This window comes from Chamaea fasciata, unplaced genomic scaffold (genome assembly GCF_029207755.1).
Source record: "Chamaea fasciata isolate MVZ Bird 193981 ecotype frontalis unplaced genomic scaffold, bChaFas1.0.hap1 SCAF_232, whole genome shotgun sequence".
Lineage (NCBI taxonomy): Eukaryota > Metazoa > Chordata > Aves > Passeriformes > Sylviidae > Chamaea > Chamaea fasciata.
The window spans coordinates 1-127305 of NW_027094317.1; the positions used below are offsets into that span (position 1 = coordinate 1).

Below are 127305 nucleotides of genomic sequence, written 5' to 3' on the forward strand. Positions count from 1 at the left end.
GAGGCAGCTCATCTGTCCTTGTGCAAAACACCTTTGGGGGATAACAGAGTTGGGAAAGAACAACAGAAGGAACCAGAGCATGGGAGCTGCTGCCCTGCATCGCTGGCTGGAAATGGGCAGGATGGATGGCATCTGCTCTTGCTTTCAGTGTTCTTAGCAGGATGCAGCCTTTGAGCTTTCTCTGCCCCAGATTTCCTGGGGGGTGCTGGAACATGTTAGTTGCTGGCTTGCGCCCTCCTGAGCACAAGCAGCTTCTGAAATGGGTACTCACCACTGTCAGCCAAACAGACCCATTCTCTGGGAGGACACAGGCACATGGCTTTCCAGTGGTGCCTGCATCAGATGCCCAACATGAGCTGTGTTGCAGGCAGCCGGTGCAGTTCCTGTTACTTAAAGCTGATCTGATTTCCCTTGTCAGCTGAGGGCATCAGTCCCCTCTTCTGTTCCACGATGAACCTTTGAAAGCCGGTTTAAAATTTCAAACACGTGCTTTAAATCTCTGAATAAGGTCGTCCCCCCTTTCATTGAGATCTCATTTTACATATTCTGAAGTTCCTGTGTTTCTGCTGTTTTTTCATTTTGGTTTGTGTTAAATGTTTGCCAAAAGATCATGAATTCTTCATTGGGAACTTTCATAAATGTCAAGCTCCTCCAAGGCCTATCAATACACCACATGCCCATAGGCATAGGCACAGGTGTATTAGAAACATGAGACATTTAGTGACTATGTGAAAAGCAATTGGGCTGATTTAGAAGATAAAAGTATAGAATAACTTTCTTTAGAGGGGACCTCTGGAAATTGTCCGAGCAAATACGCTGCTCAAAGCAAGACCAGTGTCCGGGGATTGCAAGGGGCCATTGGGAGATCTGGAGTTGTCTTTAGATGCCATACAAGGAAACAGACATACAAATGGACTAGTTAAAAAGCCGAAGACGACCTATTAAAACCCCTCCATGACCTTATCTTTTCTGCCTGTCGGGTGCAGTAGTGATTCATTGAAAGGGTAGATCTAACAGGATGAGAACTATCTTAAGGAACAGCTGACAATTAACTCACTATATTGCTCTAATCAAGCCATAAAAGGCCAAAATTTATCCTGCCAGCCCCATCGGTTTTCATTTGGTTATTATAGCGTCAGGGATGTCTCCTTCACAGTCCTTCTTATATGTGGGCTCAGGGAACAGCTTAGTGATGTTGACTGAAATTCAGAGGAGTTAAGTTTAACTGTAGAGCTTGTGTCCTTGGGTCTTGGGGAGCCAGGTCTATATGAGAGATGACTGCTCCAGCAGGAACAGGGGAGTCTGGTGGGTACAGCCTGGGGTGGGATGTAGGAGATGCAAGGGCTGATTTGCACTCAGTTTTTCAGCCCTGACAACTGAAACTTGGCTGGATCCTCTTCTCCTGGTAATTTGAAAATAAGAAGATATCTTCTTTCTCACGCAACCCCTGAGGTCACTCCCAGGAGTGTTATTCGCATCCTGCCATCTGAGGGCAGGAGTATGTAACATGGGGCAGGAGAGGGAAGGGAAGGGAAGGGAAGGGAAGGGAAGGGAAGGGAAGGGAAGGGAAGGGAAGGGAAGGGAAGGGAAGGGAAGGGAAGGGAAGGGAAGGGAAGGGAAGGGAAGGGAAGGGAAGGGAAGGGAAGGGAAGGGAAGGGAAGGGGAGGGAAGGGGAGGGAAGGGGAGGGGAGGGGAGGGGAGGGGAGGGGAGGGGAGGGGAGGGGAGGGGAGGGGAGGGGAGGGGAGGGGAGGGGAGGGGAGGGGAGGGGAGGGGAGGGGAGGGGAGGGGAGGGAAGGGAAGGGAAGGGAAGGGAAGGGAAGGGAAGGGAAGGGAAGGGAAGGGAAGGGAAGGGAAGGGAAGGGAAGGGAAGGGAAGGGAAGGGAAGGGAAGGGAAGGGAAGGGAAGGGAAGGGAAGGGAAGGGAAGGGAAGGGAAGGGAAGGGAAGGGAGTGCTGAAGTGTGGCCAGGGACTCCCTTAACTGGCAGCTTCTCTTTCTGGCAAAATTCCTGACAAAACAATAAGAAAAAAATCCTGTGCCTTGCCCACACCAGGCACTGATCCCCCAAGCCCCAGCAGAGACCTGCAGCAGTGCTGGCTCACCCTCGGGGCAGATGTGGGAGCTCGTACAGTAATCGGGCTCCGGGGCTGCTGGGGCCTTGTCTTTCCTCCTCTCTCCCCAAAGTCTCACATCCAGCACATAAACATTGCTGGCCCAAGGCTTCTCCATCAGCCACTAGTGATGTTCTCACTAGTGGTAATGGAGCAGGTCAGGCCCATAACTGCAGCAATAGGTCCTTAGTGAGCAGAACCTGAAGCAAGTTCATCAGCTGTCACTACTGACATGAATGAAATTCAGCTTGCCAGATGTTCTCTATATTTTTGTGTGTGATAAGTTCATCACCAAACTCCCCAGAACACCCTTTCTGTGCACAGATTGACCACCAGCAAAGCACTGAGGAACTTTTGTTTCCTCAGTGGGGCTGTGGAAGAGCACAAAGCCCAGCAACTTCTGGGCAGAAGCACATTTCACCTGAGCTGTCCCTGAGCATCAAAGCACGGAGTCTTGTGTTTGTCAGGCAAGAACTGTTCGCCTGGTGACCAATCCTAATTGCTCCTGTTACATCCAAAGTGCACCAAGACATTTGCGTAATTATTTCCAACACATTGCGCAGAGTTTGTCTGGTGAGCCAAGCAAACAGTTACCAGCCTGGATGACAACCCAGGGCGCCAGACTGCATTGCTGGTAAATACACAAAACCCTCCTGTTCTGCCTCCTCGATGTGCTCCTGCTAATGGTGCTTCATATGGCTGGGATTGGATCCTTCAGATTGTAAATGGCATCCTCCGTTTGGGTCTTGTTTCCATGTCACTGTATTGCTCTAATCTGCATTTGCACTCTTTCAGAGTTTTGATTGCTCCTTTTTGTAGAGCAGCTTTCATTGAAATGCTGACAAAATGTGCTAATTCAGGATCTTTTCAAGGTAAAATAAACCAAAGAGCCACGCTGCAAATTCAACAGTAGTTATTCCGTGGTCTTCAAGGGAAAGTTCCTTCTCCCTGTCTGATTCCTAGGCTGTAATCTCACAAGAGAGGTAGTGCCCTAACATTTGCATCTCTTGAGAGGAGGTTTATAGGTAGCAGGAAAAGAGAAATTCCTGAGGCAGTCAGTGTCAAGTTATGCATGCAGATAGCTCTTAACTCTCTCTGTGCTTTTCACAAACCATTCTCTGATGGGATTGCTGGCAGTCAGAAGGCTGGATGCAGAGTATGGGGGAGATTAGGTCGTTTTATCCCACAGGATCTTCTGAGGGCTGGATCTCCTCAGAAGTGGGTCAGTAGCTGTTTCTGATCCTGGCTGTTCTGTCTGTCTTGGCCGTAGTTTGTTTGCTCCCTGCTTGCCCAAGTGAGCTGAAGTGACCTGCACTGCAGAAGGAATATCGTGGCTAGATGTCCCCCCAAGTCCTGATCCCTCTCTTTGTGTTGCAGTCCTTTCTCCGTGGTTCCAGCCGAAGGAATTCTGGGCCCTGGTCACACCATGCAGGTGACAGTGGGATTTCACCCGCTGACGAGCGGTGACCATTTTGGGTCCCTGGTGGCGCGCTGCACAGGTGAGTGCTGGGCAACGCACGGGACACAGGACAGTTCTCCACCATCACTCCCTGTTCATCCCCCTCAATTCCCTCTAGATGTACCTCCTCTGTTCCAGCTCTGCCCCAAAGAAAACTGAAATAGCTGGTGTTTAAATGGTTGAAAAAGTGGATCCCCTCTAACAGGGCTGAGATTTTTGGAATTCTGTTTTGCTGGGTGTTGCAGAGTGGAGGAAGGAGGAACCCTGATTCTCCACTACTGTGTGGCTACGCCTGGGTGAAGTTTTATTTTACTCCTGGGCAGTGCTGTATGTGAGCTGCGAGGTCTCCATCAGACTCTCTCCAATGCAGTGTATTTCTTGCACACCTCTGTCCTGTATGCCGCTTCTCCACTGGCTTGTCACAGACCCTTTTACTATTTTGCCCTCTACACATCCATGCAGCTTTTGCCTAATAACATCTTCAGGCCCTCAAGTTCCTGTATGGTGACAAATCAAGACAAATTTTTCCTCGTCCCCATTTCCCAGGCCGTTCATGCTGTTGCAAACCTCTCACATCTCCCATTTGATTTCTAGACTGAGGAATCCCATTCAGACTTCATATAGAAGCTGCTCTGTACTTATTAATCTTTCCTTGTCCTTTTGTATTTAACCTGAAATGCTCCATCTTGGTTTTTGAGATCAGGACAATATGAAATATTTCAAGACTGATGGGGCTGTGGGTTTGGACAGGAAGATGACGATGATGATGATTTTTATGGTGTTCATTTTGTAGTGGTTTGTCATATTGCAAAGCCAGGCTGGTTGTGTTTCCTCTCCTGTGTCCCCTCCTGCTGTGGGCTGTCACTTCACCTGTTCCTCTGGGTCTCCTTTTTCTGCCCACATGCCCCCAGGCGTATTTGCTTGTCAGCAACAAGGGATCCAAGGGATCAGGAGGGGCAGGAGTCTCGTGGGATGCGCAGGGGAGACCTCGGCAAGCCAGGATTGACCAGGGCTCCTCAGTGTCACCTGAAGGACTTTGATGCAGAAATCCCAGTGGTCTGAGTGGGTCACCTGAGCACATCTGACAAATCCCACTGTACATACTGTCACCTTGGGGCCAAATCTCTACAAACACCTTGGAAATAAGGTGGTTAAGGAGGTGCCCAGGACATCCTCACGCAGTACACACAGAGCTGTCAGGACGTGATAAATGTACTGATCCATGGAACTGCTAATACATTTAAAAGCTATGACACTTTCTTCCGTGACCTGTGGTTTGCTTTGTTCCTTGTGCTTCCATCAGCAACTGAGCTAGCTGAGCAAAGACTCTGCTTTGTTCCAGGTGAAGAAAGTTTCTTCACATTCCTTCGCGCAGAAGCTGCAGATGTCAACATTGGATTGAGCACATATTCCCTGAAGGTTGAGAAGACTTTCATCACCACATCAAGCCACACAAGCATGTTCATCAGGAACAGGAGTAACATCACAACCCACTTCCAGTGGAAGATGTTTCCTACTGAGGAAGCCGACAATGAAGAGAAGAGGAGGTTGGTTTGAAAGATACGTTTCAGTGAGATACATGGCCCAAGACTGAAACTAATGCATGGCCTCAGGGGCGTGTTGGTGATTTTGAATGGTTTAGGCCAAGTAAACCATCCCTGGCCTTAGGGTGTGTGTCCCTGGGCTGCAGGAGCTCAGCACAGCATTCCAGTTCCATTTATACTCCAACCAAGGATGGCATTTTGGGAAGGAAAGGTTGATTGCAATGACTGGTTTTCCTCAAGTTCTAATTGGGCTTTTGCCTCCCTAATCTTCTTCCTACATGACCTGGCAACATCCCTAAACGTTTCCTGAGTTGCCAGCCCCTCTTTGCAAAGGCGATACGCCCTCTTTTTTCCCCTTAGTTCCTTCCAAATCTCCTTGCCCATCCAGGCTCGTTGTCTTCCCTGTCAGCTCATCTTTCAGCACACAGGGACAGTCTGTTCCTGTGCCTTCAAGACTTCTTTCTTGAAGTATGTCCATCCTTCCTGTACCCCTTTGTTTGTAAAGGCTGTTTCCCAAGGTCCTCTCCAAAACAATCTCTTGAACAGGCCGAAGGCTGCCTTCCAGAAGACCAGAGTGGAAGTTTTGTTGATGCCCCTCCTTGTTTCACTGAATGTTGAAAACTCTGTTATTTCACAGTCACTGTACCCCCAGACAGTGGTGAACAGATGAAGTTCTTTTAGTTCTTAGGGAATCCAGTACCTGGATCCCAGGGAGGCAGCAGGCTTCCCTGTGGAATGGATCCGCTCGATATGCAGGGCCCTCATTTCCCCTTAGAAGGGGTTCACTTACTACCACTACCCTTCTTTTCTTCATAATACTTGAGGCTGGGATCTGTCTGGCAGAAAAAGTGCAGCTGTCTCCAGACAGAATTTTCTCTTTTAGTGTCATCTGTCTGAGCCTCTGGATCCAGGGCCTCATACCTATTCTGTCAGGGTGCAGTCATGGGGGTCAGGACAGGATTTTATTACCTCCTCAGCACAAGCCCATCTCCATTCCCCACTGTCTCCTAGGTCTCCTCCTTCCGCCTGATCACAAGAAGGGCAGGGCTCCTCTGACTCCTGCTGAGCTTCTCTCGGGCTTGGAAGGGTGTAACTCCAGCAGTTTAGTTTTGTTTTGCTCTCCCTAACGCTCCTCAGCCTTTCCGCTTCTTCCTTACCTTCTGCCACTAGACAGAGCAGATCATTCACCTGCTCACACTGCACGCAGGTGTCTTTCACATTATCCTCTGATATTAACACCAGGCTCAGACCCTCCCTGCAGCCAGGGGCCTGGACAGCTGTGTCCTTCCTGGGGGGTTCTGTTTGAGATAGTACACTCTTGCTGGCGGCAGCAGCAGCAATGACTTTGGATCATTTGTAAACTGTTGCTGGGGAAAAAAAAAAAAAGCAGAAAGACGAATGAAAAAAAAAAAGGCAAGCACCTCACAACCAACCAAAAGACACAGCCCAGTACACAAGGAGGGTGGGTGGCTGCAGCCTTTCTGCTCAGCCTGCTTGTATCAACTGCCACGCAAAAACTGAAAAAATGCTGTGCAAACTGCCAGCCCAAACTGCTGTGCCAAAACTGCCGTGCCAAAACTGCCAGCCCAAACTGCCGTGCCCAAACTGCCAGCCCAAACTGCCGTGCCCAAACTGCCGTGCCCAAATTGCTGTGCCCAAACTGCCGTGCCCAAACTGCCGTGCCAGAACTGCCACGGCAAGCGCCTGTTTGCTGCGGGCCAGGTCGCTTGCACTCCCCAGAGCCATTTTAAATCACCTGCAAAGGAACAGGAGGTCGACCCCCACCCGCTTGAATGGATGGCAAGAGGGTCCTTTAGTGCCCTGGGCTTCTTGGTTCTCCACTGTTCTCTGTCTACTTACACAGTGTCTGACTTCCATACGAGCTCTGTATGTTAAAAGAAAATCCCATGACCTTCTCTGGCTATTTCCCTGGGCTGTTTATTTCCATTTTTTCCTACTTGCCTGCCTCAGCCTGGATCCCAGGTGATCCACTTTCCCCTCAGAAGAAACTGGGTTTTCTTTAAGTAAACTTCAACCTGGTTTTGGTTTTCTGGATTTTTTTCCAATTACATTTGTTTTCATGCCAGTTTGTGTCCTAGCCTGTCACCAGGACATTTTGTTTTTCCTTACTTCCAGTCTTAGGGATGGTGTTAGTTCTAAGGCCAACTCTCCTGCTGTCAGAGATGCTTTTGAGATCTCAGAGCAGAGAGGACTTTTTTTTATGAGAGGAGCTAGTGCAGGATCCTTTCCCTCTCTGGCCATTCTACTACCATGCACTGGGATGGGACCCAAAAAGCTCTGGATCCTGAAAAGATGATCTCTCCAGGAGTTTGCTGTCTGTCTCCTGCACCAAGAAGTCCCTTCCCCTCTCACAGCCTCTGTTTTCATGCATATAAAACCTTGGATGTCACTGAAGGGATGCGGTGCCTGAATTCATCAATTTCCTTTGGAAGTACTCTGGGATGCTCTTGTGAAAGACAGAGTAGGGAACAGGACAGGTCCAAAATGGAAGAAACAAAGAGCGATGCTGGTAACACGTAACCACAACCCAGCTTCGTCTCCCTTTCCCAGGGAAGTCCTGCAGTGGGTGCTCCGTGATCTTTATCTGCTTCCCCCGAGCACCTCAGTGGTAGGAAAAGCCAGCTGAGGTGGCTGGTGGATTCTCCCTCAGTTTTGGCAGAGGCTTTGAGGCAGGAGATTCTCTTGAGGGATGCTGGCTTTCCAAAGCTCTCCTGAGCTTGCAAGTGTGGAGTAAAGCTACCTGCTGAGCTTGTGCACAACAAGTTATCTTCTGATCCGATTGGGACCCTCGTGGCTTGGGGTCAGCCCTTGCTGGGGAGCTGCCGCTCCTCCCCAAGTGCTTTGCTCTCCCGCACTTCCGCTTCTCTCTGCAAATATATTAAATGACCTGCTGGCTTTGTCTCTCCCTGCGGCTGCAGGCAGTGTGATTTGCTGGAGCCACCACCAAAGGTCTGGATGGAAGACTTCATGGAGGAGAAAAAAATAAAGAAGGTGAAGGGCTTTTGTGAAAATCGCACCTCCCTCCTGAGCCAAAAGGTCCAGGAGGAGAAGGCAAAGGTGCAAGAAGACCCCCTGCTGTTCTCCAATGACTTTTTTTTCATTGAGCCAATGGTAAGTGATAGCTGAGAACCTCATTTTCCTCCTCTTCCTTCTCTTCCTTCTCTTTCTCCTCGTCCTCCTCCTCTTCCTTCTCCTCCTTCTCTTTCTCCTCGTCCTCCTCCTCTTCCTTCTCCTCCTTCTCCTCCTTCTCCTCCTCCTCCTCTTCCTCCTCCTCCTCCTCCTCCTCTTCCTTCTCCTCCTCCTCCTCCTCTTCCTCCTCCCGCCCACCCTACCCCCGCCCCTTCCCCCGGGTGCGGTCACTCAGCAGGTCCTCAGCTGGCTCGGTGTGCTCAGAGGGAGGACATGGAGTTTCTGGTGCGGCTGCAGAGCTCACTGCTGAAAGTATTTCTGCCCTGCAGGCTCAAGGCAGGGCTGGGAGCCTGACAAAGCTGAGCTCTGCTGCCAGGGCTCGAGCTCAGGGCACTCCGTGTCCTTGAAGTGTCCACAGGGACCAGTTTTTGTAGGTAGGGGCTCCCCCGACACGTGCTGCTGCGTGGGGTTCAGCGGAGGGTGTTGGAGCAGTGCCAGTTCACGGATTGACCTGAAGCATGCAAGGGTTCGCTGGGAAAAGGAGGCCAAATTCAGCCCAAGGTTAATCGTAGAAATGCCTGTCCCTTCCTCTAACCACGACTCGCACTGTTTGTGAGTCTCCCAGTGTCATCTGTGAGCCTGGACACAAGGGTGGGAGGTTATAATGGGCATTTTGAGTTCTCTTGCACACGGGGACAGTAAACCTTTTCTTTTTCTGTTTATGCAAGCAAACGCCCATGTCCTCCCATCAGCCAGAGCCCTGATTCTGAGTATTGGCATTGTGAGAGATGATGAATGCCTGGTGTCTGCACAGTGCAAAATCCCTTCTCATCCTGGAGTAAATCCTAGAATAATCCCAACCTCTGCTTTCTTTGAAAAAAGGTTAAACTAATATTTTTCTTTCCAAGGAAGGGGATCGTGTTCTTGGTTACTCCTATGGCCCGTCTAAGGCCAAGAGCCACCAGTGCACAATGGCAGTTAGGTACCACTGTAGCTGACTGCAGCATGATGTGACCAGGAGCTTGTGTCAGAGCAGCAGGAACATTGTGGAGAGTGGGGGCTGATCAGCTGAGCATTGAGAGCGCCCAGTGGTGTGTTGAGCTGGGTTTAGAGTGTTTCCTTGGGCTCCTTATGTTGTTCACTCATCACTGATGCTCTAAAGAAAGGCTTAGAGGAGTGGTTGAAAACAAGAAGTGTGAAGTTTGAAGATAAATCTTTTTCTGTCTCTTTCTGTTTCAGGAGGGAGAGATTGGGCCACGTTGTTCGGCTGAAATCAAGGTGACCTTTAAACCCCTGGAAGCACTGGAGTATCAGAGTGTGGCCTACTGTGACATCTCAGGTACAGCTCCTTTCCCCTGCTTCTCTCACCCACAGTGAAGCCATGGAGCAAGCCTGAGCCCACTGGGCTCCCATGTAACTGCTGGGAAGAGTTCCTGGTCAGCAGGGCAGTGCTGGCACATCCCCAGTGTCCCTGCAGCTTCCAGGGAGTCTCCCATGCAAGGCCAGGGCTCGGAACACCTGTGTCTGGATTGCTGATCCCAGAACAACCCAGGCAGTGCAGGGAGATGTTTTCATGGCACGGCTTTGCCAGCATTTCCTCAAAGGCCAAGGAGCTACAGAGCAGAACAGCTTTAGTGAACAAGCACTAAGCCCCTCTAGACCACTGACCTCCAGGATGGGTCCATTTGACGTGGATCCATCATCAGGCAGTAGGAGCTGAGTTAGAAATGTGCTCCCTGAGCCTGGATCACCTCCAGACACCACCAGGCCAGCGGAGGCGGAGCCCCGCTGAGCCCAGGGTGTTGGTAGAAGGACCACCCTTGGCCAGCACCTGCTTCTCTCCCTGTGTGGGAATTGTCACCTTGCAGCTCTCAGTCTGTGCAAACAGAACACAGTGCCGAGTGTCAGAAGTGGAGGACAGCAGTCCTGTGCTGCTGGGCCAGGTGGTTTGGCAGTTGTTGCCTGGCAGTTTGCCAGGTAGCAATTGCCAAAGTCTTCGTGAGCTTTGTGCCTTCACTGAATGGATTTCAAAGCTCCTCTAAGTGCATGGGGAGGAAACCCTAGAGTCATAGTATGTTAAGAATGGAACGGACCTCAAAGACTGTCTAGTGCCAAGGCCCCTGCCATGGGCAGGGACACCTCCCACTAGACCAGGTAGCTCCAAGCCCCATCCAGCCTGGCTTTGAACACTTTCAGGGCTGGAACCTCCACAACTCCCCTGGGGAACCTACTCCAGTGTCTCACCACCTCACAGTAAAAAAATTCTTCTCAATATCTAACCTAAATTTCCTTTCTTTCAATTTATACCTGTCACTCCTTGGCCTGTCGCTACAGGACACCAGAGATGTTTTAAACTCAGCAAACTGGTGGCTAAAATTGGAAACCAGCCCAAGGAATGGGTTAGAAATTGCAAGTCAGCCCCAGGGGATATCTCCTGAGGGAAGAGAAGGGTCCATATCTTCTGCTGCAGCATCAAGAGCTGGTTGCATGCAGCTCAGAATCAGGGTCTAGCATTGAGGCAGCCTGGAAAATCCAGTAGAACAGAGGGAATTATTGTACTGAAATGGACATCTCTCCCCAGGCCGTGAGAGCAGGCTGGCCCTGCACCTCAGAGGGGAAGGCCGCAGACCCTTGGTTGAACTCAGCTGTGATACCCTGAACCTTGGGGAAGTTTTTGTCAAAACCGCCCACACCCATGAGGTGAGCACCAGGGGTTGGGATGGATCCTGATGGCTCCTGAGGCAGCAGCAAGCCTGGTGGACCTGTGGAATTCCTGGCAACCTGGGCAGTTGTGAGCAGGGAATATCTGATGTACTGGTCAAATCTGGGCGGGGGGGGGGAAGGGGGTGTTCCAGAAAAATGTGTCTGTTGTTCATGAAGCCCCAGTCCCTTCTTTTGGGCAGCCTTCCATAGGGATCAGCTGGGAGGCTTCCTGCAAAACAACCCCTTTTGACCCAACGCTGGGTCAAAAAGCTGTTCAGAGGCTTTTGTGGCAGCACCAGACACAAGGCACCTTTGTACTGGGCTCTTCAGAAGCAGCTGGGACAAGCTGGCTACATTTGAGCTTCAGTCCACCGCAAACAATTTTTAGTCAAGTGTCTCCTGCTCATTCCTGGAAGTCACAGGAAAGCCATCCAGCCTCCTGGCTCAGTGCAGGCCCTTGCAAAGGGCTTGAGGATTCTTTCCCTTGCTGTCCAATCCCTCACCACACTTCAGGCTTGGTGCATCTCTGGCTCTAGAAAGAGAAAAGTGTTCCTGGGAATAAAGCAAAAGATTTTTCTACCTATTTGCCTCCCCCCTGTTGGGGGTCAAGTTTGCAAAAAAAAAGAGAGAGCAACTGAAAGAGGCAGAAAACGAGGCACTACATCATGCCAGACACTTTCAGAAGTTTGGTTGTGGAAGAGAAAGACACGTTGAGTTTTCTTACCAAAAGATGGCGCTGTCTGTACATTTTGATGTTGATGCCTCCTTCTCAGTGTATTGTTTTCACGGTATGGGAAAAGGTAAATGCGTAGATACGGTACTGCTGGAGCTGCGCTGACTGGGGCAGCAGCAGCTCTGTGGTGATTCACTACGCAGCTGCAATCACCCCACGTTGCTCTCAGGGCCAGGTCTGAATGAGCTTGGTGCTACTGACCAGAGGTGGACTGCTCTGTGTCCGTGGGATAACCCCAGGGTGACTCCAGTTATGTGGAGTTATGTGAGCTTCGCATGAAAACCCAAAGGCAGAACTTGTCCTGTTGTATTTTTTTGACTTCTGCCGTCCAGCAGCACAAAGCATCTTCTGCCTTTTCTGGGTGTTAATTGCGCCATTAGAAAATGACTCCCAGGAAGGGAAGATTTCACGTGTACTTGCATTTTGTTTTCTTGCTGCTGCAGGTGAAACTGATGAACAAAGGAGTTCTTGATGCTCCCTTCACCTATATCCCTTCAAACACGGAAGTGGGCTGCTGCTTCAAGTTTGTACCCGAGGAGGGCCTCATTGCACCAGGTGGGATCCAGACTATTCAGATCTCCTTGGATGCCGCCGTGTTGGGGCGGTTTGAGGAACCATTCCAGTTCCGTGTGGCTGGATCTCCTACGCCTGTGATCCTGACCATCGAGTAAGGACTCTGGGAGCTTACTCTGGGTGGGCACATCTGTAGCTGTCTCTGGGACATCCCCCACCTACCTCATTTTGGGGTCGGGCAGAGAAAAAAGATGTTTCCTGAAGTCTCAATCTCTGCTCTGATCCTGGCATTGCCTTAGTGTGGGGGTGCCTGCTGCCCCGTGTGGTACCCAGGAGCTGGAATGACTCCTCCCTGCAGGGATGTCCCTCTGCCTTGGGCCATGGCAGGCAGTGGCATGGATCAGCTTTGGGCAGTAGCTGCTCTGGGATGTCCCCCCTGAGCACCCAGCAAGGCCCCCAGGGCTTTGGAGATGGGCCAGCCTGGGTGATTCTCCACCAGCAGCAGTGTTTTGAAAAACTTCTGTTAATAATCCATCCCAAACGGGCAGCAGCAGCCTCAGCTCACCTCTCATGGCCATGCATGGAGGCAGGCTGTGCTCCGAGCTCCTGTGCAGAGTGCTCTGCTACCTCCTTTCCACAGCCAGGAAAAGGCTGATGTGGGAGACAGGGAACTGTGCAGCAGGAACCGTCCCAAGGACATGGGCTTCATCCCATAATCCTGGCCCTGCAGAAGGGAGAAGGGGTGATGATGGGGGAGGCAGAGCTCAGTCCTCAGGACCACAGCAGCATGAGGGCTTGTCCCTGCTAGCCTGAGGCGTGTGCTGGTAGGATAACGTAGTGTAAGCAGGAAAGCTGATGCTGGCTGCTCTGGAGCTTTGGAGCTAGGCTGCTGCTGTTGGGAGGCACTGGATCAGGGCAATAAAGAAATGAAAGCAATCTGCAGTTGATTATACCAATAAGATAAGGGAGATGGATTAAAAAGAACATGAAACTTATTACTTAGCAGGAGAAAAGTGTTGACTAGGTCTGCCCATAGTAGAGAAACAATTACACTGGCTTTGCTTTTGGAGGAAAAGTGCTGCTATTTTTATTTTGGAAATCAAGAGGGAACCTTTCACCATCAAATAATTGATTCTCCTCTGTCCCTCCCCCAAACTCGTCATGTGTAGTGGTGCGGAAGTTTTCTATTACATTAAATGTATTACAGTTGTATGGTGTACCCTTGATTTTCTGTACTTTGGTTCAATGTACCCCAGTTCTATACTGTTCTATTTTTAAACTCCCTCATGTTGCCGTCTCCCCCTCTGCCTCCCTCTGCCTCTCCTTGTCTCCCCAGTTACAGTCCCTGGTCGGCTACCCTTTCCCGCCTTGTGTAGCTGTCTGTCATCCCTCAGGGAGATTCCCCCTCCCTGCCAGTCACCCAGGGCCTGTCCCCCAGGTCTGGAAGCTTCGATAGGAGCTTCCAGGTGACTGGCTGATTGGAGGGTCCTCCCCTGCCTCTTTTTGGTTACTGGTCGTTGTCCTTGTCTATTATGTTAATGAATCCGCTCCTCTCCTACCCTACTGGCGTATGCGTACCCACCCCGAGTCTCCACCTCCTGTGTGAAACCCCCTGCCTCCCAAGGCTCTGGGTCTCTCCGAGGCTCAGGCTTTAGGACGAAGGTCCCCTCGCATCAATAAAGCCGAAGTTCCAGTTGCCTCCGAGAGTCCCACCTTTCATTCCTCCACCATAGCAAAGCGGCAGGGCGAGTCGGCAGCAAAGATCCCACTAAGATCCTGTGGGGACGTGTCGGGGCTAGCCAGGCGTGAGAAGACATGCGCCGCCGCAATCATGCGTGGGATGTTATTCCATAAGCAGCTTTCTCCTTGAGCAAGAGAAGGTGTCTCTTGTTGAGATGTGTAGAGCGGAGCCAGGGACAGTCCTGTGAACACAGTAGAAGACACAGTTCACTGGTCCTTGACTTTTAACCAAAAGGCTGGGTGCGCATTGATTGGCGTCAACCATGAAATAAACTCGTGTTGGGCAGCTTCAAGTGCTGCCTTCAGTGGATGTTGGTGACTTTTAGTGCCTGTCTGCTGAGTTCAAGGCCAGGGGAGGAGGTGTGGTAGATTCAGGACACCCATGTTTGGTTGTTTAAGCTATTGCTCCTGGCTGTGCCAGCTGGTGCACTAGTGACAAGCTGGTCCTTTCCTCTAGGATTCATCTGTCCACTGTGTAGAACTGTTAATGCTCTTTTTGGAGGATGTTTGGGGCTCCCCTGGCTTCATGTCTCAAAACTCTGTCTGTAATGATTGTGTGGGTCAAAATCTCCTGAGAAAGCTTCTCCATGGGAAGACCAGTTACAGCCAAGTAGCAAAGCAGGGAACCTGTGGCTGGAAAGGCTGGTTACAGAAGTTTGTGGGGACACCTTTATGTCCATCCCATTACAGATGGGGAAACTGAGGCACGGAGACACATCTGGATGGGTTTTCAGGGTCCCTCATGGGACCACCGGCAACTTGGGGGCTTTTCCTGCCTGCCCTGCGTCCAAAGCCCCATCAGTGGCTGTGGGCTGCTGGCCTCTTGGCTTTAGCTGCCTCCTGTGCACATGGACACTGTGCTGAGCACATGGTGGTGCGTTGATTTGAAACCCACGATGCCCCTGACACCAGGTTTTGTGCCCCCAAGCCACGACAGCCGGAGGCTTTGCAATTCCCTTTAACGCAGCCATTTCCTCCTGTGTCCCTGTCATCGCAGGGGGTGTGTCGTCGGGCCGACTTTACACTTCGACACCGATGAGCTCGACTTCGGTGACATCTCCTTTGGTGAGTGTTCCCTGCGCTGGGACACAGCGGGAGGGATCTGTGTGCTCCAAAATGGAGCACTTGAACGTAAAAGCATCCAGCACTGCTCATGTTCTGCCACAACAGCCTCTTCAGGGTGTTGTAATAGATACATACTATTAAATTCGTGGATTAAAATTGTGTGTATTAAAACTTTGCAGTGGAATGTAAAAACCCCTGAATTCCTGGAAATAGTTCCAGGGCATCTCTTTGCATACCACAGCCTTTTCACAGTCCAAAGGTGTAACCTCGACATCTGCCAGAGAGATAACCGGGAAACAGCCCATTAATCATGGGCTGACCACATCTTCACAGTTCATCAGGAGATCCGATCCCAATCTGGGCGGAGGTCGGCAGAAAACCTTCTGACAGAAGATTCGGAGACTTTTCATTCAGACGTCTTTTCAATTTCTCAGGAAACTCTCTCAGATATCCCTTGCGGACACCAGACATTTCAATGATTCTGTTATGTACATGATGTCATGTTCTTCGGGTTCTTTGTTACCGTCTTGTTTTCGCCTCAGGGTAGAAAAATGGTATAAAACGCCTACCCTGAGACCCCGAATTTGTGGGCAGTACTCCGGAGAAGCACCCTTTGCTGCTCCCGGATTGTCCACCCAACCTTCGATCGATGTTGTCCTGATTTATTGTGGCGTTTCCCGAAATTGCTTTTCAAATTTGTTAAATAAATCTTTGATTTAGGAAATTGGCTCCGATCATTTATAACAGTGTGAACTGCAGGTGCCTCAGGTAGCATTTTGCCATTGTGGGATCAAATAGGAGCAAGTATTTTCTGGTGTCTCTGTCCTGGTTTAAAAGACAGATTCTGCCAAGGAAGGTGGCAATCTTCACGGAATGGAATGATGACCCTCCTCTCTCCAAATTACTATACCTTTGAAATTACAGGGCTTCCAGGCAAAAATATGGAAAAGGAATAGCAGTTCGTTACTAGAATATATCAGGACAGCACAGACAACAACGCAATGCCAGAAGTTTCCAACCCGCCGAGTCCTGTTTTCCCCTTTGGTGTGGTTATGATCACAGGCTGGAGGAGCGGTGGGCTCTGGCAGGGGAGTGATTTCCCTCCCAGCCGGCACGGGCAGGGAGGGAAGGAGGAAATCGCTGCTTTTGCAAACTACGGGCAGCAGGAGATGTGGGCACTGGCAATCGGGAGCAGGCAGAAGCGGGGACGGCGGGCAGGTTCGATCACAGTGCTGAGCCCGGCGTCAAGCGCACGACGTCCCGCAGCAGCACGCTGCCGACCTTCCCGAGCCCCGCCGGAAGGACGGAAAGGTCTGCCCCCTGCAAACCTCGGCTCCGACTTCACAACCGCCCGCGGCATCACGGCACAGCTCCCAAAGAGCCCCGGATGGAAAAGCCCACCCGCACAGCCGAGACCACCCCAAACCCCCTGTATTTCCCTTCCCAGACTGAGGCCAAAATTCACTATGAAACCTAAACTCATAACAATGAAGTTGTTGAACGTTTTAAGAAAACTAATTGCCTCTCCTGATCTGCTTCTTCGCCACCCTGCATCACCACTGAGGCACTGGTTAAGTTGCCTTTTGAATAAATGAAACAAGAAAGGCAACAGGTAGAAACGCATTCCTAAGGTCTCTTCAGCTGAAGGCAGCTGTTGTATCTTTGCTTCTTTTTAACTGTTGTTGACTGTTGTCTGCATGTGGTGACCTCAGTCTCATTTGAGGTTTTGACATCTGTGTTTGTCCCTTTTGTGCTTCTCTTGCCTCCCTGCTGGAGTCACTGCTGGAGCCGGCAGTGATTACTGTTGATGGGCACAGAGAAGCTCTGGGCTGCGCCTGCAGTTGTTTTTTTCCCCCACCTGTGTTCAAATGACTCTTGGTGAGCAGGCCTGGGGAGAAGTCTCCTCCCCACAGAGCTGGCCAGCCAGTCCACTGCAGAGCGGGTTGTGGCTGGTGTCCGGGCTCTGCAGGACATCCCCACCATGCGTGGCACTATCTCTGGCTTTCCAATATGGAAAGCAAATCTCAGAGTTAAGGTGGGGTAAACCCTTGCAGGCAGCAATCACAGTGAGTAGTATGGGTGCGATGTCCCCGCTTGTTGGGTCAAGGCTCGGGTTTGCCTCCAGCTGAGTGGGCTCTGAGCTGTCACATGCCCAGTCTGTTTGGCCCAAACCAAAAGACGCCTTAAGAATTCTGCAGAGAGAAACTGCATTAGGGTGCTTTGCATCACGTTCTAGTTCCTGATTCCATCCTCACTTTCTTCTGCTGTAGCTTCTTCTCAATGGCGACTCACTCTTTATGTATCTTGAAAAGGGTAGGAGTGTTGGCAGACTTAACAGGGAATTTTACAGTTTGAATTTTCAGAGGAAATGCTTGGTCTGGGTGCACAGTCATCAGGGAGAAATAACTGGTGCTGGTTTGGGGCAGGTGAGGGAGCTTCTCCCCATCAGAAAGAGAGAAGCTTGCAGTGTTGAGCAGGGCTAAGAGCAGGCATTTTCAAGGCTGCAGTCTGGAATCAGTGTTAAAGGGAACTAAGTGACGACTAATTCCTCTTGCAGCTTCTCAGTAATCTGTAGTTCAGATAATAAAGAGCTAAACTCCAATCACGCTTTCATGCTACCAGGGTATTCCCACCAGGAGTCACGACATAACTGGTGCCTAAATGGATATTTGTGTCCTTTTCCTAGGCTTTCCCTACACCAAGACCTGTCGCCTCACTAACACCTCGCGGGTGCCGGACGATGGCACTCAGCCTGCTGTTAGCAGCTTTGAGCAAATACTCAGCGACAGTGAGCCCTCCTGGAGGGAGGGAATTCATTTTTCTGTGAAGCCACGGGAGTTTACAATGAACCCCAGCGAAAGGACCCTCCAATCCCAGGAACACCAGGATATCGAGGTATGGGAAGAGTCCAGCCACACACACTTCAGCAGCGGGTCTGACGCTTCACGGGAGTGTGGGAGGGCTTTAGCTCTGATGCCAGCTCTGATCATCGTGTGAGCGAGGATCTGCACTGGCGTGGGGCCTCTGTGAGCTGGGTTACTCGGGACGTTCCTGAAGGAGCACTGATTTGTTTCCAAAATCACAAGCTGAAATCATGTCCCATAATGGTCAAGTACTGAAGGCATTTTGGTGTTTTTGAGAGCAATGTCTTTGATTGCAAGTGGGCAGAGGACGGACGAGGACCAAAGGTGGCTGTTAGACAGATGTCATTATATAAAGCAATTTGCTTTTCTTCTTGGTCTCATTTCTCCTGTCCTGGGGAGTAGAATGATTTGTGTTCACTGCAGGGATCTCCAGTGAAGGCAAAAAACTCTGCGGCCATGAACTGCCCAGCACCTGCTGGCCCACGCTTTGTCTTCAGCTTCCTGCTGTAAAGCTGAACTCATTCTGTTCAAGTCAGCAGATTTCCACTGCATTTATGTCATTGTAGTCAGATGAAAATTTGCCCCTTAATTTGAACACAGTGCTGCACAGAGCTTTAGTCTAATGTTTTAATTTAGCTGACCTATGCCCTGATAGCAAGGTGTGCTTAACAAATCTGGTATTTGCCAGAAGGCTTTTGTCACTCTTAGAGACTGCTCTACACGTGGAGCGGCAGAAGAATTAAGGCAAAATCCTCCCTTTACTTACCACAAAAACTGGAGGACATCACACGTGAGTCATGAGCTTTTGTAAAGAAGAATTTACTGCTCTTCTCTTCCACCAGGTGACCCTGTGTTCCAACACTGTGACGGAATACAACCGGAAATTGCTGGTGGACCTGGAGTGGTTTGGCAAGGGAGTGGCATCACTGATCATCAAGGCCAGGTACCAGCACTTCCCTGGCCTCCCCCAGCGCGCTGCCTTGCACAGGATGTGCTGGCTGCAGCTCCCAAGGAGACGTGTTGTTTAATGACCTCATGTTCTGCCCAGCTGGACATGAGAACAGCAGTGCTTGAAAAGCAGCCTGTGGTGAAAAGCAGCCCTGCTGACAGCCCAGCGTGGTCCTGGGTCGTTTTCTAAAGGGACCAGGAATGATATCATTTATTGACCTGGTGCTTGAGGTGAAGCAAGTTTCCCAAGGGCCTCCTCGCCTTCTTCCTGCAAGAGGTGGAGTTGTGCTGGGTTGCAACCAGCCCACGTTGGCTTGGGGCACACCAAGCAGTCTGCTGAGGGTCAGGGTCTGGTTCTGTTAACGAGGGCACGTGACAGTGGGGAAGTGGCTCACAGCAAGAGAGGTGAGGGCAGGATCTTCAGAGGGGAAATCAGTCCTTGATGTGGCAGGTCAGCTCTATTTTTTCCCCTTCTCTCTGCTTCCTGTTTTGAGCTTTGATGTTCTCAGGCTTAAAGCAAAAGTTGTTCTTGCTCCAGCAGAATTCCATCCTGCTGTGCTGCTCTAGGTGTCAGTTTAATGACAAGAGGGATGCAGTTCCCTGGTGCTGTTCCCACTCCCAGGCAGAGCCATCTCGTCAGTGCCTGGGCTGCCATGTTTGAAAAGCAAGTGCAATTGGGGACAGTCAGTATTTGGACCTGTGGAGTGAAGGACCAGGGGAGTTGTAGGAACTGGGAGGGAGTGATCTCCCACTCTGTGGGGCAGGTGATGTCTCATGCCCTCCAAGGCTGGGGCAAACAGCTGAGTTCTCAGGCAGGGTAACAGCACCATGGGAGAGAAGGGAGTCCTTTTTACTGAGACACTAGAGTCGTGTGTTCCTGGAGCCTTACTGAGCACTGATCCCTGTTGGGAAGGCTCCCCCAGAGCTCATGGATCACTGGGACTGTTCCAGGAGTTCTTGCAAACCTTCTTGGATGAAGGAGGGGCTGAGGCAGCTGTGGGACCAAGTGCTCTGCCTGGGGCACTTGGCAGCCTCTGGGTGCTGCCTCTCAGGTTTTGCCCCTCCTCGACAAGACATGTTTGAGTGGGAAGACTTTGAAGGCAATTTTTCACCGTAGGGCTGTTAAATGTGTATTTGACAGTGACAAAGGTGTTGTGCTCCATTTCACAATCTTTGGGGGTAAACGTTCTCCATTCTCTCAGTATCTCTGATTCCCTTGGGGTCATCTCTTTGCCCAGATGTTTCGTTCCTGAGCTGCAAGTGTACCCCCAAAACCGGGGGATCCATGAGTGCGACCTGAAGGCGCCGTTCGTGAGGAAGTTCTTCATTTGGAATAACACCCACCTTACTGGCTGCTACGGGCTTATTCCCCAGGTTTGGCATCGCATCCACCTCCTCCTCTCAAATATTACTGTGGAGATTATTAGGGGGGAAGAGGGTTTGGATAAGACCTTGCCGGTTTCTATTCAGTCTTAAAGATCTGCTGAGAACAGGATCCTACCTGAATGTTAGCTTTAGGATGCAGTTTAATCTCTTGAGGAAAGGGCTTACGTTCTAGTCTTCAGGGTGTTTTCTTGTGGGAGATCTTCGAGGGTTGTGAAAAGCTGCTGCATCCACAGACACCAGTGCTTGTGCTGGCAGCCTCCTTGCAGAACCCCCTGAGAATGCTAAGCCTACAATTCTTGGATCTTGTTTGTGCCTTTTACCTTTGTCCTGGGGATTTTTAAAAATGTGTGTAAGTTGCTGTTGGGATGGATGTTGAGGAGTTTAAAGTTTCTTCAGAGGTCCCTCTGAAGCTGGATTTGATTCTGTCCCTTCTAGGAACCCGAGGAGGACTCTCCTGTGCTCTACTCCAGCCCCAGACCCTGTGGGATTCTCCAGCCTCGGAGCGCTGCAGAGATTCCAGTTACAGTTGAAATCCAAAGATTGGGCAAGCGTTGCACCAGTGTTTGTACCGGCGTGTTTGGGGATGCAAGAAACCCACTGGTGAGTGCAAGGGGAGGTGTGTGCCTTCGTGCAACTGGTCCTGGCAGGGTGCACAGTGTGCGGGGATTCTTCCGGGGAAAAGAGGCACAGGCTGCTGTGGAGAAGGACAGCAGGGGCAGGTGGCATAAACAGCTCGTGCATTATAGGTGGCAATGTCAGTGTCTGACCCAGAAGGTAGTTCATCTAAGCTGGAATTGAGGATCATTTTAATTACTCTTTAAAATGCTCTTAACTTTGGAAACATCTTTTTTAAAATGTTACCTCACAGCACAAAAGAGGATGTCAGAAGATTTCTGGGAACCTTGGGCTTTCTGTAAAAGAAAGGAAAGCTGGCATCTGAAGAGTAGTTGCAAGGATTTAAGCTTACATTAAAACATGGAAATGGTGATGCCAAATTCCCTGGATGGCACCAAACATCTGAACCTGGGCCATTGTGGCACTGCATGTAAACCAGTCAACAGGGAGGACAGGCAGTGCAGGCTGTGCCAGGGAGCCTGAAGTTTGACTGAGCACTTGCTTTCAACTATCAGATTGCTTACCTAAAGAGAAGAGTTTCTCCCCACCCGAAGAACCAGTTGTTTAACTGTCAGCCTGATCTTAACTAGAGATTTCTTGCAAAGCTTCTACCTTTGGACCAATAATTTGTAGTTTGAAAGTTTCTCTTTACTTAATCCTTTTCAATTTGGAGGTGAATACATAAGCTTTATTTTTTTCCCCCCAAAATCCCAGGAATTCAGCTGGAGAATGGTAGCTGTCCCTAAAGAAATAACTTGAGCTGGGTTGAGCTGTTTAAGCTTTTTTAGGTTTCCCTGTTTGGGTTTGATTTTTTTTTTTTACTCTTTCTTGCCTGCTTTCTGTAACAGAGAACAGAACTACAGAGCCTTGGACGGCTGTCAGCAGTCTACATAAGTCCAAGGCTGATAGAGTTCGGCAGGATCCCAGTGCTAAGGCCTAATTCACAAGCTTTTGGCCTCTTCAACGAAGGTCTCGTCGATTTAGACTTCAGGCTAGAGATTGTAAGTATCTGTGGGGCCGTTTTCCAGGGAAATTGACTGGTTGACATTACAAGCTGCCATGACGTGGTTTTTATATGCATCGGCCTGTGTGAGAGGAAGCAAGATATTCCAAGATTCCATCTGGGTGAGGCAAAAGGAACCTGGCTCTGGAGTGGTTTTAGCTGGGGCACTCCTCAGTGAAATCAGGTGCAGAGATGTTGGAGCAGAAATTCGTCTGGATTGTGTTGACGAGTTCTCCCATAATTTTATGGAAGGTCTTTAGCTGTGTGTGTCACGGTTTTTGAGCTCTGAGATCAAGAGAAACCTGTGGTCCTTTGCTCCTCGGAGAGCATGGGTTTCCCTGTGCTTTCCCTGTGCCATCTACATTTGCTTTGTGCCAAACTGCTGTTCATGGTAGAGAAGAGGGTGTGAGGTCTGTCCTCAGACTGCTGGTGGGGAGGCAATTTTCACACCTGCTGTGGGTCAGGCCAGTTGGGCTGTCCACACAAAGACATGTGTGGGGGTTGTGCACCCCCCCAGCCTGTGGTCTCTGTGCCTTTGAAGAGCATCTTTGGGGACCGGCTGCAGAGAATGGCTGTTTAATATGTGAAGGCTGCATAGGGCAGAGGAGCTGGGGCTGCTCCCCTGGCAGGGAGAGCAGGGCTGCTGCAGCCAGGAAGGGCTTGTAGGCTGGGCCTGGGGCTGGGTGGGATGTCTGCTGGAGGGGGAGATCTCTGAGGGGCTTGAGGTCTGTTCTTCTCCATGCTGGGTGTGTTGAACTTGGAGCTGGTTAAAACCTGATCCTGTGGACTTGTTTGTGTCTGTGGATAAAGCATCAGGCCATGTGGGAAAGTCCAGCCACAGCCTCCTGAGCCAAGGAGGAGGGGCATGATTTTTCCTCTTGCTGCTTTTCCTGCAGTTTGGGGGATAAATGTAACCTTAAAGTGAGGGATTTTTCCAGGACAGCTTTCTCGAACTACACAATGAAATTCTGCCTTCCACCTCTTCAGGGAGCAATGCACCTTGGCTGGGTGGGCCTGGTGTGTAAAGGATGGGCTTCACGTGCTCGTTCCAGGGCTGGACCTGCAGAGCTGTGTCTGTACAGCTGTGCTGGTGCGGGGCCTTTCCTCCCTCCTTTGGGCAGCTTCCAGCTCTCTTGGCCAATCTGTGAAGCCCATGAGAAATCAGAGGACACGAGTTCTTAGGAAGAGTGGGCCATGCCCACTGAGCACATGTCATCCAGTTTTCCCTCTGCTTCCTTCTTTCCTGCTCTGCCATAACCATTTAGAGGTGACTTTTCCAAAGCAGAAGGCCCTGGGGCACCTCTCTACAGCGGATGATCAGTGGGAAGTGAGGGCCTCGGTCCTTTAGGGGACGTTGAAAAGCATTGATGGCCTCTTGGGAAAGGATAGTTTGGTGTTGGGGTTTTGCTCAACTGGTTTTGCGGAGATATTCTTCAGGCTCTCAGCAGTGTCCTCCAGCTGTGTGGTTTCTGGAGTGGGATTTGAGCCGTCATGACTTCCTCTGGCCCTGAGCCTTTGTGAGAAGCCAGGAGAGAGAAAGCAGCTTTCCTTGGCACACACTCCAGAGAAGGACTGGGGAAGGAACACTCTCCTGAGGATAAGCGTCCCTTGGGTTGGGCAAAACTGGGTTAATTAGGTGAGAGTCTGTTAAAGGAGGGGAAAGTACAGGTTGTGTAAGCTCTGCTGTTCCCCAATACTGCAGCTTAAATTTAGGGAAATTAGGCCTTTAGGATTTTTATCCTCCCCTCTTTAGTCTTCTCCTTTTCTTACACCCCATAAGAGACCAGGGTGTATGGTTTCCATCCTAAATGCACATTATGCGTGTCTTACAGGCTTGTAAACCTCACTGCTATGTTATTGAACCCAGGGAAGGAGTGATCCCCGCCAGGGGTGATGTTCATGTGACTGTCACAGCAACCCTGGATGACACTGGGGTTTTTGCTGATGCTCTCCAGCTGTTCATTGGGAACAGACTTTGGACCACCTCCACCCTCCTGGCTTTTGGCACTGGCACCACAATTGTCACAGACAAACCACTTGCCCCGGAGCTCAACTTGGGATACCAATTCAGGTAGGAGATCTCCCACTCCCACCTCTCCTTCTGTCTCAACAAGGAGCAGTTTTGCTGTAGTCCTTCAGGCACGATCTTCTTCAGTGTTCAAAGACCCTGACTCCTTCCCTGAAGGCAGAGATACCTTTAGAGACATGTGATGGCCAGTTGAGCGTTGCTAGGTACCCTCAAAAACCACTGAAAGAGAAACCAGTTGCTCAATTGCCACTGAATTGCCTTCAGTTCTAACACATCTATGTCCTCACTTGGTCAAGTAATGATCTCGCAGGCTCCCCCAGAACAAAAGGTTCCCAAAATGGCGCCTGGATGAGGCGGGCCCTCCGTGTGGCTGCGGGACCAAGGGAAGATGGCATCGCACCCTTCCCTTCCAAAATGGCACCTGCCAGGCAAGCAGGGGCCCTGGGAACAAAGAGACGGGAGGGTGACGACCCCCCTGGGAAGGCAGGAGCCCGCAGAGCAGTTCCAGAGGCAGATGGAAACTTGCTGGTTTGTGTGGGGCCTGCAGTGCCGCTGCCAACGCTTCCTCACGCTGCTCGTGGGCTCTGCTGCTGCCCTGCCTGCCCAGGACTGATGCTTGTGCGGGAGGCCAGAATGTTAGGGTGCCCTCTCAGGTGCATCACCTCTGGGTTTGACCGGCAGCCTCAGGATGGCCTAAAATATTAGCGAGGCAGCATGATCAGAGGTGTTTGAAAAGCAAAACTGTTTTCATTAAGGTGAAAATAAGAAGCCATGCAGAAAAAAGAGAAAAAGCTGTGCCGAGTGCAAGGAGGACCTTTGCACTTGCTACAACACCCCAAAAATGCCCTGAGGATCTTGGTCTATTCTCTTAAGCATGTAACAATCCAGGCCGGATTCTTGGCATCCTGCCCAATAGAAATAGGAACAGGGCTTGAGGCACAGTCTCAAAGATCCAAGGGCTGCGTCCATCCTGGCACAAGGCCAAAAAAGGTATCAAAACCTCTGGTTTTTACCTCATGAGTGAAACAAAGAATGGAACCCAAATCCTTCCCTTAAATGGAAGCCTCCTTGCCACTGTGGGGCTGCAAACCCTACCAGGTGAGGTACACTTCTACACAGGACCTTGCTCATTTTTCCGTTGCCAGCAGAGTTTGCAAAGTTCACTTCAAAACAGTTTCTGATTGCGAAATGAAGTTTCTACAAATGACCACCAGTGCAAAACCAAAGCTTCTACGAACGAGAGAGCCCCTGCTCCCCTGGTTTCCTCTCCTAGAGCAGACAGATGATTTCTAGCAGCTTGCTGGGATTGTCCAGAAACTTCCTCCGCGCTGGCTTTTAAAAATGCCTGCAATCATACCCCCGCACACAAGGGCCTCAGGTGCAGGATCTCAAAGATTCAATAACAGTTTCGGGTGCAGATTAATGCAAAATACAGTAACAGTATGAATCACCCCAGAACACACATTTTGGAGGAAAACACCAGATCCTGTTAGCCTGGCCTGGAAAATGCTACATTACCATTAGAAACATATTCCTCTTTGCAATAACGACATCAGAAGGGCAGCTTATCAGACACTGTTCCCAGTCCACATTAAGAGCTGCAAATGAAGACGGTCTCCAAGCTATTAACAGCTCAGAATCCTCATTGGGAGCAATCTGATGACCAGGACAATAGCTTCTCCCATACTATTTTCCATTCTGGTTTCTCTTCTAGCCTCCTTCCCTGTGCTCGTCAGTTCAGACTAACAGATGGGGGCCACCACTTCCATCAGCTCTTCTGGAAGGTGGAATGTAACAGGCCAGCTGGGAAGGAGGGCCAGAGCACCTCAGCCCACAGTAGCCCCAAGGCCAAACGTGATTCCCAGAGGCGCAAACGTACGGCCCCCGTGTTTGGGCTGGAGCCGCTGTCAATGGACCTGAAGCCAGGAGAGTCTGTGGACTTGGTGCTGCCAGGCTTCTCCCGCAAGGCGCAGGTGAGGTCCCCACCACGGGCTGAGCTGGGGAAGCATCAGATCCCCTCCCCTGGGCTCGTTCCACAGTCCCTTGACATTTGCCTGGGGAAATGAGCAGGGGCCTTCAAGAAACTGGTTTAAGACCACACGTTTCTGTGGCAGCACCACTTATTTTCCTTGCTGGTCACCATCAGACCAGCTACAGCTTTATTGTGATTCCACAGCCACCAAAACCTAGTGCTGATCCCGAAGTAAGGGTAGAAGGAAATACTGCTCTTTTGGGGCAGACAGCGTTGCATGCTTTGTCAGCAAAGAAGGGCAGAGAAATAAGTTAGTACCACTTAGACTAGGAGCCCAAAAAGAAAGTGAATTAAACAAGTGCCAAGTGGTTTTTCTGGGGTAAGCACAGAGTAAACCAAAAGCCATGTGAAGGGGGGGAGTTTATCACAAGTGCCTTTTGTGGTTATTGGGGTGCAGTGCTACAGACAGTTGAGTGCAAAATAAATAAGCTGCATCACTGGAAGAAAAGCGGGCAGTGACCATAACTCTGTGGCAGGAATAGGGCGCGTGGTGGGTGGTGGGTGCTGAGCCAATGCTGGGCATTTGCTGGATGCCCTGCCACCACCCCCTGGTGACAAGTGACTCTTGCATGCAGGTGGTGCAGAATTATGCCATCTGCGAAGCTGTCATTGGGACAGGCGGCTCGATGAAGAAGATAATAGAAGCAACCATTACCTGCGAGTTTATTGATCCCACTATAAATATATCAGCCAGACAATTCTCTTTCCGGGTGGAGAAGGTAAGTAAGTGTCTGGATTGCATCCTGGCATTGAACAGCGTGGCTGAGGGCGGGGTGTGCTTGTGTAAAAGCCCCTCTTTACCCTTCCTGAGGCACTTTGTAAAGTGAGGGGAGATGCTTTTAGAGATGAGACTGGTATTTAACGTCCCCAAAGTAAAATTGCAATTACAGCTGCACTGCCAAGGAGGATCGTGGCCACCTCCAGAGAAATGCCAGTTTCTCTGCTCACAGTAAAGGGAGGTTTCTGAGGATCCTCCAGGGCACGGTGATGTCTGTACACCGATGCTGTAGGAAAGCAGGGAAAAAATGGAGATTCCTGTGAATTCCTCAGGCTGACAAGGAAAAACCCAGCATCTCCTGTGCCTCTTTGCCTTCTCTGCTGTTGGCATGAATGCTGTATGGTATAGCTATATGGTATAGCTCTGTGCATTTCCCTAAGCCTCACCTGCTTCAAAGCACCCCCAGACACCCTGCAGCTGCAGTGATGATAACACTGAGGCAGAGCAGGTGCCCTTTAATCTCGGGATCCCAAGTCCAGCATCATGCTTCCCTCTCCTGCAAGTTGTCTGAAAAAGAGAAGATGTTTCATTAGTTGGTTTCTGTAGTTTCAGGCCTCTCCTCTGGTTCCCAGGTTTCCACTCAAGTACAGAATCCCTGGAACAGGCAGTTCCGATGTAATTAGAAGCTTTTCAGCTCTCCCGGATTCTGCCTGGGTTCTGCTTGACGCCACACACACAAACTGATTTATTGCATGCTATGGCACCTATTTGATACCAGTACATGCAGAACTAGTTTCCCAAACTCCCTGGTTTCTCTAAACCATGCAGGAAGCCCAGCAGAATGCAGACAAGGAAGGAAGAGCCTAGGCTGATCATAGCTTTGAGACCACAGACACCTTGTCCCTGTAGCAGGGACTGCAGGACGCATCCTGCAGACAAGCTGCTTTATGAGCCAATAAGGTTGTAAGAAATGGCTGTATGTGAGTGAAGATCATCTAGTGCTGCTCTGTGCAATAGAGAGACAAAACTGGAGACAAATGGTCTGGATTCCCTTTCTGGTGTAGATCTTGTTCAAGCAGCTGCCTCCTCTCAGGGCCCCATTTGCTCATCTGTACCTGGGAGTGTTTCCCTGTCCCCCAGAGGGTGCTGTGGTTTCTAAACATGAAAAGCATCTGCTGTAAAGAAAAATCTCCTGGAAGTGTAGAAACAAATAAAAAGGGTAAAAAGAAATGCGTGCACTTCTGGGACTGAAAACTGCGAGATGCAGCAGAAGCAGGTCTGTGGCTAGCTGAGGTTGGGTCTGTGGCTAGCTGAGGTTGTTTTTCCTTGTCTCCTGTTTGTGTAGAAACCCAGTGATGTCCTGACTCTGCAGTACCAGCCTTTGGCTATAAAGAACACCTGCCGGCTGCCACTCGACCTTATGCTCTACTTGGAGCAGCCGTTTCAGGTCTGCAGTGAGGACCAGCAGCCACTCCCACATGGCCAGGTGAGCAGCCCCGGACTCCTGCAGTGGGGTTTGAAGAGGAGGGATGCGGTGATGCACTTCTGTTGGGACGTCCTTAAGTCAAGAAGTTTAATCTGTAGCGTCAGCAGTGGGATGGCCTGAACTGCATCAGCAGAGCTGCTGAAGGAATCAAAAACTTATCTGAGTTGAGAAGATCCACCCTGGCTTTCAGGCACAGGGAGAAGGGAGCAGGCAACTAGGTCTGGGCAAGCCATGCCGTGAAGGTGTCTCCTGGAAAGCATCCCAGCTCTCCAGCAGCCACCCCTTGTATTGCTGCTGAGCACAGAAACGTGAGCCTGAGGGAATCCTGGACTCGAGTGTGGTGCCCGCAGTCAGACCCTTGCTGTAAAGAAATGAACGATGAACTGAGAAGCCCATGCTGGTGTCACACTTGGAGCATTTACTGGTTCATGCTGTCAGACCTTGGGATGTCATCCCACAGGTGACTAATTATTGTTCATCTGCTTGCAGCCTGTGACAGTGGACGTAGGGCAGACCTGTCACCTCTACATCGCATTTGACCCAGCTTATGGACTGGATTTTAATAGCTGGAAAACAATGAAGATCCTGAAGATAGAAATGGTCAGGGGCCATCCTTATGTGGAGCGTATCACCCTTTGCGGGGAAGCCCACTTCCCAAATCTCCAAATCCAGCCCAGCACCCTGGAATTTGGCGGCATCGTGGCTGGCACGAAACAGGAGCGTTCTCTGGAGATGACCAACTGCAGCCCACTTCCCGTCAAGTACCACTGGTCATTCCAGATGGACGACCATGTGAAGAAGTTGAGGTATGTGCACCTTTGCCCTGTCCTTGAAGCTCTTCTTCCTGGTGTCCTGTTAGTACTTGGCAAAGAACAAAGCTGTTTGCCTAGGAGCTGACAAACTGCTTCTGCCTTGTCCTTGTGCAAATAACACTGACCGGCTGCGGTCAGGCTGGATGCTCAGGGAATAGGTTTGCCACCAATTTGGTGCTCATCGTGGTTTCCCCTGGGAAGGAAAGCTGGGGCAAAGGCTGCTTTCTCAGACCTCCGTGGCCTGAGGCACTGTCCACCCTGATGAAGGGCTCCTAGTCCCAGCTGCCACAGTGCTGCTGGAGGCCCTTTTGGCCCCTTTGCTTTGGGATGGGTCCTCTCTGCAGGAGCTGCTCTCTGCTCCTTGCCTTCCTCCCTTGCGCTGTGCTGGAGGACGCCCAGAAAGTCCCAACACCAGAGAAAGAGCTACTTAGCAACTGGGCTGATGCTGAACCTCTTGTTACCTTCCCTTTCCTTCTTTTCTGAGACAACTCCTTTAGTGCCAGGACAAATTCTTTCCCAGGGGTCAGCTTTCAGTGGACACCTTGGATTCCTCACGACCCTCTTTTGTGACACTTGTTACTCACGTTGACTTTTCCCCACTGCAACATGTCCCTTATAGGTTCTGTACTGCTTGACAGCAGGACTTGTTCATCACATCATCTCCTATCCCTGCCTCTTGCTCCACTGCTTTAGAGTGAAAAATGTTGTCTGGGCACCATGGTCCTGTGAAGTTGCCTCAAACCATTCATTAAAACTAAAGACAGTGGAACAGATGATTAGGGATCTCTTGGGGGTTATGGTGAGAGAGCGCCTCATGCAGAAATGAAACCCAGCCTTAGATAACAAGCTACAAAGCGAAAGACAGTTTTTCTCTGGGGAGCAGGCACTGAATGCCTGTCTGGGAATGGAGCATCCAGGTTGTGTTTGACTGCGTGGGAAGCGCTTGTATCTCAGCAGGGTGACAGGCAGGCATGGCACAACTTTGTCCCTCACGTGGCATTAGAAACACAAGCAGAGTTACCCTGAGCACCTGCTTCAATTTAAAATGGGGAATGTGACCTGAGTCACCCGGGAGTGCTGGAAAATGTCAGCCAACCTCCCCAACACTCTCAGGGAAACATTCGTGATAAATACCTGGTAAAGCCGCAGAGTTTCTGGCGTTGGGCGCTGGGGGGGCTGTGCCGGCTCATCACTGGCTGGGTCTGCCCCTTGGTGCCTCAAATCTCCCCTTTTTCTTGCCTTCCCTGTCTTTTCCTCTCCCACTGTGTTTTTTTGCATCCCCACAAGGTGTTAATCTGTGTCCACTGTAGTTCCTCGCTGCGAGCAGTAGCAGCTGCCTGCACCACTGCTACCTCAGTGTCAGCCCTGGGCCACCTTTAGATGGGACCTGCTCCAGCCTGGATTGGGAAGGGCTGGATCAAACCATTTCTCAGTTCAACGCACCAGCACCCACCCAGGGGCTGCATCCTGAGCAGGAGCTACTGGTGCAGGTGTCCTTTCCTCCCACTGCAGGTCCCTGGTCATAGTTACGTTCTTTTCCAGACATGAGCTTTGCCCACCTAAATCCCAACCCAAACCACCGACGACGGTGTCATTCCCTTTGGATAAGCCGGCAACTCAGTGGAGACACTTCAAGATTAGAAAAGCGGAGGAGCCAGCCACAGCCCTGGAAGAATCACGGGATCTTGGCCAATCTTCAGGAGCAGAGGTAGATTTTCTTGTACACCTACTGCTTGCGTTACCTCCCTAGCTTGCCACCAACAAGTCCTGCTCGTGCTGACCTCCCTTTTTGCCGCCCTGCTGTCCTGTGCCCTGAGAGCGGGCTGGGCAGCAGGGCCGGTGGCTGGACATGGGGTGTGTGGGAGGGAGAAACAGGAGAGTTCTCCTTGGAGAAACCTGCTCAGATGCTGTGTTGAGTGTGGGTTTTTTGCCTTGTTTTCTTCACAATGTAAGATGAGGCTTTTGTCTGCATCATGATGATAGGACCTCCAGCTTCCTTCCCAGAGCAAGCTGTGATGAGTCCTGATCTCCATGTACCCTCTTCCCGACCCAGCCAGACGACCTCTTTCCAGATCTCTCTCTTCACCCAAGAGCTGGTATCGCAGTGGTGGCTCTGAAGCTGTCTTACAAAATGAGACTTTGCAAAGTGGCTGTCTCTTCCTCCTAGCATAGAAAATGGCTTGTTTTTCAGGTGCCACCACGTACTTGGGAGAAGTATTACGTCCCACCAGGGTTGGAGGGAGTCACCTTTTTCATGGACTTAGGGTACACTCCCCTCGAAACTGAGAAGGTAAGAGGGAATCTGTCTCACTCCCACTTTTCCAGTGTGGCAAGCAGGGCTGTAGCTCCCAGTCCCACTGGTGGCCCTCAGCATTGCCCACAGCGGGGCCTCACATCCCGCCGGACCCATCGCAAAGTGCTGCTGAAGCAACTGGTTGTTAGAGAGGCTGTGCAGGACATGTTGTAGGGCTGCCCAAGGACGCTGTGCAGCACCGATGGAGGGCATTGCTCCCCTTGGACCTCATCAGGTGGTCCATAGGAAATTTTTGCTGGAGCACGTTGAGAAAGCGGCATAGAAATCAGAGCGGGGCGGGGAAAGCATCAGGAGTCAGATGAACTGGGCTGGAATCCTTCCCTGAGCTCCAAGAGCTCTGGCTCTGAGTCGCCTCCTTTTCTAAAAGCAGTAAGAAATGCTTTTTAAGGGCAAGTTGTGCATCAGAGAGAATTTCTACTGCCAGGACACATCCCAGTTCACTTTCATGTAGTGTATTAATTAATGCATTGATCTGCGAGTATGGGAGAAGATTTTCCCCATGGTCCCTCCACTGGTCAGTGGCATGGATACAAGATGAGATTAGGATGATTCTGGCTGTGTTTGAGGAACAGTCCCCTCTGGCTACAGCTGCACTTTGCTCCAAGAAGCTCTTCTGCATCCAATTCCATGCTCAACACCTCAGTCTCTCCTGTCCTCCGTCCAGGTTTTCAGTACCCTGCCGGTGTCGGGTGTGCTGCAGCCAGGAGAGACACAGCAGGCCTCCTTCACCTTCTTTGGCCTTCTCGACACCATCGCTCGTGTCACGGCGCTGTGCCACGTGGAGGGAGGCCCCACCTACAAGGTGAAGCTGACCGGGGAGGCCTCACGTGTCAGCTACTTGCTGAGCTCCCGGGAGATTGACTGCGGCTTACAGGTACCCCACATGTCCCCTGGCACAGCTCCCTGCCCTGCAACCATGGCCAGCGGGTTCCTGCCCGCCTCAGTCCAGGCCTCCCTCCCCTTCCCAGCCCCTTTGTTGGCCTGGGGCTTGGAAGTACAACCTTTGAGGGACAAATCTGGCATCCAAGCTGGTTTCAAATGGTCATCTCCAAGCCTCCCCAAAATGTTGAGAAAGGTACCCTGAGAAACACTGCCTCCTGGGGCAGGCAGGGTCCCAGTGGGGATGCTCTGAAGGACATGTCCCTGAGACATCCCTCTGCTGATCCATTCCCAAAGCCTGACCTCCAAGGAGATGCTCTTGTATAAAGCTCTTGCTTAACCCACACAATAATCAGGGGAAGAATTTGGGCTTCCAGTCACTACAGTTGCAGAGACTGTCCCAGAAGAATCCCCACTTCGCTCTTTTTCAGTTGAAAGCCCACAGGTATTTTCAGCTGCTGGCCCTGTCTGTGTAGCCCTGTGTGACTTCCTTGTTGCAGTATGTTGCTTGCCAATACTTGCGTGCAGGTGCCTTTTCTTCTGGAATGCCTGTCTTAGAAATGCACTGGCTTTTAGATACAATTCAATGGGGACAAAGTCATCGAAGCAAAAGAAAACTGTTCATTAGTAACAATTCAGCTGAGCCGGGTGTGTCTCCCTCCCCGAGAGCCGGGAGCCCAGCACACACACCCCTTTCACCAAAACGGCTTCTTTTATTCTTTTTACCCGGCCAGGGTGGTCCCTGTCCTCCTTCCCATCGGATGGTACTCGGGAACTTCCATTCTCTCTGACCGCCAACTCTTCTGTCCCCTCCCCTCTCATCCTACTGCCTTTTAGTCAGGTCTTCAACCCTGCCCCTCTCCCAGCTCACAGCAACACCCAACAACACGACCTGAACAAATCCAAACAATCCAAACAACAACACGCAAGAACCAACAACTTTCTTTCTTTAACCTCGTAACTCTTGGATTCATCTCACGCACCTCAGTGCCACCTCCTTTGTTTCTCCTGGCAGTTGGTGACCCCTGAGAGCACAGAGGGCCTGTGTCCCCTGGTTCATTTATTACTGGCCCTCACGTGGTCGTCACCACATGTCTGTGTGCTGCCAGAGCTCCCTGGTCCTGTGCAGGTGCCCTGTGCCTGGGGCTTGCCCAGCTTCCCAAGGGCCCGTATCTCCTCCCTGGTCCCTGCTCCCAGGTCTGCTTTCAACCCCGGGAGAGAGGAAGGAAATTCCCAGCACCAGGCCCGGGTCTGTAACTTCCTGCTCCTGTGCTTTCTCTCCAGATGTTTAATGAAATTCATCACACCACGGTCACCCTGGAGAACACCTGCAATATGGAATTCAACTGGGTGCTAAACCCTAGCACTGCAGACCAGGATCTGCCTGGTGTGTTTCTGGTCAAGCCCACCGCAGTAAGTAGCACAAGTGACTCACCCCAGCCCTGTGTCGGGTGGCCCAGGAGAGTGTGAAAGGGGAAAAAAGAGGGGGCGGGGGGGGAAAGGGACAAACAAGTCAGAGGGGAATACCCCAAACCCAGCCATGAGAGAGAGAAGGGTGTGAGCGATTTCTGCTGGGAGCAGAGAAGGTCAGACAAGTGCTGTCCTGATAGACTCCCCCACGGCCTTGGCTGGCGGGTGGCTCTGCTGTCTCACGGCAGACAGCGGCGGAAGGCACAAGTGTGTTGGTCACTGTCCCGTCCCGCTGTAAGGGGAGCAGAGGAGAATTCTTTTTGATAGATTTCTCGGGCGAAAATAAGGCACAAACGCAGCAAATATTACATCTGGAAATTGGTAAAGAAAGGGTACGGCCCCGACCAGAAGGGGACAGAAAAGAGAGCAGAGAGAGAAAAATGAATGAACAACAGAGGGAGTAACAGAAGCCAGGGACAGAGCGGTACCGCTGGAAGCCTGGGGCGCTGTGTCGGCGTCCTGCTCGGCGGCTGGAGCAGGAGCCCGTGTGCGGCCAGCGCCCCGAGCGTGCTGCCGCGGCGGGCTGGGCGCGCTCCGCGCCCGCGGCAGGCGCGGCGGTCCCGCGGGCTGCGGCGTCCGGGCTCCGCAGCTGCGGCTGGGCACGGCCGGCGCGGCGGCTGCTCCCGCGGGGCAACGGCGGAGCGCTGCGGGGCCGTGGCCGGCGGGGAAGCGGCGACAGCGGGGTAGGCAGGCGGGGAAGGAGCGGCTCTGCAGGGAGCCGGGCCCTCCAGGTGCTCCCGGCACGACCACAACCAAAAATGGCGGGGGGAAATTGGCAGCGTTAACTGCTTTTGTGCGCCGAGATTCCTCCCGTAATTCAGCCCTTCTAGGAAGACTTAGTCAGACGGGCAAAGTTTGCCCGGGCTTCGCGGTCTGCCCTCCCCCAAGGGAGAGGTCGCTTGCAGCCCCCCCGAGACGGGGCCTGCCTGCATCTTCTCCTTGCAACCTCCTTCACGCCTGGAGTGTGTTAAGGCTCCCAACGCGACTGCAGCCCCTGTAGTAATTTTTCACCCCGTGTCAGAAAATGGATTTATAACATATGGTGAGGCACAAATAAAAATGGAATTGGTTCCCCACTGCGGCGGTGCGTGTCCTCCCACGGCCGGCTAGCCCCGACACGCCCCCGCACGATCTATAGAAATGTGGGATCTTGGCTGCCGACCTGCCCTGCCACGTTGCGAGTGCGGAGGAAGAAAGACGGGACTCTCAAGAGGCCTGACTGCAACTTGGGTTTATTGGTAGGAAGGAGGGAGCCCTCAGCCTGCGACCGGTGCTTCAGGGAGACCCTGAATCTCAGGAGGGAGAGGGTTTTATACAGTGGCTGGAAGCTCAGGGTGGGTCCACGTGCAACCAGTGGGGTATAACTGGGGAGTGTCTACTGACGTAACAAGCATTAACATTAAATACCAATGATCCGAAGGAAGGAGGGGAAAGCTTCCAATCCAGCCAGTCGCCAGAGATCTCCCTTCGAAGCTTCTGGACCCGGGGGACAGGCCCTGGGTGACTGGCAGGGTGGGAGGGTTTCCCGACGAATGGTGGACAGGTAACCAAGGCGGGAAAGGTGAACCAAACAGGGGTTGTATGTGGGGCAGGCTGAGGGAGAAGCTTACAGTTTGTAACAAAAGGGACCTAAAAATACAACGGCACTGAACCAGGGTACAAAGAACAACTATCTTACATTAAAACTCATGATAAAGATCACGCCACCGCACCTCACAGTCACTCTGGGGACCCCGACGGCTGAGATGTCAGGCTGCTGGCACTGGAGCGTTTCTGAGGGTCGCCTTACCCAGGCTGTGTGATCACACAGGACATTGTCCTTTGCCCTGCCTCCCCACTGCCAGGGCTAAGAACCACTTACATAGCCCTTCAGTAGGCGTGCTGGTCCCTGCCTCCTGCAGCTTTGTGCTGTGCAGAGGCTTTGTGGGGCAGTGAGGGGGCCGGGGAGCAGCGGGGCTGGAGGAGCGATGAGAAAAATTTGCAGCATCATCCCACCATTTGTCCAAGCTTCTCAGTCCTGCCTGGGTGTCTTTGAGCCGAAGCAGCACTCCTGCCTTTGTCCCTCCTTGCAGTGGGAAGAGGGAGCCGATTGGCTTTCTCATTTCTTCATGCCTGTCCTACAAGGGATGGGAGGAGCTGCTGGCCCTGCTGAGTGCGAGGGCTTCTCTTCCATAGCCAAAAAAGCCTTTTCTTGTTGAGGCGGGCTCTTGCTGGCAGAGGGCGAACCCCATGAGCAGCAGAGCTGTGCTCACATCACATCAGGCTGTGCTGGGGCTGCAGGCAGATGAGCTCTTGGGAGGACACACTGCACCCCCCGGGTCAGTGGCTCGATCTTTTGGGCACAAGGAAGGTAGGAGGTGTGAGAAGCAAAGCCCACTCATCAGTTAAAATTTCAAGAAAATTTAATATGAGACAATAGGGGCCAAAGTCAATAAAGCAGAAGGAACAGCACTGCCTGCTTAGCCACATTAGCTGCAGCCAGAGGCACACACCAGTCAACACAACACCCCTTGTATAGCCGGGGTATTGCATCAGCCCAATGCGTATTTACAAGCAGTTCTTTGTATTCCAACGTTTTAACAGAGTTCCTTCTCCGTCCGGCCTTTTTGGAGCATATGCGGTTGTCCTAGTCCTGGTCCTTTGTTACTTTTTGACACATTCAACAGGCTTCAATTCCTTCATTGGTTAAATGTTAATATTACAACAATTCTTCACCAGCATTGGTATCACAACAAAACATTTGAATTAAAAGAACTCTAAACTTCAGCAAAACTTCTTTTACAAAAGTCAACATTATAAAACATACAGTGTTTACTCTAACAATTGCAAAAGCCAACACTGTAATGTATTTATCATGATGGTGGTGTGGTTTGATGGCTTCTTGTAGATGAGAACCTGTCTTCTCAGCCTGTCTGTCCCCTGAACCATTCCCCATCAAACTCTGATGCATCCCCTCTCTCTTCTCCTGTCCCTGCAGGGCTCCATTGCACCTGGCGAGACGCAAGAGCTGAATTTTTCTTACGTGCCAGGATTACCAGGAGCCTTCAGCAGGACTTACCACCTCAAAGTGGGTGACCTGGAGCCAGAAAGTATCCGTCTGAAAGGAGAAGCATCCTTTCCCATGTTTAGTGTGAACCTGCCCTGGAACATCAAAGGTGGGCACTGCCTGTCTGCCTCCAGGAGGGGCCCCTCTGGTTTTGTTCCCTACCATATGCCCACGGGGCAGCTCGTGCCCACCTCCAGCAAGCCTGGAGGGTTGCAGGACTCCCAGACCAACTCAAGCTCTCTGGTTGCCTCATGAGTCTTGAGCAAGGATCCCATGTGGTCTTTGTCCCAGGAACCATCCTGCAGAGCTTGCCAGCACATCTGGCAGGGTTCTGAAGGGTGATGGCTAGACTGAAAGGCTTGGGAAAGCTCTAGGAGAGGCTGGCAGGGCTTCTGGCAGGGTTGGATTTGTGTGACATTGCAGGGGATGAGATGCTCCTCTGTGGGGAGGCAGATGGGTGAGGATGCAGAGAGGAGCAGCAGCATCCACTTTCCATAGAGGGCTTGAGGGATTTCTTTCTGGAAGGAACCAGTGGTGGGAGGCAGGGACTTCCCAGCTTTAATGGGATTGGCACTTTGCTCACACTTCTCTTTGTGGATGTTTTCTTCCTTCAGGAAATGAAAAGTATAAGGAGCCATTGGAACGGCATGTAAAACAGCAGCAACAACCAAGTCAAAGGAAAGAATCAGCTGTTGTGAAGAAGACTCAGAGCCCGAAGACTAAGACCTTGAAGTCTCAGCCCCCAGTGACTCAGACCCTGAAAACTCAGGCCCCGGTGACTCCGACCTCAAAGACTCAGACCTCGAAGACTCGGAATCGGAAGACTCAGAACCGGAAGCCCGGCTTGCTTGGCTCTGGCGATACAGTAAGAACAGCTGCAGCCCAGTTTGGCACACGCCACCCTCTCCGTGTCACCTGAGGCCCTTGCAGCCCACAGCAGCTTCCTGGTGCCCTGATGGCATTTGGGACCTCCCTGCCCACTTTACAGCCATGTGTCACCTCAGCATTGCCCCTAGGGCTGCCACTCTGGTCATGGTCTCTTCTGGGGTTGCACCAGCTTCCTGGCTACCCCAGGGAGAGATCCTGAAGGCCATGCTCAAGGGATGGAGTTGATGGCGCTTTGAAGGAGATGCAGGTCATTTCTGGGGAGTTTGCTGGTCCCAGCCCGAGCCCTGTCAGATTTACAGACCCAAACAGTAGGTGCCTGATTGTGCCCTGGGACTGTGCTGGCCGTGCTCATCTCCACGAGGCACCAGCTACCAAGCTGTGCTTTTCAAGACACAAAGCTTTCAAGGCTTTCCCGGTTCCCTTTCAAGACAGCTTTTGTCCAAGCTGCCTTGGTACTGGCTGGGGGCAAGCAAGGGTCTGGAGCTCTGGAAGGTTCCTGGCTTGTCTGTCTGCCCGGCCAGATCAGCTTTGCCAACAGTGGCTGGGCAGGCAAAGGTGTGGGAGTGACTTCCCTGGAGATGAGGTCCTGGCTAAGAGCAGGCGGTGTCACGGACACTGAGCAGCCAGACAGGAGGACCCCACAGCCCCTCTCAACAGCAGCAGGGTGGGATCCTTTCTGAGACAGACGCCCAGCTGCAGATAATAATGGCAGAGAAGGCTGGTTTGGAGGTGCAGCAAAAGCTCTCATCCCATCCCCTGAAGAGCGGGTTCCCTGACGAGGAGCTGCTCCAGAGTCTTATCAAGTGAGTAAGGATTCCCATCCCCATCTCCAGGTGCCCCGTGGGGAACATCTAGCAATGTCTCCTTGTCCTGAGAGATCCTTGTGTCTGCACAACTGGGGAATAGCCAGGGACTTCAGAAAGGGTCTGGTCCCGGTGGCTGACAGGCTACGTCTGAGCAGAGGAGTGTCCTCCCTTCCCCAGCACCACGCTGAGCTTTGGACTGCTCAGCTCCCCACAGGTGTGGGGTTCTGTCCCTGCAGCTGAGGGGACCCAGCGCAGACCTTCAAGCCCTTCCAGGCCGCATAAATTCTGTCCCTGCTGACTAGCGCTAGAAGAGACAACTCCCAGCTGACGTCTTGGTTCCAACTAACAGAGCACACTAGACAAACGGAGAAGGGAACTGCACGTGTCAGCAAACACTTTAAAATCCAAACTCAGATGGCTCGAATCCTGGTGGGGTGGCAGGGCTTATCTAGGTTCCTTGGTCTCTTCCCTTTGCGCCATCATGATGCAGCACAAGCACAGGAGGCTTCCATTCAGGAGGAAGATGCTCTGCAGAACAGATCATATGATCTGGTTGCAGGGCAATGAAGATTTCCTGTGCGGGCAAATCTTTCTTCTAGGCCCTGAGGCAATTTCAGGCTCAGGCTGTACACGAGGCTAAGCAGTTTCATTGAGACCAGTGGAGGCCCAGTGTACTCACCTCTACTGGCTTTTCATGGCAGAGGAGCTGCAACCAGTGTCCATTTTAAACTAATTTTAGTTTCAGCTACCATGGGTGGCTGATAAAACCTAGGACCTGCACTCCTCCTGATTTCCCAAAGTCGTTGCCAGGTGGTCAGGCCTCGGGTTTCCTATGCTTGAGCTGAGTTTTTACAGCAATGAATACAGAATTACCCACTTTATTTGCATCTTCCATCCACCTGAAACTGTAGCCAGGCTGTGGTTTAAGGACTGTCCTTACTCCTTCTTCCAGCATTGAGCCGCTTGAGTATGTCCTGGACCTGGGGTCTGTATTTAAGGGCTGCACTGAGAGACGCACTCTGGAGATCACCAACCCTGGGGAGATGCTTTTGTCCTTCCGGATGGATGTGTCTGTCCTGCAGGACACAGGTAAGCAGTGCTGGAGACACTTCCTGTGGGCTTGAAGGAGGTGTCTCAGACAGATTAGCTTAAGCCACTGAACTTGGGGACGTTTCTGAGCTTTTTCTTCTCAGTGGCCCTGCTGGGAGCTTCAGAGTCTCAATTCTCCTGGCCAGCCATGCCCAAGGACCTGGCCTGCCTGTGACTGCCCTAACGCTTCAGTGCAGGGGCCAGATGGGCTCATCAGCCCGGTCACCTCTCAGCATCTTCTGCCCTTGGCTCCCACCAGCATGAAGTTTCTTTGGGCACTCTGTGGACTTGTTTTGTGAACCAGTGGGGTCTGCTGTGTTTTGGAAGTGCTTTGTTTGGAGTTCACGCTGTCACCGCACTTGTGTTAAGCCTTTATTGAGGAAACAGCCTGTCAGATCCTCTGGTGGATGAAAAGAGGCTTCCAAAAGTGGCCTTGAGGCAAGGCTGTGCTTCCATCACACAGAGGCTCGCTGTGTCTGAGGGGTGTTCACAGGTGCACTCTTTTACGTTTTTGTCCAGGTCACCGCACGGCAGGGGGGTTTTCCCAGACTTCTCAGCCAGGACACCTGTAGGGCCTTAAACATGCTTATGACACATTTCATGTCTCTTGTGTATCTCAGCTGCTTTGTTTTCATCTGTTCAAGGTTTCAGTGTGGACCTGGACCAAATGGAGGACCTGCCTCCCAGACACACCGTGACATTTGAAGTGTGCTTTGAAAGTGCTTGCCGCCCACAGGGTGACGTGGATGTGCTGCTGCCCATCAAGGTACCACAGCTCTTGGGGCAGGCAGCAGGCTGGGCACCGCAGCAGCTGTCACCTGCACCCTCCGCTGAATTCCCTGTCCTTCTCCAGGTAGAAAAAGGCCCCACGTCTCACATCTGCCTCCATGCCGCTGTCATTGAACTGTCACTCAGACTTTCAAAGAACACTCTGGAGTTCTCGGATACCCTCGTTGGGCAGTGCCAGACTGAGACAGTCCGGCTCTACAACTGGTTCCATGTCCCCTGCACTTGGTTTATTACTGCCATCCAGCCTGTAATGGAGGTAAAGCACGGGCAACACTGAACACGTAACTTCTTGGTTGGGTTTTCTTTGTGTCTCTTGCCCTTTCTACTCCTGTGGCTGCCTGAGCACTTGGGTCTACAGCGTGTTTGAGGAAGCTTCTGAGGGTCTAGATCAAGGCTGGTTTGCCTGGACCTGTTCCATTAGCTGATGCTTTGCTTTTCTAGCACCTTCACCCATTCCCCCTCCTCTGAGGACTCCAGTTCCCTCTCTGCCTGCCCTGTCTACAGGTTTTCCCTCCAGCTCTAGGCTATGGGGGCCACGCTTGTTGTGGCTGTGGGTGCCCTCAGCACCGTATCAGTGTCTCAGAGCACTGCAGGAACTGAGGCTCTGTCCTCGCAGACCCAGGAGACCTGACAGGATTCGTTTCTGTGCCCGGAACAATCAACGCAAACGCAGGACACCAGCCCTACATCAGAAGAAGCAGGCACTGGAGGATGAGCCCTGTCCCTTTGAAGTGATGCCCTCCGAAGGAACCCTTGAGGCAGGAAGCTGGCAGGACTTGAAAATCCGGTTTACACCAAACGAGGACGTGAGATTGGCAGGTGTCAGCCCAGGAGGCCGAAAGGAGGGCCTGGTGCCGAGAGTGTGCTCTGAGCTCTGCCTTGGCAGGGAGCTTTCTGCAAGCCCCGTACTCAGCTACTCAGCGTGGCTCAGTTCACCCCACAGAGCATTGCCGTGAGATGTGCTTTGAAATGCCCACAGGGAGCTTGCACAGAGAGCATCGGGGCTCTGTGGCTGCCTCTCGGCACACGGGAGGGATGTGCCCAACTCCCCTCAGCCTCCCCCTTGCCCGGCTGTATTTGCAGCTGCGACACTCGGTGCAGAGCAGCTGCACACCGGCAGAGGATAATCCTGGAATGGTCCGTCTAGGCTCATCCTGCTGCAGAACTGACAGACAAAACAGCCACCAGACACCTTCCTGGGCACAGCAGGACAGTCACCTGTAGTGCTGTGCTGCCAGCAGTCCCTGGGGCTCTGGCCTGCCTGCACAATCCCATGCAGCGGGGGATTCAACTTAAAGGATGGAGCGTTCCCAAAAGTAGTTTGCCTGTGGCCGCTGGGTCTTGGAAACTGATGGCCTGTACCGGTATGGACACAAGTGCTTCTGTGCCTGCAGACAGTCCCAGGGATCTTTTAATTGCTCAAGAGACATAACCATCTTGTGTCCGGCTTTGCCCAGAGCCAGACACTAAGCAGTGAAGATGATCCTTATTTCTAGCCGGTGAGAGCTCATTTGCCTCTCTCCTGGAGCTGGCGTTTGCCTGATGCAGCAGTGCCAGGACTGTGTCTGGACACTGTAACCCCGAGGGCCCTTCTCATGAGCACTGCACTCCTGCATGACTAGGTGAAAACATCTGACAGTCCATTGTAGATCCATCTGATGCCCAAATACCCAGTTACAGTGCACACCAGGATTTATCCCAGTTATTCGGCCCCAGACTACTACAGACGCTGTAGTCCCTGGCGTCAGTAAATACCTGGTGGTTTCCATTCACCTTGGAGGGACTGGGAACACCCTGACCTTGGAGAAAGCGTTGTATCTGGGGTCCTGTCACCTGGGACTTCATGGATGAGTTTTCTTCACTTTTCTCTTTTCAGAGGTCTTACAAGAATGAGCTGAAGCTTAACGTTTGTGAGAGCAGCAATTGCTTAATGCTGCACCTGTCAGGACAAGGTCTGGAGCCACGGCTGGAGTTCAGCCCCCCGGCACTAGAGATGGGATGGGTGCTGGTGGACAGCGACGGAGTGGAGGCCACAGTGGTGGTGAAGATCCCATGCAACTTCCCCATTGAGTTTTACTCCCTGGATTTTGATGAGCAGTACCTTGAGGAGGAGAAGGTGAGAAGGCAGGTCTGGTCCCCATGTACATGCTGCCCAAGCTTCACAGCACTCCAGCATTCCCAGGCTTGTGCCAGGGCGACGGAGGCAATCCCCAGGGAAAGCCAACTCTGCTGACATGCTGTGGGAGGACTTCAATAGCTTGTGTTGTTGGGAGGAAGAGAGGAGACAGAAAATGGGTTTGTTGAGCGTGTGTGATGAAAGGCCAGAGAAGGAATCTTGCGTATGGTTTCTCTTCCCTGCGCACACAGATCCTGCGGACGGCAGTGGGGTCTGAGTACCAGAAGAAGTTTCTAATGCCTCCCCGTGCCGTGGGCGAGACGCTGCCCCCAGAGCTGCTGGAGTACTATGAAGCCCAGAAGAGGCTGAATGCTCAACAGGGAGAGGTCAAGGCCATGGCAGAGGCTGAGGCTGAGGCCATGGGCGAGGCAGAAGCAGGTCAGAAAAACAGTGAGGGTTTGGCAGCGTCTGTTTTGACTGTGGTCGCAGCACCCATACACCCTGAACGCTGTCACCTTCGGGGAAAGCCCATGCTTTTAAAAACTGCCTGTTCCCCAGCTTGGTGGAGGAACTCTTGGGTGAAGGACTGGGGCATCCTCTACCAACCCTGAGTGTAGCCAAAGCAAGCTCCTATCTGCCTGCCGTAGACTGGGGAAATAATCGGGATATTCCACAAAGACTAGGATTGGATGAGTTCTTCAGCCAGTAGAACCAGGTCTAATATCACTGGCTCTTTTATATTTGCACTTTCCTAGCAACAAAAGAACAAGCTCATGTTGCTTTCACCAAGTCTCCTTTTCCGGGATCTGAGCAGATTGGGAGGATGAGGAGGATCAAAGGTAGGCAGGAGGCTGACCTTTTCCCCTGGTTTTTCACTGCAGCACATCACAGGGCTGTCCCATTCTATCCTGAGGCCATGGTGAAGGCGACTGGGAATCCTGTCTCTCGAGCTGTCATTCGCCACCTGGGCATTGACCAGTCTTCAGAGAGGTGTGAAGCACAGCAGGACAAAGGGATTGTTGTCATTGTCCACGGGCCACCCCTGGCAGGTATGTGAGCTGCAGCCCTGGGCTGCAGGGAGAGGGGCAAGCAGGAGAAATACATCCTGGTGGACCTTGGTGCTTAAGGCAAAGACCTCAGCCGAACAGGAGGTGGAGATGATCCTCCTGGCTCTAGAATTCAGAGCTGGCAACCACGCTCCAGCTGCCTCCCTCATGGCCTCCCCTGGAGGGACGCTTGATTTCCCCCTGTTCTTTTAACTTTGAAATCTTGTTGGAGATTTTTCCAGGGCCTGTCCCTGTAATGCCTCATGTGCACGTGTCACCAAGCAGTCCTCCTCTCTCTCTCAGGAAAGACAGAGATGGCGGCGGCCCTGTGTCACCATTACGACGCTGCTCCCTTGTCCCTTGACACCGTGGTGAAAGAGGCCATTGCCAATGATGGCAGCCAGGCAGGGCTCCGTGCCCGGGAGCTTTGCACCGAGGCTGCCATGGAGCTGAAAAGCAAAAACGAAGGTAATGCTGGTGAGGAGAAATGCCAGACCCAGAGCCAGTGCTTGAGAAACCCACCATGACTGTCCACTTCTGCTCACTCAGAGCAGCAGTTTTTCATTCTTTGCGTCTCTTAGGGAACATGGGTGAAGTGCATCTCTGGCTGGTCTTCAAAAAATAAAAAATCAATTTTAAGGGCTCAGTCAGGGATTCTTTGATATCCCCCTTCGCTGCCATGCTTGGCACGTGTTCATTTTTCTAAGGGTGGTGAAGCATGCCTGTCTCTTTCCCAGATATTTTCTATTTCCTCAAAGCTGAATCAAGCTTGCTTCTCATGGGCAGCAGGCAGAACTGCTGCCCACTTTACCAAGGAAAAAGCCTTCTGAAGTGGCTCATTAAGCACAAGAGGACTGACTATGAGTGTAACCTTGCAAACAAGAGGAAGGGAAGGACAGCCTCCCAGAGGAGTTTCCAATCAGAGACATGCTACAAATGAGCTCTTGTCTCCCGGGATTTACCTGTGCTCACTGTCAGGTTACACAGCTCGTGTATGTTGGGCTGTTCTCCATGTGAGACCAGAGACTTTTAGGAAGCTTACTGGGCAGCTGGTAGCCTGAGCTCTGCAGGGTGAGGCCAGACCTGCCACAGTGCAGGGGGAAGTTTTGCATTGCTCACTTTTGAACCTGGCTGGGTTGGGAGCTGGCGGAAGGAAAAGGAGTCTGTGTCCCAGCAGGGTTTTCCCACAAGGAGCATTTAGCTTCAGCAGAGACGGGTGGTGCAAGCGGGGCAGGGCTGCAGGTCTCCACAGGAGAATGCAGGATGGGTGCAGTGTATGGAAACAATGGTCCTGGAGGACAAATCCTTGGCTTGATCCATAGGGGAACTCCTGTGCAAGCAGTGTCACCTGCATGCACAGTTGTTAGGAGGGACATAGTGCTGGCTTTAAAATCAAGGATGGGATAGCGTGCTGGTAAGAGAAGCAGGGAGGGAGCTGCTTCTGAGTGTTGCCAGTGCCCGGCAGACTGGGGAAAAAGTGCCGCGTTCCTTCCAGGGTCCAAGGCTGTGCCCATTGTGGTGAAAGGTGCCTACTTGCTTTTCAAAGCCCTCCTGAACCATATGTCCCCTATGCAGCTAAAAAGCGTCAGCTCGCTCTTCTGGCCAAGAGAAGACAAGCCTCTCAGGAGAAAATGAACAAGAAGAATGCCAAAGGCAAGAGCACACCAGCGCAAAAGAAGACGGAGCCAGCCAGCAAACCCCAGGTAAACATGATCTGCCTGGGTTGGTGCCTGGGACCTTTGCATTGTCTGTGAGATGGGCAGGGGCTGCTTACAGTGGAGGCTCTGTGCCAGCCAGGGCCTGGTATGTGGATCCATTGCACCAGGAGTTTGCAGGCTTGGGTCTCTGCTGGCCAGGGGATGGGCCCTCCAGGACCATCCCCTGGAGCCCCCAGCCTGCACTGCAGGGTTGTTCTAGTCTCCACTAGTGAGGAACCCCAGCTGCAAGCCCAGCAGTGGGAGTTGTCCAGGGCTTTCCACCGGGGTGTATTTTCCTTACAATGGTCCACATTACAGTTCACAGTTTCCACTGCTCCTGCACCGCAGCAGCTGAACATCACCAGCAGTTGTGGGGAAGAGCTGAACTGCCTGAGCTGTGTGCTGCCCGAGCACCTGCTGGTGGAGATCCTCTGTGAGAGGCTGAAGGTATGTGGGGTGGGGAAAAGGAGACATTCCTGCTCCGGAGAACAGGCAGTGAGGTACAACTCGGAGAGGAGGAGGTCTGTACATGCTCTTGGAGGATCCTGGCCTGTGTGCAGGGAACCCTGGGGGAAGCTGCAGATGCCCTTAGTTGGCAGAGCCTAAGGACAGACACAAGCTGCTCTTAGCTAATGCACCTGGAACAAGGACAGCTGGTGCCCTGTGACATCTGGGTTTACTGTCCAGCTGTGAGCTCCCTGTGTGCAATGGCTGACTTACTCTTCCCTTTATTTGCAGCACGAAGACTGCTGCAAGGGAGTGGTCTTTGATGGCTTGGAGAGCCTCTTTGCAAGAAGCCTGGAATCTTCTCTGCTCTGTGTACTCACAGCTGTCAAGAATCGCCATTATATCTACGTGGTGCACGTGCATCGGGATTATGCTTCTTGGAAAGCCAGGAAGGACGCTGAAATACAGAGGAAGGAAGATGAAAGACAGAGGGAAGGTGAGATATGTCTGTCCCTCTCAAATCTTCTCTCTCAAGCCCTCAGACTTATCTCTGTGTGTCTGGGTTTGCAGCAGAGCTTGTAAGAAGTGTTTTTATTCATCTTTCCACCTTCTGCCTCTGTAACCACACTCATCTCAGAGTTGCAGGAGACTGGAGGCTTTAAGACACCTTAATCTCTAACATTCAAGCTTGGGCAGAAGTTCAAGCTGTTGTAGCTCAGTGACAAACAACTGTCCTCAGCCCTGGTGCACTTAAGCCAGGAAAAGCACAGGAACTCACTGCCTGGCCATCGTTTGAGGGATTGTCTGAATTTTGGAGCAGGGATATGAGCTCCCCAATGTCTCCTGGTGTGATATGCTGGGTTGGGAAAAGCTGTGAGTCCTTGCAGCTGACTCCCAAAGCACCCAGCTGTGCTTGCTGTCACTCATGGTTTCTCCTCTGGTTTGTGCTAAAGAACTGCAGCGGGAGGAAGCTCTTCAGAGGAACAGAGAACGTGCCTTGAGAATGGATGAGGAAGAGTATGATGCCCTCCCTGAGGAGGAGAAAGCTGCCGTGGATGAAATAATATGGGAATTGAACCATATGCGGAGGGAGAGGCGAGTAAGCCTTCCATGGGTTCCTGCTCAGGGTAGTGTCCCCGGAGGGTCTCCCTGCTCCAAGGACTCTGAGCTCAGACATGTTTGATAGCAAAGGCCAGAAGCAACACAGGGATGGCCACTCTTAGCTCCCCGGCTCCCAAGGGAGGAAGGACCTTCTTCTGTTGAGGTAGAACATCTTCTTCTCTATGGTGAAGACAGAGCTGGGCTGATAGGGTTTTTTACTGCAGCTGAATCCCACTGGGGCAGCCCATGAGATGAACAGGTTAGCAAAGCTTGGGAGTCCACCGACGCTTGTGAAGCCTGGGAGGCCACAGGGGAAGCAGCCAGCAGAGACAAGGACTTGGAGGCTGTCTACCAAAAGAATGATCTGAACAGTGTTTGTTTCTTGCTGCCTCAGGTTTCAGACACAGAAAACATCCTGGGGATTGTTCAGGCTGAAAACATCAAAATCTCTGCAAAGGTCTATGATGTTTCTCTGAGGATCGACATGCCTGAAGGTCAGTGGACGCCTCCCAGACAAAGCAGTCCAGGTGCACTGCATTACCTTGGGGGGCGGGCGACCAAAGCGCATGGGATGGGATGGGATGGGATGGGATGGGATGGGATGGGATGGGATGGGATGGGATGGGATGGGATGGGATGGGATGGGATGGGATGGGATAGCATGCAAGGATGGCATGGACACATGAAGCACAAACCCTGCAAGTGGTGTGGAATAATGCATTGTCAGGGCATTGACAGCCTTAAGTCTCTCCCCTCTGAACTTTGAAGTGTGCAGCTTCACGTGCAGATTGGATTTGGGGGCTTTGAAACAACAGTGACGGGAACAGGCAGTTGGCAACTCCCACGGGCTCAGCACAGCATATAAAGTAATTTCCGTAGCTACTAATCCTGCAGATAATTTGAGTAGGAAGAGAAAAGGCAGACAAATAGCTGGAAAATACTGTCAAGAACAGAAACTTGCTGGAAAGGGTTTTGTGTCAAGACCTCCATGTAGTTTGTGACCTGGCGTGTTCTGCAGCTGATAAATACCATTTCTGACCTGGCTCTGCGGGTTTTCTGCAGGTCCAGATGGAAGTTTGGAATTTGGAACCATTAATGTCCTAGATAAGGTGAAGAAAGTCCTGAGTCTAAAGAACAAAGGGGTATACAACATTGAGTACAGGTGAGTCCAGCTGCCTGGTAGTGAGCATTTCTTCAGATTCCCAGGCCTGCATTCTCCCTCTGTCAATGGCTAGAACCTGTTTTCATGCTGGCTACCTCATGGGAAATACAAAACCCGGACTCTCTAATCTCAACTATTTTACTAGAGAATCCAGCCACAAACCAGCAATTCTTCACAGCTCAGCACGAACCCAAAGGAGAGCCCCAAAAATTTCAGCCACTGAAATGATGAGATTCATTGCTTTTCTTTGATGGTCACTTCCTTTCTCTTTCTGAGACTCTGTAAAGAAGCAAATGAAAAATTCTGGTGTCAAGGTTTCATGCATTAACCTTGTGATTGTCTGCACTCTCTGTCAAGATCCAGGATTCCCTGAGCAGAGCTGAACTCTCCCTTTTTTTTTGTTTTTTTTTTCTGGTCCTATGCAAAGTCCTGGCCGTGCTGGTGGTGCCTGTACTTTTAACTGCAGAGATCTCCATTCCTTCCCTTTCTCCCCAGCTTCACGCTGAAGGGTGCAGGTCCCAGGACGCAAAACTTGGCATCCCACTTCAGCGTTGAGCCTCGGTCGGGCATGCTGACTGCCTCCCAGCCTGGTGTGAATATTGAGATGCTCTTCCACCCCACAAGTGAAATCTTCCTCAAGAACAAACCCATCCTGTACTGCCAGGTGAGCTGCTTGGGCCAGGCTGTGTTATCTCTCGACATTTTGGGAGTGTAAACAGGATAGGTGTCGAGTGGAAGGAGTGCTTTAACTGGAGAATCCTCTCTCCTACATACACAAACAAAGTCTTTCAAAACCATTTGGGAGGCTTCTTAAGTGGAGCTGAGCTTCTGACTCCGGAGGAGGTGCTTAAACAGGGAGGGGTAAACTGATGGAGGCCTGGGGTGGAGACTGGGGACTGGGGTAGAGGCTGGCCTCTTTGCTGTGTTTACCACCCCTTCCTGTGGACACAGGTGATAGACGGCAGCTCAGGGGAAGGAGGCCAGACTGTTGCCGAGATCCCACTGAGGGTGTCGGTGAGAGCTGTGTACAGCAAGTACAGCATTGAGCCCGCCTCACCCATCGACTTCGGTGCCATGCTCGAGGGCACCAAGAAGACCCAGACTGTCATCCTGGAGAACAAAGGCATGCTCAGCTTCGAATTCTACATCCACCGAGCACCCGAGGATGCATCTGCATGGGAAAGCCAAAGGTACGAGAAGCCCTGCACCACCTTTCCTGTCTGAGGAGGCACCAGCCCACGGCTGGTATGTGGCAGGCAGCCAGGAGACCTGGGCTGTTGTCCGTTTGCATCCCTGGCTTGGGGAGAGGGAGCAAAAAAACACCGCAGTGTCCCCAGGTGTAGTACAAAGCTGGTGATAGAGCTCCTGTCCAGCAATGGGTGCTGCACTCAGGGAGCCATCAGGAGCAGGAAGGCTTCCCTCCGTGTGGAGGAAGGCCAGCTTTGGCCTCAGAGAAAGGCAGGGGAGCTCAGCATGACAGATACCTCTGCTTTCTCCTCTCAGTTCAAAGCAAGAGCAATCTGCTCCATCAGCTGCAAAGCGCTCAACAGGAAAGAAATCGAGCTCCTTGACAGGTGGGTGACTCCTGCTCCCCAACAGTGCTGCTGCCGCGGGGGATGTGAGAAGATGCTGCTGTGCCCTGGCTGGGGGCTCATGGCTATAGGGTGGGACACGGTCTACAGGATGGAACCCAGTATCTGCTCAGTCCCACTGACACTCCTGTACTTTGGCTCTGACCTGGACTTGTGGGATCAACAGGGGGGAGCAGGTCCTGTGTTTGGTAGCTGCTAGCCAGCATAGGTCTGTGAACACCACAGAAGCAAAAACACGCCTCAGTGAACTCCCAGTCCGCAGAGCTCAGACAACATTGCTTTTTCTTCTTCCAAGTCACCTACCTTTCTCCTGTCCTTTCTCACAGCTATTTCTGCTCTCCTGTGTTACCTCTGGAGGCTGAAGGATCACAGCTACCACCTTCATTCTTTACACTCAAACTCCTTTCTCTCTGCTACTTGGGACAGGCTTGCAGCTCCTCTTGGCTTGTTGGTCTCAGCCTGGGGCTGCCCTTGGGCCATGGAGTCATCCTTCCCTGCCCTGGGACTGGGGTGCTTGGGCCCAGCTGGAGGCCAAGGCGGGACACACTCTTTGCTGGGGTGCTCAAGGCACAGCTGTTAGCCATCAGCCTCTCCTGGAACTTTTTCTGCAGGGTCCCCTCAGTCTTGGCATGTTCACGGTGTCCCCTTGCTCCGGCTCCATCAGTCCGTGGGGCCAGCAGAAGATCACAGTGGAATGCCTGGCAGGGCAGGAGGGGACGTGTGAGGAGCAGCTCTACATTGACATCACGGGCAGAGACCCCAGGGACAATCCCCTTGGCATTCCCTTTACCCTGACTGCCGAGTCCTGCCTCCCAGGTACGTACTGCCCACAGGTTCCCTTGGTCACACCTGCTGCTGATCAGCACCTAAACTTGCTGCTTGGATAGAGATGCACGCTAGCCCTGGTGTCCCGCCTTTGAATCCTCAGAAGTTCCAGCCCTCTTCAAGTCCACCAGCAGACTCATCCTTCCCAGGCTGAGAGGGATGCATGGAAGGATAAAAGGAAAGCAGCGCTCTCTAAGACCGAGGTTGACTGAGCTCCATCCTCAAAGCCAGCTCCCCCACCCAAGGCTGGGTTTAGCAGTCACCCAGGGCAGAAAGGATGACTGAGAGGAAAAGCCTCCTGAGAGGCCAGCAGGGTCCAGATAAATTCATCAGTGAGGCTTCTCCTCCATGCTCATCCCTCTGGTCTATCCACAGGACTCGTTGAGGATGTCCTGTCAATCTTTGAGAAGTACCCGATCTGCCGCAGCACTGACCTCAGCCGCAAGCTGCGGTCAGTGGAAGGCGTGGGCTTGTTCATCAGAGATGGGAACAAATTCATCTTCAACGAGGTTCTGGTTGCGCAAGAAGCTGAAGCTCATTTCAGTATCTACAATGCAAGCAGCCTGCCATGTGATGTGGTGCTCTCCATCAGACCCCTGCGTGGAAAGGTAAGAACAGGAGGCCAAGGTGATGGTGTCCCTCTAAAGGCAGTGTGAGAGTCTGTTTTGTTCTCCAGATGCATTGCTTCCTGGGGCCCAGACTAGTCTAGCTCAGTGCAGGTCAAACTGCAGGGGAGAGCAGCAGAGCCAGGGAAGAGTTGTGTTGAATTTTGCATGTCTCAGGCAAGGTTCTGGCTCACACCTCTGGGCCTTTGGCGGGAGAAGTGAATCCTTCTGAACCTCTCCTGGACGCACACTCAGAGAGGGGCTGTCATGAACTGACATGCCAGGGTTCAAAGGAGGCATTTCCTCAGGCTCCCTGGCTTTTCCTTCACTTTGAAGGCCAGTTCCAGGTTATTTGCAGGGTTTTCCAAGCAGTGCCCACCTCCCATGTATGCTGGGGCAGCGGCCAGGGCTCAAAACACAAACTGCTTTAGCACAAGGTCAGCGTTCCCTGGGAGGGAGGGAGCCTGCCCAGGGAAACAGGGAGGAGGACACACTGCCTGGGGCTGTTCTCAGTAACGCATTTATGAATAAAACTGTGTCATGTTGAAAGGTGTTTTCTCCTAACACTGCTCTCTGGGTTCCCCCAAGGATAAAAGCCCTGTCAACAACGTTTTCAAGTTGTATGCAGTCAAGATGTCCATTCAGGGCTCATCCTGTGCTGTTGCTACGGTGACCTTCACCCCACCAGATGAGCAGACCTACGACTGCACTTTCAAGGCTTCCCTTGTCATCCCAGAAGGGTAACTGACTGTGAAATATTGGGGGAGGCTTCAGTGATAGCTCCCTCTCCACTGGGCAGGCACAGGCCTCTTATTAGCTCTAATGCTTTCAGTAGCCATAGGCAGAGTACTTGGCATGAGATGATCTGGGAGGCAGTAACCGTTGGACAAAGCCAAAAAATGAGACTGATGGTTTATCCTTTATGAGGAATTATGAAGACATGGAAATATTAGGTAGCCAGCTGAAAGTTACTGAGATGTGCTGCAGCTGACTTGGGGATTTCCAAGGACAAAGGCCTAGATGAAGCAGTTCCTGTGCCAGCAGGTCAGCAGTCACAATTTCCTGTGTACCTGTAAAATTAAGTGCTCCTCTGATCACTGTGATTCCCTGGTATTCATTAAGCTATTTTATGTAAGGGACTGGAGCTGGTATGAAAGAGAAGCACAGTTCCTCTGCCCTGGGACCTGTGTAGTGCAGCTTTGACCTGCCCTTCCTCAACCTTTTAGTGGCTGAATTGGAACAAGAGAAGTCTAATTGCTAATATGCAATTGCTTTCTTACTGTTCTTGGAAATGATCTTTACTGATGGTGACAATGATTTATTTTTGCCTTCTTGCTTTTGTACTGCTTTCATGCTGTGCTTTTGCTTGTTGCATGTGTCTCATCTCACTGCAGCCAGGAGATTTGCCATGCCTCATCTGGTGCCTCATTATCTACCTCCTGGATGGCATGATTCAATTAACTGAAATTATTTTTAATTGTTATTGTGGAGGGCTCTTTGGAACAGATTCCTCTTGTGAATGGCGCTGAGTGGACTGGGAAGAGCCTGGTGGGGGCTGCCTTGTGTGGCTCAGGAGCCTCAGGCAGGGAAAACACTGTGGGTGGCCCTTGCTGCCTCACTCGCCCAGGGAGAAATGGGTTAGTGCCAGCTGAAATTGTTTCTGTGCCTCTCCTGCAGCCCTGTGAAATTTAAACCCCAAATCCTGACCTTCACCATCAGCGGGAAGGGGCATGAGCCGCAGCTGACAGTCGTGTGCCCAAGTGCTTGCAGCAGGAGGGGAAATTCCGAGCTGTGCTTCAAGAGGCTCCGGCTGGGGGAGTCAGAGATGCTCCCCCTGGTCATCCAAAACAAGGGCATAATACCTGTCAAGGTGAAGACCTGCTCAAGGAATGGTCTGGTTTGGGAACAAGTGCTTGTGGCACAGGGGAAGGGTCCCAGAAAACACGGCAGACCTGGGAAGAGGTGTCAGAAATTCTTTTAAAGCAAGTGACTGACATCTGTTCTCCAAGAAGGGAGTTCTTGGAAATCGTGCCTCTAGCCTTTCTTCTTTAAGTTGAACACAGGAAAGGTGGTGCAGTATTTTCCCCCATCTCTCAGGTCACCTTTTGTTCTCATGGACATGGGGTGATTTTCCAGCTCCATTAGATTGTTTTCGATCCCAGTTTACTGCATTTTAAGTAAACTTAGTTGTGGCTTAATTACATTCTGCTCATTACTTTCTGTCCTGTTTGATTCTGTGTCAGGTCCATCCAAATGCCTCTGAGCGCTCTTTTTTCCCAGCTGGTTTGACTTAACTTTTGTGCTAAGTGCTGTTTGTAGTGGGAGAGGTGCTGGGTTCCCATGCGGGACCAGCAGCACTGCGGTGTCAGTCCCTGTGTTCCCACCCTGTACTCACACCAAGTGTCAATGTGCTCTGTGCTCCCTTTTCTCAGTTCACGTTACACCTGGAGGATGAGCACGGAGCGTTCCTCTTGAAAGGCAGGGGCTCCACACTTGAGAGATTCTACACTGAAGATGCGGAAGACGACTCTGCTGTCCACGGTAAATTCATTAACCGTGAAGTGTGATCCTGCACAGAGGGAAAACGTGTGCCCTGCTCTTGGCTTCTCTGAGCAGCAGCCAGATGTTAGACACAGTTTCTTTTCTTGGGCTCTCTGTCCCCCAAGCTTTTCTTGGGGACTTTCTCCTAGCAAGTTGTAAGAAGTTCTTTGGCTCCTCTAGACAAGGTGGGTTGAGTTGTGGGGGACTGTCACTACCTCAGTGGACCCTCTGAGGTATTTGCTGCTTGAGGGAAGGCACCAGCCTGAATGGACACAGCCCTTGAGCACACAGACAACCAGCAGAAGCCAAAAGCACTCTCTGGCTCCGCTTTCCATACGGCTGGAGCTGGCTGGAAGCAGATGGAATGCGGGCTGGGCATCAACCTGAGGTTAAGCTGCTTAAGCGGTGATGTGTCTGGAGGTGGCAGTCTTGCGAACACAGGAAGAGGGTCTGGAACCACTGGGGGTAGAACCCGTGCTTAGGAGGCAGCTGATTTCAACCTCTCATTCCTCATACAGCCTATGGAAATATTTCCTCTGTACCGCCGTATCACTTAACTCTGATTTCCGTTGCTGTGCAGAGCGTAAGCCCCCAAAGCCTTTCCTGCTTCTGCGTCCTGGGGAATCGACAAAGTTCGACGTCATTTTCAAACCCACCCTGGCTCAACGACTGGAAGGGAGGATTCGTGCGTTAGTGGGGGACAAATACTCTAACAAGACCCTAATGGAGCTGGTGGGTGAAGGCCACAAGGACGAATTCACCCTCGACGGACTGGAGGAAGGTACACAGGAGAGGAATGCTGAGAGCATTCTGAAGAAAGACATCATTGATGGTAAGAGAGGAGAGGCTGCCAAGGTGGAGCAAGGAAGAGGGAAATGTCTGATCATGTGTGTCCTCTCTCTAGCCAGGCCTGGGCTGTCACCCACCGGACTTGGTGGCCTGTGGGCGTGGCAGGCATGCCTGCAGAGCAATGTGTGCTGTGCTTCATGTGGCTGGCTTAGGGGTGTGTCAGGGTGTTTCCCTGAAAGTGGTGGGCTGGGGAGCCGCCTGGGAAACTCCCTTCCAGAGGGAGGAAGGCTTGGAGCAAGAAAGCATTGAACATACAGGTGTCTGTGCACGTGAATGGGGGTGGATGGAGCTCCCTGCATGCTGAGGTTGCCTTGTTCTCCTCCTCAGCAGCTGTCAGAGCGAATCACATCCAGTTTGGGGACTGTTCTGTTGGAGAGCCCTGCAACAGGACCTTCACCATCACCAACCACACCTGTACGAAGGTCATGCGCTTTGAGTGGGAGGCAAACGCACCATTCCAGTTCTCTCCCAAGGTGAGCGTGGACGGCTCTGCCTTTCCCCATTGCTCAAGCCCTGCCCTGGTGTTCCCAGGAGCTGGCAGGCAGTCCTCACGTACCAGTGACAGCCCATTCCAGTGCCACGTAGGAGATGCCGAGATGCCAAGTCCCTGGCTTGGCAATGGCTGCCAGCCTTGCAGAAACGGCTTCATGTTATGGGAGGTGGCACCTTCTGTTCATACTTTTGTCTATCAAACTTCACATAAATCCACTCCGACGCGCAGATTCCTGGCACAGCAGCTCACCACATCAGTCCCTTTTGCTGTCAGTCCTGCCCTTGGCAGTGCTTCCGGTTTGGTTTTGACTCCCTGATTCTCCCTAGGTGGGACATCTCCATCCTGGCTGTGCCAAGGACATCACAGTGACCTTGAAATCAGATGTCCCAGCCACCTTCAGGAGGCACCTTGTGAAATGTAAGGTGACCGAGATCAACTTTGAGCTGCCAGGAGGGGAGGTTCAGGACTGCGACAACAAAATGCGCATTGTCACGTGGAATCAAACCACCAGGGAAGAGCCGGCAGCCAGGTGGCCTGGAAAAAGGAAGGCGAGAAGCAAAATGGCAAAAGAAGACAGCCCAGCTTTTACAAAAAGAGCCACGGTAACCCCCATCACTGCTGGCTGAGCAGCTCCTGCTTCCTCTGGACATTGGACAGCCGTGAGGTTCACCAGCAGTGCATTCTAGGGGAGAGGTGGATGCACAGTGACCGGACACACTCACGTGAGAGGGGGAGGCCTTTTGACAAGAGACCTTTAGCCAACACAAACTACGAGTCTGTGCCACAAGCACAAGGGTTGCAGCCCGTGTTGAATGGGAGACAATGTTTGATGATGTTATCCCACTTTATGGTGGTTGAAATCTCTTCATCTGATCTGGTGCCTTTTCACCAACAAGGAGTTAAGTCTGCTGCACTCTGTCTCTTCTTTGGAAGTGGAGAGAAGTATACTTCTCCTGCATGTGCTGGTGAACTCCAAGTTTTGTCTGCATGGATACCAGAGTTTTTAGTTGTGATCTCTGTATTGTGTGGGATATCTCATCATGGAGTAGCCCAGGCACTGTATGACAGTATGGAGGAGTCTGGAGAAGGATCATCTCCAGAGACTCTTGCTTTTATTGTCATTATTGCCAAACACACTCGTCTTGGGTGAAGGTTCTTTCTGAGTTTCTGGACCATTTTAAGGCCTCTAAACCATCCTCTTTTCTATCAGAACATCTGCAGTTGGAGACTTTCCCAGTGAGATCTTTCACATCCCAAAATGCCCGTTGCCAGCTCCCTGCAGTGTGGTTGTTGCTCCACACGTGACATGTGGAGAGCACTTTCTCCTAAGACAAGAAGAAAAAGGTGCTTTCCAGAACTCTTCAGTGTCGCCTCGATTTTCAGCCTTCTGATGACTGTTTACCTATTTCCAGTGGAGTTTCTCAGGGATGTAACATAAACAAGTAGATTGTTTTCACATACCAATATGTGATGGACTTCTGAGATGACCATTGGGGTCAGAGGGGTGTCCCCTTTGTCCTCCAATCCTGGGCCAAACTCCAAATCCTGTTTAAACCCAAACCCGACAATAAACGGCGCTTTTTTTTCTTTCCTCACTTCAACCTGTCGGGTGAGTGTGGTTCTTTCGTGTCCCTACTGGCGACATCTGGTGCCCGCTCGTGAGAATTACAGTGTGTGGAGTCAGTGAGATTGTCTTCAAGGTAACGGGGGTTGTGTGTAGGTAGCCGCCTGCGAATATGGTATCCCGGAGCTCTAAGACAGAGGTTGCTGTCTTCGCCTTCTGGCGCCATCTGCTGGAACGGAACCAGGGTTTTGTTTCTGAGGAAGAGTTTCAGTGTTTATATTATTTTGGAAAGGCAAAAGGCTTCCTTATTGATGCTGGGATGGCTATCTCAGAAACTGCCTGGGGTCGCCTGGGTGGTTATCTGATTTGGGCTTTGTCTGCGAATTACGATGCAGACATGGTAAATCTGACGGTGCTCTGGAGACGATGCGATACTGTTTTAAGGAGTTATTGGGACTCCGGGGCCCCGTTGAGTATCGGCAGCTCTTTTGAGGGGCTGTCGGGCTCGGACGCTGAGGCTGAGGAGGAGGTCCTCCCCTCGGAAGCCGAGGTGGATTCAGGGTCCGAATGGGGCGGGGAGCTTACCGTTGACCCCCGGGACGCTGCGTTCGTGGATGGCGAGCCAGGTTCCCCGGGGGGCGCGGACGAGCCGCTGAGCGGGGGCTCGCCAGTTCTTGAGGAGCCGGCCGTGCCGGCCCCGACCGCTTCGCCCATTCCGGCGCCCAGGAGGCTGAAGAGCGGGGGGGTTTCCCCCTCCCCGGCGCTCTCCCGGCGCTGGCGGGGAGCGCGGCGCTGCTTCCGCCCGTCCCCACGCCCAGGAGGCGGAGAAGCGGAGGCGGCTCTCAATCCCTCTGCGCCTTTCCGGCGTCGGGGGGGAGCGAGGGGTCGCGGGCTCCGCAGGCGCCTCTGTCGGAGCCGGACGCGGTGACGACGCAGCGTCCACATCGCGGTGTGGGCCACGAAATACCCCCTCGGAACGGCGCTGGAGCCGGGGGCAGCCCCGCCCGGCGATGCGCTGAGCAAGGCGCCCGCGCGAGCGGCGAGGGCCCCGGAGGGGGGAGCGTTGATCGACTTGCTGTCGGACCCGATCCCTGTGGGCGGGCAGTCCGTCCCGCCCCGCGTGGAGCGGGCGGGGCCCTCTCTGGGCCTCTGCGCCACAGGCGGAGCCATGCTGGGGGCGCTGCCAGCCCCGCCCCGCCCCTCCCCTCCCCTCCCCTCCCCTCCCCTCCCCTCCCCGTGTCAGCCCCGCCGGGCGCGGCGAGTGATGTTGCTCGTGCTGGGGAGGCTGGGCCGGGCCCGAGCGGCCCTGCACCGCGCCCCGCCCCCTCCGCGGGTTCTTCCCCGCTCGCGCCGCCTGCGCCGCTTCCTCCGCTGTCGGTTGAGTCTCAGGCGGCGGGGCGGGCTGGTGCTGCGGCTCCATCAGCCGCGCCCATCCCGGCGCCCCGTTCCCCCCCTACGCGGCGGGAAGTGAAAGTGAACGGTCCTTTCCAGTCCCTCTATGAGGCTGATCCCGGAGGCCAAAAGACTCCCTTCTCAGCCTGACTTTGTGGGCTCTGCTCGGTGATTCCTCCCTCCTCTGTTTGCAGGTGGTCAAGAGAGTCCCAGAACCAGCTCACGCTGTGCTGGAGGACAGCAGCCAGGAGGCCGAGCTGTACCTCAGTGCCATTGTTGCCTGCAGCCAGTTAAAACTGAACACGACTGTGGTCCAGCTCAAGGATCCCTTGCCCTTCCAGACAAGGAGAGCCACGTGAGTGCTGGAGGCCAGGCAGGGCCCTGTGAGCGGGAGCTGCCTTTGCCCAGGGCTGACCCAGTGCCTGCTTCCCAGAACTCTACCCCAGCCAAAACCAGCACAGGCCCATTCACGTGCACACAAAGCCAAGCAGGAGGTGGTGGTCAGGACAGGTTCAGTGCTGCCACACCCTTCTGCTGAGGACAGCCGTGGGTTTGCTTTCACTGCCTGTCACCTGTCCTCATCTGCTCAAGAATAAGTTTGCAGTCAAACCAAAACCTAAAGTCCAGAGTAAGCCCCTCAGCTTCAGTGTCCTGGGCACCATGTTGGCCCTTTCCTCTTAAACTTCCAGACTTGGAAATACATTTCTGGGCCACCCAGGACAGCGGAACGTGGCAGGGTTGCCTGGGGAAGAAGATGCTCCTCAGGAGAAATTGATGCCAGGAGTCCATCAGGCAATGTTACTGTACTATTTGCTTTGTATTTATTGGACTTTTTTTTTATTCCTCCTCCTTGCTTTTCAGTTTCAGGATGCACAACACAGGCAGGGAAGGTAGCCCTGGAATACTCCTGGGAGGAAGCTGCAGATAGTGAAGCAGTGAAGAAGCCATTCTCAACCACTCTGATGCGTAAGGGCATTTCACTCGGTAGCTGAGGGCCTGGGGAGAACACCCTGCCACTTCACTCCAAAACATGACTTGCTTTTTCATCCTTGTCCACACATCCACTTTCATCAGCATCTTCCCAGCTGCAGCTGGAGTTTTCTCCTTGCCCCCCTCTGCCTTTCAGCCCCTTTTGTTCTCGCCCTGCCACCTGTGCTCTGCAAAGGAGCTGAGGCAGACTCTGGGGAAAGCCACGTGCCTGGGTCAGGGCTGGGAAGGGGACATCAGGTCATCTCTGAGAGAAGTCTGAGACTGGGAAAAACAATGGTGTAATGCGTGAGCTGCCCTACAGCCCCTGTCCGTGTGCAGTTCCCCATTCCAGGGCAAATGCAAAGTCATTGTCTAAAACCAGCTCTCCTGCTCTGGCACGGGAGTGTGTGCTGCAGGCAGGGACCCTACTCCCAGACGCTCTATTTCCTGCTGAAAGTACTTGGCCAGAGATGCTCCAAGTGCATCCCAGCTCTCTTCCACCTACCTGCAGCAGGAGGCAGAGTTGCTGGGAACACAGGGTTTTGTCTTTGAAAGGTGTCCTCTTCCTCTCTGCAGGGCGGTTCCTGTCTTCTACTACTGTAAGGCATCAGAAGAAGCTGGTGAGTCGTTTCTGGTGGGAGCAGGACCATCCTTTTGAGATCCATCCTTCTGAGCTGTGGCAGCTGCAGCAGCTTGCCGAGCAGCACGATTCTGAGCAGCAGCAGCAGCAGCAGCAGGAGGAGGAGGATTCCAAGGAGCAGCAGCAGCCTGAGGAGCAGCAGCTTTCTGAGGAGGAGTGGCTTTACATAGAGGAGGAGGAGGAGGAGGAGGAGGAAGAGTTTTCTGAGGAGCCGTTTTATGAGGACGAGGCAGAGTTTCCGGAGATAGACCCTAATGACATGACGAAGCTATCTGAGGAGGAGCAGCTTTCTGAAAAAATTGCCCAAAGAGCAGAAATCCCCAAACAAGTCACATCAAATCATGGAGAAGCTAATGGGACGGAGCCGTGTGGTTGGAGTATGTGTATTTTACTCTGTATTATTAATTTACTGATGCTTAGTATTTCAGCAAGTAACTTCCAGGGCTTCCAGGACTGTCCTAGACATGCGATCACAAATTATTCACCAGTGCCGCTTGTTCAAGAGAAAGTCTATGTGAACAGTGGCATCTCTGAGGCTCTTGCTGCGTGTGGGTTTTTTTTGTTGGTTTTTTTGTTTTGTTTTGTTTTGTTTTTGGTTTTTTTTTTTGTTTGTTTGTTTTTGTTGGTTTTTTTTTTTTTTTTTTTTTTTTTGCCTTTCAGCTGCTTCCATCTACATTCCTGAGGGGGAAGGTTCAGGCCAGGACTGGGAGGCCTATTCTGCCCAGCATTAGCCCATTTCAAATCTTGAGACTGAGTCGTCAAAAGGTAGCCTTTTCCTGCTCTTTTTCTTTCTGTTTGTTGTGAAGTTTGAAGAGGATGTGTGCTTGTGACAGGCTCGCCTCCAGCAAAACATCTCAGTGTCCAGGTCCTGCCATTGCAAACTGCTGCTTGTGGTGGACTTGGAGTCCTGATCTGCACTAAGCCAACACAAATAACCTCTGCTGAAGCTGCTGGGCTTTGCTGGAGTGTAGCTGCCATTGCTAAAACAAGGGGGGGAAGGCTGGGGACGCAAAGGCACAAAATTGCCATTTGCCATTCTCCTGCTGAAACAGCCGCCTCTTGCTTAGGTGCGGTCACCAGCAAATGCTTGGGGTCATAGGATTCCCTCCACAGTGGCAGCGTTGGCCTTTGAAGGCCGAGTAGCTGCAGTAATTACTTCAGATTTAACAAAACTCATTGCATTCATGCTTTGGGTTGGAACCCTGACGTGGTGTTAGATTTTGCAGGCTGCCAGATGTACAGGGGACTCACCCTGGGCAGAGGGGAATGGATGTGCTTTATGTGGATCAGTGCCTACTTAGAGGTGTGTTTAAAGCTGCTTTTCTTGCAGGACTGGCTCAGTATAAAGCCCACTCCAAACGGGTAGGTGACCGAGGTGGGCAGTTGAGCAGGAAATTGGCAGCATGAGATGTGTAACAAAGTGGTTAAGGATCGCCCTGGAGAGGGGGGGTTGGGAACACCTCAGAGAAGGGCACCACTAAGGGGACAGCGTGCTGCAGCCACTCCCTTGGGCAGAGTGTGCCTCCTGTCAAGTCACGGAGGATTCCTGCTTGTGTCTCTGGAGTGACAGCAGTGTGTCTGGAGAGGGCAGACAAAGCAGGGGAGAGTTTTCTCAAAGCAAGGTCTCTGCTCCAGAAGCATTTGTTGCTGTTGTGTCATTCCAGATGTGCTCTACAACGGTATTAAATAAGATGGCAGTAACAGGTTACAAGAAAGCACCCGTTTAAAAAGGAGATGCCAACTTGCTGAGAAAAGAACTGACCCTTATCCTCATTCAGCAATCACCTCATTTGTCTTTTTCCTAACTTCTGTGTTACTTTACTTTTGCCTTTACCTCTGCTAGCAATGCACTAACTTTTAAATACAATTAAAGGGGACAAAATCATCCAAGCAAAAGAAAGCTGTTTATTAGTAACGATTCAACTGAGCTGGGCGTGTCTCCCTCTCCCCGGAGACGAACAAAGACACCCTCCAGCAAAATGGCAATCTTTCTATACCCTTTATACCTGCCTGGGGCGGCCCCCGGCCCCTTTCCCGTTGGACGGTACTCGGGAACTTCCATTCGCTCTGACCACCAACCTTTCTGTCCCCTCCCCTCTCCTCCTACTTCCTTTTGGTCAGGTCTTCAACCACGTCCTTCTCCCAGCTCACAGCAGCATGCAACAGACCAACCTGAAAAAATCCAAACCACAAACAACACACAGAACCAACAACTTTCATTCTTTAACTTAATAACTGTTACAAATGGCAGGAGACACAGTTTCCTCCTTTAAATGCCTTTATTAATAAGCAGGGGTCTTCAGGAGTGGCCTACGCCGCTGCTGCTGCTGCTGCTGCTCCCTTTCGTCCACACCGCTGAGAAGGAGGTGCAATCCACTGTGCTGCCTGCGCTGCAGAGCGGGACTTGTCGGCTCACGGCAATTCCAAAGAACTCCTCTTGGCTTCTAGAGTCCAGGGGTCTCTCGCTCTTTAAGTCCTTTGGAAGTTATGGTGAGATAGAAGAGCTTGTCTATGAATACCCTCGGCATAAATACCCTTGGGTATGGTCAGTCCAGTGCTGTCCTTGGCAGATTTAAATTTTGAGTTGGCTCGTTTCGGCCAGGGGCTCTTGGTGTTGATATGGTCCCATCATGCAGCTGGGCTCTTTCAATTTCCATAAGGGTGGCAGCAGCAGCCTGACTGACAGGCCGGTTGTCAGCAGGAAGGAGGAAGAGGATCCGACAGGTAGTAGGAAGTGGAGCAAGCAGGGAACGAGCCAGTGGGACAGGCTGGGTGCAGGCAGGTAGAGCAGCAGCAGAAATGGAGAGCAGTGATGCCAGGGAGCAGCAACGGCTTGACCCGACGGAAAGGCGACGGAATCAGGTAAGTGGGATTTTGGGGTAAGGGATACAGAGTGGACAAAACTGCTAAACAGCATTATAACTCTTGAACTGATTTTAACTAAACATTCCAACTCTATAGCCAACAACTTATAACTCCATAACAATTCTCATCCATCACAATAACCTTTTGACATTGTTCAGCAAAATATCACCTCATCTCTCACACCTCCTCTGGTACTGTTCTCTTCTTACTGATGTCTAAGTTCTAGATGAAAAAAAGATATTTGCAGTTGTGTGGGCCTCAGTTTCCCTGTCTCAGAACAACGGACATCCCAAAATTGTTTCCCATGGAGTCTGATGTAAATTTATGGGTTTTACTTCCTCCGTGAGTCCTCAGTCAGTGCCCCAGAGCTCTGTGACCTCATGGGCACAGGGCAGTGCTTAAGGTAAGTGCTGCCTGGCATTCTGGAGAAGGAAACCCGGAGAAATAGGTGCCAAAAGAGCAGCTTGGCTTGAGCCTGCTCTCTGTGGCCCTGCAGCTCTTGATCAGCTGAGAGCAGAGGTGGGTGAGCTACTGTTTCCCTAGTGTGGCCTGGGCAGAGGTGCTCGCCATGAGTCTGTACTTCAGTGGGGATCAGTGTAAGATTCTCCTTCATGAACCTTCCTCCCAGCAGCTGAACGTCTCCCTGCTCTCTCTTGCCTCTCCAGCTGTCATCAACTCCCCGGAAAAAGAGATCGTTTCGCGTTTCCCCACCAGAGGTGGTATTTCAGAACTTTGTCGTTCATGAGGTCTATGAAATGGTGGTGTCTCTCATGAATAAGGGCGAGGTAAGTGCTGGGACATGGAGTGTTAACACTGTGCTGGAAGAGTGGTGTAATTCCCATAGTGTACAGCAAAGCAAGTTATCTGCTGCAGCACATCCAGAAGAAAATGTCTCAGCATCTTGTTCTGCACGATGGTGGAAATCTTCCTGTGCTGGGAACTCTCCCCTGATTTTGCCCATGGGCTGACAGTATCTATCCCAAAGGAGTTTCCTTCTTTTGAAAGCTCTGATTGATAGGAATGTTGAGGGTTGTACAGTTCTTACCTGCTCTCATGCTTTGCTTGAGTCTATACCACATCTTGTGTCTCCTTGGTTAATCTTGGTTCCTGGTAGGAATTTCTGCCTCTCTCAGCCTGTTTGGCTCCCTTTGTGCAGCTCACAGTCAAAGCTCAGGGGCTGAGTCGTCTACGCTTTCTGCTGGAATCACTATCATTAGTGGCACTGGCACGGCAGGAAATGTTCTGAAACAGCCCTGGAATCAGATTGATGTAGCAGAAGCAGTAGGAGGCCTTTAGGTGCCACTTCAGGCTCCTGCTAAGCTTCATCCAGCTCTGCTCAGGTTTTCCAAAAGCAGCATGGTGCTCTGCTTTCCCTTTGGAGAACCACAGCACATCCAAAGCCATGTGCTCCTGTTTTGCAGTTTCCCAAGAGAGCTGAGAGGGAAAAAGTTGAAAAACGTCAGCAGTCGTGTTGGACTCTAAAGGGGAAAACTGAGACCATTTGAATTTCAGTCAGGGAAACATTTTCTTAAATGAGGCTTGTGCCAAGAGTGGGCTGGTGGGAAGAGACAGGAAGGACTCAAAATCATCTGGTTTAGACTTTTTGAGAGCATTTTGGTGCTCAGGGGTTGATATCTATGTGTTGAAAATGCATGTTTGCTGTGTCTGTGTATCCCAGAGAGCAGAACTTGGCCTGCTGGCTGCAAGCGGGAATGCCCAGCAGCCCAGCTTGCCTGCACAGGCAGCAAGAACCCCTGGAGAGCCAAGGTTGGCTTTTAATACTGAAACCACACTGTGAGTCAGTGCTGGTCATGTTTTGAAATATTCCCCCCGCAGGCCCGGCCCCCCTCCCCGGGGCTAGCTCTGGAGAGGCTTTGGAGGAATATCTCCGAAGGGACAGGACAAAAGATTTCAAAAGAGGTTCTTACCCCCAGATTATTCCAAGTCGTTTATTCCTCAAAGGGGTCCAGGGGCCGAAAGAGAGAGAACAAAGAAATCCAGGGGTCTTATCTAGTCTCCTATTTTGGGAGGGTCCTGGCATTCAGCCAATTAGGTGTGGACATGTAGGGAGGAAATTCCAGAAGGGTCAAAAGGCGAGAGACCATTCCCCTAAAGAATTGCAAGGTTTCTCCAGGAGGAAAATGCCTTTGAAGCCCGCAGTCAACAGGCACAACCTGTCTGTGTTTCCATCACTTTCGGGGAGGTGATTGCTGTAATCAGTTGATGATTCTTCCTTGCTGCTTTACTGGCGCTTTAAATTCTCTTTGTCATCTCCCTTTTTTAGGGATTGCTGTGTTCCTTCTTTTGCTTTTCAGGTTTGCATTTGTTCCCAGTAAGGCCACAGTGTTTGGTCTCCTCTCTTGCTGCTCTGCCTGCATGACTGTATCCCCCAGAACTGCCCTATCCAAAGCTGACCTGCTAGAAAGGAATTTCTTCCTCCCCGCAGGAGAATGTGCTGTTATGCTTTCAGGTAGCCCATTCCCTCCGTGGAACACGACTGCATAGCTGTGTGCAGGCAGAAATCAGCAGGTTTTTGGCCCTGTTGAATATGCAGATGATTTGGTTCAGGTGCTCTTGTCTCCATCCTGCCGGTGCTGACCTGCTCGGCCCTTCCTTCCCACCAGGCACTGCCCTACTGCCCCTGGCCAAAATGCTGGAGCCAGACAGAAGGGATTCAAGTTCACCCTTGGGAATTCTGTGCCTGTACCTCCACAGCAGAAAGGGCTTTGGAAAAGGGGTCAAGGAAGGACGTCACCAGGGCATGGACAGGTCTCCTCTTGTCCTGTTTCCTCAAGTGGCAAAATCATGGTTCCATGTCTTTCCTGCAGAATCTTCAGGGGGTGCAGGTCTCCATGGAGAGCTCACCTTACTTCCAGCTGGCGGGCCCCAGTGATGCATGCCGTGCCGTGCCAGGAGGCGCCATTACCGATGTGCGCGTCCACTTCACTCCTGACGAGAACAAGGTGAGACTGGAGGAGCCAAAACACAGAATTATCTCCAAAGCCATTGTTGTCCCTGCACTCTGGGTACAGCCCATGCTGTGAGCTTGGCTCCAGGCCGTGGGCAGGCAGCCTGCAGCCAGTCCCAGCTTGGCATGTGCTGTCAGGCCCTGCACCCAGGCCTGACAGGCCCTGCTTCCCCTCGCTGCACATTCCTCTGAGCATTCCCAAGGGAAGAAAGATGCCCAGGGAACAGTAGGCAAACGGTAGAGGGGTGTTGATAGATGTCTGGCCATCTCTAGGTATAGTGGAAGGGGTTTCATTATTCTGCAAAGTACTAGAGGAACAAAGAGGTCAGAGAGCTTTCCGCCTTCCTGACGGGCAACAGCTTCCCTGCCTCACCCGGGGCTGGAGCAAGGACGGTGCTTTTTCACACCCTCTGTTCTCCAGCCTTGCGGCTGTGCTGTCCCAGAGCACAGCTGACCATGATACGGCTGCAAGGCCAGGGCAGAGGATGTGCTGTGCCCGTGGGCCCAGCCTGGCACAGGCACACTGAGCTCTAGGTGCCCTTAGTCAGCAGGAGCTTGGTGAGCTGCAGGGGACTTGGACACCTGCCTGAAAGAGCTCGTGTAGGGCAGGTACAGCCTGCAGGCAGGCAGACCTGTGGGCCCAGAGCCGGTGGCAGCGACACTGCTGCGGCTCTGTCTTCATGCCTGTCACTGTGGCTGCTCTGTCAGCTGGCGCCCATTCCATGCCAATTGTGCTTTTGCGTGATAGTTTGAACACCAGTGCCGAGGCCCTGGCAAGTCTGCTCTCAGCGCTGTGATCTGGAGGCTCGTTCATACAGAGGGGTTTAGGACATGGCATGGAAGGGAGGAGGCCTTGCAGGGAAACAAAGAGAGGCTCTTTGCAACAGCATCCTGCTACCTCTTAGCACTGTTCTTCTCGTGACTTGGTTGGAGAGGCAAAGTTAGAGGGGAGTTCTGAGCAAACAGATATTTCTACACCAGGCCAGAGGTCCAGGATCTCTTTGGGTGCAGCTGTTCTCTCAGTTTCCTTTTGCTGCTTAGATTCAGTTTAACACTTTGTCCTATTCTCAATCAGTGGGAATATAGTAACCTAAGGAGGAATGTCCTGTGTTCCCTAGCTCCATGTTCCTTAGAAGGGACTTAGGAATTATTTAACATCATTAAAATTGAGAGTAAAAATTATGGTGGCCCTGGGCACTTGTCTGTATGACCCAAGTGACACAAGAGCTTAATGCCACTGAGATAGGTTTTGCAAAGTGCACTGCTGCCTTTAAAATGTGAGATATTAGTAGAACTTATTGTTCATTTGGGGGTGGAATAGGTAAATTGATACCCTTGAAGGGATATAGGAAATGGCTTTTCTTCTGCCATGGAGATGGCACCAAATGACCTGTGCTGAGACAGTTTCTTTTCCTGCAGGTTTATTCCCATGAGCTCGTCTGCGTCAGTGGAGAGGAAAGGATAGTTGTGCCAATTCGGGCCATCCCTGCCCGAGCTATCCTGGACTTCCCAGACGAGCTGGACTTCTCAAAGTGTCCAGTCAAGGGCAGCACCCGCAAGAGTCTGCTGATTCAGAATTGTGGTAGTGTGGCAGCTCATTACCAGCTGAGCACCGAGAGGTGAGGCAGCTCATCTGTCCTTGTGCAAAACACCTTTGGGGGATAACAGAGTTGGGAAAGAACAACAAAAGGAACCAGAGCATGGGAGCTGCTGCCCTGCGTCGCCGGCTGGAAATGGGCAGGATGGATGGCATCTGCTCTTGCTTTCAGTGTTCTTAGCAGGATGCAGCCTTTGAGCTTTCTCTGCCCCAGATTTCCTGGGGGGTGCTGGAACATGTTAGTTGCTGGCTTGCGCCCTCCTGAGCACAAGCAGCTTCTGAAATGGGTACTCACCACTGTCAGCCAAACAGACCCATTCTCTGGGAGGACACAGGCACATGGCTTTCCAGTGGTGCCTGCATCAGATGCCCAACATGAGCTGTGTTGCAGGCAGCCGGTGCAGTTCCTGTTACTTAAAGCTGATCTGATTTCCCTTGTCAGCTGAGGGCATCAGTCCCCTCTTCTGTTCCACGATGAACCTTTGAAAGCCGGTTTAAAATTTCAAACACGTGCTTTAAATCTCTGAATAAGGTCGTGCCCCCTTTCATTGAGATCTCATTTTACATATTCTGAAGTTCCTGTGTTTCTGCTGTTTTTTCATTTTGGTTTGTGTTAAATGTTTGCCAAAAGATCATGAATTCTTCATTGGGAACTTTCATAAATGTCAAGCTCCTCCAAGGCCTATCAATACACCACATGCCCATAGGCATAGGCACAGGTGTATTAGAAACATGAGACATTTAGTGACTATGTGAAAAGCAATTGGGCTGATTTAGAAGATAAAAGTATAGAATAACTTTCTCTAGAGGGGACCTCTGGAAATTGTCCGAGCAAATACGCTGCTCAAAGCAAGACCAGTGTCCGGGGATTGCAAGGGGCCATTGGGAGATCTGGAGTTGTCTTTAGATGCCATACAAGGAAACAAACATACAAATGGACTAGTTAAAAAGCCGAAGAAGACCTATTAAAACCCCTCCATGACCTTATCTTTTCTGCCTGTCGGGTGCAGTAGTGATTCATTGAAAGGGTAGATCTAACAGGATGAGAACTATCTTAAGGAACAGCTGACAATTAACTCACTATATTGCTCTAATCAAGCCATAAAAGGCCAAAATTTATCCTGCCAGCCCCATCTCTTGGCAGTGGTTTTCATTTGGTTATTATAGCGTCAGGGATGTCTCCTTCACAGTCCTTCTTATCTGTGGGCTCAGGGAACAGCTTAGTGATGTTGACTGAAATTCAGAGGAGTTAAGTTTAACTGTAGAGCTTGTGTCCTTGGGTCTTGGGGAGCCAGGTCTATATGAGAGATGACTGCTACAGCAGGAACAGGGGAGTCTGGTGGGTACAGCCTGGGGTGGGATGTAGGAGATGCAAGGGCTGATTTGCACTCAGTTTTTCAGCCCTGACAACTGAAACTTGGCTGGATCCTCTTCTCCTGGTAATTTGAAAATAAGAAGATATCTTCTTTCTCACGCAACCCCTGAGGTCACTCCCAGGAGTGTTATTCACATCCTGCCATCTGAGGGCAGGAGTATGTAACATGGGGCAGGAGTGGGAAGGGAAGGGAAGGGAAGGGAAGGGAAGGGAAGGGAAGGGAAGGGAAGGGAAGGGAAGGGAAGGGAAGGGAAGGGAAGGGAAGGGAAGGGAAGGGAAGGGAAGGGAAGGGAAGGGAAGGGAAGGGAAGGGAAGGGAAGGGAAGGGAAGGGAAGGGAAGGGAAGGGAAGGGAAGGGAAGGGAAGGGAAGGGAAGGGAAGGGAAGGGAAGGGAAGGGAAGGGGAGTGCTGAAGTGTGGCCAGGGACTCCCTTAACTGGCAGCTTCTCTTTCTGGCAAAATTCCTGACAAAACAATAAGAAAAAAATCCTGTGCCTTGCCCACACCAGGCACCGATCCCCCAAGCCCCAGCAGAGACCTGCAGCAGTGCTGGCTCACCCTCGGGGCAGATGTGGGAGCTCGTACAGTAATCGGGCTCCGGGGCTGCTGGGGCCTTGTCTTTCCTCCTCTCTCCCCAAAGTCTCACATCCAGCACATAAACATTGCTGGCCCAAGGCTTCTCCATCAGCCACTAGTGATGTTCTCACTAGTGGTAATGGAGCAGGTCAGGCCCATAACTGCAGCAATAGGTCCTTAGTGAGCAGAACCTGAAGCAAGTTCATCAGCTGTCACTACTGACATGAATGAAATTCAGCTTGCCAGATGTTCTCTATATTTTTGTGTGTGATAAGTTCATCACCAAACTCCCCAGAACACCCTTTCTGTGCACAGATTGACCACCAGCAAAGCACTGAGGAACTTTTGTTTCCTCAGTGGGGCTGTGGAAGAGCACAAAGCCCAGCAACTTCTGGGCAGAAGCACATTTCACCTGAGCTGTCCCTGAGCATCAAAGCACGGAGTCTTGTGTTTGTCAGGCAAGAACTGTTCACCTGGTGACCAATCCTAATTGCTCCTGTTACATCCAAAGTGCACCAAGACATTTGCGTAATTATTTCCAACACATTGCGCAGAGTTTGTCTGGTGAGCCAAGCAAACAGTTACCAGCCTGGATGACAACCCAGGGCCCCAGACTGCACTGCTGGTAAATACACAAAACCCTCCTGTTCTGCCTCCTCGATGTGCTCCTGCTAATGGTGCTTCATATGGCTGGGATTGGATCCTTCAGATTGTAAATGGCATCCTCCTTTTGGGTCTTGTTTCCATGTCACTGTATTGCTCTAATCTGCATTTGCACTCTTTCAGAGTTTTGATTGCTCCTTTTTGTAGAGCAGCTTTCATTGAAATGCTGACAAAATGTGCTAATTCAGGATCTTTTCAAGGTAAAATAAACCAAAGAGCCACGCTGCAAATTCAACAGTAGTTATTCCGTGGTCTTCAAGAGAAAGTTCCTTCTCCCTGTCTGATTCCTAGGCTGTAATCTCACAAGAGAGATAGTGCCCTAACATTTGCATCTCTTGAGAGGAAGTTTATAGGTAGCAGGAAATGAGAAATTCCTGAGGCAGTCAGCGTCAAGTTATGCATGCAGATAGCTCTTAACTCTCTCTGTGCTTTTCACAAACCATTCTCTGATGGGATTGCTGGCAGTCAGAAGGCTGGATGCAGAGTATGGGGGAGATTAGGTCGTTTTATCCCACAGGATCTTCTGAGGGCTGGATCTCCTCAGAAGTGGGTCAGTAGCTGTTTCTGATCCTGGCTGTTCTGTCTGTCTTGGCCGTAGTTTGTTTGCTCCCTGCTTGCCCAAGTGAGCTGAAGTGACCTGCACTGCAGAAAGAATGTCATGGCCAGAATTCCCCCCAAGTCCTGATCCTCTCTTTGTGTTGCAGTCCTTTCTCCGTGGTTCCAGCCGAAGGAATTCTGGGCCCTGGTCACACCATGCAGGTGACAGTGGGATTTCACCCGCTGACGTGCGGTGACCATTTCGGGTCCCTGGTGGCGCGCTGCATAGGTGAGTGCTGGGCAACGCATGGGACACAGGACAGTTCTCCACCATCACTCCCTGTTCATCCCCCTCAATTCCCTCTAGATGTACCTCCTCTGTTCCAGCTCTGCCCCAAAGAAAACTGAAATAGCTGGTGTTTAAATGGTTGAAAAAGTGGATCCCCTCTAACAGGGCTGAGATTTTTGGAATTCTGTTTTGCTGGGTGTTGCAGAGTGGAGGAAGGAGGAACCCTGATTCTCCACTACTGTGTGGCTACGCCTGGGTGAAGTTTTATTTTACTCCTGGGCAGTGCTGTATGTGAGCTGCGAGGTCTCCATCAGACTCTCTCCAATGCAGTGTATTTCTTGCACACCTCTGTCCTGTATGCCGCTTCTCCACTGGCTTGTCACAGACCCTTTTACTATGTTGCCCTCTACACATCCATGCAGTTTTTGCCTAATAACATCTTCAGGCCCTCAAGTTCCTGTATGGTGACAAATCAAGACAAATTTTTCCTCGTCCCCATTTCCCAGGCCGTTCATGCTGTTGCAAACCTCTCACATCTCCCATTTGATTTCTAGACTGAGGAATCCCATTCAGACTTCATATAGAAGCTGCTCTGTACTTATTAATCTTTCCTTGTCCTTTTGTATTTAACCTGAAGTGCTCCATCTTGGTTTTTGAGATCAGGACAATATGAAATATTTCAAGACTGATGGGGCTGTGGGTTTGGACAGGAAGATGACGATGATGATGATTTTTATGGTGTTCATTTTGTAGTGGTTTGTCATATTGCAAAGCCAGGCTGGTTGTGTTTCCTCTCCTGTGTCCCCTCCTGCTGTGGGCTGTCACTTCACCTGTTCCTCTGGGTCTCCTTTTTCTGCCCACATGCCCCCAGGCGTATTTGCTTGTCAGCAACAAGGGATCCAAGGGATCAGGAGGGGCAGGAGTCTCGTGGGATGCGCAGGGGAGACCTCGGCAAGCCAGGATTGACCAGGGCTCCTCAGTGTCACCTGAAGGACTTTGATGCAGAAATCCCAGTGGTCTGAGTGGGTCACCTGAGCACATCTGACAAATCCCACTGTACATACTGTCACCTTGGGGCCAAATCTCTACAAACACCTTGGAAATAAGGTGGTTAAGGAGGTGCCCAGGACATCCTCACGCAGTACACACAGAGCTGTCAGGACGTGATAAATGTACTGATCCATGGAACTGCTAATACATTTAAAAGCTATGACACTTTCTTCCGTGACCTGTGGTTTGCTTTGTTCCTTGTGCTTCCATCAGCAACTGAGCTAGCTGAGCAAAGACTCTGCTTTGTTCCAGGTGAAGAAAGTTTCTTCACATTCCTTCGCGCAGAAGCTGCAGATGTCAACATTGGATTGAGCACATATTCCATGAAGGTTGAGAAGACTTTCATCACCACATCAAGCCACACAAGCATGTTCATCAGAAACAGGAGTAACATCACAGCCCACTTCCAGTGGAAGATGTTTCCTACTGAGGAAGCCGACAATGAAGAGAAGAGGAGGTTGGTTTGAAAGATACGTTTCAGTGAGATACATGGCCCAAGACTGAAACTAATGCATGGCCTCAGGGGGGTGTTGGTGATTTTGAATGGTTTAGGCCAAGTAAACCATCCCTGGCATTAGGGTGTGTGTCCCTGGGCTGCAGGAGCTCAGCACAGCATTCCAGTTCCATTTATACTCCAACCAAGGATGGCATTTTGGGAAGGAAAGGTTGATTGCAATGACTGGATTTCCTCAAGTTCTAATTGGGCTTTTGCCTCCCTAATCTTCTTCCTACATGACCTGGCAACATCCTTAAACGTTTCCTGAGTTGCCAGCCCCTCTTTGCAAAGGCAATACGCCCTCTTTTTTCCCCTTAGTTCCTTCCAAATCTCCTTGCCCATCCAGGCTCGTTGTCTTCCCTGTCAGCTCATCTTTCAGCACACAGGGACAGTCTGTTCCTGTGCCTTCAAGACTTCTTTCTTGAAGTATGTCCATCCTTCCTGGACCCCTTTGTTTGTAAAGGCTGCTCCCCAAGGTCCTCTCCAAAACAGTCTCTTGAACAGGCCGAAGGCTGCCTTCCAGAAGACCAGAGTGGAAGTTTTGTTGATGCCCCTCCTTGTTTCACTGAATGTTGAAAACTCTGTTATTTCACAGTCACTGTACCCCCAGACAGTGGTGAACAGATGAAGTTCTTTTAGTTCTTAGGGAATCTCCTGGTGATATCCAGTACCTGGATCCCAGGGAGGCAGCAGGCTTCCCTGTGGAACGGATCCGCTCGATATACAGGGCCCTCATTTCCCCTTAGAAGGGATTCACTTACTACCACTACCCTTCTTTTCTTCGTAATACTTTTTTCCAATTACATTTATTTTCATGCCAGTTTGTGTCCTAGCCTGTCACCAGGACATTTTGTTTTTCCTTACTTCCAGTCTTAGGGATGGTGTTAGCTCTAAGGCCTACTCTCCTGCTGTCAGAGATGCTTTTGAGATCTCAGAGCAGAGAGGACTTTTTTTTATGAGAGGAGCTAGTGCAGGATCCTTTCCCTCTCTGGCCATTCTACTACCATGCACTGGGATGGGACCCAAAAAGCTCTGGATCCTGAAAAGATGATCTCTCCAGGAGTTTGCTGTCTGTCTCCTGCACCAAGAAGTCCCTTCCCCTCTCACAGCCTCTGTTTTCATGCATATAAAACCTTGGATGTCACTGAAGGGATGCGGTGCCTGAATTCATCAATTTCCTTTGGAAGTGCTCTGGGATGCTCTTGTGAAAGGCAGAGTAGGGAACAGGGCAGGTCCAAAATGGAAGAAACAAAGAGCGATGCTGGTAACACGTAACCACAACCCAGCTTCGTCTCCCTTTCCCAGGGAAGTCCTGCAGTGGGTGCTCCGTGATCTTTATCTGCTTCCCCTGAGCAGCTCAGTGGTAGGAAAAGCCAGCTGAGGTGGCTGGTGGATTCTCCCTCAGTTTTGGCAGAGGCTTTGAGGCAGGAGATTCTCTTGAGGGATGCTGGCTTTCCAAAGCTCTCCTGAGCTTGCAAGTGTGGAGTAAAGCTACCTGCTGAGCTAGTGCACAACAAGTTATCTTCTGATCCGATTGGGACCCTCGTGGCTTGGGGTCAGCCCTTGCTGGGGAGCTGCCGCTCCTCCCCAAGTGCTTTGCTCTCCCGCACTTCCGCTTCATCTGCAAATATGCGGCTCATTAAATGACCTGCTGGCTTTGTCTCTCCCTGCGGCTGCAGGCAGTGTGATTTGCTGGAGCCACCACCAAAGGTCTGGATGGAAGACTTCATGGAGGAGAAAAAATAAAGAAGGTGAAGGGCTTTTGTGAAAATTGCACCGCCCTCCTGAGCCAAAAGGTCCAGGAGGAGAAGGCAAAGGTGCAAGAAGACCCCCTGCTGTTCTCCAATGACTTTTGTTTTCATTGAGCCAATGGTAAGTGATAGCTGAGAACCTCATTTTCCTCCTCTTCCTTCTCTTCCTTCTCTTTCTCCTTGTCCTCCTCCTCTTCCTTCTCCTCCTTCTCCTCCTTCTCCTCCTCCTCCTCTTCCTCCTCCTCCTCCTCCTCCTCTTCCTTCTCCTCCTCCTCCTCCTCTTCCTCCTCCAGCCCACCCTACCCCCGCCCCTTCCCCCGGGTGCGGTCACTCAGCAGATCCTCAGCTGGCTCGCTGTGCTCAGAGGGAGGACATGGAGTTTCTGGTGCGGCTGCAGAGCTCACTGCTGAAAGTATTTCTGCCCTGCAGGCTCAAGGCAGGGCTGGGAGCCTGACAAAGCTGAGCTCTGCTGCCAGGGCTCGAGCTCAGGGCACTCCGTGTCCTTGAAGTGTCCACAGGGAGCAGTTTTTGTAGGTAGGGGCTCCCCCGACACGTGCTGCTGCGTGGGGTTCAGCGGAGGGTGTTGGAGCAGTGCCAGTTCACGGATTGACCTGAAGCATGCAAGGGTTCGCTGGGAAAAGGAGGCCAAATTCAGCCCAAGGTTAATCGTAGAAATGCCTGTCCCTTCCTCTAACCACGACTCGCACTGTTTGTGAGTCTCCCAGTGTCATCTGTGAGCCTGGACACAAGGGTGGGAGGTTATAATGGGCATTTTGAGTTCTCTTGCACACGGGGACAGTAAACCTTTTCTTTTTCTGTTTATGCAAGCAAACGCCCATGTCCTCCCATCAGCCAGAGCCCTGATTCTGAGTATTGGCATTGTGAGAGATGATGAATGCCTGGTGTCTGCACAGTGCAAAATCCCTTCTCATCCTGGAGTAAATCCTAGAATAATCCCAACCTCTGCTTTCTTTGAAAAAAGGTTAAACTAATATTTTTCTTTCCAAGGAAGGGGATCGTGTTCTTGGTTACTCCTATGGCCCGTCTAAGGCCAAGAGCCACCAGTGCACAATGGCAGTTAGGTACCACTGTAGCTGACTGCAGCATGATGTGACCAGGAGCTTGTGTCAGAGCAGCAGGAACATTGTGGAGAGTGGGGGCTGATCAGCTGAGCATTGAGAGCGCCCAGTGGTGTGTTGAGCTGGGTTTAGAGTGTTTCCTTGGGCTCCTTATGTTGTTCACTCATCACTGATGCTCTAAAGAAAGGCTTAGAGGAGTGGTTGAAAACAAGAAGTGTGAAGTTTGAAGATAAATCTTTTTCTGTCTCTTTCTGTTTCAGGAGGGAGAGATTGGGCCACGTTGTTCGGCTGAAATCAAGGTGACCTTTAAACCCCTGGAAGCACTGGAGTATCAGAGTGTGGCCTACTGTGACATCTCAGGTACAGCTCCTTTCCCCTGCTTCTCTCACCCACAGTGAAGCCATGGAGCAAGCCTGAGCCCACTGGGCTCCCATGTAACTGCTGGGAAGAGTTCCTGGTCAGCAGGGCAGTGCTGGCACATCCCCAGTGTCCCTGCAGCTTCCAGGGAGTCTCCCATGCAAGGCCAGGGCTCGGAACACCTGTGTCTGGATTGCTGATCCCAGAACAACCCAGGCAGTGCAGGGAGATCTTTTCATGGCACGGCTTTGCCAGCATTTCCTCAAAGGCCAAGCAGCTACAGAGCAGAACAGCTTTAGTGAACAAGCACTAAGCCCCTCTAGACCACTGGCCTCCAGGATGGGTCCATTTGACATGGATCCACCATCAGGCAGTCGCAGCTGAGTTAGAAATGTGCTCCCTGAGCCTGGATCACCTCCAGACACCACCAGGCCAGCGGAGGCGGAGCCCCGCTGAGCCCAGGGTGTTGGTAGAAGGACCACCCTTGGCCAGCACCTGCTTCTCTCCCTGTGTGGGAATTGTCACCTTGCAGCTCTCAGTCTGTGCAAACAGAACACAGTGCCGAGTGTCAGAAGTGGAGGACAGCAGTCCTGTGCTGCTGGGCCAGGTGGTTTGGCAGTTGTTGCCTGGCAGTTTGCCAGGTAGCAATTGCCAAAGTCTTCGTGAGCTTTGTGCCTTCAATGAATGGATTTCAAAGCTCCTCTAAGTGCATGGGGAGGAAACCCTAGAGTCATAGTATGTTAAGGATGGAACGGACCTCAAAGACTGTCTAGTGCCAAGGCCCCTGCCATGGGCAGGGACACCTCCCACTAGACCAGGTAGCTCCAAGCCCCATCCAGCCTGGCTTTGAACACTTTCAGGGCTGGAACCTCCACAACTCCCCTGGGGAACCTACTCCAGTGTCTCACCACCTCACAGTAAAAAAATTCTTCTCAATATCTAACCTAAATTTCCTTTCTTTCAATTTATACCTGTCACTCCTTGGCCTGTCGCTACAGGACACCAGAGATGTTTTAAACTCAGCAAACTGGTGGCTAAAATTGGAAACCAGCCCAAGGAATGGGTTAGAAATTGCAAGTCAGCCCCAGGGGATATCTCCTGAGGGAAGAGAAGGGTCCATATCTTCTGCTGCAGCATCAAGAGCTGGTTGCATGCAGCTCAGAATCAGGGTCTAGCATTGAGGCAGCCTGGAAAATCCAGTAGAACAGAGGGAATTATTGTACTGAAATGGACATCTCTCCCCAGGCCGTGAGAGCAGGCTGGCCCTGCGCCTCAGAGGGGAAGGCCGCGGACCCTTGGTTGAACTCAGCTGTGATACCCTGAACCTTGGGGAAGTTTTTGTCAAAACCGCCCACACCCATGAGGTGAGCACCAGGGGTTGGGATGGATCCTGATGGCTCCTGAGGCAGCAGCAAGCCTGGTGGACCTGTGGAATTCCTGGCAACCTGGGCAGTTGTGAGCAGGGAATAGCTGATGTACTGGTCAAATCTGGGCGGGGGGGGGAAGGGGGTGTTCCAGAAAAATGTGTCTGTTGTTCATGAAGCCCCAGTCCCTTCTTTTGGGCAGCCTTCCATAGGGATCAGCTGGGAGGCTTCCTGCAAAACAACCCCTTTTGACCCAACGCTGGGTCAAAAAGCTGTTCAGAGGCTTTTGTGGCAGCACCAGACACAAGGCACCTTTGTACTGGGCTGTTCGGAAGCAGCTGGGACAAGCTGGCTACATTTGAGCTTCAGTCCACCGCAAACAATTTTTAGTCAAGTGTCTCCTGCTCATTCCTGGAAGTCACAGGAAAGCCATCCAGCCTCCTGGCTCAGTGCAGGCCCTTGCAAAGGGCTTGAGGATTCTTTCCCTTGCTGTCCAATCCCTCACCACACTTCAGGCTTGGTGCATCTCTGGCTCTACAAAGAGAAAAGTGTTCCTGGGAATAAAGCAAAAGATTTTTCTACCTATTTGCCTCCCCCCTGTTGGGGGTCAAGTTTGCAAAAAAAAAGAGAGAGCAACTGAAAGAGGCAGAAAACGAGGCACTACATCATGCCAGACACTTTCAGAAGTTTGGTTGTGGAAGAGAAAGACACGTTGAGTTTTCTTACCAAAAGATGGCGCTGTCTGTACATTTTGATGTTGATGCCTCCTTCTCAGTGTATTGTTTTCACGATATGGGAAAAGGTAAATGCGTAGATACGGTACTGCTGGAGCTGTGCTGACTGGGGCAGCAGCAGCTCTGTGGTGATTCACTACGCAGCTGCAATCACCCCACGTTGCTCTCAGGGCCAGGTCTGAATGAGCTTGGTGCTACTGACCAGAGGTGGACTGCTCTGTGTCCGTGGGGTAACCCCAGGGTGACTCCAGTTATGTGGAGTTATGTGAGCTTCGCATGAAAACCCAAAGGCAGAACTTGTCCTGTTGTATTTTTTTGACTTCTGCCGTCCAGCAGCACAAAGCATCTTCTGCCTTTTCTGGGTGTTAATTGCGCCATTAGAAAATGACTCCCAGGAAGGGAAGATTTCACGTGTACTTGCATTTTGTTTTCTTGCTGCTGCAGGTGAAACTGATGAACAAAGGAGTTCTTGATGCTCCCTTCACCTATATCCCTTCAAACACGGAAGTGGACTGCTGCTTCAAGTTTGTACCCGAGGAGGGCCTCATTGCACCAGGTGGGATCCAGACTATTCAGATCTCCTTGGATGCCGCCGTGTTGGGGCGGTTTGAGGAACCATTCCAGTTCCGTGTGGCTGGATCTCCTACGCCTGTGATCCTGACCATCGAGTAAGGACTCTGGGAGCTTACTCTGGGTGGGCACATCTGTAGCTGTCTCTGGGACATCCCCCACCTACCTCATTTTGGGGTCGGGCAGAGAAAAAAGATGTTTCCTGAGGTCTTAATCTCTGCTCTGATCCTGGCATTGCCTTAGTGTGGGGGTGCCTGCTGCCCTGTGTGGTACCCGGGAGCTGGAATGACTCCTCCCTGCAGGGATGTCCCTCTGCCTTGGGCCATGGCAGGCAGTGGCATGGATCAGCTTTGGGCAGTAGCAGTGTTTTTAAAAACTTCTGTTAATAATCCATCCCAAACGGGCAGCAGCAGCCTCCCCTCACTTCTCATGGCCATGCATGGAGGCAGGCTGTGCTCCGAGCTCCTGTGCAGAGTGCTCTGCTACCTCCTTTCCACAGCCAGGAAAAGGCTGATGTGGGAGACAGGGAACTGTGCAGCAGGAACCGTCCCAAGGACATGGGCTTCATCCCATAATCCTGGCCCTGCAGAAGGGAGAAGGGGTGATGATGGGGGAGGCAGAGCTCAGTCCTCAGGACCACAGCAGCATGAGGGCTTGTCCCTGCTAGCCTGAGGCGTGTGCTGGTAGGATAACGTAGTGTAAGCAGGAAAGCTGATGCTGGCTGCTCTGGAGCTTTGGAGCTAGGCTGCTGCTGTTGGGAGGCACTGGATCAGGGCAATAAAGAAATGAAAGCAATCTGCAGTTGATTATACCAATAAGATAAGGGAGATGGATTAAAAAGAACATGAAACTTATTACTTAGCAGGAGAACAGTGTTGACTAGGTCTGCCCATAGTAGAGAAACAACTACACTGGCTTTGCTTTTGGAGAAAAAGTGCTGCTATTTTTATTTTGGAAATCAAGAGGGAACCTTTCACCATCAAATAATTGATTCTCCTCTGTCCCTCCCCCAAACTGGTCATGCGTGGGATGTTATTCCATAAGCAGCTTTCTCCTTGAGCAAGAGAAGGTGTCTCTTGTTGAGATGTGTAGAGCGGAGCCAGGGGCAGTCCTGTGAACACAGTAGAAGACACAGTTCACTGGTCCTTGACTTTTAACCAAAAGGCAGGGTGCGCATTGATTGGCGTCAACCATGAAATAAACTCGTGTTGGGCAGCTTCAAGTGCTGCCTTCAGTGGATGTTGGTGACTTTTAGTGCCTGTCTGCTGAGTTCAAGGCCAGGGGAGGAGGTGTGGTAGATTCAGGACACCCATGTTTGGTTGTTTAAGCTATTGCTCCTGGCTGTGCCAGCTGGTGCACTAGTGACAAGCTGGTCCTTTCCTCTAGGATTCATCTGTCTACTGTGTAGAACTGTTAATGCTCTTTTTGGAGGATGTTTGGGGCTCCCCTGGCTTCATGTCTCAAAACTCTGTCTGTAATGATTGTGTGGGTCAAAATCTCCTGAGAAAGCTCCTCCATGGGAAGACCAGTTACAGCCAAGTAGCAAAGCAGGGAACCTGTGGCTGGAAAGGCTGGTTACAGAAGTTTGTGGGGACACCTTTATGTCCATCCCATTACAGATGGGGAAACTGAGGCACGGAGACACATCTGGGTAGGTGTTCAGGGTCCCCCATGGGACCACCGGCAACTTGGGGGCTTTTCCTGCCTGCCCTGCGTCCAAAGCCCCATCAGTGGCTGTGGGCTGCTGGCCTCTTGGCTTTAGCTGCCTCCTGTGCACATGGACACTGTGCTGAGCACATGGTGGTGTGTTGATTTGAAACCCACGATGCCCCTGACACCAGGTTTTGTGCCCCCAAGCCACGACAGCCGGAGGCTTTGCAATTCCCTTTAACACAGCCATTTCCTCCTGTGTCCCTGTCATCGCAGGGGGTGTGTCGTTGGGCCGACTTTACACTTCGACACCGATGAGCTCGACTTCGGTGACATCTCCTTTGGTGAGTGTTCCCTGCGCTGGGACACAGCGGGAGGGATCTGTGTGCTCCAAAATGGAGCACTTGAACGTAAAAGCATCCAGCACTGCTCATGTTCTGCCACAACAGCCTCTTCAGGGTGTGAACTGCAGGTGCCTCAGGTAGCATTTTGCCGTTGTGGGATCAAATAGGAGCAAGTATTTTCTGGTGTCTCTGTCCTGGTTTAAAAGACAGATTCTGCCAAGGAAGGTGGCAATCTTCACGGAATGGAATGATGACCCTCCTCTCTCCAAATTACTATACCTTTGAAATTACAGGGCTTCCAGGCAAAAATATGGAAAAGGAATAGCAGTTCGTTACTAGAGTATATCCGGACAGCACAGACAACAACGCAATGCCAGAAGTTTCCAACCCACCGAGTCCTGTTTTCCCCTTTGGTGTGGTTATGATCACAGGCTGGAGGAGCGGTGGGCTCTGGCAGGGCAGTGATTTCCCTCCCAGCCGGCACGGGCAGGGAGGGAAGGAGGAAATCGCTGCTTTTGCAAACTACGGGCAGCAGGAGATGTGGGCACTGGCAATCGGGAGCAGGCAGAAGCGGGGACGGCGGGCAGGTTCGATCACGGTGCTGAGCCCGGCGTCAAGCGCACGACGTCCCGCAGCAGCACGCTGCCGACCTTCCCGAGCCCCGGCGGAAGGACGGAAAGGTCTGCCCCCTGCAAACCTCGGCTCCGACTTCACAACCGCCCGCGGCATCACGGCACAGCTCCCAAAGAGCCCCGGATGGAAAAGCCCACCCGCACAGCCGAGACCACCCCAAACCCCCTGTATTTCCCTTCCCAGACTGAGGCCAAAATTCACTACGAAACCTAAACTCATAACAATGAAGTTGTTGAACGTTTTAAGAAAACTAATTGCCTCTCCTGATCTGCTTCTTCGCCACCCTGCATCACCACTGAGGCATTTGTTAAGTTGCCTTTTGAATAAATGAAACAAGAAAGGCAACAGGTAGAAACGCATTCCTAAGGTCTCTTCAGCTGAAGGCAGCTGTTGTATCTTTGCTTCTTTTTAACTGTTGTTGACTGTTGTCTGCATGTGGTGACCTCAGTCTCATTTGAGGTTTTGACATCTGTGTTTGTCCCTTTTGTGCTTCTCTTGCCTCCCTGCTGGAGTCACTGCTGGAGCCGGCAGTGATTACTGTTGATGGGCACAGAGAAGCTCTGGGCTGCGCCTGCAGTTGTTTTTTTCCCCCACCTGTGTTCAAATGACTCTTGGTGAGCAGGCCTGGGGAGAAGTCTCCTCCCCACAGAGCTGGCCAGCCAGTCCACTGCAGAGCGGGTTGTGGCTGGTGTCCGGGCTCTGCAGGACATCCCCACCATGCGTGGCACTATCTCTGGCTTTCCAATATGGAAAGCAAATCTCAGAGTTAAGGTGGGGTAAACCCTTGCAGGCAGCAATCACAGTGAGTAGTATGGGTGCGATGTCCCCGCTTGTTGGATCAAGGCTCGGGTTTGCCTCCAGCTGAGTGGGCTCTGAGCTGTCACATGCCCAGTCTGTTTGGCCCAAACCAAAAGACGCCTTAAGAATTCTGCAGAGAGAAACTGCATTAGGGTGCTTTGCATCACGTTCTAGTTCCTGATTCCATCCTCACTTTCTTCTGCTGTAGCTTCTTCTCAATGGCGACTCACTCTTTATGTATCTTGAAAAGGGTAGGAGTGTTGGCAGACTTAACAGGGAATTTTACAGTTTGAATTTTCAGAGGAAATGCTTGGTCTGGGTGCACAGTCATCAGGGAGAAATAACTGGTGCTGGTTTGGGGCAGGTGAGGGAGCTTCTCCCCATCAGAAAGAGAGAAGCTTGCAGTGTTGAGCAGGGCTAAGAGCAGGCATTTTCAAGGCTGCAGTCTGGAATCAGTGTTAAAGGGAACTAAGTGACGACTAATTCCTCTTGCAGCTTCTCAGTAATCTGTAGTTCAGATAATAAAGAGCTAAACTCCAATCACGCTTTCATGCTACCAGGGTATTCCCACCAGGAGTCACGACATAACTGGTGCCTAAATGGATATTTGTGTCCTTTTCCTAGGCTTTCCCTACACCAAGACCTGTCGCCTCACTAACACCTCACGGGTGTCGGACGATGGCACTCAGCCTGCTGTTAGCAGCTTTGAGCAAATACTCAGCGACAGTGAGCCCTCCTGGAGGGAGGGAATTCATTTTTCTGTGAAGCCAAGGGAGTTTACACTGAACCCCAGCGAAAGGACCCTCCAATCCCAGGAACACCAGGATATCGAGGTATGGGAAGAGTCCAGCCACACACACTTCAGCAGCGGGTCTGAAGCTTCACGGGAGTGTGGGAGGGCTTTAGCTCTGATGCCAGCTCTGATCATCGTGTGAGCGAGGATCTGCACTGGCGTGGGGCCTCTGTGAGCTGGGTTACTCGGGACGTTCCTGAAGGAGCACTGATTTGTTTCCAAAATCACAAGCTGAAATCATGTACTGAATTACTGAAGGCATTTTGGTGTTTTTGAGAGCAATGTCTTTGATTGCAAGTGGGCAGAGGACGGACGAGGACCAAAGGTGGCTGTTAGAGAGATGTCATTATATAAAGCAGTTTGCTTTTCTTCTTGGTCTCATTTCTCCTGTCCTGGGGAGTAGAATGATTTGTGTTCACTGCAGGGATCTCCAGTGAAGGCAAAAAACTCTGCGGCCATGAACTGCCCAGCACCTGCTGGCCCACGCTTTGTCTTCAGCTTCCTGCTGTAAAGCTGAACTCATTCTGTTCAAGTCAGCAGATTTCCACTGCATTTATGTCATTGTAGTCAGATGAAAATTTGCCCCTTGATTTGAATACAGTGCTGCACAGAGCTTTAGTCTAATGTTTTAATTTAGCTGACCTATGCCCTGATAGCAAGGTGTGCTTAACAAATCTGGTATTTGCCAGAAGGCTTTTGTCACTCTTAGAGACTGTGCTCTACACGTGGAGCGGCAGAAGAATTAAGGCAAAATCCTCCCTTTTCTTACCACAAAAACTGGAGGACATCACACGTGAGTCATGAGCTTTTGTAAAGAAGAATTTACTGCTCTTCTCTTCCACCAGGTGACCCTGTGTTCCAACACTGTGACGGAATACAACCGGAAATTGCTGGTGGACCTGGAGTGGTTTGGCAAGGGAGTGGCATCACTGGTCATCAAGGCCAGGTACCAGCACTTCCCTGGCCTCCCCCAGCGCACTGCCTTGCACAGGATGTGCTGGCTGCAGCTCCCAAGGAGACGTGTTGTTTAATGACCTCATGTTCTGCCCAGCTGGACATGAGAACAGCAGTGCTTGAAAAGCAGCCTGTGGTGAAAAGCAGCCCTGCTGACAGCCCAGCGTGGTCCTGGGTCGTTTTCTAAAGGGACCAGGAATGATATCATTTATTGACCTGGTGCTTGAGGTGAAGCAAATTTCCCAAGGGCCTCCTCGCCTTCTTCCTGCAAGAGGTGGAGTTGTGCTGGGTTGCAACCAGCCCACGTTGGCTTGGGGCACACCAAGCAGTCTGCTGAGGGTCAGGGTCTGGTTCTGTTAACGAGGGCACGTGACAGTGGGGAAGTGGCTCACAGCAAGAGAGGTGAGGGCAGGATCTTCAGAGGGGAAATCAGTCCTTGATGTGGCAGGTCAGCTCTATTTTTTCCCCTTCTCTCTGCTTCCTGTTTTGAGCTTTGATGTTCTCAGGCTTAAAGCAAAAGTTGTTCTTGCTCCAGCAGAATTCCATCCTGCTGTGCTGCTCTAGGTGTCAGTTTAATGACAAGAGGGATGCAGTTCCCTGGTGCTGTTCCCACTCCCAGGCAGAGCCATCTCGTCAGTGCCTGGGCTGCCATGTTTGAAAAGCAAGTGCCATTGGGGACAGTCAGTGTTTGGACCTGTGGAGTGAAGGACCAGGGGAGTTGTAGGAACTGGGAGGGAGTGATCTCCCACTCTGTGGGGCAGGTGATGTCTCATGCCCTCCAAGGCTGGGGCAAACAGCTGAGTTCTCAGGCAGGGTAACAGCACCATGGGAGAGAAGGGAGTCCTTTTTACTGAGACACTAGAGTCGTGTGTTCCTGGAGCCTTACTGAGCACTGATCCCTGTTGGGAAGGCTCCCCCAGAGCTCATGGATCATTGGGACTGTTCCAGGAGTTCTTGCAAACCTTCTTGGGTGAAGGAGGGGCTGAGGCAGCTGTGGGACCAAGTGCTCTGCCTGGGGCACTTGGCAGCCTCTGGGTGCTGCCTCTCAGGTTTTGCCCCTCCTCGACAAGACGTGTTTGAGTGGGAGGACTTTAAAGGCAATTTTTCACCGTAGGGCTGTTAAATGTGTATTTGACAGTGACAAAGGTGTTGTGCTCCATTTCACAATCTTTGGGGGTAAACGTTCTCCATTCTCTCAGTATCTCTGATTCCCTTGGGGTCATCTCTTTGCCCAGATGTTTCGTTCCTGAGCTGCAAGTGTACCCCCAAAACCGGGGGATCCATGAGTGCGACCTGAAGGCGCCGTTCGTGAGGAAGTTCTTCATTTGGAATAACACCCACCTTCCTGGCTGCTATGGGCTTATTCCCCAGGTTTGGCATCGCATCCACCTCCTCCTCTGAAATATTACTGTGGAGATTATTAGGGGGGAAGAGGGTTTGGATAAGACCTTGCCGGTTTCTATTCAGTCTTAAAGATCTGCTGAGAACAGGATCCTACCTGAATGTTAGCTTTAGGATGCAGTTTAATCTCTTGAGGAAAGGGCTTACGTTCTAGTCTTCAGGGTGTTTTCTTGTGGGAGATCTTCGAGGGTTGTGAAAAGCTGCTGCATCCACAGACACCAGTGCTTGTGCTGGCAGCCTCCTTGCAGAACCCCCTGAGAATGCTAAGCCTACAATTCTTGGATCTTGTTTGTGCCTTTTACCTTTGTCCTGGGGATTTTTAAAAATGTGTGTAAGTTGCTGTTGGGATGGATGTTAAGGAGTTTGAAGTTTCTTCAGAGGTCCCTCTGAAGCTGGATTTGATTCTGTCCCTTCTAGGAACCCGAGGAGGACTCTCCTGTGCTCTACTCCAGCCCCAGACCCTGTGGGATTCTCCAGCCTCGGAGCGCTGCAGAGATTCCAGTTACAGTTGAAATCCAAAGATTGGGCAAGCGTTGCACCAGTGTTTGTACCGGCGTGTTTGGGGATGCAAGAAACCCACTGGTGAGTGCAAGGGGAGGTGTGTGCCTTCGTGCAACTGGTCCTGGCAGGGTGCACAGTGTGCGGGGATTCTTCCGGGGAAAAGAGGCACAGGCTGCTGTGGAGAAGGACAGCAGGGGCAGGTGGCATAAACAGCTCGTGCCTTATAGGTGGCAATGTCAGTGTCTGACCCAGAAGGTAGTTCATCTAAGCTGGAATTGAGGATCATTTTAATGAATCTTTAAAATGCTCTTAACTTTGGAAACATCTTTTTTAAAATGTTACCTCTCAGCACAAAAGAGGATGTCAGAAGATTTCTGGGAACCTTGGGCTTTCTGTAAAAGAAAGGAAAGCTGGCATCTGAAGAGTAGTTGCAAGGATTTAAGCTTACATTAAAACATGGAAATGGTGATGCCAAATTCCCTGGATGGCACCAAACATCTGAACCTGGGCCATTGTGGCACTGCATGTAAACCAGTCAACAGGGAGGACAGGCAGTGCAGGCTGTGCCAGGGAGCCTGAAGTTTGACTGAGCACTTGCTTTCAACTATCAGATTGCTTACCTAAAGAGAAGAGTTTCTCCCCACCCGAAGAACCAGTTGTTTAACTGTCAGCCTGATCTTAACTAGAGATTTCTTGCAAAGCTTCTACCTTTGGACCAATAATTTGTAGTTTGAAAGTTTCTCTTTACTTAATCCTTTTCAATTTGGAGGTGAATACATAAGCTTTATTTTTTTCCCCCCAAAATCCCAGGAATTCAGCTGGAGAATGGTAGCTGTCCCTAAAGAAATAACTTGAGCTGGGTTGAGCTGTTTAAGCTTTTTTAGGTTTCCCTGTTTGGGTTTGATTTTTTTTTTTTACTCTTTCTTGCCTGCTTTCTGTAACAGAGAACAGAACTACAGAGCCTTGGACGGCTGTCAGCAGTCTACATAAGTCCAAGGCTGATAGAGTTCGGCAGGATCCTAGTGCTAAGGCCTAATTCACAAGCTTTTGGCCTCTTCAACGAAGGTCTCGTCGATTTAGACTTCAGGCTAGAGATTGTAAGTATCTGTGGGGCCGTTTTCCAGGGAAATTGACTGGTTGACATTACAAGCTGCCATGACGTGGTTTTTATATGCATCGGCCTGTGTGAGAGGAAGCAAGATATTCCAAGATTCCATCTGGGTGAGGCAAAAGGAACCTGGCTCTGGAGTGGTTTTAGCTGGGGCACTCCTCAGTGAAATCAGGTGCAGAGATGTTGGAGCAGAAATTCGTCTGGATTGTGTTGACGAGTTCTCCCATAATTTTATGGAAGGTCTTTAGCTGTGTGTGTCACGGTTTTTGAGCTCTGAGATCAAGAGAAACCTGTGGTCCTTTGCTCCTCGGAGAGCATGGGTTTCCCTGTGCTTTCCCTGTGCCATCTACATTTGCTTTGTGCCAAACTGCTGTTCATGGTAGAGAAGAGGGTGTGAGGTCTGTCCTCAGACTGCTGGTGGGGAGGCAATTTTCACACCTGCTGTGGGTCAGGCCAGTTGGGCTGTCCACACAAAGACATGTGTGGGGGTTGTGCACCCCCCCAGCCTGTGGTCTCTGTGCCTTTGAAGAGCATCTTTGGGGACCGGCTGCAGAGAATGGCTGTTTAATATGTGAAGGCTGCATAGGGCAGAGGAGCTGGGGCTGCTCCCCTGGCAGGGAGAGCAGGGCTGCTGCAGCCAGGAAGGGCTTGTAGGCTGGGCCTGGGGCTGGGTGGGATGTCTGCTGGAGGGGGAGATCTCTGAGGGGCTTGAGGTCTGTTCTTCTCCATGCTGGGTGTGTTGAACTTGGAGCTGGTTAAAACCTGATCCTGTGGACTTGTTTGTGTCTGTGGATAAAGCATCAGGCCATGTGGGAAAGTCCAGCCACAGCCTCCTGAGCCAAGGAGGAGGGGCATGATTTTTCCTCTTGCTGCTTTTCCTGCAGTTTGGGGGATAAATGTAACCTTAAAGTGAGGGATTTTTCCAGGACAGCTTTCTCGAACTACACAATGAAATTCTGCCTTCCACCTCTTCAGGGAGCAATGCACCTTGGCTGGGTGGGCCTGGTGTGTAAAGGATGGGCTTCACGTGCTCGTTCCAGGGCTGGACCTGCAGAGCTGTGTCTGTACAGCTGTGCTGGTGCGGGGCCTTTCCTCCCTCCTTTGGGCAGCTTCCAGCTCTCTTGGCCAATCTGTGAAGCCCATGAGAAACCAGAGGACACGAGTTCTTAGGAAGAGTGGGCCATGCCCACTGAGCACATGTCATCCAGTTTTCCCTCTGCTTCCTTCTTTCCTGCTCTGCCATAACCATTTAGAGGTGACTTTTCCAAAGCAGAAGGCCCTGGGGCACCTCTCTACAGCGGATGATCAGTGGGAAGTGAGGGCCTCGGTCCTTTAGGGGACGTTGAAAAGCATTGAGGGCCTCTTGGGAAAGGATAGTTTGGTGTTGGGGTTTTGCTCAACTGGTTTTGCGGAGATATTCTTCAGGCTCTCAGCAGTGTCCTCCAGCTGTGTGGTTTCTGGAGTGGGATTTGAGCCGTCATGACTTCCTCTGGCCCTGAGCCTTTGTGAGAAGCCAGGAGAGAGAAAGCAGCTTTCCTTGGCACACACTCCAGAGAAGGACTGGGGAAGGAACACTCTCCTGAGGATAAGCGTCCCTTGGGTTGGGCAAAACTGGGTTAATTAGGTGAGAGTCTGTTAAAGGAGGGGAAAGTACAGGTTGTGTAAGCTCTGCTGTTCCCCAATACTGCAGCTTAAATTTAGGGAAATTAGGCCTTTAGGATTTTTATCCTCCCCTCTTTAGTCTTCTCCTTTTCTTACACCCCATAAGAGACCAGGGTGTATGGTTTCCATCCTTAATGCACATTATGCGTGTCTTACAGGCTTGTAAACCTCACTGCTATGTTATTGAACCCAGGGAAGGAGTGATCCCGCCAGGGGTGATGTTCATGTGACTGTCACAGCAACCCTGGATGACACTGGGGTTTTTGCTGATGCTCTCCAGCTGTTCATTGGGAACAGACTTTGGACCACCTCCACCCTCCTGGCTTTTGGCACTGGCACCACAATTGTCACAGACAAACCACTTGCCCCGGAGCTCAACTTGGGATACCAATTCAGGTAGGAGATCTCCCACTCCCACCTCTCCTTCTGTCTCAACAAGGAGCAGTTTTGCTGTAGTCCTTCAGGCACGATCTTCTTCAGTGTTCAAAGACCCTGACTCCTTCCCTGAAGGCAGAGATACCTTTAGAGACATGTGATGGCCAGTTGAGCGTTGCTAGGTACCCTCAAAAACCACTGAAAGAGAAACCAGTTGCTCAATTGCCACTGAATTGCCTTCAGTTCTAACACATCTATGTCCTCACTTGGTCAAGTAATGATCTCGCAGGCTCCCCCAGAACAAAAGGTTCCCAAAATGGCGCCTGGATGAGGCGGGCCCTCCGTGTGGCTGCGGGACCAAGGGAAGATGGCATCGCACCCTTCCCTTCCAAAATGGCACCTGCCAGGCAAGCAGGGGCCCTGGGAGCAAATGGACAGGAGGGTGATGACCCCCCTGGGAAGGCAGGAGCCCGCAGAGCAGTTCCAGAGGCAGATGGAAACTTGCTGGTTTGTGTGGGGCCTGCAGTGCCGCTGCCAACGCTTCCTCACGCTGCTCGTGGGCTCTGCTGCTGCCCTGCCTGCCCAGGACTGATGCTTGTGCGGGAGGCCAGAATGTTAGGGTGCCCTCTCAGGTGCATCACCTCTGGGTTTGACCGGCAGCCTCAGGATGGCCTAAAATATTAGCGAGGCAGCATGATCAGAGGTGTTTGAAAAGCAAAACTGTTTTAATTAAGGTGAAAATAAGAAGCCATGCAGAAAAAAGAGAAAAAGCTGTGCCGAGTGCAAGGAGGACCTTTGCACTTGCTACAACACCCCAAAAATGCCCTGAGGATCTTGGTCTATTCTCTTAAGCATGTAACAATCCAGGCCGGATTCTTGGCATCCTGCCCAATAGAAATAGGAACAGGGCTTGAGGCACAGTCTCAAAGATCCAAGGGCTGCGTCCGTCCTGGCACAAGGCCAAAAAAGGTATCAAAACCTCTGGTTTTTACCTCATGAGTGAAACAAAGAATGGAACCCAAATCCTTCCCTTAAATGGAAGCCTCCTTGCCACTGTGGGGCTGCAAACCCTACCAGGTGAGGTACACTTCTACACAGGACCTTGCTCATTTTTCCGTTGCCAGCAGAGTTTGCAAAGTTCACTTCAAAACAGTTTCTGATTGCGAAATGAAGTTTCTACAAATGACCACCAGTGCAAAACCAAAGCTTCTATGAACGAGAGAGCCCCTGCTCCCCTGGTTTCCTCTCCTAGAGCAGACAGATGATTTCTAGCAGCTTGCTGGGATCGTCCAGAAACTTCCTCCGCGCTGGCTTTTAAAAATGCCTGCAATCATACCCCCGCACACAAGGGCCTCAGGTGCAGGATCTCAAAGATTCAATAACAGTTTCGGGTGCAGATTAATGCAAAATACAGTAACAGTATGAATCACCCCAGCACACACATTTTGGAGGAAAACACCAGATCCTGTTAGCCTGGCCTGGAAAATGCTACATTACCATTAGAAACATATTCCTCCTTGCAATAACGACATCAGAAGGGCAGCTTATCAGACACTGTTCCCGGTCCACATTAAGAGCTGCAAATGAAGACGGTCTCCAAGCTATTAACAGCTCAGAATCCTCATTGGGAGCAATCTGATGACCAGGACAATAGCTTCTCCCATACTATTTTCCATTCTGGTTGGTCTTCTAGCCTCCTTCCCTGTGCTCGTCAGTTCAGACTAACAGATGGGGGCCACCACTTCCATCAGCTCTTCTGGAAGGTGGAATGTAACAGGCCAGCTGGGAAGGAGGGCCAGAGCACCTCAGCCCACAGTAGCCCCAAGGCCAAACGTGATTCCCAGAGGCGCAAACGTACGGCCCCCGTGTTTGGGCTGGAGCCGCTGTCAATGGACCTGAAGCCAGGAGAGTCTGTGGACTTGGTGCTGCCAGGCTTCTCCCGCAAGGCGCAGGTGAGGTCCCCACCACGGGCTGAGCTGGGGAAGCATCAGATCCCCTCCCCTGGGCTCGTTCCACAGTCCCTTGACATTTGCCTGGGGAAATGAGCCTGTTTGGCTCCCTTTGTGCAGCTCAGAGTCAAAGCTCAGGGGCTGAGTCGTCTACGCTTTCTGCTGGAATCACTATCATTAGTGGCACTGGCACGGCAGGAAATGTTCTGAAACAGCCCTGGAATCAGATTGATGTAGCAGAAGCAGTAGGAGGCCTTTAGGTGCCACTTCAGGCTCCTGCTAAGATTCATCCAGCTCTGCTCAGATTTTCCAAAGGCAGCATGGTGCTCTGCTTTCCCCTCGGAGAACCACAGAACATCCAAAGCCATGTGCTCCTGTTTTGCAGTTTCCCAAGAGAGCTGAGAGGGAAAAAGTTGAAAAACGTCAGCAGTCGTGTTGGACTCTAAAGGGGAAAACTGAGACCATTTGAATTTCAGTCAGGGAAACATTTTCTTAAATGAGGCTTGTGCCAAGAGTGGGCTGGTGGGAAGAGACAGGAAGGACTCAAAATCATCTGGTTTAGACTTTTTGAGAGCATTTTGGTGCTCAGGGGTTGATATCTATGTGTTGAAAATGCATGTTTGCTGTGTCTGTGTATCCCAGAGAGCAGAACTTGGCCTGCTGGCTGCAAGCGGGAATGCCCAGCAGCCCAGCTTGCCTGCACAGGCAGCAAGAACCCCTGGAGAGCCAAGGTTGGCTTTTAATACTGAAACCACACTGTGAGTCAGTGCTGGTCATGTTTTGAAATATTCCCCCCGCAGGCCCGGCCCCCCTCCCCAGGGCTATTTCTGGAGAGGCTTTGGAGGAATATCTCCGAAGGGACAGGACAAAAGATTTCAAAAGAGGCTCTTACCCCCAGATTATTCCAAGTCGTTTATTCCTCAAAGGGGTCCAGGGGCCGAAAGAGAGAGAACAAAGAAATCCAGGGGTCTTATCTAGTCTCCTATTTTGGGAGGGTCCTGGCATTCAGCCAATTAGGTGTGGACATGTAGGGAGGAAATTCCAGAAGGGTCAAAAGGCGAGAGACCATTCCCCTAAAGAATTGCAAGGTTTCTCCAGGAGGAAAATGCCTTTGAAGCCCACAGTCAACAGGCACAACCTGTCTGTGTTTCCATCACTTTCGGGGAGGTGATTGCTGTAATCAGTTGATGATTCTTCCTTGCTGCTTTACTGGCCCTTTAAATTCTCTTTGTCATCTCCCTTTTTTAGGGATTGCTGTGTTCCTTCTTTTGCTTTTCAGGTTTGCTTTTGTTCCCAGTAAGGCCACAGTGTTTGGTCTCCTCTCTTGCTGCTCTGCCTGCATGACTGTATCCCCCAGAACTGCCCTATCCAAAGCTGACCTGCTAGAAAGGAATTTCTTCCTCCCCGCAGGAGAATGTGCTGTTATGCTTTCAGGTAGCCCATTCCCTCCGTGGAACACGACTGCATAGCTGTGTGCAGGCAGAAATCAGCAGGTTTTTGGCCCTGTTGAATATGCAGATGATTTGGTTCAGGTGCTCTTGTCTCCATCCTGCCGGTGCTGACCTGCTCAGCCCTTCCTTCCCACCAGGCACTGCCCTACTGCCCCTGGCCAAAATGCTGGAGCCAGACAGAAGGGATTCAAGTTCACCCTTGGGAATTCTGTGCCTGTACCTCCACAGCAGAAAGGGCTTTGGAAAAGGGGTCAAGGAAGGACGTCACCAGGGCATGGACAGGTCTCCTCTTGTCCTGTTTCCTCAAGTGGCAAAATCATGGTTCCATGTCTTTCCTGCAGAATCTTCAGGGGGTGCAGGTCTCCATGGAGAGCTCACCTTACTTCCAGCTGGCGGGCCCCAGTGATGCATGCCGTGCCGTGCCAGGAGGCGCCATTACCGATGTGCACGTCCACTTCACTCCTGACGAGAACAAGGTGAGACTGGAGGAGCCAAAACACAGAATTATCTCCAAAGCCATTGTTGTCCCTGCACTCTGGGTACAGCCCATGCTGTGAGCTTGGCTCCAGGCCGTGGGCAGGCAGCCTGCAGCCAGTCCCAGCTTGGCATGTGCTGTCAGGCCCTGCACCCAGGCCTGACAGGCCCTGCTTCCCCTCGCTGCACATTCCTCTGAGCATTCCCAAGGGAAGAAAGATGCCCAGGGAACAGTAGGCAAACGGTAGAGGGGTGTTGATAGATGTCTGGCCATCTCTAGGTATAGTGGAAGGGGTTTCGTTATTCTGCAAAGTACTAGAGGAACAAAGAGGTCAGAGAGCTTTCCGCCTTCCTGACGGGCAACAGCTTCCCTGCCTCACCCGGGGCTGGAGCAAGGACGGTGCTTTTTCACACCCTCTGTTCTCCAGCCTTGCGGCTGTGCTGTCCCAGAGCACAGCTGACCATGATACGGCTGCAAGGCCAGGGCAGAGGATGTGCTGTGCCCGTGGGCCCAGCCTGGCACAGGCACACTGAGCTCTAGGTGCCCTTAGTCAGCAGGAGCTTGGTGAGCTGCAGGGGACTTGGACACCTGCCTGAAAGAGCTCGTGTAGGGCAGGTACAGCCTGCAGGCAGGCAGACCTGTGGGCCCAGAGCCGGTGGCAGCGACACTGCTGCGGCTCTGTCTTCATGCCTGTCACTGTGGCTGCTCTGTCAGCTGGCGCCCATTCCATGCCAATTGTGCTTTTGCGTGCAAGTTTGAACACCAGTGCCGAGGCCCTGGCAAGTCTGCTCTCAGCGCTGTGATCTGGAGGCTCGTTCATACAGAGGGGTTTAGGACATGGCATGGAAGGGAGGAAGCCTTGCAGGGAAACAAAGAGAGGCTCTTTGCAACAGCATCCTGCTACCTCTTAGCACTGTTCTTCTCGTGACTTGGTTGGAGAGGCAAAGTTAGAGGGGAGTTCTGAGCAAACAGATATTTCTACACCAGGCCAGAGGTCCAGGATCTCTTTGGGTGCAGCTGTTCTCTCAGTTTCCTTTTGCTGCTTAGATTCAGTTTAACACTTTGTCCTATTCTCAATCAGTGGGAATATAGTAACCTAAGGAGGAATGTCCTGTGTTCCCTAGCTCCATGTTCCTTAGAAGGGACTTAGGAATTATTTAACATCATTAAAATTGAGAGTAAAAATTATGGTGGCCCTGGGCACTTGTCTGTATGACCCAAGTGACACAAGAGCTTAATGCCACTGAGATAGGTTTTGCAAAGTGCACTGCTGCCTTTAAAATGTGAGATATTAGTAGAACTTATTGTTCATTTGGGGGTGGAATAGGTAAATTGATACCCTTGAAGGGATATAGGAAATGGCTTTTCTTCTGCCATGGAGATGGCACCAAATGACCTGTGCTGAGACAGTTTCTTTTCCTGCAGGTTTATTCCCATGAGCTCGTCTGCGTCAGTGGAGAGGAAAGGATAGTTGTGCCAATTCGGGCCATCCCTGCCCGAGCTATCCTGGACTTCCCAGACGAGCTGGACTTCTCAAAGTGTCCGGTCAAGGGCAGCACCCGCAAGAGTCTGCTGATTCAGAATTGTGGTAGTGTGGCAGCTCATTACCAGCTGGGCACCGAGAGGTGAGGCAGCTCATCTGTCCTTGTGCAAAACACCTTTGGGGGATAACAGAGTTGGGAAAGAACAACAGAAGGAACCAGAGCATGGGAGCTGCTGCCCTGCATCGCTGGCTGGAAATGGGCAGGATGGATGGCATCTGCTCTTGCTTTCAGTGTTCTTAGCAGGATGCAGCCTTTGAGCTTTCTCTGCCCCAGATTTCCTGGGGGGTGCTGGAACATGTTCGTTGCTGGCTTGCGCCCTCCTGAGCACAAGCAGCTTCTGAAATGGGTACTCACCACTGTCAGCCAAACAGACCCATTCTCTGGGAGGACACAGGCACATGGCTTTCCAGTGGTCCCTGCATCAGATGCCCAACATGAGCTGTGTTGCAGGCAGCCGGTGCAGTTCCTGTTACTTAAAGCTGATCTGATTTCCCTTGTCAGCTGAGGGCATCAGTCCCCTCTTCTGTTCCACGATGAACCTTTGAAAGCCGGTTTAAAATTTCAAACACGTGCTTTAAATCTCTGAATAAGGTCGTGCCCCCTTTCATTGAGATCTCATTTTACATATTCTGAAGTTCCTGTGTTTCTGCTGTTTTTTCATTTTGGTTTGTGTTAAATGTTTGCCAAAAGATCATGAATTCTTCATTGGGAACTTTCATAAATGTCAAGCTCCTCCAAGGCCTATCAATACACCACATGCCCATAGGCATAGGCACAGGTGTATTAGAAACATGAGACATTTAGTGACTATGTGAAAAGCAATTGGGCTGATTTAGAAGATAAAAGTATAGAATAACTTTCTCTAGAGGGGACCTCTGGAAATTGTCCGAGCAAATACGCTGCTCAAAGCAAGACCAGTGTCCGGGGATTGCAAGGGGCCATTGGGAGATCTGGAGTTGTCTTTAGATGCCATACAAGGAAACAGACATACAAATGGACTAGTTAAAAAGCCGAAGACGACCTATTAAAACCCCTCCATGACCTTATCTTTTCTGCCTGTCGGGTGCAGTAGTGATTCATTGAAAGGGTAGATCTAACAGGATGAGAACTATCTTAAGGAACAGCTGACAATTAACTCACTATATTGCTCTAATCAAGCCATAAAAGGCCAAAATTTATCCTGCCAGCCCCATCTCTTGGCAGTGGTTTTCATTTGGTTATTATAGCGTCAGGGATGTCTCCTTCACAGTCCTTCTTATCTGTGGGCTCAGGGAACAGCTTAGTGATGTTGACTGAAATTCAGAGGAGTTAAGTTTAACTGTAGAGCTTGTGTCCTTGGGTCTTGGGGAGCCAGGTCTATATGAGAGATGACTGCTCCAGCAGGAACAGGGGAGTCTGGTGGGTACAGCCTGGGGTGGGATGTAGGAGATGCAAGGGCTGATTTGCACTCAGTTTTTCAGCCCTGACAACTGAAACTTGGCTGGATCCTCTTCTCCTGGTAATTTGAAAATAAGAAGATATCTTCTTTCTCACGCAACCCCTGAGGTCACTCCCAGGAGTGTTATTCACATCCTGCCATCTGAGGGCAGGAGTATGTAACATGGGGCAGGAGTGGGAAGGGAAGGGAAGGGAAGGGAAGGGAAGGGAAGGGAAGGGAAGGGAAGGGAAGGGAAGGGAAGGGAAGGGAAGGGAAGGGAAGGGAAGGGAAGGGAAGGGAAGGGAAGGGAAGGGAAGGGAAGGGAAGGGAAGGGAAGGGAAGGGAAGGGAAGGGAAGGGAAGGGAAGGGAAGGGAAGGGAAGGGAAGGGAAGGGAAGGGAAGGGAAGGGAAGGGAAGGGAAGGGAAGGTAGTGCTGAAGTGTGGCCAGGGACTCCCTTAACTGGCAGCTTCTCTTTCTGGCAAAATTCCTGACAAAACAATAAGAAAAAAATCCTGTGCCTTGCCCACACCAGGCACCGATCCCCCAAGCCCCAGCAGAGACCTGCAGCAGTGCTGGCTCACCCTCGGGGCAGATGTGGGAGCTCGTACAGTAATCGGGCTCCGGGGCTGCTGGGGCCTTGTCTTTCCTCCTCTCTCCCCAAAGTCTCACATCCAGCACATAAACATTGCTGGCCCAAGGCTTCTCCATCAGCCACTAGTGATGTTCTCACTAGTGGTAATGGAGCAGGTCAGGCCCATAACTGCAGCAATAGGTCCTTAGTGAGCAGAACCTGAAGCAAGTTCATCAGCTGTCACTACTGACATGAATGAAATTCAGCTTGCCAGATGTTCTCTATATTTTTGTGTGTGATAAGTTCATCACCAAACTCCCCAGAACACCCTTTCTGTGCACAGATTGACCACCAGCAAAGCACTGAGGAACTTTTGTTTCCTCAGTGGGGCTGTGGAAGAGCACAAAGCCCAGCAACTTCTGGGCAGAAGCACATTTCACCTGAGCTGTCCCTGAGCATCAAAGCACGGAGTCTTGTGTTTGTCAGGCAAGAACTGTTCACCTGGTGACCAATCCTAATTGCTCCTGTTACATCCAAAGTGCACCAAGACATTTGCGTAATTATTTCCAACACATTGCGCAGAGTTTGTCTGGTGAGCCAAGCAAACAGTTGCCAGCCTGGATGACAACCCAGGGCCCCAGACTGCACTGCTGGTAAATACACAAAACCCTCCTGTTCTGCCTCCTCGATGTGCTCCTGCTAATGGTGCTTCATATGGCTGGGATTGGATCCTTCAGATTGTAAATGGCATCCTCCTTTTGGGTCTTGTTTCCATGTCACTGTATTGCTCTAATCTGCATTTGCACTCTTTCAGAGTTTTGATTGCTCCTTTTTGTAGAGCAGCTTTCATTGAAATGCTGACAAAATGTGCTAATTCAGGATCTTTTCAAGGTAAAATAAACCAAAGAGCCACACTGCAAATTCAACAGTAGTTATTCCGTGGTCTTCAAGAGAAAGTTCCTTCTCCCTGTCTGATTCCTAGGCTGTAATCTCACAAGAGAGATAGTGCCCTAACATTTGCATCTCTTGAGAGGAGTTTTATAGGTAGCAGGAAAAGAGAAATTCCTGAGGCAGTCAGCGTCGAGTTATGCATGCAGATAGCTCTTAACTCTCTCTGTGCTTTTCACAAACCATTCTCTGATGGGATTGCTGGCAGTCAGAAGGCTGGATGCAGAGTATGGGGGGGATTAGGTCGTTTTATCCCACAGGATCTTCTGAGGGCTGGATCTCCTCAGAAGTGGGTCAGTAGCTGTTTCTGATCCTGGCTGTTCTGTCTGTCTTGGCCGTAGTTTGTTTGCTCCCTGCTTGCCCAAGTGAGCTGAAGTGACCTGCACTGCAGAAAGAATGTCATGGCCAGAATTCCCCCCAAGTCCTGATCCTCTCTTTGTGTTGCAGTCCTTTCTCCGTGGTTCCAGCCGAAGGAATTCTGGGCCCTGGTCACACCATGCAGGTGACAGTGGGATTTCACCCGCTGACGAGCGGTGACCATTTCGGGTCCCTGGTGGCGCGCTGCACAGGTGAGTGCTGGGCAATGCACGGGACACAGGACAGTTCTCCACCATCACTCCCTGTTCATCCCCCTCAATTCCCTCTAGATGTACCTCCTCTGTTCCAGCTCTGCCCCAAAGAAAACTGAAATAGCTGGTGTTTAAATGGTTGAAAAAGTGGATCCCCTCTAACAGGGCTGAGATTTTTGGAATTCTGTTTTGCTGGGTGTTGCAGAGTGGAGGAAGGAGGAACCCTGATTCTCCACTACTGTGTGGCTACGCCTGGGTGAAGTTTTATTTTACTCCTGGGCAGTGCTGTATGTGAGCTGCGAGGTCTCCATCAGACTCTCTCCAATGCAGTGTATTTCTTGCACACCTCTGTCCTGTATGCCGCTTCTCCACTGGCTTGTCACAGACCCTTTTACTATGTTGCCCTCTACACATCCATGCAGTTTTTGCCTAATAACATCTTCAGGCCCTCAAGTTCCTGTATGGTGACAAATCAAGACAAATTTTTCCTCGTCCCCATTTCCCAGGCCGTTCATGCTGTTGCAAACCTCTCACATCTCCCATTTGATTTCTAGACTGAGGAATCCCATTCAGACTTCATATAGAAGCTGCTCTGTACTTATTAATCTTTCCTTGTCCTTTTGTATTTAACCTGAAATGCTCCATCTTGGTTTTTGAGATCAGGACAATATGAAATATTTCAAGACTGATGGGGCTGTGGGTTTGGACAGGAAGATGACGATGATGATGATTTTTATGGTGTTCATTTTGTAGTGGTTTGTCATATTGCAAAGCCAGGCTGGTTGTGTTTCCTCTCCTGTGTCCCCTCCTGCTGTGGGCTGTCACTTCACCTGTTCCTCTGGGTCTCCTTTTTCTGCCCACATGCCCCCAGGCGTATTTGCTTGTCAGCAACAAGGGATCCAAGGGATCAGGAGGGGCAGGAGTCTCGTGGGATGCGCAGGGGAGACCTCGGCAAGCCAGGATTGACCAGGGCTCCTCAGTGTCACCTGAAGGACTTTGATGCAGAAATCCCAGTGGTCTGAGTGGGTCACCTGAGCACATCTGACAAATCCCACTGTACATACTGTCACCTTGGGGCCAAATCTCTACAAACACCTTGGAAATAAGGTGGTTAAGGAGGTGCCCAGGACATCCTCACGCAGTACACACAGAGCTGTCAGGACGTGATAAATGTACTGATCCATGGAACTGCTAATACATTTAAAAGCTATGACACTTTCTTCCGTGACCTGTGGTTTGCTTTGTTCCTTGTGCTTCCATCAGCAACTGAGCTAGCTGAGCAAAGACTCTGCTTTGTTCCAGGTGAAGAAAGTTTCTTCACATTCCTTCGCGCAGAAGCTGCAGATGTCAACATTGGATTGAGCACATATTCCATGAAGGTTGAGAAGACTTTCATCACCACATCAAGCCACACAAGCATGTTCATCAGAAACCGGAGTAACATCACAGCCCACTTCCAGTGGAAGATGTTTCCTACTGAGGAAGCCGACAATGAAGAGAAGAGGAGGTTGGTTTGAAAGATACGTTTCAGTGAGATACATGGCCCAAGACTGAAACTAATGCATGGCCTCAGGGGGGTGTTGGTGATTTTGAATGGTTTAGGCCAAGTAAACCATCCCTGGCATTAGGGTGTGTGTCCCTGGGCTGCAGGAGCTCAGCACAGCATTCCAGTTCCATTTATACTCCAACCAAGGATGGCATTTTGGGAAGGAAAGGTTGATTGCAATGACTGGATTTCCTCAAGTTCTAATTGGGCTTTTGCCTCCCTAATCTTCTTCCTACATGACCTGGCAACATCCTTAAACGTTTCCTGAGTTGCCAGCCCCTCTTTGCAAAGGCAATACGCCCTCTTTTTTCCCCTTAGTTCCTTCCAAATCTCCTTGCCCATCCAGGCTCGTTGTCTTCCCTGTCAGCTCATCTTTCAGCACACAGGGACAGTCTGTTCCTGTGCCTTCAAGACTTCTTTCTTGAAGTATGTCCATCCTTCCTGTACCCCTTTGTTTGTAAAGGCTGTTTCCCAAGGTCCTCTCCAAAACAGTCTCTTGAACAGGCCGAAGGCTGCCTTCCAGAAGACCAGAGTGGAAGTTTTGTTGATGCCCCTCCTTGTTTCACTGAATGTTGAAAACTCTGTTATTTCACAGTCACTGTACCCCCAGACAGTGGTGAACAGATGAAGTTCTTTTAGTTCTTAGGGAATCTCCTGGTGATATCCAGTACCTGGATCCCAGGGAGGCAGCAGGCTTCCCTGTGGAACGGATCCGCTCGATATACAGGGCCCTCATTTCCCCTTAGAAGGGATTCACTTACTACCACTACCCTTCTTTTCTTCGTAATACTTTTTTCCAATTACATTTATTTTCATGCCAGTTTGTGTCCTAGCCTGTCACCAGGACATTTTGTTTTTCCTTACTTCCAGTCTTAGGGATGGTGTTAGCTCTAAGGCCTACTCTCCTGCTGTCAGAGATGCTTTTGAGATCTCAGAGCAGAGAGGACTTTTTTTTATGAGAGGAGCTAGTGCAGGATCCTTTCCCTCTCTGGCCATTCTACTACCATGCACTGGGATGGGACCCAAAAAGCTCTGGATCCTGAAAAGATGATCTCTCCAGGAGTTTGCTGTCTGTCTCCTGCACCAAGAAGTCCCTTCCCCTCTCACAGCCTCTGTTTTCATGCATATAAAACCTTGGATGTCACTGAAGGGATGCGGTGCCTGAATTCATCAATTTCCTTTGGAAGTGCTCTGGGATGCTCTTGTGAAAGGCAGAGTAGGGAACAGGGCAGGTCCAAAATGGAAGAAACAAAGAGCGATGCTGGTAACACGTAACCACAACCCAGCTTCGTCTCCCTTTCCCAGGGAAGTCCTGCAGTGGGTGCTCCGTGATCTTTATCTGCCTCCCCCGAGCAGCTCAGTGGTAGGAAAAGCCAGCTGAGGTGGCTGGTGGATTCTCCCTCAGTTTTGGCAGAGGCTTTGAGGCAGGAGACTCTCTTGAGGGATGCTGGCTTTCCAAAGCTCTCCTGAGCTTGCAAGTGTGGAGTAAAGCTACCTGCTGAGCTAGTGCACAACAAGTTATCTTCTGATCCAATTGGGACCCTCGTGGCTTGGGGTCAGCCCTTGCTGGGGAGCTGCCGCTCCTCCCCAAGCGCTTTGCTCTCCCGCACTTCCGCTTCTCTCTGCAAATATATTAAATGACCTGCTGGCTTTGTCTCTCCCTGCGGCTGCAGGCAGTGTGATTTGCTGGAGCCACCACCAAAGGTCTGGATGGAAGACTTCATGGAGGAGAAAAAAATAAAGAAGGTGAAGGGCTTTTGTGAAAATCGCACCGCCCTCCTGAGCCAAAAGGTCCAGGAGGAGAAGGCAAAGGTGCAAGAAGACCCCCTGCTGTTCTCCAATGACTTTTGTTTTCATTGAGCCAATGGTAAGTGATAGCTGAGAACCTCATTTTCCTCCTCTTCCTTCTCTTCCTTCTCTTCCTTCTCTTCCTTCTCTTTCTCCTCGTCCTCCTCCTCTTCCTTCTCCTCCTTCTCTTCCTTCTCCTCCTTCTCCTCCTCCTCCTCTTCCTCCTCCTCCTCCCCCTCCTCCTCCTCTTCCTCCTCTTCCTCCTCCTCCTCTTCCTCCTCCCGCCCACCCTACCCCCGCCCCTTCCCCCGGGTGCGGTCACTCAGCAGGTCCTCAGCTGGCTCGGTGTGCTCAGAGGGAGGACATGGAGTTTCTGGTGCGGCTGCAGAGCTCACTGCTGAAAGTATTTCTGCCCTGCAGGCTCAAGGCAGGGCTGGGAGCCTGACAAAGCTGAGCTCTGCTGCCAGGGCTCGAGCTCAGGGCACTCCGTGTCCTTGAAGTGTCCACAGGGAGCAGTTTTTGTAGGTAGGGGCTCCCCCGACACGTGCTGCTGCGTGGGGTTCAGCGGAGGGTGTTGGAGCAGTGCCAGTTCACGGATTGACCTGAAGCATGCAAGGGTTCGCTGGGAAAAGGAGGCCAAATTCAGCCCAAGGTTAATTGTAGAAATGCCTGTCCCTTCCTCTAACCACGACTCGCACTGTTTGTGAGTCTCCCAGTGTCATCTGTGAGCCTGGACACAAGGGTGGGAGGTTATAATGGGCATTTTGAGTTCTCTTGCACACGGGGACAGTAAACCTTTTCTTTTTCTGTTTATGCAAGCAAACGCCCATGTCCTCCCATCAGCCAGAGCCCTGATTCTGAGTATTGGCATTGTGAGAGATGATGAATGCCTGGTGTCTGCACAGTGCAAAATCCCTTCTCATCCTGGAGTAAATCCTAGAATAATCCCAACCTCTGCTTTCTTTGAAAAAAGGTTAAACTAATATTTTTCTTTCCAAGGAAGGGGATCGTGTTCTTGGTTACTCCTATGGCCCGTCTAAGGCCAAGAGCCACCAGTGCACAATGGCAGTTAGGTACCACTGTAGCTGACTGCAGCATGATGTGACCAGGAGCTTGTGTCAGAGCAGCAGGAACATTGTGGAGAGTGGGGGCTGATCAGCTGAGCATTGAGAGCGCCCAGTGGTGTGTTGAGCTGGGTTTAGAGTGTTTCCTTGGGCTCCTTATGTTGTTCACTCATCACTGATGCTCTGAAGAAAGGCTTAGAGGAGTGGTTGAAAACAAGAAGTGTGAAGTTTGAAGATAAATCTTTTTCTGTCTCTTTCTGTTTCAGGAGGGAGAGATTGGGCCACGTTGTTCGGCTGAAATCAAGGTGACCTTTAAACCCCTGGAAGCACTGGAGTATCAGAGTGTGGCCTACTGTGACATCTCAGGTACAGCTCCTTTCCCCTGCTTCTCTCACCCACAGTGAAGCCATGGAGCAAGCCTGAGCCCACTGGGCTCCCATGTAACTGCTGGGAAGAGTTCCTGGTCAGCAGGGCAGTGCTGGCACATCCCCAGTGTCCCTGCAGCTTCCAGGGAGTCTCCCATGCAAGGCCAGGGCTCGGAACACCTGTGTCTGGATTGCTGATCCCAGAACAACCCAGGCAGTGCAGGGAGATCTTTTCATGGCACGGCTTTGCCAGCATTTCCTCAAAGGCCAAGGAGCTACAGAGCAGAACAGCTTTAGTGAACAAGCACTAAGCCCCTCTAGACCACTGACCTCCAGGATGGGTCCATTTGACGTGGATCCATCATCAGGCAGTCGGAACTGAGTTAGAAATGTGCTCCCTGAGCCTGGATCACCTCCAGACACCACCAGGCCCGCGGAGGCGGAGCCCCGCTGAGCCCAGGGTGTTGGTAGAAGGACCACCCTTGGCCAGCACCTGCTTCTCTCCCTGTGTGGGAATTGTCACCTTGCAGCTCTCAGTCTGTGCAAACAGAACACAGTGCCGAGTGTCAGAAGTGGAGGACAGCAGTCCTGTGCTGCTGGGCCAGGTGGTTTGGCAGTTGTTGCCTGGCAGTTTGCCAGGTAGCAATTGCCAAAGTCTTCGTGAGCTTTGTGCCTTCAATGAATGGATTTCAAAGCTCCTCTAAGTGCATGGGGAGGAAACCCTAGAGTCATAGTACGTTAAGGATGGAACGGACCTCAAAGACTGTCTAGTGCCAAGGCCCCTGCCATGGGCAGGGACACCTCCCACTAGACCAGGTAGCTCCAAGCCCCATCCAGCCTGGCTTTGAACACTTTCAGGGCTGGAACCTCCACAACTCCCCTGGGGAACCTACTCCAGCGTCTCACCACCTCACAGTAAAAAAATTCTTCTCAATATCTAACCTAAATTTCCTTTCTTTCAATTTATACCTGTCACTCCTTGGCCTGTCGCTACAGGACACCAGAGATGTTTTAAACTCAGCAAACTGGTGGCTAAAATTGGAAACCAGCCCAAGGAATGGGTTAGAAATTGCAAGTCAGCCCCAGGGGATATCTCCTGAGGGAAGAGAAGGGTCCATATCTTCTGCTGCAGCATCAAGAGCTGGTTGCATGCAGCTCAGAATCAGGGTCTAGCATTGAGGCAGCCTGGAAAATCCAGTAGAACAGAGGGAATTATTGTACTGAAATGGACATCTCTCCCCAGGCCGTGAGAGCAGGCTGGCCCTGCACCTCAGAGGGGAAGGCCGCAGACCCTTGGTTGAACTCAGCTGTGATACCCCGAACCTTGGGGAAGTTTTTGTCAAAACCGCCCACACCCATGAGGTGAGCACCAGGGGTTGGGATGGATCCTGATGGCTCCTGAGGCAGCAGCAAGCCTGGTGGACCTGTGGAATTCCTGGCAACCTGGGCAGTTGTGAGCAGGGAATATCTGATGTACCGATCAAATCTGGGCGCGGGGGGGAAGGGGGTGTTCCAGAAAAATGTGTCTGTTGTTCATGAAGCCCCAGTCCCTTCTTTTGGGCAGCCTTCCATAGGGATCAGCTGGGAGGCTTCCTGCAAAACAACCCCTTTTGACCCAACGCTGGGTCAAAAAGCTGTTCAGAGGCTTTTGTGGCAGCACCAGACACAAGGCACCTTTGTACTGGGCTGTTCGGAAGCAGCTGGGACAAGCTGGCTACATTTGAGCTTCAGTCCACCGCAAACAATTTTTAGTCAAGTGTCTCCTGCTCATTCCTGGAAGTCACAGGAAAGCCATCCAGCCTCCTGGCTCAGTGCAGGCCCTTGCAAAGGGCTTGAGGATTCTTTCCCTTGCTGTCCAATCCCTCACCACACTTCAGGCTTGGTGCATCTCTGGCTCTACAAAGAGAAAAGTGTTCCTGGGAATAAAGCAAAAGATTTTTCTACCTATTTGCCTCCCCCCTGTTGGGGGTCAAGTTTGCAAAAAAAAAGAGAGAGCAACTGAAAGAGGCAGAAAACGAGGCACTACATCATGCCAGACACTTTCAGAAGTTTGGTTGTGGAAGAGAAAGACACGTTGAGTTTTCTTACCAAAAGATGGCGCTGTCTGTACATTTTGATGTTGATGCCTCCTTCTCAGTGTATTGTTTTCACGGTATGGGAAAAGGTAAATGCGTAGATACGGTACTGCTGGAGCTGTGCTGACTGGGGCAGCAGCAGCTCTGTGGTGAGTCACTACGCAGCTGCAATCACCCCACGTTGCTCTCAGGGCCAGGTCTGAATGAGCTTGGTGCTACTGACCAGAGGTGGACTGCTCTGTGTCCGTGGGGAAACCCCAGGGTGACTCCAGTTATGTGGAGTTATGTGAGCTTCGCATGAAAACCCAAAGGCAGAACTTGTCCTGTTGTATTTTTTTGACTTCTGCCGTCCAGCAGCACAAAGCATCTTCTGCCTTTTCTGGGTGTTAATTGCGCCATTAGAAAATGACTCCCAGGAAGGGAAGATTTCACGTGTACTTGCATTTTGTTTTCTTGCTGCTGCAGGTGAAACTGATGAACAAAGGAGTTCTTGATGCTCCCTTCACCTATATCCCTTCAAACACGGAAGTGGGCTGCTGCTTCAAGTTTGTACCCGAGGAGGGCCTCATTGCACCAGGTGGGATCCAGACTATTCAGATCTCCTTGGATGCCGCCGTGTTGGGGCGGTTTGAGGAACCATTCCAGTTCCGTGTGGCTGGATCTCCTACGCCTGTGATCCTGACCATCGAGTAAGGACTCTGGGAGCTTACTCTGGGTGGGCACATCTGTAGCTGTCTCTGGGACATCCCCCACCTACCTCATTTTGGGGTCGGGCAGAGAAAAAAGATGTTCCCTGAGGTCTCAATCTCTGCTCTGATCCTGGCATTGCCTTAGTGTGGGGGTGCCTGCTGCCCTGTGTGGTACCCGGGAGCTGGAATGACTCCTCCCTGCAGGGATGTCCCTCTGCCTTGGGCCATGGCAGGCAGTGGCATGGATCAGCTTTGGGCAGTAGCGGCTCTGGGATGTCCCCCCTGAGCACCCAGCAAGGCCCCCAGGGCTTTGGAGATGGGCCAGCCTGGGTGATTCTCCACCAGCAGCAGTGTTTTTAAAAACTTCTGTTAATAATCCATCCCAAACGGGCAGCAGCAGCCTCAGCTCACCTCTCATGGCCATGCATGGAGGCAGGCTGTGCTCCGAGCTCCTGTGCAGAGTGCTCTGCTACCTCCTTTCCACAGCCAGGAAAAGGCTGATGTGGGAGACAGGGAACTGTGCAGCAGGAACCGTCCCAAGGACATGGGCTTCATCCCATAATCCTGGCCCTGCAGAAGGGAGAAGGGGTGATGATGGGGGAGGCAGAGCTCAGTCCTCAGGACCACAGCAGCATGAGGGCTTGTCCCTGCTAGCCTGAGGCGTGTGCTGGTAGGATAACGTAGTGTAAGCAGGAAAGCTGATGCTGGCTGCTCTGGAGCCTTGGAGCTAGGCTGCTGCTGTTGGGAGGCACTGGATCAGGGCAATAAAGAAATGAAAGCAATCTGCAGTTGATTATACCAATAAGATAAGGGAGATGGATTAAAAAGAACATGAAACTTATTACTTAGCAGGAGAAAAGTGTTGACTAGGTCTGCCCATAGTAGAGAAACAATTACACTGGCTTTGCTTTTGGAGGAAAAGTGCTGCTATTTTTATTTTGGAAATCAAGAGGGAACCTTTCACCATCAAATAATTGATTCTCCTCTGTCCCTCCCCCAAACTCGTCATGTGTAGTGGTGCGGAAGTTTTCTATTACATTAAATGTATTACAGTTGTATGGTGTACCCTTGATTTTCTGTACTTTGGTTCAATGTACCCCAGTTCTATACTGTTCTATTTTTAAACTCCCTCATGTTGCCGTCTCCCCCTCTGCCTCCCTCTGCCTCTCCTTGTCTCCCCAGTTACAGTCCCTGGTCGGCTACCCTTTCCCGCCTTGTGTAGCTGTCTGTCATCCCTCAGGGAGATTCCCCCTCCCTGCCAGTCACCCAGGGCCTGTCCCCCAGGTCTGGAAGCTTCGATAGGAGCTTCCAGGTGACTGGCTGATTGGAGGGTCCTCCCCTGCCTCTTTTTGGTTACTGGTCGTTGTCATTGTCTATTATGTTAATGAATCCGCTCCTCTCCTACCCTACTGGCGTATGCGTACCCACCCCGAGTCTCCACCTCCTGTGTGAAACCCCCTGCCTCCCAAGGCTCTGGGTCTCTCCGAGGCTCAGGCTTTAGGACGAGGGTCCCCTCGCATCAATAAAGCCGAAGTTCCAGTTGCCTCCGAGAGTCCCGCCTTTCATTCCTCCACCATAGCAAAGCGGCAGGGCGAGTCGGCAGCAAAGATCCCACTAAGATCCTGTGGGGACGTGTCGGGGCTAGCCAGGCGTGAGAAGACATGCGCCGCCGCAATCATGAGTGAGATGTTATTCCATAAGCAGCTTTCTCCTTGAGCAAGAGAAGGTGTCTCTTGTTGAGATGTGTAGAGCGGAGCCAGGGACAGTCCTGTGAACACAGTAGAAGACACAGTTCACTGGTCCTTGACTTTTAACCAAAAGGCAGGGTGCGCATTAATTGGCGTCAACCATGAAATAAACTCGTGTTGGGCAGCTTCAAGTGCTGCCTTCAGTGGATGTTGGTGACTTTTAGTGCCTGTCTGCTGAGTTCAAGGCCAGGGGAGGAGGTGTGGTAGATTCAGGACACCCATGTTTGGTTGTTTAAGCTATTGCTCCTGGCTGTGCCAGCTGGTGCACTAGTGACAAGCTGGTCCTTTCCTCTAGGATTCATCTGTCTACTGTGTAGAATTGTTAATGTTCTTTTTGGAGGATGTTTGGGGCTCCCCTGGCTTCATGTCTCAAAACTCTGTCTGTAATGATTGTGTGGGTCAAAATCTCCTGAGAAAGCTCCTCCATGGGAAGACCAGTTACAGCCAAGTAGCAAAGCAGGGAACCTGTGGCTGGAAAGGCTGGTTACAGAAGTTTGTGGGGACACCTTTATGTCCATCCCATTACAGATGGGGAAACTGAGGCACGGAGACACATCTGGATGGGTTTTCAGGGTCCCTCATGGGACCACCGGCAACTTGGGGGCTTTTCCTGCCTGCCCTGCGTCCAAAGCCCCATCAGTGGCTGTGGGCTGCTGGCCTCTTGGCTTTAGCTGCCTCCTGTGCACATGGACACTGTGCAGAGCACATGGTGGTGCGTTGATTTGAAACCCACGATGCCCCTGACACCAGGTTTTGTGCCCCCAAGCCACGACAGCCGGAGGCTTTGCAATTCCCTTTAACGCAGCCATTTCCTCCTGTGTCCCTGTCATCGCAGGGGGTGTGTCGTCGGGCTGACTTTACACTTCGACACCGATGAGCTCGACTTCGGTGACATCTCCTTTGGTGAGCGTTCCCTGCGCTGGGACACAGCGGGAGGGATCTGTGTGCTCCAAAATGGAGCACTTGAACGTAAAAGCATCCAGCACTGCTCATGTTCTGCCACAACAGCCTCTTCAGGGTGTTGTAATAGATACATACTATTAAATTCGTGGATTAAAATTGTGTGTATTAAAACTTTGCAGTGGAATGTAAAAACCCCTGAATTCCTGGAAATAGTTCCAGGGCATCTCTTTGCATACCACAGCCTTTTCACAGTCCAAAGGTGTAACCTCGACATCTGCCAGAGAGATAACCGGGAAACAGCCCATTAATCATGGGCTGACCACATCTTCACAGTTCATCAGGAGATCCGATCCCAATCTGGGCGGAGGTCGGCAGAAAACCTTCTGACAGAAGATTCGGAGACTTTTCATTCAGACGTCTTTTCAATTTCTCAGGAAACTCTTTCAGATATCCCTTGCGGACACCAGACATTTCAATGATTCTGTTATGTACATGATGTCATGTTCTTCGGGTTCTTTGTTACCGTCTTGTTTTCGCCTCAGGGTAGAAAAATGGTATAAAACGCCTACCCTGAGACCCCGAATTTGTGGGCAGTACTCCGGAGAAGCACCCTTTGCTGCTCCCGGATTGTCCACCCAACCTTCGATCGATGTTGTCCTGATTTATTGTGGCGTTTCCCGAAATTGCTTTTCAAATTTGTTAAATAAATCTTTGATTTAGGAAATTGGCTCTGATCATTTATAACAGTGTGAACTGCAGGTGCCTCAGGTAGCATTTTGCCATTGTGGGATCAAATAGGAGCAAGTATTTTCTGGTGTCTCTGTCCTGGTTTAAAAGACAGATTCTGCCAAGGAAGGTGGCAATCTTCATGGAATGGAATGATGACCCTCCTCTCTCCAAATTACTATACCTTTGAAATTACAGGGCTTCCAGGCAAAAATATGGAAAAGGAATAGCAGTTCGTACTAGAATATATCAGGACAGCACAGACAACAACGCAATGCCAGAAGTTTCCAACCCGCCGAGTCCTGTTTTCCCCTTTGGTGTGGTTATGATCACAGGCTGGAGGAGCGGTGGGCTCTGGCAGGGCAGTGATTTCCCTCCCAGCCGGCACGGGCAGGGAGGGAAGGAGGAAATCGCTGCTTTTGCAAACTACGGGCAGCAGGAGATCTGGGCACTGGCAATTGGGAGCAGGCAGAAGTGGGGACGGCGGGCAGGTTCGATCACGGTGCTGAGCCCGGCGTCAAGCGCACGACGTCCCGCAGCAGCACGCTGCCGACCTTCCCGAGCCCCGCGCGGAAGGACGGAAAGGTCTGCCCCCTGCAAACCTCGGCTCCGACTTCACAACCGCCCGCGGCATCACGGCAGAGCTCCCAAAGAGCCCCGGATGGAAAAGCCCACCCGCACAGCCGAGACCACCCCAAACCCCCTGTATTTCCCTTCCCAGACTGAGGCCAAAATTCACTACGAAACCTAAACTCATAACAATGAAGTTGTTGAACGTTTTAAGAAAACTAATTGCCTCTCCTGATCTGCTTCTTCGCCACCCTGCATCACCACTGAGGCACTTGTTAAGTTGCCTTTTGAATAAATGAAACAAGAAAGGCAACAGGTAGAAACGCATTCCTAAGGTCTCTTCAGCTGAAGGCAGCTGTTGTATCTTTGCTTCTTTTTAACTGTTGTTGACTGTTGTCTGCATGTGGTGACCTCAGTCTCATTTGAGGTTTTGACATCTGTGTTTGTCCCTTTTGTGCTTCTCTTGCCTCCCTGCTGGAGTCACTGCTGGAGCCGGCAGTGATTACTGTTGATGGGCACAGAGAAGCTCTGGGCTGCGCCTGCAGTTGTTTTTTTCCCCCACCTGTGTTCAAATGACTCTTGGTGAGCAGGCCTGGGGAGAAGTCTCCTCCCCACAGAGCTGGCCAGCCAGTCCACTGCAGAGCAGGTTGTGGCTGGTGTCCGGGCTCTGCAGGACATCCCCACCATGCGTGGCACTATCTCTGGCTTTCCAATATGGAAAGCAAATCTCAGAGTTAAGGTGGGGTAAACCCTTGCAGGCAGCAATCACAGTGAGTAGTATGGGTGCGATGTCCCCGCTTGTTGGGTCAAGGCTCGGGTTTGCCTCCAGCTGAGTGGGCTCTGAGCTGTCACATGCCCAGTCTGTTTGGCCCAAACCAAAAGACGCCTTAAGAATTCTGCAGAGAGAAACTGCATTAGGGTGCTTTGCATCACGTTCTAGTTCCTGATTCCATCCTCACTTTCTTCTGCTGTAGCTTCTTCTCAATGGCGACTCACTCTTTATGTATCTTGAAAAGGGTAGGAGTGTTGGCAGACTTAACAGGGAATTTTACAGTTTGAATTTTCAGAGGAAATGCTTGGTCTGGGTGCACAGTCATCAGGGAGAAATAACTGGTGCTGGTTTGGGGCAGGTGAGGGAGCTTCTCCCCATCAGAAAGAGAGAAGCTTGCAGTGTTGAGCAGGGCTAAGAGCAGGCATTTTCAAGGCTGCAGTCTGGAATCAGTGTTAAAGGGAACTAAGTGACGACTAATTCCTCTTGCAGCTTCTCAGTAATCTGTAGTTCAGATAATAAAGAGCTAAACTCCAATCACGCTTTCATGCTACCAGGGTATTCCCACCAGGAGTCACGACATAACTGGTGCCTAAATGGATATTTGTGTCCTTTTCCTAGGCTTTCCCTACACCAAGACCTGTCGCCTCACTAACACCTCGCGGGTGCCGGACGATGGCACTCAGCCTGCTGTTAGCAGCTTTGAGCAAATACTCAGCGACAGTGAGCCCTCCTGGAGGGAGGGAATTCATTTTTCTGTGAAGCCAAGGGAGTTTACAATGAACCCCAGCGAAAGGACCCTCCAATCCCAGGAACACCAGGATATCGAGGTATGGGAAGAGTCCAGCCACACACACTTCAGCAGCGGGTCTGAAGCTTCACGGGAGTGTGGGAGGGCTTTAGCTCTGATGCCAGCTCTGATCATCGTGTGAGCGAGGATCTGCACTGGCGTGGGGCCTCTGTGAGCTGGGTTACTCGGGACGTTCCTGAAGGAGCACTGATTTGTTTCCAAAATCACAAGCTGAAATCATGTCCCATATGGTCAAGTACTGAAGGCATTTTGGTGTTTTTGAGAGCAATGTCTTTGATTGCAAGTGGGCAGAGGACGGACGAGGACCAAAGGTGGCTGTTAGACAGATGTCATTATATAAAGCAATTTGCTTTTCTTCTTGGTCTCATTTCTCCTGTCCTGGGGAGTAGAATGATTTGTGTTCACTGCAGGGATCTCCAGTGAAGGCAAAAAACTCTGCGGCCATGAACTGCCCAGCACCTGCTGGCCCACGCTTTGTCTTCAGCTTCCTGCTGTAAAGCTGAACTCATTCTGTTCAAGTCAGCAGATTTCCTCTGCATTTATGTCATTGTAGTCAGATGAAAATTTGCCCCTTGATTTGAACACAGTGCTGCACAGAGCTTTAGTCTAATGTTTTAATTTAGCTGACCTATGCCCTGATAGCAAGGTGTGCTTAACAAATCTGGTATTTGCCAGAAGGCTTTTGTCACTCTTAGAGACTGCTCTACACGTGGAGCGGCAGAAGAATTAAGGCAAAATCCTCCCTTTTCTTACCACAAAAACTGGAGGACATCACACGTGAGTCATGAGCTTTTGTAAAGAAGAATTTACTGCTCTTCTCTTCCACCAGGTGACCCTGTGTTCCAACACTGTGACGGAATACAACCGGAAATTGCTGGTGGACCTGGAGTGGTTTGGCAAGGGAGTGGCATCACTGGTCATCAAGGCCAGGTACCAGCACTTCCCTGGCCTCCCCCAGCGCACTGCCTTGCACAGGATGTGCTGGCTGCAGCTCCCAAGGAGACGTGTTGTTTAATGACCTCATGTTCTGCCCAGCTGGACATGAGAACAGCAGTGCTTGAAAAGCAGCCTGTGGTGAAAAGCAGCCCTGCTGACAGCCCAGCGTGGTCCTGGGTCGTTTTCTAAAGGGACCAGGAATGATATCATTTATTGACCTGGTGCTTGAGGTGAAGCAAATTTCCCAAGGGCCTCCTCGCCTTCTTCCTGCAAGAGGTGGAGTTGTGCTGGGTTGCAACCAGCCCGCGTTGGCTTGGGGCACACCAAGCAGTCTGCTGAGGGTCAGGGTCTGGTTCTGTTAACGAGGGCACGTGACAGTGGGGAAGTGGCTCACAGCAAGAGAGGTGAGGGCAGGATCTTCAGAGGGGAAATCAGTCCTTGATGTGGCAGGTCAGCTCTAATTTTTCCCCTTCTCTCTGCTTCCTGTTTTGAGCTTTGATGTTCTCAGGCTTAAAGCAAAAGTTGTTCTTGCTCCAGCAGAATTCCATCCTGCTGTGCTGCTCTAGGTGTCAGTTTAATGACAAGAGGGATGCAGTTCCCTGGTGCTGTTCCCACTCCCAGGCAGAGCCATCTCGTCAGTGCCTGGGCTGCTATGTTTGAAAAGCAAGTGCAATTGGGGACAGTCAGTGTTTGGACCTGTGGAGTGAAGGACCAGGGGAGTTGTAGGAACTGGGAGGGAGTGATCTCCCACTCTGTGGGGCAGGTGATGTCTCATGCCCTCCAAGGCTGGGGCAAACAGCTGAGTTCTCAGGCAGGGTAACAGCACCATGGGAGAGAAGGGAGTCCTTTTTACTGAGACACTAGAGTCGTGTGTTCCTGGAGCCTTACTGAGCACTGATCCCTGTTGGGAAGGCTCCCCCAGAGCTCATGGATCACTGGGACTGTTCCAGGAGTTCTTGCAAACCTTCTTGGGTGAAGGAGGGGCTGAGGCAGCTGTGGGACCAAGTGCTCTGCCTGGGGCACTTGGCAGCCTCTGGGTGCTGCCTCTCAGGTTTTGCCCCTCCTCGACAAGACATGTTTGAGTGGGAAGACTTTGAAGGCAATTTTTCACCGTAGGGCTGTTAAATGTGTATTTGACAGTGACAAAGGTGTTGTGCTCCATTTCACAATCTTTGGGGGTAAACGTTCTCCATTCTCTCAGTATCTCTGATTCCCTTGGGGTCATCTCTTTGCCCAGATGTTTCGTTCCTGAGCTGCAAGTGTACCCCCAAAACCGGGGGATCCATGAGTGCGACCTGAAGGCGCCGTTCGTGAGGAAGTTCTTCATTTGGAATAACACCCACCTTCCTGGCTGCTATGGGCTTATTCCCCAGGTTTGGCATCGCATCCACCTCCTCCTCTCAAATATTACTGTGGAGATTATTAGGGGGGAAGAGGGTTTGGATAAGACCTTGCCGGTTTCTATTCAGTCTTAAAGATCTGCTGAGAACAGGATCCTACCTGAATGTTAGCTTTAGGATGCAGTTTAATCTCTTGAGGAAAGGGCTTACGTTCTAGTCTTCAGGGTGTTTTCTTGTGGGAGATCTTCGAGGGTTGTGAAAAGCTGCTGCATCCACAGACACCAGTGCTTGTGCTGGCAGCCTCCTTGCAGAACCCCCTGAGAATGCTAAGCCTACAATTCTTGGATCTTGTTTGTGCCTTTTACCTTTGTCCTGGGGATTTTTAAAAATGTGTGTAAGTTGCTGTTGGGATGGATGTTGAGGAGTTTAAAGTTTCTTCAGAGGTCCCTCTGAAGCTGGATTTGATTCTGTCCCTTCTAGGAACCCGAGGAGGACTCTCCTGTGCTCTACTCCAGCCCCAGACCCTGTGGGATTCTCCAGCCTCGGAGCGCTGCAGAGATTCCAGTTACAGTTGAAATCCAAAGATTGGGCAAGCGTTGCACCAGTGTTTGTACCGGCGTGTTTGGGGATGCAAGAAACCCACTGGTGAGTGCAAGGGGAGGTGTGTGCCTTCGTGCAACTGGTCCTGGCAGGGTGCACAGTGTGCGGGGATTCTTCCGGGGAAAAGAGGCACAGGCTGCTGTGGAGAAGGACAGCAGGGGCAGGTGGCATAAACAGCTCGTGCCTTATAGGTGGCAATGTCAGTGTCTGACCCAGAAGATAGTTCATCTAAGCTGGAATTGAGGATCATTTTAATGAATCTTTAAAATGCTCTTAACTTTGGAAACATCTTTTTTAAAATGTTACCTCACAGCACAAAAGAGGATGTCAGAAGATTTCTGGGAACCTTGGGCTTTCTGTAAAAGAAAGGAAAGCTGGCATCTGAAGAGTAGTTGCAAGGATTTAAGCTTACATTAAAACATGGAAATGGTGATGCCAAATTCCCTGGATGGCACCAAACATCTGAACCTGGGCCATTGTGGCACTGCATGTAAACCAGTCAACAGGGAGGACAGGCAGTGCAGGCTGTGCCAGGGAGCCTGAAGTTTGACTGAGCACTTGCTTTCAACTATCAGATTGCTTACCTAAAGAGAAGAGTTTCTCCCCACCCGAAGAACCAGTTGTTTAACTGTCAGCCTGATCTTAACTAGAGATTTCTTGCAAAGCTTCTACCTTTGGACCAATAATTTGTAGTTTGAAAGTTTCTCTTTACTTAATCCTTTTCAATTTGGAGGTGAATACATAAGCTTTATTTTTTTCCCCCCAAAATCCCAGGAATTCAGCTGGAGAATGGTAGCTGTCCCTAAAGAAATAACTTGAGCTGGGTTGAGCTGTTTAAGCTTTTTTAGGTTTCCCTGTTCGGGTTTGATTTTTTTTTTTTTTTTTAAATCTTTCTTGCCTGCTTTCTGTAACAGAGAACAGAACTACAGAGCCTTGGACGGCTGTCAGCAGTCTACATAAGTCCAAGGCTGATAGAGTTCAGCAGGATCCCAGTGCTAAGGCCTAATTCACAAGCTTTTGGCCTCTTCAACGAAGATCTCGTCGATTTAGACTTCAGGCTAGAGATTGTAAGTATCTGTGGGGCCGTTTTCCAGGGAAATTGACTGGTTGACATTACAAGCTGCCATGACGTGGTTTTTATATGCATCGGCCTGTGTGAGAGGAAGCAAGATATTCCAAGATTCCATCTGGGTGAGGCAAAAGGAACCTGGCTCTGGAGTGGTTTTAGCTGGGGCACTCCTCAGTGAAATCAGGTGCAGAGATGTTGGAGCAGAAATTCGTCTGGATTGTGTTGACGAGTTCTCCCATAATTTTATGGAAGGTCTTTAGCTGTGTGTGTCACGGTTTTTGAGCTCTGAGATCAAGAGAAACCTGTGGTCCTTTGCTCCTCGGAGAGCATGGGTTTCCCTGTGCTTTCCCTGTGCCATCTACATTTGCTTTGTGCCAAACTGCTGTTCATGGTAGAGAAGAGGGTGTGAGGTCTGTCCTCAGACTGCTGGTGGGGAGGCAATTTTCACACCTGCTGTGGGTCAGGCCAGTTGGGCTGTCCACACAAAGACATGTGTGGGGGTTGTGCACCCCCCCAGCCTGTGGTCTCTGTGCCTTTGAAGAGCATCTTTGGGGACCGGCTGCAGAGAATGGCTGTTTAATATGTGAAGGCTGCATAGGGCAGAGGAGCTGGGGCTGCTCCCCTGGCAGGGAGAGCAGGGCTGCTGCAGCCAGGAAGGGCTTGTAGGCTGGGCCTGGGGCTGGGTGGGATGTCTGCTGGAGGGGGAGATCTCTGAGGGGCTTGAGGTCTGTTCTTCTCCATGCTGGGTGTGTTGAACTTGGAGCTGGTTAAAACCTGATCCTGTGGACTTGTTTGTGTCTGTGGATAAAGCATCAGGCCATGTGGGAAAGTCCAGCCACAGCCTCCTGAGCCAAGGAGGAGGGGCATGATTTTTCCTCTTGCTGCTTTTCCTGCAGTTTGGGGGATAAATGTAACCTTAAAGTGAGGGATTTTTCCAGGACAGCTTTCTCGAACTACACAATGAAATTCTGCCTTCCACCTCTTCAGGGAGCAATGCACCTTGGCTGGGTGGGCCTGGTGTGTAAAGGATGGGCTTCACGTGCTCGTTCCAGGGCTGGACCTGCAGAGCTGTGTCTGTACAGCTGTGCTGGTGCGGGGCCTTTCCTCCCTCCTTTGGGCAGCTTCCAGCTCTCTTGGCCAATCTGTGAAGCCCATGAGAAACCAGAGGACACGAGTTCTTAGGAAGAGTGGGCCATGCCCACTGAGCACATGTCATCCAGTTTTCCCTCTGCTTCCTGCTTTCCTGCTCTGCCATAACCATTTAGAGGTGACTTTTCCAAAGCAGAAGGCCCTGGGGCACCTCTCTACAGCGGATGATCAGTGGGAAGTGAGGGCCTCGGTCCTTTAGGGGACGTTGAAAAGCATTGAGGGCCTCTTGGGAAAGGATAGTTTGGTGTTGGGGTTTTGCTCAACTGGTTTTGCGGAGATATTCTTCAGGCTCTCAGCAGTGTCCTCCAGCTGTGTGGTTTCTGGAGTGGGATTTGAGCCGTCATGACTTCCTCTGGCCCTGAGCCTTTGTGAGAAGCCAGGAGAGAGAAAGCAGCTTTCCTTGGCACACACTCCAGAGAAGGACTGGGGAAGGAACACTCTCCTGAGGATAAGCGTCCCTTGGGTTGGGCAAAACTGGGTTAATTAGGTGAGAGTCTGTTAAAGGAGGGGAAAATACAGGTTGTGTAAGCTCTGCTGTTCCCCAATACTGCAGCTTAAATTTAGGGAAATTAGGCCTTTAGGATTTTTATCCTCCCCTCTTTAGTCTTCTCCTTTTCTTACACCCCATAAGAGACCAGGGTGTATGGTTTCCATCCTAAATGCACATTATGCGTGTCTTACAGGCTTGTAAACCTCACTGCTATGTTATTGAACCCAGGGAAGGAGTGATCCCCGCCAGGGGTGATGTTCATGTGACTGTCACAGCAACCCTGGATGACACTGGGGTTTTTGCTGATGCTCTCCAGCTGTTCATTGGGAACAGACTTTGGACCACCTCCACCCTCCTGGCTTTTGGCACTGGCACCACAATTGTCACAGACAAACCACTTGCCCCGGAGCTCAACTTGGGATACCAATTCAGGTAGGAGATCTCCCACTCCCACCTCTCCTTCTGTCTCAACAAGGAGCAGTTTTGCTGTAGTCCTTCAGGCACGATCTTCTTCAGTGTTCAAAGACCCTGACTCCTTCCCTGAAGGCAGAGATACCTTTAGAGACATGTGATGGCCAGTTGAGCGTTGCTAGGTACCCTCAAAAACCACTGAAAGAGAAACCAGTTGCTCAATTGCCACTGAATTGCCTTCAGTTCTAACACATCTATGTCCTCACTTGGTCAAGTAATGATCTCGCAGGCTCCCCCAGAACAAAAGGTTCCCAAAATGGCGCCTGGATGAGGCGGGCCCTCCGTGTGGCTGCGGGACCAAGGGAAGATGGCATCGCACCCTTCCCTTCCAAAATGGCACCTGCCAGGCAAGCAGGGGCCCTGGGAACAAAGAGACGGGAGGGTGACGACCCCCCTGGGAAGGCAGGAGCCCGCAGAGCAGTTCCAGAGGCAGATGGAAACTTGCTGGTTTGTGTGGGGCCTGCAGTGCCGCTGCCAACGCTTCCTCACGCTGCTCGTGGGCTCTGCTGCTGCCCTGCCTGCCCAGGACTGATGCTTGTGCGGGAGGCCAGAATGTTAGGGTGCCCTCTCAGGTGCATCACCTCTGGGTTTGACCGGCAGCCTCAGGATGGCCTAAAATATTAGCGAGGCAGCATGATCAGAGGTGTTTGAAAAGCAAAACTGTTTTAATTAAGGTGAAAATAAGAAGCCATGCAGAAAAAAGAGAAAAAGCTGTGCCGAGTGCAAGGAGGACCTTTGCACTTGCTACAACACCCCAAAAATGCCCTGAGGATCTTGGTCTATTCTCTTAAGCATGTAACAATCCAGGCCGGATTCTTGGCATCCTGCCCAATAGAAATAGGAACAGGGCTTGAGGCACAGTCTCAAAGATCCAAGGGCTGCGTCCATCCTGGCACAAGGCCAAAAAAGGTATCAAAACCTCTGGTTTTTACCTCATGAGTGAAACAAAGAATGGAACCCAAATCCTTCCCTTAAATGGAAGCCTCCTTGCCACTGTGGGGCTGCAAACCCTACCAGGTGAGGTACACTTCTACACAGGACCTTGCTCATTTTTCCGTTGCCAGCAGAGTTTGCAAAGTTCACTTCAAAACAGTTTCTGATTGCGAAATGAAGTTTCTACAAATGACCACCAGTGCAAAACCAAAGCTTCTACGAACGAGAGAGCCCCTGCTCCCCTGGTTTCCTCTCCTAGAGCAGACAGATGATTTCTAGCAGCTTGCTGGGATTGTCCAGAAACTTCCTCCGCGCTGGCTTTTAAAAATGCCTGCAATCATACCCCCGCACACAAGGGCCTCAGGTGCAGGATCTCAAAGATTCAATAACAGTTTCGGGTGCAGATTAATGCAAAATACAGTAACAGTATGAATCACCCCAGAACACACATTTTGGAGGAAAACACCAGATCCTGTTAGCCTGGCCTGGAAAATGCTACATTACCATTAGAAACATATTCCTCTTTGCAATAACGACATCAGAAGGGCAGCTTATCAGACACTGTTCCCAGTCCACATTAAGAGCTGCAAATGAAGACGGTCTCCAAGCTATTAACAGCTCAGAATCCTCATTGGGAGCAATCTGATGACCAGGACAATAGCTTCTCCCATACTATTTTCCATTCTGGTTTCTCTTCTAGCCTCCTTCCCTGTGCTCGTCAGTTCAGACTAACAGATGGGGGCCACCACTTCCATCAGCTCTTCTGGAAGGCGGAATGTAACAGGCCAGCTGGGAAGGAGGGCCAGAGCACCTCAGCCCACAGTAGCCCCAAGGCCAAACGTGATTCCCAGAGGCGCAAACGTACGGCCCCCGTGTTTGGGCTGGAGCCGCTGTCAATGGACCTGAAGCCAGGAGAGTCTGTGGACTTGGTGCTGCCAGGCTTCTCCCGCAAGGCGCAGGTGAGGTCCCCACCACGGGCTGAGCTGGGGAAGCATCAGATCCCCTCCCCTGGGCTCGTTCCACAGTCCCTTGACATTTGCCTGGGGAAATGAGCAGGGGCCTTCAAGAAACTGGTTTAAGACCACACGTTTCTGTGGCAGCACCACTTATTTTCCTTGCTGGTCACCATCAGACCAGCTACAGCTTTATTGTGATTCCACAGCCACCAAAACCTAGTGCTGATCCCGAAGTAAGGGTAGAAGGAAATACTGCTCTTTTGGGGCAGACAGCGTTGCATGCTTTGTCAGCAAAGAAGGGCAGAGAAATAAGTTAGTACCACTTAGACTAGGAGCCCAAAAAGAAAGTGAATTAAACAAGTGCCAAGTGGTTTTTCTGGGGTAAGCACAGAGTAAACCAAAAGCCATGTGAAGGGGGGGAGTTTATCACAAGTGCCTTTTGTGGTTATTGGGGTGCAGTGCTACAGACAGTTGAGTGCAAAATAAATAAGCTGCATCACTGGAAGAAAAGCGGGCAGTGACCATAACTCTGTGGCAGGAATAGGGCGCGTGGTGGGTGGTGGGTGCTGAGCCAATGCTGGGCATTTGCTGGATGCCCTGCCACCACCCCCTGGTGACAAGTGACTCTTGCATGCAGGTGGTGCAGAATTATGCCATCTGCGAAGCTGTCATTGGGACAGGCGGCTCGATGAAGAAGATAATAGAAGCAACCATTACCTGCGAGTTTATTGATCCCACTATAAATATATCAGCCAGACAATTCTCTTTCCGGGTGGAGAAGGTAAGTAAGTGTCTGGATTGCATCCTGGCATTGAACAGCGTGGCTGAGGGCGGGGTGTGCTTGTGTAAAAGCCCCTCTTTACCCTTCCTGAGGCACTTTGTAAAGTGAGGGGAGATGCTTTTAGAGATGAGACTGGTATTTAACGTCCCCAAAGTAAAATTGCAATTACAGCTGCACTGCCAAGGAGGATCGTGGCCACCTCCAGAGAAATGCCAGTTTCTCTGCTCACAGTAAAGGGAGGTTTCTGAGGATCCTCCAGGGCACGGTGATGTCTGTACACCGATGCTGTAGGAAAGCAGGGAAAAAATGGAGATTCCTGTGAATTCCTCAGGCTGACAAGGAAAAACCCAGCATCTCCTGTGCCTCTTTGCCTTCTCTGCTGTTGGCATGAATGCTGTATGGTATAGCTATATGGTATAGCTCTGTGCATTTCCCTAAGCCTCACCTGCTTCAAAGCACCCCCAGACACCCTGCAGCTGCAGTGATGATAACACTGAGGCAGAGCAGGTGCCCTTTAATCTCGGGATCCCAAGTCCAGCATCATGCTTCCCTCTCCTGCAAGTTGTCTGAAAAAGAGAAGATGTTTCATTAGTTGGTTTCTGTAGTTTCAGGCCTCTCCTCTGGTTCCCAGGTTTCCACTCAAGTACAGAATCCCTGGAACAGGCAGTTCCGATGTAATTAGAAGCTTTTCAGCTCTCCCGGATTCTGCCTGGGTTCTGCTTGACGCCACACACACAAACTGATTTATTGCATGCTATGGCACCTATTTGATACCAGTACATGCAGAACTAGTTTCCCAAACTCCCTGGTTTCTCTAAACCATGCAGGAAGCCCAGCAGAATGCAGACAAGGAAGGAAGAGCCTAGGCTGATCATAGCTTTGAGACCACAGACACCTTGTCCCTGTAGCAGGGACTGCAGGACGCATCCTGCAGACAAGCTGCTTTATGAGCCAATAAGGTTGTAAGAAATGGCTGTATGTGAGTGAAGATCATCTAGTGCTGCTCTGTGCAATAGAGAGACAAAACTGGAGACAAATGGTCTGGATTCCCTTTCTGGTGTAGATCTTGTTCAAGCAGCTGCCTCCTCTCAGGGCCCCATTTGCTCATCTGTACCTGGGAGTGTTTCCCTGTCCCCCAGAGGGTGCTGTGGTTTCTAAACATGAAAAGCATCTGCTGTAAAGAAAAATCTCCTGGAAGTGTAGAAACAAATAAAAAGGGTAAAAAGAAATGCGTGCACTTCTGGGACTGAAAACTGCGAGATGCAGCAGAAGCAGGTCTGTGGCTAGCTGAGGTTGGGTCTGTGGCTAGCTGAGGTTGTTTTTCCTTGTCTCCTGTTTGTGTAGAAACCCAGTGATGTCCTGACTCTGCAGTACCAGCCTTTGGCTATAAAGAACACCTGCCGGCTGCCACTCGACCTTATGCTCTACTTGGAGCAGCCGTTTCAGGTCTGCAGTGAGGACCAGCAGCCACTCCCACATGGCCAGGTGAGCAGCCCCGGACTCCTGCAGTGGGGTTTGAAGAGGAGGGATGCGGTGATGCACTTCTGTTGGGACGTCCTTAAGTCAAGAAGTTTAATCTGTAGCGTCAGCAGTGGGATGGCCTGAACTGCATCAGCAGAGCTGCTGAAGGAATCAAAAACTTATCTGAGTTGAGAAGATCCACCCTGGCTTTCAGGCACAGGGAGAAGGGAGCAGGCAACTAGGTCTGGGCAAGCCATGCCGTGAAGGTGTCTCCTGGAAAGCATCCCAGCTCTCCAGCAGCCACCCCTTGTATTGCTGCTGAGCACAGAAACGTGAGCCTGAGGGAATCCTGGACTCGAGTGTGGTGCCCGCAGTCAGACCCTTGCTGTAAAGAAATGAACGATGAACTGAGAAGCCCATGCTGGTGTCACACTTGGAGCATTTACTGGTTCATGCTGTCAGACCTTGGGATGTCATCCCACAGGTGACTAATTATTGTTCATCTGCTTGCAGCCTGTGACAGTGGACGTAGGGCAGACCTGTCACCTCTACATCGCATTTGACCCAGCTTATGGACTGGATTTTAATAGCTGGAAAACAATGAAGATCCTGAAGATAGAAATGGTCAGGGGCCATCCTTATGTGGAGCGTATCACCCTTTGCGGGGAAGCCCACTTCCCAAATCTCCAAATCCAGCCCAGCACCCTGGAATTTGGCGGCATCGTGGCTGGCACGAAACAGGAGCGTTCTCTGGAGATGACCAACTGCAGCCCACTTCCCGTCAAGTACCACTGGTCATTCCAGATGGACGACCATGTGAAGAAGTTGAGGTATGTGCACCTTTGCCCTGTCCTTGAAGCTCTTCTTCCTGGTGTCCTGTTAGTACTTGGCAAAGAACAAAGCTGTTTGCCTAGGAGCTGACAAACTGCTTCTGCCTTGTCCTTGTGCAAATAACACTGACCGGCTGCGGTCAGGCTGGATGCTCAGGGAATAGGTTTGCCACCAATTTGGTGCTCATCGTGGTTTCCCCTGGGAAGGAAAGCTGGGGCAAAGGCTGCTTTCTCAGACCTCCGTGGCCTGAGGCACTGTCCACCCTGATGAAGGGCTCCTAGTCCCAGCTGCCACAGTGCTGCTGGAGGCCCTTTTGGCCCCTTTGCTTTGGGATGGGTCCTCTCTGCAGGAGCTGCTCTCTGCTCCTTGCCTTCCTCCCTTGCGCTGTGCTGGAGGACGCCCAGAAAGTCCCAACACCAGAGAAAGAGCTACTTAGCAACTGGGCTGATGCTGAACCTCTTGTTACCTTCCCTTTCCTTCTTTTCTGAGACAACTCCTTTAGTGCCAGGACAAATTCTTTCCCAGGGGTCAGCTTTCAGTGGACACCTTGGATTCCTCACGACCCTCTTTTGTGACACTTGTTACTCACGTTGACTTTTCCCCACTGCAACATGTCCCTTATAGGTTCTGTACTGCTTGACAGCAGGACTTGTTCATCACATCATCTCCTATCCCTGCCTCTCGCTCCACTGCTTTAGAGTGAAAAATGTTGTCTGGGCACCATGGTCCTGTGAAGTTGCCTCAAACCATTCATTAAAACTAAAGACAGTGGAACAGATGATTAGGGATCTCTTGGGGGTTATGGTGAGAGAGCGCCTCATGCAGAAATGAAACCCAGCCTTAGATAACAAGCTACAAAGCGAAAGACAGTTTTTCTCTGGGGAGCAGGCACTGAATGCCTGTCTGGGAATGGAGCATCCAGGTTGTGTTTGACTGCGTGGGAAGCGCTTGTATCTCAGCAGGGTGACAGGCAGGCATGGCACAACTTTGTCCCTCACGTGGCATTAGAAACACAAGCAGAGTTACCCTGAGCACCTGCTTCAATTTAAAATGGGGAATGTGACCTGAGTCACCCGGGAGTGCTGGAAAATGTCAGCCAACCTCCCCAACACTCTCAGGGAAACATTCGTGATAAATACCTGGTAAAGCCGCAGAGTTTCTGGCGTTGGGCGCTGGGGGGGCTGTGCCGGCTCATCACTGGCTGGGTCTGCCCCTTGGTGCCTCAAATCTCCCCTTTTTCTTGCCTTCCCTGTCTTTTCCTCTCCCACTGTGTTTTTTTGCATCCCCACAAGGTGTTAATCTGTGTCCACTGTAGTTCCTCGCTGCGAGCAGTAGCAGCTGCCTGCACCACTGCTACCTCAGTGTCAGCCCTGGGCCACCTTTAGATGGGACCTGCTCCAGCCTGGATTGGGAAGGGCTGGATCAAACCATTTCTCAGTTCAACGCACCAGCACCCACCCAGGGGCTGCATCCTGAGCAGGAGCTACTGGTGCAGGTGTCCTTTCCTCCCACTGCAGGTCCCTGGTCATAGTTACGTTCTTTTCCAGACATGAGCTTTGCCCACCTAAATCCCAACCCAAACCACCGACGACGGTGTCATTCCCTTTGGATAAGCCGGCAACTCAGTGGAGACACTTCAAGATTAGAAAAGCGGAGGAGCCAGCCACAGCCCTGGAAGAATCACGGGATCTTGGCCAATCTTCAGGAGCAGAGGTAGATTTTCTTGTACACCTACTGCTTGCGTTACCTCCCTAGCTTGCCACCAACAAGTCCTGCTCGTGCTGACCTCCCTTTTTGCCGCCCTGCTGTCCTGTGCCCTGAGAGCGGGCTGGGCAGCAGGGCCGGTGGCTGGACATGGGGTGTGTGGGAGGGAGAAACAGGAGAGTTCTCCTTGGAGAAACCTGCTCAGATGCTGTGTTGAGTGTGGGTTTTTTGCCTTGTTTTCTTCACAATGTAAGATGAGGCTTTTGTCTGCATCATGATGATAGGACCTCCAGCTTCCTTCCCAGAGCAAGCTGTGATGAGTCCTGATCTCCATGTACCCTCTTCCCGACCCAGCCAGACGACCTCTTTCCAGATCTCTCTCTTCACCCAAGAGCTGGTATCGCAGTGGTGGCTCTGAAGCTGTCTTACAAAATGAGACTTTGCAAAGTGGCTGTCTCTTCCTCCTAGCATAGAAAATGGCTTGTTTTTCAGGTGCCACCACGTACTTGGGAGAAGTATTACGTCCCACCAGGGTTGGAGGGAGTCACCTTTTTCATGGACTTAGGGTACACTCCCCTCGAAACTGAGAAGGTAAGAGGGAATCTGTCTCACTCCCACTTTTCCAGTGTGGCAAGCAGGGCTGTAGCTCCCAGTCCCACTGGTGGCCCTCAGCATTGCCCACAGCGGGGCCTCACATCCCTCCGGACCCATCGCAAAGTGCTGCTGAAGCAACTGGTTGTTAGAGAGGCTGTGCAGGACATGTTGTAGGGCTGCCCAAGGACGCTGTGCAGCACCGATGGAGGGCATTGCTCCCCTTGGACCTCATCAGGTGGTCCATAGGAAATTTTTGCTGGAGCACGTTGAGAAAGCGGCATAGAAATCAGAGCGGGGCGGGGAAAGCATCAGGAGTCAGATGAACTGGGCTGGAATCCTTCCCTGAGCTCCAAGAGCTCTGGCTCTGAGTCGCCTCCTTTTCTAAAAGCAGTAAGAAATGCTTTTTAAGGGCAAGTTGTGCATCAGAGAGAATTTCTACTGCCAGGACACATCCCAGTTCACTTTCATGTAGTGTATTAATTAATGCATTGATCTGCGAGTATGGGAGAAGATTTTCCCCATGGTCCCTCCACTGGTCAGTGGCATGGATACAAGATGAGATTAGGATGATTCTGGCTGTGTTTGAGGAACAGTCCCCTCTGGCTACAGCTGCACTTTGCTCCAAGAAGCTCTTCTGCATCCAATTCCATGCTCAACACCTCAGTCTCTCCTGTCCTCCGTCCAGGTTTTCAGTACCCTGCCGGTGTCGGGTGTGCTGCAGCCAGGAGAGACACAGCAGGCCTCCTTCACCTTCTTTGGCCTTCTCGACACCATCGCTCGTGTCACGGCGCTGTGCCACGTGGAGGGAGGCCCCACCTACAAGGTGAAGCTGACCGGGGAGGCCTCACGTGTCAGCTACTTGCTGAGCTCCCGGGAGATTGACTGCGGCTTACAGGTACCCCACATGTCCCCTGGCACAGCTCCCTGCCCTGCAACCATGGCCAGCGGGTTCCTGCCCGCCTCAGTCCAGGCCTCCCTCCCCTTCCCAGCCCCTTTGTTGGCCTGGGGCTTGGAAGTACAACCTTTGAGGGACAAATCTGGCATCCAAGCTGGTTTCAAATGGTCATCTCCAAGCCTCCCCAAAATGTTGAGAAAGGTACCCTGAGAAACACTGCCTCCTGGGGCAGGCAGGGTCCCAGTGGGGATGCTCTGAAGGACATGTCCCTGAGACATCCCTCTGCTGATCCATTCCCAAAGCCTGACCTCCAAGGAGATGCTCTTGTATAAAGCTCTTGCTTAACCCACACAATAATCAGGGGAAGAATTTGGGCTTCCAGTCACTACAGTTGCAGAGACTGTCCCAGAAGAATCCCCACTTCGCTCTTTTTCAGTTGAAAGCCCACAGGTATTTTCAGCTGCTGGCCCTGTCTGTGTAGCCCTGTGTGACTTCCTTGTTGCAGTATGTTGCTTGCCAATACTTGCGTGCAGGTGCCTTTTCTTCTGGAATGCCTGTCTTAGAAATGCACTGGCTTTTAGATACAATTCAATGGGGACAAAGTCATTGAAGCAAAAGAAAACTGTTCATTAGTAACAATTCAGCTGAGCCGGGTGTGTCTCCCTCCCCGAGAGCCGGGAGCCCAGCACACACACCCCTTTCACCAAAACGGCTTCTTTTATTCTTTTTACCCGGCCAGGGTGGTCCCTGTCCTCCTTCCCATCGGATGGTACTCGGGAACTTCCATTCTCTCTGACCGCCAACTCTTCTGTCCCCTCCCCTCTCATCCTACTGCCTTTTAGTCAGGTCTTCAACCCTGCCCCTCTCCCAGCTCACAGCAACACCCAACAACACGACCTGAACAAATCCAAACAATCCAAACAACAACACGCAAGAACCAACAACTTTCCTTCTTTAACCTCGTAACTCTTGGATTCATCTCACGCACCTCAGTGCCACCTCCTTTGTTTCTCCTGGCAGTTGGTGACCCCTGAGAGCACAGAGGGCCTGTGTCCCCTGGTTCATTTATTACTGGCCCTCACGTGGTCGTCACCACATGTCTGTGTGCTGCCAGAGCTCCCTGGTCCTGTGCAGGTGCCCTGTGCCTGGGGCTTGCCCAGCTTCCCAAGGGCCCGTATCTCCTCCCTGGTCCCTGCTCCCAGGTCTGCTTTCAACCCCGGGAGAGAGGAAGGAAATTCCCAGCACCAGGCCCGGGTCTGTAACTTCCTGCTCCTGTGCTTTCTCTCCAGATGTTTAATGAAATTCATCACACCACGGTCACCCTGGAGAACACCTGCAATATGGAATTCAACTGGGTGCTAAACCCTAGCACTGCAGACCAGGATCTGCCTGGTGTGTTTCTGGTCAAGCCCACCGCAGTAAGTAGCACAAGTGACTCACCCCAGCCCTGTGTCGGGTGGCCCAGGAGAGTGTGAAAGGGGAAAAAAGAGGGGGCGGGGGGGGAAAGGGACAAACAAGTCAGAGGGGAATACCCCAAACCCAGCCATGAGAGAGAGAAGGGTGTGAGCGATTTCTGCTGGGAGCAGAGAAGGTCAGACAAGTGCTGTCCTGATAGACTCCCCCACGGCCTTGGCTGGCGGGTGGCTCTGCTGTCTCACGGCAGACAGCGGCGGAAGGCACAAGTGTGTTGGTCACTGTCCCGTCCCGCTGTAAGGGGAGCAGAGGAGAATTCTTTTTGATAGATTTCTCGGGCGAAAATAAGGCACAAACGCAGCAAATATTACATCTGGAAATTGGTAAAGAAAGGGTACGGCCCCGACCAGAAGGGGACAGAAAAGAGAGCAGAGAGAGAAAAATGAATGAACAACAGAGGGAGTAACAGAAGCCAGGGACAGAGCGGTACCGCTGGAAGCCTGGGGCGCTGTGTCGGCGTCCTGCTCGGCGGCTGGAGCAGGAGCCCGTGTGCGGCCAGCGCCCCGAGCGTGCTGCCGCGGCGGGCTGGGCGCGCTCCGCGCCCGCGGCAGGCGCGGCGGTCCCGCGGGCTGCGGCGTCCGGGCTCCGCAGCTGCGGCTGGGCACGGCCGGCGCGGCGGCTGCTCCCGCGGGGCAACGGCGGAGCGCTGCGGGGCCGTGGCCGGCGGGGAAGCGGCGACAGCGGGGTAGGCAGGCGGGGAAGGAGCGGCTCTGCAGGGAGCCGGGCCCTCCAGGTGCTCCCGGCACGACCACAACCAAAAATGGCGGGGGGAAATTGGCAGCGTTAACTGCTTTTGTGCGCCGAGATTCCTCCCGTAATTCAGCCCTTCTAGGAAGACTTAGTCAGACGGGCAAAGTTTGCCCGGGCTTCGCGGTCTGCCCTCCCCCAAGGGAGAGGTCGCTTGCAGCCCCCCCGAGACGGGGCCTGCCTGCATCTTCTCCTTGCAACCTCCTTCACGCCTGGAGTGTGTTAAGGCTCCCAACGCGACTGCAGCCCCTGTAGTAATTTTTCACCCCGTGTCAGAAAATGGATTTATAACATATGGTGAGGCACAAATAAAAATGGAATTGGTTCCCCATTGCGGCGGTGCGTGTCCTCCCACGGCCGGCTAGCCCCGACACGCCCCCGCACGATCTATAGAAATGTGGGATCTTGGCTGCCGACCTGCCCTGCCACGTTGCGAGTGCGGAGGAAGAAAGACGGGACTCTCAAGAGGCCTGACTGCAACTTGGGTTTATTGGTAGGAAGGAGGGAGCCCTCAGCCTGCGACCGGTGCTTCAGGGAGACCCTGAATCTCAGGAGGGAGAGGGTTTTATACAGTGGCTGGAAGCTCAGGGTGGGTCCACGTGCAACCAGTGGGGTATAACTGGGGAGTGTCTACTGACGTAACAAGCATTAACATTAAATACCAATGATCCAAAGGAAGGAGGGGAAAGCTTCCAATCCAGCCAGTCGCCAGAGATCTCCCTTCGAAGCTTCTGGACCCGGGGGACAGGCCCTGGGTGACTGGCAGGGTGGGAGGGTTTCCCGACGAATGGTGGACAGGTAACCAAGGCGGGAAAGGTGAACCAAACAGGGGTTGTATGTGGGGCAGGCTGAGGGAGAAGCTTACAGTTTGTAACAAAAGGGACCTAAAAATACAACGGCACTGAACCAGGGTACAAAGAACAACTATCTTACATTAAAACTCATGATAAAGATCACGCCACCGCACCTCACAGTCACTCTGGGGACCCCGACGGCTGAGATGTCAGGCTGCTGGCACTGGAGCGTTTCTGAGGGTCGCCTTACCCAGGCTGTGTGATCACACAGGACATTGTCCTTTGCCCTGCCTCCCCACTGCCAGGGCTAAGAACCACTTACATAGCCCTTCAGTAGGCGTGCTGGTCCCTGCCTCCTGCAGCTTTGTGCTGTGCAGAGGC

General features: G+C 51.5%; 1 protein-coding gene across 1 annotated transcript; it reads left to right on the forward strand.

The window, feature by feature from the left end:
* Window positions 1–3487: 3487 nt before the first annotated feature.
* Window positions 3488–71460, forward strand: LOC136304968 (hydrocephalus-inducing protein homolog; the record flags this gene model as incomplete). Its single annotated transcript, XM_066208382.1, is given in 61 exon segments — window positions 3488–3609; window positions 4912–5116; window positions 8053–8245; window positions 9503–9602; window positions 10845–10963; window positions 12143–12366; window positions 14950–15017; window positions 17704–17912; window positions 18724–18824; window positions 20068–20203; window positions 20651–20815; window positions 21679–21831; window positions 23666–23904; window positions 25577–25835; window positions 26470–26613; window positions 27958–28098; window positions 28588–28904; window positions 30453–30618; window positions 31102–31200; window positions 31889–32098; window positions 33388–33516; window positions 36551–36728; window positions 37234–37364; window positions 37428–37484; window positions 38189–38310; window positions 39266–39402; window positions 40047–40168; window positions 40256–40452; window positions 40865–40997; window positions 42068–42307; window positions 42559–42745; window positions 43189–43356; window positions 43657–43830; window positions 44929–45052; window positions 45350–45497; window positions 45789–45993; window positions 46451–46596; window positions 46993–47092; window positions 47661–47760; window positions 48256–48424; window positions 48712–48950; window positions 49264–49332; window positions 49960–50168; window positions 50553–50785; window positions 51371–51522; window positions 52460–52652; window positions 53215–53323; window positions 53904–54155; window positions 54503–54645; window positions 54992–55213; window positions 57816–57976; window positions 58483–58501; window positions 58503–58587; window positions 59167–59607; window positions 61932–62092; window positions 62761–62880; window positions 64942–65058; window positions 66483–66682; window positions 69977–70098; window positions 70987–71114; window positions 71401–71460. Coding segments are annotated over 61 exon segments (9772 nt in total), but the record flags the coding sequence as incomplete, so codon positions are not given.
* Window positions 71461–127305: the final 55845 nt, after the last annotated feature.